Source organism: Syzygium oleosum, unplaced genomic scaffold (genome assembly GCF_021117445.2).
Source record: "Syzygium oleosum isolate NSW1041296 unplaced genomic scaffold, Sole_v2.1 Sole_v2.02, whole genome shotgun sequence".
Taxonomy (NCBI): Eukaryota; Viridiplantae; Streptophyta; class Magnoliopsida; order Myrtales; family Myrtaceae; genus Syzygium; species Syzygium oleosum.
The window spans coordinates 17,265,695-17,382,372 of record NW_026607486.1 but is presented as its reverse complement, the minus strand read 5'-3'; the positions used below and the strand labels follow the sequence as shown (position 1 = coordinate 17,382,372).

General features: G+C 42.4%; 15 protein-coding genes, 1 long non-coding RNA gene and 1 other non-coding gene across 23 annotated transcripts; 10 read left to right on the top strand and 7 right to left on the bottom strand.

Moving 5' to 3' along the window:
• Positions 1–677: 677 nt before the first annotated feature.
• Positions 678–3,002, top strand: LOC115675417 (pentatricopeptide repeat-containing protein At1g26900, mitochondrial). Its single transcript, XM_030598094.2, has one exon. It carries the CDS (start codon positions 719–721, stop codon positions 2,456–2,458), a length of 1,740 nt encoding a protein of 579 aa, XP_030453954.1. The 5' UTR covers positions 678–718; the 3' UTR covers positions 2,459–3,002.
• Positions 3,003–3,226: 224 nt separating this feature from the next.
• Positions 3,227–13,063, bottom strand: LOC115675210 (PH, RCC1 and FYVE domains-containing protein 1-like). The gene is made up of 9 exons (XM_030597841.2): positions 12,545–13,063; positions 11,645–11,731; positions 11,150–11,239; positions 10,742–10,822; positions 10,438–10,596; positions 8,241–10,337; positions 5,100–5,246; positions 4,200–4,489; positions 3,227–3,610 (listed from the first exon to the last, which is right to left on the bottom strand). Exons 1-9 carry the CDS (start codon positions 12,593–12,595, stop codon positions 3,520–3,522), a joined length of 3,093 nt encoding a protein of 1,030 aa, XP_030453701.1. The 5' UTR covers positions 12,596–13,063; the 3' UTR covers positions 3,227–3,519.
• A 1,577-nt stretch (positions 13,064–14,640) lies between these two features.
• LOC115675572 (uncharacterized) lies at positions 14,641–21,063 on the top strand. The gene is made up of 9 exons (XM_030598327.2): positions 14,641–14,914; positions 16,178–16,300; positions 17,017–17,214; positions 17,373–17,451; positions 17,924–18,069; positions 19,179–19,292; positions 19,658–19,789; positions 20,568–20,681; positions 20,769–21,063. The coding sequence occupies exons 1-9, from the start codon at positions 14,861–14,863 to the stop codon at positions 20,817–20,819; spliced, it is 1,011 nt and encodes a 336-aa protein (XP_030454187.1). The 5' UTR covers positions 14,641–14,860; the 3' UTR covers positions 20,820–21,063.
• Positions 21,064–24,557: 3,494 nt separating this feature from the next.
• On the bottom strand, positions 24,558–27,930 carry LOC115675489 (protein PHYTOCHROME KINASE SUBSTRATE 1). Its single transcript, XM_030598218.2, has one exon. It carries the CDS (start codon positions 26,427–26,429, stop codon positions 24,930–24,932), a length of 1,500 nt encoding a protein of 499 aa, XP_030454078.1. The 5' UTR covers positions 26,430–27,930; the 3' UTR covers positions 24,558–24,929.
• An 836-nt stretch (positions 27,931–28,766) lies between these two features.
• On the bottom strand, positions 28,767–34,089 carry LOC115686702 (probable methyltransferase PMT2). Of its 2 annotated transcripts, none has more exons than XM_030612108.2 (7): positions 33,685–34,089; positions 32,067–32,714; positions 31,705–31,915; positions 31,259–31,553; positions 30,165–30,554; positions 29,582–29,659; positions 28,767–29,308 (listed from the first exon to the last, which is right to left on the bottom strand). In XM_030612108.2, the coding sequence occupies exons 2-7, from the start codon at positions 32,706–32,708 to the stop codon at positions 29,077–29,079; spliced, it is 1,848 nt and encodes a 615-aa protein (XP_030467968.1). In that variant the 5' UTR covers positions 32,709–32,714; positions 33,685–34,089; the 3' UTR covers positions 28,767–29,076. The 2 variants fall into 2 exon arrangements, with proteins under 2 accessions (XP_030467968.1, XP_056162787.1); XM_056306812.1 differs by lacking the exon at positions 33,685–34,089 and adding an exon at positions 33,461–33,614.
• An 8,587-nt stretch (positions 34,090–42,676) lies between these two features.
• LOC130137482 (uncharacterized) lies at positions 42,677–43,207 on the top strand. The gene is made up of 2 exons (XR_008815909.1): positions 42,677–42,785; positions 42,968–43,207. It is a non-coding gene; the product is annotated as an uncharacterized LOC130137482 (long non-coding RNA).
• A 9,365-nt stretch (positions 43,208–52,572) lies between these two features.
• On the top strand, positions 52,573–54,110 carry LOC115669866 (putative NAC domain-containing protein 94). The gene is made up of 3 exons (XM_030591014.1): positions 52,573–52,756; positions 52,909–53,192; positions 53,412–54,110. Exons 1-3 carry the CDS (start codon positions 52,573–52,575, stop codon positions 54,108–54,110), a joined length of 1,167 nt encoding a protein of 388 aa, XP_030446874.1.
• A 5,064-nt stretch (positions 54,111–59,174) lies between these two features.
• LOC115664113 (60S ribosomal protein L34) lies at positions 59,175–61,963 on the bottom strand. The gene is made up of 4 exons (XM_030586059.2): positions 61,796–61,963; positions 61,565–61,644; positions 59,607–59,716; positions 59,175–59,506 (listed from the first exon to the last, which is right to left on the bottom strand). Exons 1-4 carry the CDS (start codon positions 61,872–61,874, stop codon positions 59,413–59,415), a joined length of 363 nt encoding a protein of 120 aa, XP_030441919.1. The 5' UTR covers positions 61,875–61,963; the 3' UTR covers positions 59,175–59,412.
• A 5,043-nt stretch (positions 61,964–67,006) lies between these two features.
• On the bottom strand, positions 67,007–72,033 carry LOC115664112 (probable apyrase 6). 2 transcript variants are annotated; one of them, XM_030586057.2, is made up of 8 exons: positions 71,186–72,033; positions 70,796–70,908; positions 70,221–70,328; positions 69,267–69,321; positions 68,518–68,706; positions 68,320–68,417; positions 67,917–68,113; positions 67,007–67,732 (listed from the first exon to the last, which is right to left on the bottom strand). In XM_030586057.2, the coding sequence occupies exons 1-8, from the start codon at positions 71,871–71,873 to the stop codon at positions 67,459–67,461; spliced, it is 1,722 nt and encodes a 573-aa protein (XP_030441917.1). In that variant the 5' UTR covers positions 71,874–72,033; the 3' UTR covers positions 67,007–67,458. The 2 variants fall into 2 exon arrangements, with proteins under 2 accessions (XP_030441917.1, XP_056164358.1); XM_056308383.1 differs by lacking the exon at positions 68,518–68,706.
• Positions 72,034–79,131: 7,098 nt separating this feature from the next.
• Positions 79,132–81,016, top strand: LOC115665848 (amino acid transporter AVT1I-like). Its single transcript, XM_030587669.2, has 3 exons — positions 79,132–79,389; positions 79,788–80,395; positions 80,495–81,016. Exons 1-3 carry the CDS (start codon positions 79,296–79,298, stop codon positions 81,014–81,016), a joined length of 1,224 nt encoding a protein of 407 aa, XP_030443529.1. The 5' UTR covers positions 79,132–79,295.
• A 4,149-nt stretch (positions 81,017–85,165) lies between these two features.
• On the top strand, positions 85,166–87,133 carry LOC115672892 (amino acid transporter AVT1I-like). 2 transcript variants are annotated; one of them, XM_056308679.1, is made up of 3 exons: positions 85,166–85,372; positions 85,855–86,387; positions 86,487–87,133. In XM_056308679.1, the coding sequence occupies exons 1-3, from the start codon at positions 85,279–85,281 to the stop codon at positions 87,009–87,011; spliced, it is 1,152 nt and encodes a 383-aa protein (XP_056164654.1). In that variant the 5' UTR covers positions 85,166–85,278; the 3' UTR covers positions 87,012–87,133. The 2 variants fall into 2 exon arrangements, with proteins under 2 accessions (XP_056164654.1, XP_030450746.1); XM_030594886.2 differs by having other exon boundaries at positions 85,780–86,387.
• Positions 87,134–87,300: 167 nt separating this feature from the next.
• Positions 87,301–87,374, top strand: TRNAT-UGU (transfer RNA threonine (anticodon UGU)). Its single transcript has one exon. It is a non-coding gene; the product is annotated as a tRNA-Thr (tRNA).
• Positions 87,375–88,506: 1,132 nt separating this feature from the next.
• LOC115672885 (pentatricopeptide repeat-containing protein At2g02980, chloroplastic) lies at positions 88,507–91,337 on the top strand. The gene has a single exon (XM_056304073.1). It carries the CDS (start codon positions 88,631–88,633, stop codon positions 90,437–90,439), a length of 1,809 nt encoding a protein of 602 aa, XP_056160048.1. The 5' UTR covers positions 88,507–88,630; the 3' UTR covers positions 90,440–91,337.
• Positions 91,338–91,642: 305 nt separating this feature from the next.
• On the top strand, positions 91,643–93,540 carry LOC115672901 (ribonuclease 1). The gene is made up of 4 exons (XM_030594899.2): positions 91,643–91,854; positions 91,962–92,117; positions 92,631–92,829; positions 93,052–93,540. Exons 1-4 carry the CDS (start codon positions 91,750–91,752, stop codon positions 93,270–93,272), a joined length of 681 nt encoding a protein of 226 aa, XP_030450759.1. The 5' UTR covers positions 91,643–91,749; the 3' UTR covers positions 93,273–93,540.
• A 4,943-nt stretch (positions 93,541–98,483) lies between these two features.
• Positions 98,484–100,741, top strand: LOC115665775 (ribonuclease 3-like). Its single transcript, XM_030587612.2, has 4 exons — positions 98,484–98,656; positions 98,754–98,909; positions 100,045–100,243; positions 100,322–100,741. The coding sequence occupies exons 1-4, from the start codon at positions 98,549–98,551 to the stop codon at positions 100,543–100,545; spliced, it is 687 nt and encodes a 228-aa protein (XP_030443472.1). The 5' UTR covers positions 98,484–98,548; the 3' UTR covers positions 100,546–100,741.
• A 4,998-nt stretch (positions 100,742–105,739) lies between these two features.
• LOC115668885 ((R)-mandelonitrile lyase-like) lies at positions 105,740–108,192 on the bottom strand. 2 transcript variants are annotated; one of them, XM_056308786.1, is made up of 3 exons: positions 107,718–108,192; positions 106,898–107,566; positions 105,740–106,810 (listed from the first exon to the last, which is right to left on the bottom strand). In XM_056308786.1, exons 1-3 carry the CDS (start codon positions 107,806–107,808, stop codon positions 105,936–105,938), a joined length of 1,635 nt encoding a protein of 544 aa, XP_056164761.1. In that variant the 5' UTR covers positions 107,809–108,192; the 3' UTR covers positions 105,740–105,935. The 2 variants fall into 2 exon arrangements, with proteins under 2 accessions (XP_056164761.1, XP_056164762.1); XM_056308787.1 differs by having other exon boundaries at positions 106,898–107,559.
• Positions 108,193–108,340: 148 nt separating this feature from the next.
• LOC115668987 (myb family transcription factor PHL8-like) lies at positions 108,341–110,342 on the bottom strand. Of its 3 annotated transcripts, none has more exons than XM_056308788.1 (6): positions 109,920–110,342; positions 109,731–109,807; positions 109,582–109,639; positions 109,402–109,477; positions 109,240–109,309; positions 108,341–109,160 (listed from the first exon to the last, which is right to left on the bottom strand). In XM_056308788.1, exons 1-6 carry the CDS (start codon positions 110,044–110,046, stop codon positions 108,525–108,527), a joined length of 1,044 nt encoding a protein of 347 aa, XP_056164763.1. In that variant the 5' UTR covers positions 110,047–110,342; the 3' UTR covers positions 108,341–108,524. The 3 variants fall into 3 exon arrangements, with proteins under 3 accessions (XP_056164763.1, XP_030446207.1, XP_056164764.1); XM_030590347.2 differs by having other exon boundaries at positions 109,564–109,639; positions 109,920–110,334; XM_056308789.1 differs by having other exon boundaries at positions 109,564–109,639; positions 109,915–110,046.
• Between the last annotated feature and the right edge of the window lie 6,336 nt (positions 110,343–116,678).

The window sequence follows — 116,678 nt, the reverse complement described above, 5'->3', positions numbered from 1 at the left end:
AACTAAAACCAAATTCATAGAAGCCGGTGAACTTAGCTCAGTTGACGCATAATGAAGCATGAGGAAGCAATTTAGGAAAAGGAAAAGCTGTTGAAGGTCAAGACTTACCTCAGATTTGACGAAACCCGAAACAGGGAGTACTGAAGATCAATATCGACGCTTCTTTTACTGATGGTTCAACGACGGGAGCGGTTGCCGCTGTGATGCGAGGTAGCCTCGGAAGAATTGTAGATGGATTTGCCAAAACAGTGAGGGTTAGCTCTGCAACTCAAGCCAAGGTCAGTGCTCTTGTAGAAACGCTAGTTTTCTTATATGAACGTGCTATGGATTGTCTTCAACTAGAATCAGATTTTTTAGACATGATAAGAGCTCTCACAAGTGCAAATCATTTCAAGTGGGATATACGTGTGCTTATCTTGATCATAGATCTGTTAAAAAACTTTTCTGATATTAAGTTGGCTCATTGTAATAGAGAGTCCAACAAAGTGACAGACTGAGTTGCTAAGGCCATAGAAAAAATTCCCTGCCACAGAATTAGACCCTCTACCCCTCTCCCGATCTTTAGAGTCTATTTTGTTTTGATGCTTTGCTGTTGTACTCGCAAGCTAAGACTTAAAGATATGAATGAATATCGCTATTCTGAAAAAAAAAAAAACTTTCTTATTTCAAGTTTTCGACAGTTTTTCCGCTTCAAGCGCCTCAGTTTTGAAGCTGGTTCATGATTTTCATTGGTCAACGCCACTCGACTGAGGCAAAAGATCCAAACTTTCCCCGCCCATATATGATTAACGCAAGACGATCGAGCTCCGTCTTCAGCTCGGATCAATCGCTCGTTTCTCTGCTCAAATCTTGTAAGGCCCTTTCCGAGATCTCGCAAATCCATGGCTGTATGGTCAAAACCGGCCTCGACAGAGACCATTTCAGTTTGAGCAAGCTTCTCGCGTCCTCCATCGCGCACACCCAATATGCGGCCTCCATTTTCGACTCCACACGATCTCCGAACCTCTTCATGTTCAATACCATCATCAGAGGGCACTCAATTGGCGACGACCCACAACGTGCTCTGACCATATTCAATGACTTGAGGACGCGGGGGATTTCGCTCGATCAGTTCTCTTCCATAACGACCCTCAAAGCTTGTACGCGAGTGCAGGCTCTTGCGTTTGGCCGAGGGGTTCACGGCATTGTCCTGAGGTCTGGGCAACGATCTTTTGTTGAGGTGAAGAACAGCCTCTTGCATTTTTACGGCGTTTGCGGCAGAATCAGCGATGCACGCCAGTTGTTCGACGAATTCCCTCCAGAAAATGACTTGGTTTCCTGGAACACGTTAATGGGTGGCTATCTTACTGCATCTAAGCCGAGTTTGGCGATTGAATTGTTCCGGCAAATGATTTGGAGTGGTTTGAGAGGAAGTGCCACCACGATGCTGAACGTTTTGAATGCCAGTGGTGATGTTGGGAATCTCCTAGGAGTTGAGACGATCCATGGGCATTATATTAAAACTGGCTTCTCTATGAAACTGAATGTCGCCACTGCTTTGATCGATACGTATGCAAAAGTCGGAAATATCCATGCAGGACGTAAAATCTTCAATGAAATGGATCAAAAGGACGCCGCCATGTGGAACTGTTTGATACAACGGTACGCTAGGTGTGGTCTAGTAGAAGAATCAGTAGAGCTGCTAAACTTAATGAAGCTCAAAAAGGTGGTACCGAATTCATCTACATTCGCGGGGTTTTTATCTGCTTGTGATGCTTCAACTGCTTCAAGCATTGGGAAGTACATTCGTAAATATGTTGATGAGGAAGAAGTATGCGCAGATGCAGTCATAGGAACAGCTTTGGTGGACATGTATGCTAAATGTGGCCTTTTGGAGAAAGCTGCTGGCATTTTTAATCGGATGAGAGACAAGGACGTGAAATCCTGGACTGCTATAATTTCAGCTCTAGGCAATCATGGTCAGGCAGGTGAATCCCTGAGGCTGTTTTGTCAGATGGAGAAAGAGGGACATAAACCAAATGAAGTCACTTTCTTAGCAGTTTTAAGCGCTTGCAGTCACGGAGGTCTCGTGATGGAGGCTATGAACTGCTTCCACAAAATGGTGTGGGAGTATGGTTTTTCGCCGAAGATCGAACATTATGGCTGTATTGTTGATGTCCTGGGACGAGCGGGAATGCTGGAGGAAGCGTATGATCTCATTAAAAACTTGCCAGTTAAGGTGGATGCCACGACATGGCGTGCCCTACTGGGTGCTTGCAGAGTGTATGGGAATGTTGAGTTAGGGGAAGATGTGAAGCGAGCGCTCAGTGATACGTATAGACAGCACCCTGCAGATGCAATCCTTCTGTCAAGTACTTATGCTGCTGCAGGAAGGTTACCGAAGATTGCCACCACAGAGGAGCCGAAAGGACAGGAGGAAACCGTGAAGGAAGCTGGACGTAGCAATATTGAGGTGTGATTGCTTGGAGAAATCCAATTGTGCAACAAGAGCTTTTCTTGTGGCCTGATTAGCCGGGAAAATTTCTTCAGCAGCCCGAGGAGAATGGGTTCGACTTTTGCCAAAACAGGGTGATTGCCTGAATCAATTATATTGGTAGAAGAAATGCCCACCAACTTGCGGCACTGGAAGCACGGGTGCTTTTTTGCATTTTCTGCAATCTTCTACACATGATGACCTCTAGATCAACATCAGGTCACATTTCAACTTTGAAATTCCTCAACAGTCTTACGGAGGGCCAACTTTATATACTGCGCAGAAGGACAAAGGACTTCGACAATAGTCTGAAGCTTCGAGCAAATTCAAGAAAGCACTATGACTGAGAAACATATGGTTATTCTATCAAAAGCATTGGTGCCGATGGAGGATCATAATGCGAAGGGTCATGAACCGCATCAATTTTTCTTCTAGAGTTCTGTCTTATGACCCCAGTGTTTATACTGAACTCTCTAAAATGACTTTGTTTCCATTACTGTAATAAGTATGTATGCTCTTCTTTGATTCACCTGAACTGTAGCATGTTACAATAAGCTTGGAGTAGGAGGACGTTGATGAACATTCTGAGGAAAAATGCCATTCGACCCAGAATTGAAAGGAACTATCAGTTAAGGCTGCTCCTGCATCAAGATTAGAACAATGGGATAGAGGCTTTAACGTGAGGAAAACTTGCGGTATCGGAAAGAAGAAGGCCTGTCTTTTGGGCAGATCTGAGTGAAAAAATTGATATGCTTTATAAAGCTGAGAAAGAGAAAAATCTATTGACTATATGGAGAAAATTACAGTAGCTCAAATTCGAAAAGACACATCCCTTATTGAGGATCTTTCCGTCTATCAATTCTCTCTCTACATTTTCACGTTGCAATCTACCTGTCACCATCTACCCATCCTCGAATAAAATTCCACCGAATCGTGAAAAAGAAAAAAATATACAGATTCCAGCGGAGAGGAAGAGGGCCCTGGATACAGTCTGTCAAGGAGCTTTGGTTTACTATCGGCAAAACCACAGTGGGAGCTATAACAAACTATGTATTTTGTATTTTGTGTCTCTCGATAACCATTGCTGCATTAGCAGCCCACCATTTCTCTGCTTGTTCCTCCGTATAATGTTTCCGGCTGTAGGAGAATAAATGCCATGTCAGAAAAAAATGTCCGAACATGTATGACTTAGTTAATCAGTGCTCCAAGATTTGGACATCAACCCAAGTTTAACAGCTTCCTGAAGTTCAGAATTGGAAGACTAATATGGAAGGCAATCGGAGCAGAAAAAGGTAATGGATAATCTAATACAAAGAATGCGGGACCCAAACAGTGGCTGGTTTATGCTTCAAGCTAGAGGGAAAAAGATCTAGAGAAGAGCATAGCATAAAAGTCGGCTTTCTGAAAACTCGTTTACAGAATGATTGATAAGATTTCTTGTTCTCTCCGCAGTTCTAGATTTGTTTGTAGGCTAAGCTGAAAACTGGTGAATTATTTTATGCATTTAACTTATCTTGGCCTCCAGAAGATCATCACAACATGAGCTCGGGTTATCCTTTCTAGCAACTTTGAATTTGGGTTCTTTCATGCAATGTAAATGAACCTCGCACCAACATCCCATTTTTGCCCAATAAAATAACCATCAATATATTAACATTGGTCTGACTCAAAATTCATCTCTTATCTAATTATGCTGCCAAGACAGAGAATGGCGAGATGCTGATACCTGAAGCGTATACGTCTGAGCTCACTACCTCCCCCGGGTAACAAGGCTAACGATATGTAGACACCTGGTTCATCCTGCACCACCCATTCTGCCTTCTCAGGTTGCTGCTTCATTCCATTGAGCAGAGTTGTGCTTACAGACTTCAAATGGGACTCGCTTTCTAGGAAATTAGTTTTTGCTGACTGATTCTCATTAGGGATAAAGTTTGGATCACTGGACAATTCTCTGACAACAGAACCAGAACTTTGGGCTTTCTGTGTGACTGGAAGTCTTTCAGCCATTTCTTTCAACTGCAAGATAATTGAGATTTGTGCAAGTATGGTAAGGAAAAGCTAATTTCGAGTATTGAATTCCAACTACCTGCTAGCCTAACCAAGAGTGTGCATGGTATGTGTTCGCGAGCGAGAGAGAGAGAGAGAGAGAGAGAGAGAGAGAGAGAGAGAGAGAGAGAGAGAGAGAGAGAGAGAGAGAGAGAGAGAGAGAGAGTTGAATAGTGATAGACTTAAAGAAGATTTTAAGTTTGGGTTCTCAGCTCTCTCGCAATTTCACTTGGCATTAGCATTTACATCATAGTAATGACATTGAATGGCCACCATTTCAAAGATGAAAACTACCGCATAGATTCAATTTCTCATAAAAGAACATATTAAATGACCATGCTTATGGTGAAGTGATGCACATATATATGACAACACCCAAATGAGTAATCCTTATTGCCACAGTGTCATATTAAGACACTGATCCTTTTAATCCAAATTAACATGCTTTATCTAAATGCAGAAAATACTCCTGAAGAGTATTGTTAGAGTAAGATTCTCATCCAAATAGTTAGGAGGAGATGATGATACTTTGGACGGATCCACAGAGAGAGAGAGAGAGAGAGTTGCCCAGCCAACAAACCTGAGTGGTTAGAGACTTTATAACTTCTTTAGCAGATTTGCACTTTTGAGCTTCATCTTCTGCTATTGCAGTCACCTGCTTCAGTTGCTTCGACGTTTTCTCTAGTTCACTTTGAAGATGACGGGATTTGGAAGTGAGGTCTTCCACCTGCAAAATATTCCAAAGTATTTTAAATGATATTCCATCACTTAAAAATAACACTTAGAAAAGAGTCAGTAAATAGAGAAAAATTGGTTCACTTGTCATTACAATGAAGAATAATCTATATTTTGATGTAACCTTGGAATTTCTCCACTAAATTGTTGTGGTTGTGAGAGAGTGAAAAAAAATAGCGTACTCCTGAAGGTTTCATACACCTAAATATACTCCTTTTACAGCTTTGCACATAGCATGACAACTTCATGTCAATACTCAGTAAGAATGGCATATGAACACAAAGATAGTGGATAATCATAACAAAGATCAAGCATATTCCGTGTAAAAATGCTGACAGTCAAGGCTAGCACTTGTACCACCCCTTTTTCTTCCCTTCAAGCTTACTTTAGATGAATTGACCAATCTGGGTCAGAGACCATATTAATGGCTTCATGTGACATGTAATGGGGCTGATTCAGAAAAGAACAATTTCTGGCTACACACTAAATAGGTTATGTCTTATGCATTGGTCCTAATCAGTGGTGGATAGATACCACTGACATGCTGATCTTGGCTTGCACCTTTCATTGTTCTTTAAATAAGTGAATAGTCAAAGAAAATGACTGAGTAAACTCACTGGAACAACGGGTCCTGAAAATCTTTTATGTAATAGTACATATACAAATTTTTGAATTGGTCAATAAAACCGAATTGTTCTTCACTGCTACATGACTCAAAGATCTCTAAGCTGATTATTGTTAGCATTAGAGATTATCCTATCATTGGCATTTGATCTCTAATAGGCAAGTAAACTCTTGGAACTCAATAATCCAACTGAGATCTGCTCTTTGCGCATCTCTTCTCTTTGTAGACTCCTCACAGGCTCACGGAGATTTCCTAAAGTATATTGTCAAGATGGAAACAGCAAAAAGTCTCTTTCAGTTCGTACTGATACCATGCAAAACAAGATAAAAGCCTGCATGTGGTCTCTAGTTTTTTTTATCTCCCTGAGGAGAAACTAGTGGTGAGGGTTTCTCTCTTTGTTATGTTTGGTGGTTAATAGGATTCCATATGCATGAGACAAGTCGCAAGCTGAAGCATCTCTCTGGGGAGTGTCCAATGCGCATATAAATGGCATTCAAGAATTCTCTCTCTCTCTCTCTCTCTCTCTCTCTCTCTGGTTCTAAATATAGACTAAATACAACAATTTGATTCGCTCCTCCTGGAAAAATTTGAAAGAAATAAAATGATTCAGCCTATGCATCACATTGAGTTTGTATTTATGTTGGGGATTTTTCTTTAGTTCCACAGGTGTTCAATGCAGGATGTCTTTTCCACTTTGATGGAGGAAAAATGTAATGATTTGTTCTCCAGAAAATTGATTTGGAAATCTGGAGCGTCAACCATAATTTCTGTTTTTGCTTGGGAAGCTTCCTGGGGAAACATATTAAATTTGGACAATTTGCAAAAATGAGAGTGTGGGTGAACTGGTGTTTCCTTTGCAAACAAGCAGTAGATGAATCTGTCGAGCATCTACTGCTACACTGTTGTTAGTCCAGGATGATTTGGAATCTGCTCTTCTCAGCCATAGGTATTCAATGGTGAGCGCAGAGTCGGTGGAAAAAGAGCTAAGAGCAAGGGTGGGCATCCATTCTAGCAAATGGGAGAAAGATGATTTGTTTGATTCCTTGAGCAACTTTTTTCTGCTAATTTCGAGGGAGAGGAATAGGAGAGTTTTCAATTCCTCAGAGCCATTTTGTAATAAGTTTAGATTCTTGAATTTTCAGTGCTTTGCTGAACTCCTTATCTTGTAAATGATTTTGTACAGGGGTTGACATCCCCTTGTTGCCCCCTAATGAAATATTTCTACTGATCCCAAAAACAATGTAGGATGTCTTCTCTTGAACAGGTAATTTGTTTCCTAATCTAGAAACAGCCTAAGAGCCTTGAAGAGAATACCTGTAATGCACCTAGCGCCACCTATGAAAATTTATCTTTCCATAGGCTAATCTATCCATAGTCTAAATACAAAATAGAAACTTGTGTCTTCTTTACGTGTAGAAAATAAAAACACATTAACAGGGCATAACCAATCAGATGTTCGTGGAACTTTTTACCTACTTTCTTGATAATCAATTAAATTAGTTCAAATAATTTTTTGGCAATCGACATATTACTTAAAACAATTTTCAGAGAAAAATACTTGAACTTTCTAGAGCTCCAGTTCAAGTGACTACGCAAATTGCATAAAAAAAAATGAACAGTAGCCTTAAAGAACAATGACATTCATGGGAACTATGATGCTGACAAACTAAAATGTACTGCGCGGAGGGGAAAAAGAGAGTTTGCAGTCGTGTAAAAAGCATACAATTTTGCAGACAATGATAATTGGATTATACTTGTTCATTTCAGACAACAAGTTCATGATTTTCCAATTTGTTAGTTTCAATTTTTCTCCTCATTCTCATCTCTCTCTCCTAGTATACTCCTCTAACTCCTATCAAGAACTTCTGAATATTGTCGACCCCACAATTGTCTCTCTCCCCTCACCCCCACCACAATTCCCATTATATAACTTAGGGGCACCTCTTGCCTCTTGACTACATCCATAATCAATCTACAGGCCCATAATTTTCTCCATCGGGACAGAGTTCTTATCAATTCCTATTATTAACTTCAGGAAGATGTTTTAACTAATCTCATGTCAGTTGTAACCTGGAAACCACCCTTTATATCATTATTCCGATGCTTTGCACCCTTGGCTGGCATATCCCTTTGAAAATGAGATGTACTTACAGGGAAGTCATTGGTTGCGTATAGGTGATATAACTACAATTTATGGTCATCATATGATTGAAGCTCAATCTTGCAGAAAAAAGAAGAATCTTTATTAGTTCTGCAACAATTGTTTCTGATGCAAATGGCACACATAAATGAAAAGGTACCGAGACTTTAACACCAGCACATAGTATTATTCTTATAACAATGCACAAGTTCAAGAGATACCTGTGCTCGTAAATTGATAATTTCTTGGCTTACACTGTCACTGCTGTGCTTTGAGTCGTCAGTAGTTACTTCAGAGCACCGAGGTGGACTAGATTTCCTTGAAAGAGGAGATGCTGATCGAGAAGGCATTCTGGAACCAGGTACAGAAAATGAAAACATTTTTGTGGGAGCTCCAACAAGGTTAGGTTCTTTTGTTGTATTAAGGCCTCCTAGTTGAAAGTTTCTGTTAAGAAGTGGAAACACACGGCTACCACGTGATCCTAGTTTTGCATCATTTATGGAATGCCTGCTCTCAGCCAAATTAAGAGAGTCTGCAGACAAAAGCCTGCATAGACGCTCCTCTGATGTGGAGCAGCTATCCTTTTCTCCCACCTCATTATTTTTCGAACGTAAAGTATCAGTTCTAGCCTTAGGTATGCGCATAACAGGACCAGATTCAGTGGTCTTCTTTAATTTAACATAGCATTCATCGCACACACGATATGGCTTGTTCAGGTTTGGAGCCAAAGAAGCTTTCAGGCTTCTTCTGCTACTGCATGCTTTGCAAAAAACTAGACCGCAATTGTAACAATTGTGGCGTTTTCTCCTGAAACCAAATGGATTGTGACATCCTGAACACATGGAATGGTCAATGCTGGATACCCATTTATGTAGACATATGACAGCAGTGAAGTTGGAACCACATACTACACTCTTCACTTGCTTGTCTTTCAAAAAACCAACAAGTGTAGGTGTACTTCTGTTGTCATATTCTCCATGACCTAACTGCCCATTTGAACCCTTTCCCCAGGTATAAACCTCTCCTTTGGAAGTTAATGCTGCCACATGATAAGATCCACATGCGATTTCCTCAACAAAGCTATCTGCAATTTTCCCCTCAACACGAGCTGGAGCTTTTCCATCAGCCAAAGGATTCCCAAGCTGGCCATAGGCAGTACTTCCCATAGTAAAAACTCGTCCTGAGGTTGTAAGGGCCACGGTTAAACTATGCCCACAGGCTACTCGGCAAAAAGTTTCACCTGACAATGCTGCTATGCACTTGGGAATTAGTCTGGTTTCTTGATCACCATGCCCGAGCCGGTGTTTATCTCCATCGCCCCATGTGAATAGCCTACCAGATGCAGGACTAGTGGAACCTTCCGAAGAAGAACATTCGGTTGTTACTTCAACCACAGCTGCAGTGTGCCAAACACCACAGGCAACTCTTGTTGTGCGTAGTCCTTGCAAAGCTTCCACTTCCCGAGGAATGCTTATGCTGCCACGATCACCATGTCCTAAAGCACCAAAAGATCCATCCCCAAAAGTAAACAACTGCCCAGTAGATGTCACAACAGCTGTATGCCAAGGTCCACAAGCAATGCAGGTAACATGAAGACCCTCCAAATCACCTCCTACTCTCCTTGGAATCCAGTGACTGACTTCACTTCCATGCCCAAGCAAACCCACATTATGAGTTCCATCACCCCACGTATAAAGATCTCCAGAAAGCGTGGCAGCGCATGTGTGATACTCACCACATGCTACTAACTCAATGGTCATGCCACTGAGGGAGTCAATAAGCTTGGGGTAGGATATATCTGATTCTATGCCATGCCCTAGCCTTCCTCCCAACTCCTCCCCCCAGCTGAAGATTTCCCCTTGCCTGGTAACAAGCACAGCATGCCTGTAACCACAAGCGATATTAAGAACATCAAGAACCACTGTTGATTCCAAAGCCTTTGGCAGAAAAGCATTCGTTTTTGTATCATATGGACTCCCAACTCTATGCTGACCACCACCAAGAATTCCGCCACTAATTCCCTCTCCCCAAATGAAAGCATCACCCAGGGATTCAAAATCTTCACGACAAGAACCTTGGCTAGAAGAACTAACGGCACTGGATAAACTAATACGAAATGTCTCAGCACCAGAATTTCGACCATTCCAGTTATCTCCTCCCCCTTGTGACACTGAATTAAGAGGATTGGCAATGGTTTCGCTTTGATTGTAACCCCTGTCTGCAGCAGTATAGGTTATTATGTCTGAGAATGCCTTTCCTAACCTATTCTGTGAAGTACTTTCACCACGAGGCTGAATGCCTTGGATATGTCCAGGATCCTGTGGTCATGAATGGTTAAAAAGAAAATGAGAAAAGCAAAAAGCTTCATGTAATCGGGCTGATTTTAGGAATTATGGAGAGAAAGACATAGCTACTGACAAACAGTGTAATGGATGGTGAATTTCTTCGCGCACGCGGACTATCTGAGGATGCAGCTTCACTGATTGTATCGATCCTCCACTTGCGGAAATTACCCCGTGTGATCAATGCTTTGAGACCAACAAACCAAACTTCAGCTTCATCCTTGTCTTTACATATCTGTTCATGAACGCAATGGCCTCATGACAAATATCCATAAGCAAAAGCCTATAAATTGTTACAAGTATTCCACAGGAAGCAAGATGTGATTTGTTTTTTCCCCTTCACTAGGTGGCTAAGATAGAGCCGTTACAAACAAACTCACCAAATCCAAGGATCTATCACTGCAGATCAGGGAAAATGACTGATACTCCTTCTCAGGTCGTGGATACCGCTGAAATATTGCCTGAATGAAAAGCCATTTCAATAAGAAAATTGGAACCAGGGGTTAGTGACCTTTATATTATATCTGTAATCTACTAAGAGAACAAAGAACACAAAATAGAATTACTATGTAGAAGTATGAATCAAAATATTATTAGAAACAAAATTATGAACATGCATGATTTTGTTGAAAATTGTAAGTGCAGCGGAGGAAGTGATGTTTCAGGGGGAGATAGTGTTTCGACCTCGATTACAATTGTCCAGAGGCTTACAAAAAAACGCTTTGATGAGTAAATTTTCTAAAACTAAAGGCCGCCATTACTTAAAGCGAGACTGATCTATAACTTACCGTACGCTGTCCAGGTATAATTCTTGAGACTTGATTTAGTTTAATCTGTTTTGTTTCTTTGCCAGAGTACCATATCAATGTAGACTCATCCTGACACAGAAAGCAAATCAAGTAGTCAAGAGAGGAACTCAGAGAAGTTCACAAACAAAGTTCCAGGTGTAGTGATTGATAGCAGCGTGGTTCAGGGAGAAAATCAATACGGATAACCATGGGAACCTTTTCTATCAACAGCTTTCTTTGGGCTATTGGCATTTATTGTAAAGGCATGTGTCAGTTTACTATTAAATCAGAGTACATTGAGCCGATTTAACAACTACAATTAGTCTAAATCACAAAATCTGATGATCCCATGAGATACAATGGAAATCTCACGTATCTTAGGTACCGAGTGATCTCAAATTGATTCTACGGTGCAACTTATAATATGTAGAGACTAGTTTTAAGATTTTTTCTCTTACAGGCTTTCAAACACTTAATTAGGATCACGGGACTTACACTGGCAAGGTGGAAGGGGCAGAACTTTGGCTTCCCTCTGCGACCATACTTCAGTAAGCAAGCGCCTTTTTTAAGTGCTGTAATTGCCTGCCATCAAAATTTTGGCTTTGACTACCCGGAACTTGTAGCTATAGAAATGAAATTCTGAAATCTTCTCAAATAAGCATAGTCCTTACTGCGTAGTGTAAGAAAATACATCCTCTCTTAGATAGAGCAAGATATCTACACTGAAACCGAAAACTGTCGGCCACCTCTAGAAGTTTTGATATTGATGATGGTCCTCCATTGAATGACTTGTTTACATAGCATTAAGGCTTTTCAAAAACTTCATTCTCCACATCGTTGAATGGTGGATACAGATGTTTCGCAGGAAAAGATTGAGAAAATTTTAAAAAAGATAATGGCTTCCAAAGGAAAGCTTCATAGAAGTCAAGCTGTTTCAAAAAGATGGAAAAATTTTACGTCAAGGTGACGGGACTCGATAATAAGAATGACTGATTTGCGCATGATTGACAAAGGAACGGAAGAATGAAGGCTTTCATGCTAGTAATACCATATGCAGCTTCCCCAAGTCTCCAAAGGTCACTCCGCGCACTTCCTCTCTCCGGGTAAAAATCTTTATATCAAGTAATTGACTATTTTCAAACGCTACGGGATGCTATGATGCAGTATTTGAGTAATTCAAGTGAAGTACTCACGCTACTGATCATCAACAGCTCCTTTGCACTAAAGAAAAATACAATGGGCTACTAAAGTTACAGACCAAATCACGGGACAGAGAGATGCACCTACCACCCAGGACATGGGCACTATATCACCATCATAAGCCAGCATACACAATTTATAACAGCTATTTCCTAAAATGAATCGGAGCTATAAACAAAAAGGTAAGGGGAAAACCTGCTCGATATCCCTATCCGTGGTGAGGCCACTTTTCTGAGGATCAGCCATTCAAGTTTCAATGTCATCTGATGCCCAAACGCACACCAAACACCCATTTGACAACCAACCAGCGAAATCTTCGAATTCGGGAGGCGACTTCCAACTCCAGCCCATCCACGATCACTTCGACTCCACACGACGCCGGCCACCGCTGTAATTTCCAATGCCGAAACGATTCCTTCCGATCAACAGCCGCAAATGAGGTCCAAAAACCGAAATGCAGCTCCAGAAGCCATGCCTAAGCCATAAAGCCACGGAGATTCCTCGACAGCAACTCGCGGAAGGGCGACCGATTCCGAGCTCCGAAACAGCTCGAGGCCAATCCCGATACCGATTCGGCCGAAACCGGAGATTCCTTCGCCGCGGCCAACGGAAACGGGAAATCGATCGACGGAAGACCCGCCGCGCAGCACGACCGAGGCAGCGGCGATCGGGTTCCTCGGCAATGCCGCGAGAATCCGGGGCGAGTTTCGCGCGATTCCCGGGGATCGTTCCGGATCAGGAGAAGAGCCGGAGGGGAAGGAGGTGGAGGCGGCGGCGGCGGCGATGCGATCGAGGCGGGGCGACGGAGGAGGGGGGGTGCCGCCGGTACGCCGCGGCCTCCCGTCCTTCGATGGAAAGAGAGAGAGTTTGACGGAATTTGCTCCGACGTGCTCGCCTCTCTCTCCTCCTTTCGCTCTGTCTGTCGCGGAGGGAATGAATCTTCTTTTGCATGAACGGTGGTTTTGTGCGGGCCGAATGCCACGTCAGCAAACCGAATTGGGAGTTGGAAAATAAAACGAGACGGAGGAGGGTGGAGGAGGAGGAGGAGGGGATGCTGTTATTGTTAGTTAGCTTTGTGTCCCCTCTAAACTAAACTAGAATTTTGATTGCTGAGGTGGCGCGCGGGGCCCCTGACGTAGAATGTGGTGGCTGTGAGGCGGCCCGCGAGAGAAAATTATCCAAAAAGTTATAATTTATTATAATTTTACTAATTCAGTCATAAAATTTTTAATTTTATTAATTGAGTCGTAAATAATTTCACGTTATGCCAGTTTTTTTGGTCGGATATCGCTGATGTAGATACCGACCGTCCTGTGTGGACATTTTTTAATGATATATTTCCTTTTCTTTCTCATTTTTTCCTTTGTCCTTCCTCCTCTAGCTGATCACTGAGGCCCGGCGACTGGCCAGAGGCAAGGGCCGGCCGGCAAGGTAGGGCCTCGCCATGGCTGGGCAAGGTTCGCCAACTCGCCGGCCTCTGCCTTTGGCCAGGCATTGGCAAGAGGAGGAAAAAGGAAGGAAAAAAAAAAGAAAGAAAAAGAATAATCATATATAAATATATAAATTCAAAATTAATTAAAATTTGTTCACGCTAGCGTCGATCGTTCTACGTGACACGGCCAGCATCCATGTTAGGGATTTCAGACCAAAATTGGTTGAATGACCTCAATTTGCAAAAAGTAAAAAGGTTTAGGATTCAATTGGCAAAATTGAAAGGTTTAGAACTGAATTGGAAAAAAGTATAATGGGTTAAGAACTTTTTGAACAATTTTCTCCACTTTCGAGCATAGAGAATTGTTTTTTTAGATCCAATGCTCTTTTTAAGCACCGATTAGGGAGCGATCGTATGGAATAGTGATTGAAGAACATGGAATCGCCTTTATCTCGAAACTGTTATAATATAACGAGTAAATATGCTAGAATTCAATTTAATTTCATATATAACATGGACACGCAAATTGCGCAACATATTTTAAATTCGGTTTGCTCTATCTTCTCATATAATTTAATTTCATGCCATCGTACGTAAGTTTAACGTGGCCTACCGAGGTAAGTTTTTTATCGAGTCCGGTAGAATTTCATTAAAATATTAATGTCCGAGTTCCAGAGATTTGTAGATGTGATCTGCCACATTAGCGATTCTTGAAAAATTGGCCGGATAGGTTGAGGAATGTGCTCGTGAAATTCATCAAATTTGAGTATTCCAAGGACGAAATTTACCTAACTTACGGGAAACGAGTTGAAAAAGACAGAAAATACATACACACCTATATATACACACACACACACATGTAGGTATGTGTTTTGGACGCTGGTCTGAGATTGTTCGCGAAGAAACGGAGAAGCAAAGCGGGAACGACGAAGGGAAAGGGATTGATAAGGAAAGCGGCTGACCGGTGACGACCGACACGGCGCCGTTTTGAGGGTTCTTGGGTTTCTGCAATCCTTGCTTTCCGATTCGTTTCGCGACAGCTCTGAACTCGAACACAGACACCCACGTACGACGAAACCATGGCGACTGAGATGGAAGAATTGGTGGGGTTCTTGTCTTCTCCTTCTCCTCCTGTAAGCCCTCTTTCGCCCTTCGTTTTCTAGCTCATGAATCTTTTTGGAAAGAAGCGGAAGAAGGTTCCAATTCGATCCCGTTGTTTGAATGCGTAGTACACGATGCAATCCCTTCACTTCATCCTTAAGCGATGTAGTTTGCCGAGTGATGGGTGGAAAGGAACGATTTTTTTGCATAGCTATTAGCGAGAGAGACTTGAAAGTGTTGCACTTTAAGCAAAAGAAGAGGAAAAGGGATCAACTTTGAGCTCCCCGGCGATCAAGGAAGGGGAAAAAGGTTGTCTTTTTCCGGCCTCGTAACGACTCGTTAAGGTTAGAACTTGGTAGCTTGCTCATGTGGGTCTTGTGGGAAAGTACCGCGAATTTTCGTTTTGATAATTTTTAGATTGAGGTCTTAACTTGAAAGATCAATAGCCGGACGAGTTTTTTCATCACGAGAACGACTAAACCGCCAGCAAAACGTCGATGAGAACCACCTGCTCTTCTCTTTACATATCGTAATCTGTCAAAACTCGATATAGAAAGGAATTCACCGTCTGATGAGCTAGGAAAAGGGAGTCACGGATGATTAAAGGCCTTGCATGCTATTTTAGATGGTAGAGGTGCTGGGGCTAGAATTTTCAAAGCGAGAAAATTGGTGGCAAATGAGAAAGTTTGAACATGGAGAAACAATTGTGAAGTAAATGCTGTTGTGGTTTTAAATTGCGGTCTAAACCTTTTTCTTTGTGTAGGCTAAAGTAATTCCCCATTTCGTCATGTCAGTAATGATGAATCAAAACTAAGCGAGGAAAAGTTTGCCAAAGATATGGTCCTCTGATTTCAGCACATTTGAGACTGTTTCTTATGTAACACGTTGGCGTATATCAATTTGAATTTTTTTTTTTTTGGGGGGGGGGGGGGTAGTGGAGGAGAGAGAGATGGAACAACTGTGTTTTTTATTCTGTCATCTGTATAACATCATGATGACATAGTTTCTTACCCTGTTCTTTTACTGGATAGCGACACGGCAAATATGAGTTGACTTTTATGCTTATCAAAATAGTGATGATGGAGTCAGTTAATCTCAAACTTGAATGGCACAGATGAACATTACCATTATGAAAAGCTCAATTGAACTATTTCTCATTAAGTCAGCTTGGCTACATGTATTTTCTTACATAATGGATCAAATATGCTCTCTTTCCTCAACCTTTTATCTGGAGTTCTGGTACTGGGCTATTGTAATTTTAGTCTTGACTTGTGGGCATTTCTCTTCCATATTAGGTGAAGAAGGCGGCGGTGGACATTGTCAGTGGATTAACTGGAAGTGAGGATGGGTTGCAGTCTCTAGCCTCGTTTGCAAAGATTTTACTACCGTCATTGGTTCGACTTTTGAGTGAAAATAAGGTGATTCATCACTAATTTACTCCATGTTAAGATTTCTACATATAAGAAAGAAGCCTCGATATAACAGAAGTCTGCCAACAATTTTTAGATTGATGGCCTTATAATAGTTATATCAAAACAGTTACTGTTAGAAAGTCCAACCTAAAAGCTTAAGCTATTAGGTGGAGGGAGACCACATGAATATAAAGAGCATTTAAGACCTTTTGTCAATCGATGTGGAATAATATTTCAACACCCCCACTCATGTGCAAGCTGGATTACGAGCAACACGTGAAATTTTGACTACGCACATTCACATGAAATTTTTACCACGCATATTTGCGAAAGGGATAGCATTGGCTCTGATACCATGTTAGAAAATCCAACCCAAAAGCTTAAGTTATTAGGTGGAGGGAGACCATATGAATATAAAGAGTATTCAAGACCCGTTGTCAATCGATGTGGAATAATATTTCAAAGTTACTATTGGCTTCTATAAATTCCTGTTTTTCCATTCCAGCATATAAGTACGTTTATATTATTGTTGTATTGAGGTAACACAATATAGACTCTTAATCATGTGGTTTTTCTCAATGCCAAATAAAAGTTCTAAATTTGCCATTGAATTTATTGAAGCAAAAAGACAAGTCTGGTTACATTGGCCATTGCAAAGCAGATTGCCTACACAACATTCATGAGTAATTACTTTTTGGCAATGGCTTATGTCTATTTATCAGGAGGTGTCTCAACCAGCGGCAGAAGCTCTTGTAAATCTTTCACAGAATTCTAACATGGCATCCAAGATGGTCACAATAGGAATGGTCAAAACAGCCATGGATTTGTTGTACAAACCAGATACATCAATTACTAAATTGCTTGTTATGCTTCTGGTCAATCTTACACAGTCGGATGCTGGTATTGCGTCATTGCTCCAGGTATTTCAGTCCAGCTCATCATTCAGTCACAGCTGTTGTCCTTCAAATGTAGAGTATTTGTATGCTTTCCCTTTTGCCATTCATTTCAGCATATTTGTGTCTTTCATTTAAGGTCTATCACTCTAAGATAGTTATACATGGGATTTTCTGCTTGCTAGACAGGAGATGAGAACGTCCAAGGATTATATGTGATGAGGCTTGTGAGGTCATTTTGTAGATCCTCCAATGAATCAGGCGGTGCGTTTCCATTCCATGAAATCTATTTACACATTTGCAAATGAGGCCTTCACGCAACCCAATTATCCCTGTTGAGCCACAATGGACCTTTATTTGGCCTTATGTTTGTATCCTCATTTTTTCTGCCTGCTAGGGGGAGAGGCCTACATATGTATTTTGTTCATAATTAAGATCCTCTCCTTATGATAAAGATTCAATATGTACCAAGAAAAAAAGGAATTGTTGGCATGGGCATATGAGATCATAAGTTTCTCAAGACTAAGAATTGGTGTTTTCCTGGAAGATAAAATGGGCAGACCTCAGCTGGTATACTATCCATGTCCAGTGGGCAAGAAATTTGATTTTGATCATCATGCCAGTTTCTTCAATACGAATACTTTTATGCATGAGATAGTTTTTGCTAGTACTTCCTCATATATGCTTGTCTTGTCCTTTTCATCAATTGTTGAATTGACCTTTTTCATTTTACTAGATGATTCATTCGAGCATGTGGGTTCAATCCTGGTAAACATTTCAAAGAATGAAGCAGGGAGGAAGATTTTACTGGACCCCAAACGAGGTCTTCTTAAGCAGATCATCCATCAATTTGATTCAAGTAGTCCATTGCGGAAAAAGGGGGTATGTTTTGAGATAACCATATGAAATTGATTTTGAATGTTTAGAGATGGTATTTTAATAAATACTTTTGTGATTTGAAAGTGCACATAAGAATGTCATGTGTGCTGGCTTGCATGATATAAAAATTGGACAAATATTGACTTACAGAATCATTTGAAATTGGGATACTCACTTCGTTCAAATCTTTAATGAAGTTTCCATAGGCAACTGATATTTATAATCATATCGTAGTTCATAAGTGCCTTCATGATACTAAGTATGTCGCCTTCATGGCAATGGTATTTTGTATTCCCCAAGAGCTACTGTTCTCTGCTTGAAACTAGGTTGTTGTTTGGCCAAAATAAGTAACAAAAAGTAGGATGCTAAAACTAATAAAGAACTAGGTTGCTGAAGGCTTGTTCCTCAAATACATAGACAAGTTATTTAAACATAGTCATGACCCTTAAAGAGGTGGTGTCGATATCCTAAGAGAAATTGCTATGGCAATGGGTTGGCTTTATTGGGTCTCCACCGACGAGATCATGTCTTAAAGGGAACTACTGGAGTTTCGAGTCAGGTTGGGGACAGTTTGCAAGCAGTGCATAGTGTTTGGCATGAGTTTATATCTGCATTACATGTACCTGAACCTCTTTAGATAGTAGTGACATTATTATTGTAATCTTGTTCTCTTACTGAAGATGTAAAATGTCTAGGATATTAAGTGTTTGTATTTTTATTTCAAAACATGTTAAAGAATTTGGATACGCGGGTAACTTCAGGCGTCACTCTTTTCTAGAGTTCTGATTATTTACCTAGATTTATTGCCCGAATGAGATTGGACTAGATAAGGCTAATTTGTTTGCATCTGTTGGCCCAAACCTATTCTGCAGCTATCCCTGGGTGCATGACAAAATTTTTGTTAAGTGTGCAGTTTCCTTGGTTTTCTTTGGTTGCATGAGAAACAACAAAGTACTGGGCAAGTGTTAGTTTCCTATGATGGTATAGTATGGGGAAGCTCAGTAAAGATTTGCATGGACGATTGCTTGTGGCAAGCCTGAATAAGCCTCCCTTTGTGACTGTGCTTGCCACTGTACTGTCTTAGCTTGAATCTCGTAAATTCCTTTGTACAGGTATCTGGAACTATTCGCAACTGCTGTTTTGAAGCTGAGAATCAACTTCAGAATTTGCTTTTAGTATCTGAGTTTCTTTGGCCTGCTCTTCTTCTGCCTGTCGCTGGCCACAAGGTACTTTTTGAGTCTATAACTTGTTCTTTTAAAGAAGTGTAAGGCTTTTTTCTGTTTCACGTTGTCTCAAGTCAGCACCTATATCAAGTTTAACGTAAAATCACCACTAAATTGGCATTTCACGTGGGAAATCCCTTTGAAAGAACTCTTTCGAATTGGTTGGATGAGATCCTCAGTAATACATTTGAGATACTTATGAATTCTCACCTGATGTACGTCCTCTGCTGGAGCATTTGCTTGTACGGTTGTCCCAACGTATCCTTAAATTGCAATTTCAGTAATTTTGGAGCTTGTTTCTAATTCCAATTCCTTTTCTCTATCCTGCATTTTTTAATTAAAAATACATTCTCATGATTTTTGGGCAGATCTACACTGAGCAAGATACCGCGAAGATGCCTCCTGAGCTTGGGACTGCATTGTCGATTGACCGGGAACCAGTTGATGATCCTGAAATTCGGATCCAAACACTTGAGGCAATCTATTTAATCGTGTTACAGGTATAGTTTAGACTAGTAAATAATCTCCGTTGCATATGCCATGGAAAATAACGAGTTTGGTTTACAAATTTAAAAGTGTCAAAGAAATAGGGAAAACTTTTCAATCAGGTTCTGTTGATATATCAATTACTGAACTGTTGGTTTCTCAGTAAAAAGATGGATATACTTGTCTCTTAGAGATTTTGGTCTTTTGCTTGTAGATGTCTTTAGAAAATTGAGGTGACCACAAAAGAAGGAAGTATCACCTATTCAGGATGTTGAGCCAAAGTAGGCGGAGGTTACTTGTTTCAAGATGTTACTGTCACTCAATTCTTGGCTGTGAGTTTGTCCTTGTCCGTCTGTTACATTCTCCCAGGACATGGGGAATGTCAGTGCGTTGGAAAGTGAAAAATACGAGGATACCTTGTGGGTAGACTGATGCAACACATCCTGAAATACTTTTAATATGACCGAGAGAACAACTGGTATTATGCGGGGTTTCTAGGCTATCTTGCGCTTATCAGTAAAAGTGGTTAGGGCCTTATTTGACTATCCTATTTAATGAAATAAACTGTCGTGGCAAAAGCCTTTCCATTGTAGTTGACAATATAAATGTTTGCAATATTTTGACCCAAAAAAAATGTTTGCAATTTAATTGACCGACTTGTTCTAGGATAGCGACCATTTTTGCTGTCTTCTAGTATTGCAGCATCTCTCGCTTCAGTAGTGCCACATGACTATGATATAGATTGCTCTGATTGTAATTGGCCAATTCCATGTTTCCTTATAATTCCAATAGGAAGCGGGGAGGAGAGCCTTGTGGTCCGTCAATGGGCCAAGGATACTTCAAATAGGTTATGAAGATGAGGAAGATCCTAAAGTAATGGAAGCTTACGAGCGGATTGGCTCTTTGGTGCGTTAACATCTATCGCCCTTTCCCTTCCCATTTGCAGCCTAACCATGTCCTGTTAGATTTAATTGTCCTCTTGTTGTGTGGTAGCTTGTTCAAGGTGGTGGAACGGAGGAATCAACCACTGAAGCAACCAAGTAGCTGGGTGTATCTTGCACGCTTCGGTCAAGAAGTCCTCGTAATTTTGTTTTTCCTCAAGGGACTTGATAGTGATTGTGAAGGTCATTCTTTAGGTGTTTTTTATGCTCTCTACATATCATGTAGCTTGATATAAGTTGTGAAATATGTCGCAATGATGTTTAACTTGCTCAGACAGGCACCCTTCTATTTTCTCGGGTGACCAACGGACGGTACTAATGAATTTAGAGTATATTGCTTCTATATAGCAATAGGAGATCATGTAGACCTAAGTATTGGACAAACTTCTCGTCTGGCTTCGGGGTGTTACAAATTCATTCATCTTGGGCTAAGCATGGTTGAACTGAATAACATGGAAGTTATGTTCGGCATCATTCAACAGGAAATTTTACACCCGTATTTGTTGGACACCTAAAATCTCCACCCTTGGTGGACCCAGAGTGCCGCTCGCGGGGAGGTCACGACACTATTCAACATGCACGTCCCACATGTGATATCCTGCAAGATCTTGAATTCTGCGGTCATATCATCACATCAAAGTGGACGATTTTGCCTGATCCATTGAATGTCGTCGGCACAAATTATCATCCTTTAATCAGATGCAAGTTTTGGGAGTTTGTTCTATTAGTGTTTCCTTTTTATCTTTAATTGGAGTCTCTTGTTATGACTTCTGCCACACCTTTTTCTCCCTCAGTGGTCAGTGGTACATCTTCCTGCTGATGAACAGCAGGATGGAAATGTGACTTTCAAGACTTGAATTGCTTGTCGGACGTCCGTGTCGTGATCGATACGTAGGGACACATCTGTTTCCTTGGAAGATCTTATATCAAATTTTTTGCTCTCGTTTTCTTTGTTCCTTTCGCCCGTCTATCGCCCTCGCAAATGGATTTCTACCAATTGACCGATCTGGCTGTTCATTTGAGCTCGTAACAAGGAATTTGTTGGATACTTTCATCAATTTGAAGATCATTATGGCTTTGGTCCCTATAGGGTGGCGCTTTTAACATCAGTTGAGGGTAATAAAGGTTCATTCATCTCTTGCTATCGGAGACCGACATACCCATTTCCCCCATTGAATCTGTGGATCATAGCTTCATGAGTCATTTCTGTGGTCCATGGTCACACAAGGACTTCCACCAATCTCCTTCATCATTTAACAAATGAACATGGCTACACAAAGGATAGATTGGTATCCTCTACATGAACTTACATATCTACTATTCAACCAAGGGGCAGAAAAAAAGTGTGTAGAGTAGTTTCATCACCATCTGAGGCATGATGATAATTTCTATTCTACACCCTTTGGCGTGGACCACGAGAAACAGTGTCTCGTTGATATATTCAGAGTGAGGAAGTGCTGGCTAGAAAAGTAATGTCACGTTGGATCACATTTCTTACCTCTTTTCTTGGTGAGCGACCATTCTTCTAAGTAGCAAGTGGACGTGTACCCAAAGTTTCTCAAGACTTGAATTGCTACTTCAACCATCAATGTCACTCTCAGTTAGGAGGCTATGTAAGGACAGATCTGTTTGTCGATTACTTCCCGCATATGCTGCTCCTCTACCACCTCTTTTTACTAGGGGAAATTACCAAAAAAGTCATAAACCTATTACATTTATGCCAATTTAATACTAAGACTTTCAATTGCGCTAATTGAATCCTATACTTTTGATGATTTGCCGATGTAGTTCTTCTAACCAAATATCCAAATATAGGCTTATGACTCAATTGGTAAACCTTCAAAAAGTTTGGGACTAAATTAACACAAAGAGAGGTTTAGGACTAAATTTGCAATTCGTCAAAAGGTGTAAGACTAAATTGGCTAAATTGAAAGGTTTAGGGCTGAATTGGCATGAGTGTATTAGGTTTAGGACTTTTTGGGTAATTTCTCCTTTTAGATGCTCATTGTTCAAATAGAGATGAAATATAAAGAGCAAACATTTTGTGCTTCTGGAGTCACCGCACATGCCTTGTAGCCGACGTGCCCGCAACTTCAACTTGGTTAGGAGAAAATCGTTTTCTTATAATGCTGAGGAGTTTCTCCGAAAGACTGAGCATGTTAAAGTAATCTTCTTCATCCCTCTTTCAATTGGCCAAAATGAACCTATCATTTTTTTCCCAATGGGATCGACATTTAAGTACAATCTCATCTCCAAAATGTCTATAAAATGACTAGAAATGCCAAGATATGTGTGATGATCTGATCAAGCATGAAATGGCTTGGGGACTATAATGGTCATCCCTTGGGCATGTTCTTTCTTCCCCCCCACCCCCCTAGATCTGCCATGATGGTTTGAGATAAGAGTTTCATGGAAATCGATAATAAAAAAGGATGGTCAGTTGGTCCCTGATCAAAGTCTAGCTTTCCCTCAGGTGGTCCCTAAAGGAATAAAAGAAGACATGCTTTCCACCACTTTAATGCTGAGAGAGGAGGGATCAGAAGAATGTCAAATGAGGATAATTAATTCTCATTCATTTGGAAGGTGATGAACCGTAACATTCTTGGTCATATTGGTCCTAGAGAGTGATGGAATACAAGTTAAGACCTTTTCTCTCTTTAAACTAATCAAACCGTTTTGTCCCTCTTTTCCCCTCTGAGATTTCCTTCAAGGAAACGTTTGATATATAGCTAAGAGTATTACACCCCAAGGTTATTGATTTTTTTGCAACCCTGAAGCTTGTCTTTCCTACAAAGTTGTTCGAATTCCTTACGATGTGCGAGCAGAACGGCTACTTTGCCGTTCCTCACCGTGAACAACTGGAGTCTCGTTATCGATTAAAGCGTCGCATGATTTCGTGTAGTTTCGGAACCTTTTTGTTTTGGCCAAGTGTTGAGAGATATTGATATTGTGCTCTTTGTCGAATTTATGGGGTCATCTGCCTTCTGCCTTTTTCAATTTTTTGGTACAGCTTCTTGACCCCATCTTCACATGGCTGCTTTTGTTCAGTGTTGTCTTCTCATATTTTGCGGTTCCGAAAGAGACTATTTAATGAGGTGAGGTTTGCATCTGCGAGAATTTTACAGTTTATGAAAGTGAAGATGTACTGAGACATTTGTATAGTCCAAATGTGTCCAGACATTGGTTAGATATAAAGATGTGATGGGAAAATACTCCAATTTACATTTTTCCACCGATCGGGCTATCCAATAAAGCTAGCGCGAATATCAACACGAGTCGATAAAAATAACGCGAAATTATCTGTCTTTCTTTTAGTATGAGCCATTGTGGCTTCTTAGAGGTAGAACTATGCTTGGAACAGTTTTTTTTCCTGAGTCGAATATGGGCAATATTATTTTCGACCCAATCTTTTGTCCCCTAAGCTTCCATGAAAAACAGAAGAAAAACATGATACACACGAGGATCTCTCTTCTGATCATGGGATCGGTTAAATTCAGCACGGATCAATGCTCAGAAAGAGTGATAAGATTGTGCTTAATTTTCTTACACCAGTCCACGGGGGGAAAAATCGATACTTTGAATGGACAGATGATGTGAATGAGGAGGAAATAAGACCTTGGTCCACAATATTTATGAGGTGGTTGTGGAATTGATTGAAAAGCATCCTCCTGTCCCCTGCTGCAGGCTTTGCCCTATAAGGTCGTGCACAAACCACAGTGAGGGAGGGTGTCATTGTAGATGACATTCCTCCCTTGAAAGGCTCTTGCTTCAACAGCTGTGAGTTGAAGCACCCACCAATCCATATTCGGGAACACATGACTCTCACTGATGGCTACACCAATTAATAAGCCAGGAAATATATTTGGAGTAGTTGTCACCCGCATGATTCATCTCTCATGCTTTATGGCATTAGTATTACAAAGTGAAGCAGCACCACTTTTTCATATCATGCCACTGCATGATGGAAGATCGCTGCTGCAATCATTCCTGAATAGGTTCTTCACAGGTGGGTAAAACACCATACATGTCATAGCAACATTGTCAATCATCTGAAGTTTCAGATCTGCTGCTAGAGAAAATTATTGCATGAAAATGGAATATGCCCAGTTACTATAATTACTTTTAGACCTTGGACCCCAAATCACATGTGACTCGAATTTAACTACTATTCCATAGCAAATTGAAGAAACTCGCGACATTGCTGATGCTCCGATCACTGAATGTATAAGAGCTTCGGGCCATTCGGGACGTGCGAGCCAGGAACCAAACATGCGGCACTGTCCATGTGCTGTCCATTCTTGGACTCGATCCCCATGAGCCTTGACTCAGCCCGGAACTTCGCTGCCTGAGCGGACTCGTCGGAACTGCGATGGATACGCGGCGACCTGTCACTAGTCCTATAAGCATCTCCCGCTATTTGTACCGCTTTCTGACTCTTACACCCCAACAGAGTACTAGAACGCCGCCACCCGGGAACATCTGATCTGCCCCTGCCAGCCTTGTTGGCAGTTAAAGCAGTCCTCACAGGGCTAGTAGTGGGGGCTTCTGAATAATCAGACATGACCGAGATATCTGCAACACTCGCGGTGACGACACTCCATTCAATGCTGGCTTCGCTCGGCGCATACCTTGTTGTGGGGGTTCTGCAATCTGAGGTTGCGTCAGAGACCTGCCTGGTGAGAAACGAATTCACTTTCCCTGTGAGGCTCTCTATCTCGAACAAGTCCGAACTAGCATCACTCTCGCAGTCCATGCTGTTGTAGGCTCCAACTCCGACTCCATTAGAGCTTGCGGAAACTTCAGAAAATCCCTCCTTTCTTGGAATGGCACTAGTGCCATCGCACGTCAACATTGTGAGCCTCTTCTCTAAGGTGAGTAAGTTCTTTCTTTTATCGAACACCGGGGACCCAAAAACCTCCAGTGACTTCTTGGGCTTTAGCTCTTCCTCCTCCTGGAAATGGGTCTTTATAACTGGCAGATTCCCAGGTTCTTGCTTGAGAGAGCTTGGAGTGAACAGGTTTTCTTTCTTTTGCATCTCTTCGATCATCCAAGGATCCAAGATTGGCATGTTCTTGCTCGGCTTGGCTTGGAGTGCACTGGAAGTAGTGTTCGTGCTGAAACTGATCTCACCAACACGGTCATCGACGTCAACTGAGCTCTTACCGGAGCAGGAGCATTTGCATCCAAGAGAAGCTAAGAAGCTCTTCCCATTGTTTGTCTTGCTGGTCCCGCGCTGCGAAGGATTTCTCAGGATGCTCTGAAGCAATCCGCTCTGGCTGTTCCAGCTCGATTCTGAACGGACACTTGGAGTGGCGGATTGGAATTTCGGTTTGACCAGCTGCGTCGTGACATGAGGTTGCGGATCTTCCTTCTTGCCATGTTGCGAATGGGATTGGGATTGCCCTGAACCCATTTTGGGAATTCTTGGACTCTCCTCCTCCTCATCGATCCCTCCATTGAAGTATTTTTCAGCTCCAAACACTCCAATTTCTCCATCCTCCTCCTTATAAAGATGCTCCTCCTGATGGAAGTTCTTGAAATTGAGGCTTTGACCACTGGTCTGAGCTAGCTTGTGGATGAAGCTCTCCTCTGTGTTGTTCAGATACGAAGAAAAAGACGCATCTCGGAGGTTGTTGCTGCTGGTGCTGTCTTCCAGGGAATATAGTTGTGGGTGATTGGGGTTGAAAGATGGTGTCAAGGTAATCATAGCCATTCAGCTCTTATTGGGGAAAGAGTTCCGCGCAAAAGCACAGCAAAACAGAGCAGAAAATGACTTTCTAAGTGGAAAACTACAAGAGGAAAAGGATGACAGAAGAGAACAAAAAGGATGCAAAGGATAGATTTGAGAGCTCCAGAAAATACGGAATCAACAAGATTGATATTATTCAAAAGGCCATGAGGATCCTAAAGTAGAAACAGCTTGAGAGGTCTCCTGAAAGAAACTTAACAATGGAAGAGCCTTGTTAACATAATCCAGTGGCCCATCAGCTTGGAGCCAAGATATAAAGGATACGAGAAACTATTACTTGAGGTGGCTCTCATGTTAGCTTGACTTATTAAAAAAAACTGTTAAAGTAGGTTTCGGCTTCACAAAATTTAATGATTGAAGGGTAGGGGCCTATACAACTTACTTCCTAGATAATGGAAAAATGACATTGATATTAATGGGAAGAAACGTCAGGACCACTAAAAGTTACACATTCCTGCAACTTCAACTGGAGGAAGGGTCAATGACATTTTACTCCTGTATAGTCACTCAACTTTCACCATCCGAAATCGATTTCACGGAACTGAGATGGACGAAGAGGACCCCTTTTCTGCACGGTAACAGCCAAGACTCTGATCGGTGAAATCTGTGTGCTACGTACAAGGAATGTAGAATGAGTATACAGTTAAGTAGCGCTCTCTCGTTAGCATTTTCAGGGGTAAGTGAATGCTGGCAGAGAGCTTGCAGAGGTTGATTGGGGGAGCTAAGCTTAGCTTGTTACTCTGAATAAACTTCACACAGAGAGGATGTTGAGATAAAGTTGCGGGTTCAAGGGTAGCTGTGATCTAGGCGAAAATGCTACACCATAGCAGAGTCTCTTTGTTGGAACCTGAGTTCAATTTCACAACAACGGATGTTGATTTCTTCCCTTCTTTGATCACGGGATTTACAAACCAGAATACATTCCAAATCTGATTGGCCCAACCGAAACTTAAAGAGGCAAAAGCACTAAAAAAGTGCTTCGACAACATTCAACACATTATACCTGAAAGGCACGGAAGTACCAATGAAATAAGAAAAAATGGACCACTATTTTCGACTTATCGCGAAGTCGGGGTTGAAATTTGGGCAGCAAGAAGACCAGAACGAGGTATTCATCTGAAGTTTCACCACTAGTATGCTGAACAAGGAGTAAAAGAATTCATGACTTCTAGACATTTAAACTGAGAGGAGGATCATTTTCTTCACGATAAGTAACAAAGAACCCAGGCTTTGGCTGATGGCCATCGATGGAAACTATGCTGAACTGCATTATTTACTTCAGTTTTTTTCTTGATGAGCAATATTTACCGCAGTTTGATAAGATCTAGGACCGATTGTTGCCCGGGTGCAGGTGACATGACATGTGCATTGGTCAAACCTAAGTACCGTACACAGTACATCAAGCCGGAATTTGCAGCTCAAACCTTTAGCCATATTGGGTGGTCACAAATCCAAAGGCAAAGAATAAATCAATCCTTGGATATTGCAGTCCACATGTTGGTCGCCAGGCTCACCTATTGCAAAGGACTCACCTATCATGTCCAAGTTATAATGTCTATGAAAAGTCCAAACTATACTATCCAATCAGTCACTCAGCAAAAAAACTCCCTTTACGGATGCTTCAGCAAACGCTGAATCGTCACTTACCCAAAACTTCTCTAGGGGATGGTATGGAGACAACATGCCCCTTTTAGTTATGGGGAGAGGGAGATATTTGACATCGTTCTTGCTCCAAGCACAAGAGATGGCCTAGGAAGCGAGACAGAAGGGACGGATAATATTTGTCCAATGATCTCTTGGGCCTACATGCCGCGGGATGCTAAACAGGATTGCGCCTAAAGTGGGCATGCGGAAGTATTCATTTCACGGGTGTTAAAATAGAGAAGAATATGAAGAAAGAAATATTAAACCACAAAACCAGCTACTTAGATTAATTTTATCTTTCGTTCCATCAGTTTATCAGAGGTTCATAAATAGATAAGCCAACAAAAGCTGGTTCGGCTTCACTCATTTGAAACCAAAAGTAAATTTGTAGACTATAGTATTCGTAGGTTAAATCTTTCACATCATACATCTGCTTAAAGTAATCAACTAATTCACTTGCAAGTATTCCCAAAAAACAGTCCTTAAACGTTGAGCATCTTTGCATGAAAGAAAGAACATTGCATGGATCGATTTTGGTTGAAACTAAAGTTACGTAGGCACCGCTCTGAGATTTCTGCATCTTTCGAATTTAATTTGGTCCTCATTCGAGCTTTTCGATATTATTATCAGACAAAAGGAAACTCTGTCTAAGGCAAATTACCAAAAAGAAAGATGACCGCGACCGCTCAGTAACAAGATCTCAATAATACAAGGCAGTAGTTGCATTCGTTTTCCTGTGTTACAATTATGCATACCGGACAGTCAAAAAATTTAATGATTGATAAAACAAATATGATCGTAGTCTCATCCAATAATTAGATACTAGGTAAAAGTACCGAGCAGCAGATATTGAGTTGATGCTTCCCATGCCGTCCACCCATCAGGCCGGACATATCACCAGAATTCGCCAAGCAAAAGATTGATGCTTTGCAAGCTCAAATGTGCACCACACTTTCGGCCGAGTCATTTACCGCGAAGATGTGGAGTTCCCACCAGCAACCCAGTACTGCTTAACAGCAACCAAAATCTTTTCTGGGACAAGCGGACCATCTTCATGGTCCACCATTTTAGTGTCCCACCTCATCCCTCCTACTATCTTCTTCACTTTAATCAGCACATCGACTTCATCGCGGATTATTACCGCACCTTCTGGACGCAGAATTCGATCCATCTCAAGGAGAATGTCCTCCGCATCACATCTGCAGATCAACAAATATACCCCATCTAAGGCGGATGAAATGGTAGAGGAAATAACTTAATTGCAAGTTTGTTTATGCTTTAGCAAAAGCAAAAAAAGTTGCCCTTTGCTCTCCCGCTAATATTTAAATGTTAATACAAAAAAAAAATTACATGTGAATCTGCGTGTCAAAATTTGTATATTGTAAAGTTTCAGGTGATTGTCAAAGTGTATCTGTCGCAAGATTCGGATTAAGCAAAAAGCAGAAAAGTAAAAGTTTAAGGATACTACTTACGTATCCTTGTACAGACTGAAAACTCCATTGGCATGGATAAGGTCGTATGTCCTTGGATATGTGGAGAAAGCTTCACACCTGAATCGATATACCTAGCAATCTTTAGTGACCGCTAACAAGGAAATAAAACGGAGAAATAGAGTAAAAATAAATAAACAGGTGATATGCATATAGTCAAGTGCAGTACTTGACATTAATTTTAAGGATTTAGACCAAGGCATGCGCTAAGCACACTTCTGACATTGAAGAGAATACTGAGACAAAGCCAGCCATATAGCTTAATAATCACATCCAGAACTATTATAAAGTAGATGCTTCTTGTAAAATTACAGAAAGAACTACACCAAACACATGTAGTGCTAACGAGAGCAACTTTGGCTACACTAGAAACCTGGATTGTCTTCCATAAGTTACTTCTTATGTCAGCATTACTTATCAAGAAAATTGAACAGTTGGACAAGGACAATGCAAACTGCCGTGTTCAATAATTTCCCGACTGATGTGACTGCTAGAAGGAATATGCTATAAATATCTGCGGTAAAGAGGCATTGACCAAACAGGAGAGAGATTTCTTATGCTTTACCAGTCATGATAGATGCCAATCAATCCTCGCTCAAAAATGACACCAAGAGTGCTCCTGTCAGCTATTGTGGGCACAACATTCATCGTCCACAATTTAGGAGACTCGATTGCTGCAGCAAAGCCACCCAACCCGGCATTCATATCCATAATGTTGCGATACCTTCCAGTGTCAAGAAGCTTATTGATTTTCTTATAGGCATTCGCATGCCTCTTCCACTTATTGCTGTCTTCCTGGTACGTCTCAACAGAAACTCCAGAAACAGATCCACTGACAATTCTCGGAGGGACAGCATATAACCTCTCTGGAAACGGCTTCAGTTCTCCTCCAGCTACTTCATCTGAATCGTTAACATCAGGATATGGAGTTACACATGCCTCCATTTTCTTGTACCTAAAAACCACAGAAAGCAAAAGGCTAATAAGGGAGTGAAAGAAGATTGAGCTTCAGAAAATATGGTCTTTTAACCAGGCTCATGAAGTTTACACCAGACTTGCTGGAGTTCTCATATGTATACAACTAATTTGTCCGCTAAATGAAGCCGATAAGCTGGAGAACAAGAACAGATATCTTTCACTAATAATTTACCCAACTGAAAACCCTCAGCAATCTAAAAAGATCATAATGGGCAATCTTAAGCAATGTCGCTCACTATCCAATACTGCTTTCAGCTTACTTAAGAGTGCATACATTAATGACTATCCAAGCCATAAGCCATGAATGGCTGATTAAAACCATAGTTGGCAGCCTGAGGTCAAAGTAGTAATTTTTATAGAACAGAGGCATTGGGAGGAATGGGATATCGACTTCCTGCTCAAGACGACATCATCAGAATCAAAATGGGGGGACCAGTCAGCCCGAAGCAGGTCCCCTGCACGTGATAGAAGGGAAGGTAGAGCCGAAACTGTACGACGACACCGCCGAGCCAGAGAATTCCAGCCCTTTCATCGTGCTGACCTTATGGGTTACCATTTGACTTCAATCTCTTTCTGACCTCACTTAAATATTCATATCAGCATTCCACTATCCTTGTATTCCATCCAGCTGAAAAAATATGATGAGAAGATGATATTAAAGTGCCACGTTTAGGGACATACCACACATCATCTACTTCTGCAGACTTGCAGAAAGTAGCTTGAGAGTCATCTTGCCTAGCACGGCATGATTCAGCATTTATTCTCTTCTGCCAAATGGCTATTTCACCCTTTTCATATTTCTTCTCCCAGCACAGGAGGCTGGCAGCCTCCTCAATCTTCCTTTGTTCCTCTCGAAGTTCCTCTTTTGGACGTTGCCATGCTTTATAATTGGTCCTCCAGTTGATTGGAGGACCAGAAAGAACCCAGTAACCACCAGGTCTCAAAACTCGACCAACTTCCTTAAGGTACATTCCATCTACACCGAGAGAGAGAGAGAGAGAGAGAGAGAGAGAGAGAGAGAGAGAGAGACGAAAAAGAAAAGCAGAAACATCATTTATTAGATCATCAAAATCTGAAAAAATTAAAAGCCGAAAAAACAAGGCCCAAGTGACATTTGAAGATCTCACCATTGGACCCCCATGGAATCAGGCACCGAGAACAGTGAGCCATATCAAAGGACCTTGAAGGATATGGCATCTTTATGGTACCGAGGACACCTATGACAGCAGGTACACCCCGTTCGAGAGCAAACTGAACCTGCGCTTCATGTGAATCTCTAGGCGCAAAAGACATGGCAATGACCTTCCTACTCCAGAGGTATGCACCCCAGCTTGCCACCTAGGAAATTAAGGACATGCCATAAGCAATGTGAAGACTAACAACAGAATTGATAAAATTGGAAAAAAAAAAAGGATGAAGCTACAATGGCAGCAGAAATAAAATTACAAAATGAAGAATAAGGGGAGAAAATTCAAGCTATTTCACGTACCCCACAACCCGTATCAAGTGCAGTCCTGACTGTTCCATTATCAATTGGTATCACAGAAGCAAGTTGATCTATGTACTTATCTGCTCCTTGAGGAAATTGTGTCCCACCACCAGGGAACCTAAATACGTTGCCCTCATACTGAATCCAGTTCTGTATAGCTTTCTCAACAGTCAAAGCTTTGTATGGTGCATTTGCATAGGGCACATAGTCCCGACTCTTCGGCCAGGGGAATGGAGTTACATAACCTTTGGGTGCTGGGATAAGACAGCGCAGCTTCTCTCCCTCAGGAGGACAATGTCTCTCCCGGTAATTCATATTCTCCCTCGGAAAGGTCATGGCACGTTTTTGATCTTGGCAAGGTGTGTAATCGGTGAAGTGAGAATGGCATGGCTCAAAAACCTTGGGTTTTTCAGATTCGCCAATAGTCTCCGATTCACCACCATGATGAGTTTCAAAATTTAAATTAGAAGCTACATCACAGTCAGCCCCACTTTTTGTGATTGCCAAAGCTATACTATCTCCCTTGCCAAAACCACTACGTTGCCAGGCACCAAGCGCATAGAAAAAAAGGCATAAACCTGCTAAGATAACTAATTGTATGGAGGTCCTAGTCCTACCATCAGCTGAATTTGGTTTTGCCATGAAGACCTGAAAGAAAGCCACATGTCCAAATTACAAACGCACAAATTAGAAAAGGAGAACAAAAATCGGAGCACTGGATTCAGCAGTTAAGAGCAACGAGTATATTCCTTTCTCAATTTAAATGAGGCATATTCACCATTCACATTAGCAATCACTTGCATGACTTGTATATCAACAAACTGCTGAAACTGAAAGGGTTTCCAGAATCCAGACTGACAACTCAAGCAGCATTAGTTTTCAATTTGGAGGAATTTAGTAAGAAAATGAGATAGAATTGTCATTAATAAATGGTGGTGTTTGAAAAAAAGACATATTCAACAGAAAAGGTGGTGAATAGTCAAAATCAACAGATGAGCATACATGCTAGGTTATATTGATACTTGGGAAAAAGAAAAAAGAATTCCAAAGACTAAAACTGATCATCGTGAGCTAGTAAATTGAATGGTATGCAATCAGTACGGCAATGGCTTTGAAGTATAACGCAAGTTTCTCAAGAGATACACGAGGAAAAACCAAACACACATCTACCCAGAGAAACATATTAAATACACGGATTTCCAAGCGACACGTTATAGTAGTTTATCACATTTGCATTTGCCTACGTCTGTGTCCGCGGCACACAGCTCTTGAACCTCCAAATCTAAGTACCATCCATCAACCATTCTTTCAGCTTAAGTCCCAACAAAATCAAGAAACTATATTTTGCAAAATCGGATCTTTCATCGATTCGACGGTAAGATCAAAACACCCACTCACATCCAGTGAGCTCCAGCAAGATACAAAGACTTAAAAAGCCGAAGTTAAATAAAGGAAACCCATTTCTCCGGCTTAGCAGGACCCGAAACTCCAACGCTACGCACAATGAAGAGAGGGAACTCATCGACCCGACCGAGGCAGCACAGCATCTCCCAAAGCTCAAGACCTCAAATCGGAGGCCGCAAAAAGCGAAAAAGGCGCGAACCGCCAGATCCCTCACCTATCGCATGAAGACCCACGGGCGCTGGTCCAGGATCTCGAATCAAAGCTCCGATCTTTAACGCCGCCCGCCGCTCGTGAGGGAGGCACCAGGGAAACGACGGTGGCCGAAAAAGCAGAGATCGATCAAAGGACCGATCTTTCGAAGGCAAATCGGGAGCCGAGCAACGGGAACAGTAGCCAGCTAGGTCTCGCTCATTCGACGAACGAAACCGGAGCGCCCAGGGAGAGAGATAGAGAGAGAGAGAGGGACGGAGTTCGTGCGAAACGACCCTTGTTTTCGCGTGTAAAACTCGGCGAGTTCGTCTTCGGCGTAGGTCTCCGAAAGAGGAGAGAGATGGCGATCGAAGAAATATACGAATCGAGACCCGACCAGCCAGATCTCTCTCTCTCGAGATCGTTCTCTAAATTATTAACATCGTACAGTCTAAACAAAATGAGAAGAAATTTTCATTTGTTTTTTTGTTTTTTGGGTCAAGATATCATTGACTATATCAAAGCGCAAAACAGGGGACGGGGGAAATATGGGGGAAGGGATGGGGGCCCCACCGATCTTTAATGGGCGGAAAGTGGTGGGAGGGGCAGTGCTTTGACCGTTGATGGTTGCGCAGGTGGACAGGACGCGATCATTAGAAGAAAGCGGAGGGGCAGGCGTCATCGTGTCGAATGATTTTTACGCGGTCGACGACATCAGGACTTAGGTACGAGTGTCGCCAAGCATACGATCTCCGTCGTATTTACGTGGTCTCCCTTCACTCGTAGGTACAAAATCTCACGTGATATTATGGCCGAACATTCCTAGTTCAAATCTTTCTATGTCCCTATTTGCCTCTTCAATTACATATTTCCACACTTAAGTTCCGACTAAAAAGGAGTATTATAATATTTAAATATTAAATCACGTATTCATTTAAGTCTAACCTAATGTGGTATAAGAGCTAGGGGTGTCGACGGTTCGGGTTTTCAGAAAAGCTGAACCGAACCGAATTTTTAGGTGTGTATTGCCTTTGAATTGAACCGATGTTTGATTTTTCACTTTTCTTTTTTGCAATATTAAGAATGGGTTTAGCGAAAAAAGAAATAGAGAGATTATGTAAATTGTAATATTAAGAAGATAGGTGATTTTTTAGTTCAGATTGGTTAGCTGAACAAAATCGAAACTATCCAAATTGAAATAAAAATTGTTAGTTTTTCAAGATCCTAACCAAAACCCGAACTGAACCGAAAATGCACGAAATTTCGGTTTGGTTTTGACACCCATAATCATAGCCAGTGTTATCCCTTTTCGCGAATGTGTCCCACCCCCATTGGTCAAATTCCACGTGCAACTCGTAATCCGACTTACACATAAGAGGTATGTTGAAGTATTTGTCTTACATTGCTTGATAATAGGTCCTATATACTTTTTATATTTATGCAATCTTCCTCCACCGATTAATTTAAGTTTTTAGAACAATTGGGAATGGTGCCATATAATCTCGCACACTCCCAAATCATTGAAGAAGATAAATGATCGAAGGTAGCTGTTTTAGTGATAAAAAGATCGCCTATTTTTTATTCGGTTACAAATTTGATTCGCGTCGAGAATGAATCTTCAAACAACTCGTTATGTGTGTGCCTAGCTATGGCTAAGGGTGAAACTAGGTCAACTATTCATGAGCAACTCGAGCTCAACTCAATGATTACTCGAACCATACACTAACTTAAGCTCGAACTACTCAAGCATCGTGTTGGCTCAAGCTCATCAACTTTAAGATCGATTAACTCATGAGCCTATTTGAGCTTTGACTATTATCTGAAGTAATATTTATTAACTAAATAGTCATTAACTTCCTATAAGATATTATCCTCGTACTAATTCACTTAATATATTGTTCGTTTTGACGAATCTCACGATTTCATTTTTTGACATACAAGTAAGCATTTTCCTGTAAAGTCACCCATCCTATTAATGTTGTCACGCTCTCACTTGAGCATTCTAACATTGGAGTTCCAATGCTAAATAATATGTTATGTCATGAGAGTTAGTTCCAATTTCATATATAATTTGGGGACATTGTTCCCTTTGTTCACCGTGTAATTCATTTCCTTCTACCCCTTTCCCATCTTAAAAGTCTGCCGCAAGTCAATCCTTGTCCGAACCCATTTACCTCGGCGATCACTCCTTGCGTTCATTGAACTGGGTTGTTAATGGTCCACCAACTTTCGTTCATTTCCTTACTAAATGGGTCTCACTATTAAACCCTATCGTGATACCCTTTGATCAACTCACCCTAAGTCTTTTTTGCTTTGACCATTCCATACCGAAACCATCTTTCCCAAGAGACTACTTATTCTACTAATTCTCTCACTTGAACATGCTTAACAACTAAGTTTACCCCCTTGGCTCCACCTATATTATCCGGTGGCTTTTGCCCACACAAGATATCATGAAAGGCACGTGTGTATATTAACTACCCCAACTAGGATTAAAACATAGTGAAAAGGGCATAAAAGTTCAATAATACCACTTTCGATATGAAACATTGCAATTCTCCATGGAAACAAGTTCACAAATCTAATCATATAAATGTGGTCATAATGTACAACCATTGATGTCCTTTTGTTGTTTGTTAATGTGCTACGATATGAATGTGGATTTCAATTTATTGCCACAAATGTGGCTTTGGCTCTATGAATTTTTTTTTTATACCCCACACTGAGATAAATAACACTCACTAAGCTCACCTGTGGTCCAATGAGCGCCGTAATGGTTTTCGAGGAAAAAAAAAATTCGTGTAGGTAATTATTAAAAAAATGCCCTGATTTTGGATCCCACGTTGGCATTCCACGTACGTAAGGTACATTTATATGATTAGCTAGACAAAAATAAAATTAGAAAACAAAAAGGGCACCTTGTCTTGGAACATTGGAATTTGGAACCCACGAACTACAGCAATTGGCAACTTGGCAGATTAGAATATTTCAAGATCTGACGGTAATGCCAATGGCATATGAGTGGTAATTTACCAAAGTTGAACGGCTAGATCTCGCAGTCAGATCTAGCTCTAGATACGCACAAACTCACCTTACTTAAAGGGAAAATCTTATCCACAATTTTCATGTTCCGCAAAGAGCTTGATTTTATTTTTGTTTTTTAATTTGAAGCGTCGAACGGGGTATCATCTTTAATTGGTATCATCGATTAAGCACGGTACAGAGAAATATCGAGCCATCTCTGGAGCATATTGGGTTTAATCGCGACGATGGAATTTTAATATATGATCATATAAGTACTTCACATGTTGGCAATGGACCGAGGACGACGATGGCCCGAAATTCCTGGACGGAAAATTTCCACACCGAAGCAAAAAGTAGCAGATCCACCGTCGGAGGGGCGCGGTCTTTATCGAAGTGTTCTCGACGGGCTCGAGGGGTGGGGGAAACGGACGATTGCCGACAGACACGACGGACGGTGGGAGATCTCGGTCAAAATTGGGATTGTCAATTCGAAGGGGAGGAGGTGGGGGCCCACGCGCGTTTGAAATCATGGGACAACGTCCGCGCACGGTCGTCACGTGATGCCAACCATTCGAAGCATCCGACGATCTTTTGTCAGCTTCCGACAGCTCACGCGTTCCACCCCCACACCCCACGAATGGAGTTCAGATCAGCACCGCCTTTAATATAATCTCTGCCCACCAACCCTAACGCTGCGTTTGGTCGTCCGAATTTCTAAACGGGATAGGACTGGATAGGAGAGGATAGGATAAAAAATCATGAGATTTCTTCATATCCTATTCACTGTTTGGTGGACTACGAATTTAAAGTCGGATAGGATAATTTTTTTTATTTTTTTTGCTATTCACGGGTCCGGAGGAGTCGGTGAAGGAAAAAAAGCCGAGAAATTTTTTTGGTGAAAGCGCACAAGGTGTGGGGATGAAGATGACGGAGAGTGGAGCGTAGGGTTTCTGGAAAAATAGACATTAGAAATCCTATTCAGGTCTATCCTAACCTCCTCTCGGATTTTTTTATCCGGGCTATATCCGGTCTATATCCGATCTTATCCTATTCTGGACCACCACCAAACACATGATAGGATAAAACATATCATATCCTGGCTTTTATCCGGTCGACCAAATGCAGCCTAAAAGTACTTCTCCGCCTTTCAAGACTATTTGTGTCATTATTCATTTTTAAATTCTCGAGCTTATGAACCCAATAAGATTCTCAATGATCTTACTTATACGCGGCATAGAGAGCTGTACAAGTAATTTGACAAGCACAAAAATAAAAACACCCTTCTACAACTGATTTTCTTATTGGTTAGTTACAAATACGGTCATCCCCCACGTTTAGTTTTAGGTTTTGCGTTCGAGTGACGCCATAATTTGTAACTTATCAATCAAATGGAATGGCTAAAAGAAAACCGAGACAAGAAAAAAGATTGGGATACTTTAAAATCGGGATAAGTTTGTGTTTTAAAGTTTCTTTCTAAAAGACCAACACGTCATCAAAATACTATTTGGACGGCCATGATCAAATCTCTCTATTTTTCTCTTTCCTTTATCTTTTTTCCCAATTTCACTGTTTTTCCAAACTGCCCTTTTTGTTAAGGTTAAGGAATGTCCAAACAACCTACGGATTACCGAAGATAATGACGACCGAAAAGTAGCGAGCCAAGAGCGCTTACATAAGATATCTTGGACCAACTTCAAACTATACTTTCGTGCATATTATATTTTGGTCAGATAATTTCGTGCATTTCATAACAACCCGGCCCCCATGGATATCGAAATAGACCCAAAAATTGCCAAAAAAAGGGGCTTTGTCCATCTCAAAAGTCGTCATGACACGTGGCGGTACACGAGGCCGGAGTGCTAACTGGAATGAAGTGGATGATGAAATAAAATTAAAAAATCCCAAAATATTCGGACCCACTTCTCTTATGCCCCGTGAACAATGGAAGCGACGAAAGCTTACATTAAATAGCATTGTGAATCGCACAATGTGTTGGAACTCGGAGAGGCTTGGTTAGAACAGTTCCATGGATGAAATGAAGTGCTAATTATAGAAGATAACAGAAATTAGTGGTTACTTATCTAAGTGAATTGACCGTTCTATAGCATACCCAAATCAATCTCCGTTTGATATGGAATTTGATTTGTCAAGGGACAACGTAATCTCTATCGGCCAATACCAAAAAAAAAAAAAAACCAGCAAGGACAAAATGAACGGTGACTAATCAAAGAAATGTGCATTGAATTTTTATCACAAGGTATATTTACGGCACTAGTTTCGTAATCGAACAAAATATGATACTTTATCTACAAGACGGTGCAATGTGGATGATAGATGTTTTGAAAATCTAATAATCATTCCTCATTAAGTATGCTTAGCGAGTTCTTTCATAGCATTCGCTAACATACAATCCTCGATCAAACCATGATATGGGTTGTTTCACTTTTCATACCTATGTTATACGGTGATTTAGAGGAGCCCGCTCGAAAATCTTAAATGTATATGCAGAGCGTGCTTATCAGCTGAATTAACTCCTAACTTTCTGCAGGAAATTAATGGTTCATTTTACCTACTAATTACAAAAGATTGAACTGATATTTCCTTTTTCTTTTTTTTTAGAGTAAACAAAAAAACAAAAAGAAAAAAAAGACATAGATAAGGGTGACATAAAGCTGTAGATAGATCAAAGATGGAAGTAGCTAAAGTAACTAGGGCTGTCAAAAAAACCCGGCCCGACCCAGATCGGACCGACCCGACCCGGACCGGCCCGGAAATTTAGGGCTTTTTCGGGACGGGCCTCTTCTGGGTTGGGTAAGAGCTCAAAATTTCATATATTATCCTTATTTCGGGCCGGGCCGGTCCGGATCGGGCTTTATTAACAGCCGGCCCGTGACTTAAAAAAACCCTAGATTGTATCATCGACGTCTCTTTCGTCACTTCGTCTTCAAGCTCCCGCTCACCCCCTCTCTACAGGTTTGCAGTGAAGTCTTCGACGGAGATCCGGTGAACTGGGGATCCGTTTTCGTAGATCTCGCTCGCTATTCAGTCTTATTAGCGCACTCTGGTGTTTCAGCGTGCGTCTCTCCCTCTCCTTCGGTTTTGTGCCCGGTTGTCTCGCAGCTCAAACGAGTCGCGAAGGGCTTGCAGGGTGGTGCGTCTTCGTTCTCTCTTCCTCGTCGTCAACGACCCTGTGGTTCGAATTTCCTTCATTGTTCGGACCGCGTTGTTTGCTGGTGAGCGTGTCGCCGTGTCCGACGAGTCTCTTAAGCCCTTGTGATATTGATTCCTTCTGCTTTTATCTTCGTTCCTTTCTTGGTGACCGTGAGATGAATGGTGAGAGATGTTTGATTTGAATTTGAATCCATTCTCGACCTGGGTTTTCTTTTCTTTTTTTTTAAGCCATTTTTTCTGGGTTTGGAAGGTGGGTGGGGGATTTTGCGTTTTGGTGTGGGTTCTGAGAAGATGGCTGATGCGGGAAGATGAAATTGCTTCGACTCTGTTTTGGGTTCATTTGATTTTGACTGCAGTTCAGTGAAGATGACTGGAGCTGGGAATTTTAAATTTGTTTCGACTTTGTTCGTGTTTGCCCGCTAGGTGTCCGTGAAAATTTCTGAAAGAAATTTGACTTGAAAGTTTGAAACTTTCAGCATATTTTGTTCGAAATTCCGTTGGTTCCGACGCGATTTGATGGTTTTAGGCGTTCCTTGAATTAGAGCAACAGATATTCTTTTGAATGCTTCGAATTTCTTCTTTTAGTTTTGACCCGAATCGTTGCTTCGAATTCCCGAGTGATCGAATTTGTCAATCTACACAACAGGCTGCCGAGCTTAGAGTCGGTCTTATGCTTTTCTCATAGCTTTTATGTTAGTCGCATCGCGAGTTGGTGGTAACCTCTAAGAGACATGCTAATATGCTGTTGTGGAGTTTAAGATGTGTTTGCCATGGCACGGATCGCGGCATTTGCTCGAAATGATTTCACTCTTCGATTTGCAGCTGTTTTGCTGCACTCTCAGGTGGAGCACATTTCGACTGTGAGAGACCTCAAAAGGAGAGCTGAAGATTATAGCTTAGGCAATTATATCCTTTGCTTACCTAAGGTAAAAAAAAAAAAAACCGAAAACCCGGCCCGACCCGACTCGTCCCGACCCGGATTTTTGCTTTGGGTACTATGCTTTTTGGGCCGGGCCATGTCAGATAGAGCATGTGCCCCTTGTGATTTGGGTCGGGTCGGATATCATAGAAATCCGACCCGACCCATTGACACCCCTAAAAGTAACATCTTCAATTTCAATTGACCGTACTGGGCTTCGGTCCACGAATGAATACACATGTATCGCCAAAGCCCGCATCTGAGGCCCAAAAGAAAGATGGGCCTTTTAATTTCTTCAGCCCCACACTCGCTGAAGCATGGTGTAAACATAGGCCCTACTTCTTGGGTAGGTACATGTGTACTTGTCGGAAGATCGCCGTACGCAGAAGTATTTTTAGTCCGCGGTAAATACTTGAAGTTCGAATAAGAGAAATCTTCAATTTCGCCGTCATTTTTCACTTGAAAAAGCTCGTTCCCTCTTTTATTTTTCTTTTCCCGTGTTACTTGAAAAGCTATCTCTTGTTCACTTTATTGACGAGTTTATTGTATTTACTTGAAAATAGTAAGAAAAATGTGTTGGACTTGCACGCACGTACTCAAACTGTCTTGTGAATCGGTAGACACGGTTGTTGCGGCATTTAATTTTGCATGCTTGCCTTGCCTACAGATTTGGACCATCTCGTACATAGTTGTACACTCGCTGCTTGAGCCATCCACCGGAGTTTATAATTTTTTTTATTTAAGAAATGAAACTACCTCAATTCTAGGTACCCCAACAACAAAATCATTTAGAAACTTTACAGCTCTAGATGCCCCGGAAATCATTATCAAAGAACACTTATTGGGAGAGGGTTTTTTCTTTCTATAAGTCCTTAACACCTCTGTTGGCTAGGCAGTCGTCTGTTGGACTTAAACCTAACTAAAATAAGAAGGGATCTCCGGAGAAATCGCGGAGCCACCTATTAATAGTGATGGCAAAAGTGTATCGTGTGCGAATCAATCACTCACGAGCCTCTTATCCATTCTCATTCGATCACGACGGAGTAAGCAGTACTACGATCAGACTAGGATCATCATGCATTGAATAATATTCATGTATCAAATTGGAAAGTAAGACAATACGCGGGTGCAACTCTTTGTTGATTAATATGTATATCAAGAGTCTATGTGATTATGAGAATCTATTAACATAGGAAGGCACATTGGAGCTCTTCGCTTGATGTCCTGGGTCCTTGTGTTGATAGTGTCTTCACACTACCATAGCTTCTCGGCATAAAAGCGAGAGAGCTAATGATCGAAGAGGAATTGCTGAGTTGTTTGCTCCAGGTATTATTTCGTGACGTTCCATATATGAGTCTCTTCAAATGGAATTAGGTGCTATATTGGATCTGATTCAGATTTCCGATCCTACATAATCATTTCATTAAAAAATGAATGAATTTTTTTTGCTTTCATGCTTTGGTGAGTCTACGAGGTCATTTCGATGACCTATGTCGTGTTGAAGGGATTATATGGCACTTCCACAAAGGTTTTTTTTTTTTTTTTTGTTCGGAAAGATAAGTTTATCATTCACTAAGAAGGACCTGATAAAAGGGCATCGGTACATAAGAGCTCCCAAAGTGCTTGGGGAGGGGAGAAGACCCAATGTAAAGGTAGGTAGTTTTTTTTGTGGGCTTTAGCAACCTAGTCCGCTACAAAATTGGCCTCTCTATGACAATGAAAGACCCGAATACTAGAGAAGGATCGTAGCAGGTCTTTGCATTTCAAGATAAGCGCGTGGACTTCCCAACTAAGTGGATCTGGACTCTCTAAGCCATTGACTAAGTCCAAGTTGTCAGACTCAAGTATAAGGACTTCACGTCGTTTGGGAAAGAAGTGAGTTAGGGCTTCTAACAAAGCAAGAGACTCAGCCATCAGCGGGGACGACGTCGCCACTGTACGAGCTGCTCCGTCTAGCAATCTTCCGACGGAATCACGGCAAACACAGGCGACCGAACCGTCCGATGCTCCAGGTTCGTACGCTCCATCTATGTTTATCTTATAAGTTCCATACATCGGTGGATTCCAAGTCTCTGAAAATTCGTCGGCTTTGTTCCCGGATCTGCTTGATTTGGGGTTCCATCTGTTAAAACTCTTCAACCCAGCTAGAACAGCGTCGATGAGGCTGATTGTGTTGGGTTTTCTGTTCTTGAAGATGGCTTGGTTGCGCGCCTTCCATATATTCCATAGTGTTGCAGCAACCAGCTCTAGATTAGGTGAGTTGCTTGACTTTCCTTTCAAACTCCCGAACCAATCTTCAATTCGAGTAAGACCCTGACTTGATATATGAACATTCAGCACAGGGTTCGACCAAATTTCCTTCGTCCAAGGACACGATAAAAACAGGTGCTCCACAGTTTCCACTCCTCGATTGCATAAAGAGCATGTGGGATCAGGTATAACTTTTCTTCGAAATAAATTCTCTTTAGTTGGGAGAGCATTCTGGCATAAATTCCACATGAAAATTCTAACCTTGGGTGGAGAGTGTAATTTCCATATATCTGTCCAGAGGGTGGGAGGAGGTTGAAAAGAAGTTGAGGCTTGATTTTCATTCTATTTATTGGCTTTCTATCGAACGTGGTTGTATCCACTTTTAACTGTGTACTTGCCTGCTTGAGTTCCAGTCCATACGAGCCGGTCTTTCTCTGTTTGGGGTTTAATCGGGATAGAAAGGATTTCTCTCACTAATTGATCCTCAAAATGTTCGGTTAGAACTGTTTCATCCCATATGCCTTCCTCACTAATAATGAGTTCAGAGACAAACCGTGGTTCATTTCTATTAGCAGGACCTCCTATGATTGCCCTCTTCAGCCATTTGTCCTCCCTGATTCTTATCTGTGAACCATCCTCTACTGCCCACAGCACTTGGGGTGAGATGGAGTCTCTTCCTAGGATCAGACTTAGCCAACCCCATGAGGGGCGTTGTCCTTTTTCTGCATGCCAGAAATCTCTATGAGGAAAATAAAGGCCCTTAAATAGAATGCTCCAGAGAGAGTTTGGACTGTTACTCAGACGCCAAGTTTGCTTTCCTAACATTGCTTTATTAAAGGAGAGCAGATCTCTAAATCCCAGGCCACCCTTATCCTTTCTTGTTTTCAGAACATCCCATCTCTTCCAGAGGTTGGCCGATTTTAATTAATAGAAGAGTTGGTAAATTATCGTGTTAGTAAGTGTCACGCCCCGTACTCTACCGGAACGCAACATCCCGTCGACGGTCGATTATGGTGCAACGCTCCCAGGAAGCATTGCCGACCCAACGCCCAATCAGAGATCAAACACATATGGAAGCAACGTATATAAATAAATATATACACCCATACAATAAATCGCATGAGACTAAGGATAGCCAAGCAATAAACAACGATCAACGCATAAAATATGTAAATACTTATATCACTATTTTAAAACTCTTTTACAAAGGCTCCCAACAACTCAAATAAAACACCAACTCCTAGGAATAACCAAACAGCCACTTCTCCGATCTGCTCCGTCTCCACAGGGTGCACGCTCAACGACCGCTGGATGAAATGCAAAGATCCCAAAAAGTGATGGTGTCCTCGGCATCCTACGGCCGGGGTCTGAAAATGTTTCGGTTTACACAACCGTGAGACGAATCTCAGCGAGTATGACCCCCTAAACCTAGGCTAGGCTAACATGCAATCTCCTGACCGGAAACAAATATTTATAATCACAACACGACAATAATCACACCATTCTCAGACCCTGCAGGTTAGACAGATCAACATATAATAATCACGGTATATACGTGGCACGCATGATCACCCGTATGCCAATCACATGCTCATGCACTGATTCTCACACCTTCGTATGCCAGTCTATGGATGTTCATGCATGCAAATGTCGTCGACATGTCATGCGTATTTCTCCGGCCCACTGGCCCACACTGGCACACTTGCCCAATTCATTATTATTACGACTCGAGTCATCAATTTTTCACGGCCCGGTGCGTCTAGCCTGCTTCAAAGTGCATGAGGCGCAGCAACCGATCTGGCCCAGTGTCTCTAGCCTGCTTCAAAGTGCATGAGGCGCAACACTGTCTCCTTGCGAACCAGAGCCTGCTTCAAAGTGCATGAGGATGGTCGCCTTCCGGACGTACCGGGCATCGTCCTGCTTCAAAGTGCATGAGGACGGTATCGACCCGAAGGTCCTTAGGTGATCACATAACTTATTATTATCTGAACCCAACATATAACGCTTCAGGGTATTTTAGGTGATCACATGCTCATGGCAGACACGCATTCTCGCACAATTTCACCACATGCCACACTCTTGGCATACACAATGCGTGTCCATGTTATGCAATGCAATGCACCATGAGCGCCAATGAAATCCAATCACTCAATATCACAGCACGTGCTCAATTGGCCCAATTAATACCGTGTGGCCCAACGTGCGATTCACAATTCAAACACATATTTCAAACCAATCATTGGCCAATCGCACTCCACAAAATCAGCCACACAATGTCACGAGAGATGAATACAAGCCAGGGCACTCAAGGTCGATCTCCCACACTAATATACCAAACATACTCATGCTCGATTTAGACGCATTCAACTCATCCTCAATACAATCAATTTATTTCCGTTCTCACCCAACCCATTCAACATTGATTCCGCACATTTATTACAATTCAATGTAATGCGCCTAAGGCCCGCCTTCGCAAATTAGACTTAGTCCTCATTCTCATTGGTACGGGGTCAATAGATAGGATTTATATAAGTTCTAAATAACCCCTAAAAATGCCTAATTCCTTGCCATCAACCAATGACTCAACTAAGTACTCAACTTGGACAAATTGCACAAATTCGGTACTCAATGAACAGTACCAGGGGAGGACACATTTTGTCCACTAAACCACAATTAAACACCCTCATTAGGCTCTAATCTCAAACTCCAATCACCCAACAACCAAATACACTTAATTAGGCCTCAATTAAGTCCAAATAACACTTGAATTGCCTAATTTCAAGTCTTGAATCATTGAACTCAATTAGTGCCACACTTAGACAAATTTGTGCAATTTCGGTACTAATGAACGATCTGTGCGATTAAGCCTTAGTCACTAGTTCACACTTAAACAATCACATTAAGGCCTAATCACATACCCTAATCACCCAACTACCAAATACACTTACTTAAGGTTCAAATAAGCTTAATTAGCCCCTAAAATGTCCAATTCTAAGTCATTAACCATTGAACTCAATTAGTACAAAACTTAGACAAAAATACACAATTTCGGTACTCAAGTGAATGACTTACAAGTGGGTTGTTTTGGGCCTTAATCCACCATTAAAACATCTCATTAGATCCTAATGACCCATACAAAACATCACACGCACAATTAAACCTAATTAACCCTCAATTAGGCCTAATTAACCCCTAAAAATGCACAATTAAACTAATTAAGGGTTTAGGGATTTATACTCGCCTATTAACGACTCGGGACGACGGGAACGGGCGGTCGATCACCGACGCACGGTAAGGATCGACGGCGGCGTTCCGGGTGCAAGCCGGCGGTCCGCGGCAACACCGGCGGAGGCGATTTGCTTGCTGGTTTTGTTCGTTTGGGCCGGAAATGGGACCGTGGATGGCCGAACAGGTGAGAGGAAGGTCCAAGGGTGCTGTGGCGTGCGGTGGTAGGTGGCCGCCGGCTCGCCGGTACTGTTCCTGGCGAACAAGCACGTAAAATTGCGTAACGTGAACCTGCAGAACTGAAACTAAGAGAAGAAGAAGATTTTCCGGGGAAATGACCGAATGAATCTCACGAGAGAGAGAAATGGTCTGGTCCAAGTGAGTCAACAATGGGCGAGTGGATTCCAAGTGTCAAGATCTAGGGCTATTGGACAATTTTGCCCTTGATCCAATGGCTATAATTCCTTCTTATCCAATTATTTAGGGGTAAAATGGTCATTGGTCCTTAACCCAAGCTGACCAGACCTGATTTAGCCCTAACTCACCTTGGTTAGTCCCCTAATTAAATCCAAAATTCGGAATTACCAAAAATGGGTCCAAGGGCATTTTGGTAATTTTTCGGTCCAGGGTCAAAATTCCAATTTTCGCACACCCGCGTTTCATATGTGCGTGGCCAACATAATATAGCGTCGGAATCGTGAAATTCACTTTTTAAGTCCTCGAAAACTGACTGCAAAGTTTCGGGAATAAAATAATATTATTTTTTCAATTTTTGTCGATATTCCACTTTTTGGCCAAAACCACTCTAAATGTGCATGGCCACCCCAAAATGACATTGGCCGCGAAAAATAACCTCAAACGGCCTCCGAATCCGGCCTTGGTGCCCACAGGGGCAAAACCGTAATTTCTCACCCCCGGACCGAAATTCCAATTTTCACTCGTACTAACCCCAAACGTGTGTGGCCAGTGTAATATGATGTCAAATTCCCAAAAATAGTCTCTTAAGCCTTCGAAAATCGACCTCGAAATCCGGGCTCAATTCCGTGAACAAAACTCGCTAAACTTTCAATTTCAGGGTCTCTCACTAACGGGCGGCTGTTTAGGAGTTACGCGTATCGACCTAGGGCTATCCATATCGTAATGGTCTCGATCATTGAGAGAATGAGAAATTATCATTAGTTCCAGAGGTCACGATCGCTCGGTTCAAGTTCAAGACTGGTTGGCCACGTGTACTTTCGGTCTTGCAGAATCACCTGCGATCCGATGGTACATCGTTGGCCTTGGCCAAACCAGATCCGTTATCTTTCCTAAGATCGGTCCATACTGGTTCATAATATTCTCTCGTCATTTCTCGAGATCGGTGCCCAATTCACGATCGGGTCCCTGGTCCACGTATCATTTTCCTAGTTAGCCATACCCCATTGATTAGTATCCCGAGAGTGATCAGCTCTGGACGAGACTTACTAAAATGAAATGCGAAATATGGTCAATTTATTGATCCCGGAATTACATCGAAATTCATGCTGTTACAGTAAGAAAGACAAATGAATGTTGGTAAAATATACGAATTTAGGTAATTTGCAAACTGCCAAAAAGAGATAATAGTTTCATAAAGATATCAGTAACTTACAATAAATTACCGGGATACCAAGTACTTGGCAAAATTGACAATTTTTTGGGAATTACCAACTTTATTAGACAACACAAAAAATATATGTTTTTCAGGAATAGAACAGTAGAATATCCAACATTAGCATATTTAATTTAGACAATAATGAAGTCTCTTATTCGGCCAAAAGAAGTTCTCAATGAATAGTTTTGTTAACACCAAAAAATGCTCCAATTCTGGACCGACGACTAGAACTAAGAGAAGCCGAGCGAAGCATGGCAGAAGTAAAATTCTTCAAGTGTTGGAAGCTTTTAGTCGGTTAATATAGATAGTCGACAAGACGACTAAGTAATTGTCGACAGCAAAAACAAAGAGAAACTACTAAGTTTTGAGACATGATTGTCAATGAATGAAGCTCGGTCTGATCAACAAGAGGGCCACAACTAATAACATGAATCACGATGAGCTGAATGCTGGGTAATTGCCTAAGTAATGGGTCCGATAATTAAGGACGCAATCCGCTTGGGTAAATCGATATGGCTATGGAGAAGCAAGACCGTGGAGCCGTAGATCACAGAGGCCATTAACTATGAAGGTCGAAAGTCATAGGCCATTGTAACATTCAGGAAGTAGAGCCACAGGCTGCGGAAGTAACTGTCCATGTTGGGCACAAAAGAGCAGAGAAGTAATGATTGTCGAAGTAGTAAGTTTGCTTAGTAACTGCTTGTAGATACATGTTACTGAATTTTAGGAGTCACGTAGAATATGCTTGCTTTTATTATAACCATTGTTAACTATCAGTAGTAGTATAAATAGTTGAATGTAGCACGGACCGACAATCAATCAATGAACATCTATTGTTCTATTTTATTTTCTCGTTATCTTTACATTTCAAGACTCTTTTAAACGACTTACCGCGATTTTCTCCAATCTCAGCACTTTTAATTTTCTCATCAATTCGCATTTCCTGTCCAAGAGTCAACAAGGTACGTACCTTTCACATCCCTCGTTATTCCCATGTCGACCCACATCTTGTAAGAGTTTTCCATCGGTAACTTTTTGGCGAAACAAGTTTGTTGTTTATTGCAGACGACAAACAAATTTGGATCTATCTACCACCGGCAGATGAACAGTCTTCTTGAAGGACGATGCTTTGGGACTAATAACGAACGTGGAGTTGAAGCCTATGAAATCATTATTCATTTCACAAAACAAATTTTCATTGCACACAAATCTATCATCTAAGCATATTACGTGCAAAAAAGCATTTTTTTTAATTTACTGACAGTTCACAGCATAAAAAGTTGCAAAAATCACAGTAAGAGCTAGCTTCGCTACTTAACCTAAACACTGCTTAGCGCTTAGCTAATAGTTTTGCTGGCGTATAATCCTTTTCATCATCCTCTGGATGGACCTAACTCCATTAACCGCTCAGTGGACTTTCTGCATTCACGCTAATTAATAATGCATAGTTTAGTGAGATAAAAGATTCATCTTCGTGCGCGAAACTCTCTGGTTTTGGTGACTTTTCTTCATGGGATTAATGTTTACGTAGAAAGAGGCATGGGAGCTTGTGTTTGAAGACTAGTACTTTGACACTAGTTCAATCTCTTATAAAAAATACAGCAAATTATTAATTACGTGTTGCACGCTTGGGGAAGCAAACCCTAGGTCAACAAACAGACAGATGGAGATCGAACCGAGGGGCTAGATTTGGGGAGTTTCACTGAATTTGGAGTCCCAAGCGTGGCATTTGACTCAGTGAAACCACCCCATTAATTGCAAACGGTACTGACCTTTGCTCTCCAAACCAGTTTGACATGACTCGGCGAGCTAAATGAAAATGTTTTGCGCCTAACTACGCCATTGAAGTCTCTGCAAGTTGAAAGACTTACGAGGAGAGTTCAAACTTCAAAATCCGTCTCGGCCTTGTAATGTGCACACCAGTTATCACTCTCATGGCCCCTTCGAGCTGAGGAATCCCATGCACACGACCCAGTTAAAAGAGTCGCTTATTATATATGTTGAAACTCATTTTCTCCTTTTCGGGAAAGGGGAAAAGATGTGAAGAACATAAGATAAGACGAAGTGGGTTTGAAACATGGGCGGTGTGGTGGTGTTTCGGAAGGATAAACTGGGGAAGAGGGGAGGGTTTAAGAAGGAAGCAAATGGAGAGACTATGAGCAAAACGATCCAAATATTCCAACAAAGAAACAAAAAATAGATTTGATATTTCACAATATCCGGATCTTCTCTCGTGCACCTCTACACATGATCATGACTGAATTGACATTCATGTAGAAGTTGTACTGTGAGATCTTCCACACATCATCTTTGTTGGAGCCACAGCTAGGAAATTACGATGAACAATAAATTAAGCTAAATATATTTTATAACTTTTTTTTTGTTCACTATGTTAGTGGTAGAAAATAGTTTCCGCATACCGTAGAATACATACACGCACATATGGTTAAAAGCTAAGTACATTTTCGACCAATTTGTAACTATTTTATATGAATCTTCTAGCATTGCCTACGGTTGAGATTCTCATAGTTTCATAACAAAAATCTTGGAAAAATTACAAAATCCATCCTCATATTTCTCCACACTTACATTTCGCGTTCTCCAATCTAAAAATCTCACTCTTTGCATCTTGAGATTCCCCAAAACCTATATTTTGCACCCTTTATATTCTATAGCTTGGTGGGCTCTAAGCTGTGACTAGAGGAGTAGTTCATCTCCACTCCCATGAAAGTTCATACTTTAAAGCTCTCAGATAGGGATAGCCTAGGCGGTCTAGATTTTGACCGTCATGTTGGATTAAGTGTTAGATCATATTGGTCTAGTGCGTCATGTAACGAGTGTAGAACTTGGTGGCCCCACAATAAATTGTTACTGAGTATTAGTTTTTCTTTTGGATGAAACGAGAATCCTCTATCGGGTCCGGTGCTTCTCTCGATGACTCGATAAATCTCAATCATTGATGAAACCTAATTTCCGTAAATCAATAAGTAAGATTCATAGAGATGCCAAAGGGGAGTACTGATGGGATAGAGGACGATACGGATCCGTTTAGATGAAAACGTTCCACAAAGGAGACATGTGAAGTTTAGCGTATGTACAAAGAAGTTAATCATAAATGGTCGTATTCCTCTATATATTTTCTACTTCTGTGCACAAAGGTGGAAACATTGAAACGAATCATCCATTTATTTGGTATGCAGTAACCAAAAAGGAAACCTTGCAAACACCATTTTCAGGCAAAGAAAAAGACAGTGTGTGTCCGACTGTCTCGCCTGAGTCAAGAAGGGACTCCTAAGACAACCTATCTGTTACTGTCTCCAACTGTTTGTCTTGAGGAGAGAGGATAGACGAGCATCGTGGCTTCTTCCTAAGGTCAAACAGATGCCCTAAACATGGTTTGATTAATTTAAGGATATCATCAAATGGTCCCATTTGACCCATAAATTGCCATCACACGTCTCTCTCTCTCTCTCTCTCTCTCTCTCTCTCTCTCTCTGTATGGCGGTATCTTCAGATTCATAAAAGAGAGATGGAAAAAGAAAGAAAAAACTAAAAAGGCTCATCTCAATCTGACAAGTAACAGTGGGAATAGAAGCTCGGGAGAATGGAATAGAAACGGGATTTTCGGATTCTGAGAACTGAGTTTCATAAAATATATGTACTAAAACTCAGACTGACCCTAGTTTTATAAGCTCCCATTGCATTGGAAGTTGGACCTTGGTCCACCACTATCCAAATAACAATTCAAACCAGAAAGACACTCGCATTTACAATTTTCCCTTTTGTCTTGATTCGCAGAGGATGGATAGAGAGAAAACTGTCATGAGATAGATATGAGAAACATGTGGGTAATAAAGAATGGGGCCTAATCCCCATACACTGTTGATTTGGTGGTTCTCGAGATTCCTAAACTTGGAGCTAATGCATTTGAACAAAACCCAAAATGGGTCTTCACTCTAGTAGAGGAGAGGACAAAGAAAGAAAAGAAATAAAATGAAAGAAAAGCAAACGCCAGAAATAATAAACGAAAAAATTCAAATGCTCTTAAAATGTCGTATCGTTTATTTATCTAATCATTATTAGTTCAGCACAAAAAGCATTTCGATAATTAAGCTATTATTTTCATCATTCATTTAGTGGACGTATGACGTGATGATTCAAGAGTACGTAAAAGTTTCTTTGAAGCAAGAATCTAGCCGAACAAAGATAAGCCTGTTACATAAAAAATATATCCTCAAATAATTTGAGAGATTAGGTTGTTAAATTTGTAAATCAAGAGTTAGCATTCAACGTATATTCTTGAATTATTTCAATTTTTATCTAGTCAACCATTTCATTTTACCAAGTTCTTGGGTTGTCATCGGTAGATGTTCTTTTTTTCTTTTTGGGTGGTTTGAAGTTACTCGCAGAAGACACGAAGCTTTCCTAATTAAAAGTCCACCAGAAAAGACGGCTGATCCTTCGGAGGCAGACCCCTCCTCAGGTAGCATATAATCTCCATCCAATTAACTCCAACGCTTCTTCACTTATATTAACCACCCTTGTCTCTCCTTCTTCAAACTTCACAGTCTCTCTCTCTCTCTCATATATTACTCTAGCTAGGGTTTTAGATCAAGGGTTATAAGTGAAAGACAGGACATCGTTAATTTCTGTGTGTGTGCTTCAAGAAAAGAGAGTGCATAGGTTCTTTAATGGAAGAGAGAGTTGATTGTGAGAAATCAATGGATGAAGTGATGCTTCCAGGGTTTAGGTTTCATCCCACAGACGAAGAGCTTGTAGGGTTTTACCTCAAGAGGAAGATCCAACAACGACCTCTTAGCATTGAGCTCATTCGGCAACTCGACATTTACAAATATGATCCATGGGATCTCCCTAGTAAGTTAACTTAAACACCCATTAATTCGTTATTGATTCGTTTTTCCTTTTTGCAGTATTATCGTATAAACTTTACATCGATAAGAGTTAGCTAGGTTTTAAGGAATAACGAGATTCGAGTTTTTAATTTGATTTTGTTTTTGGACATGAAGAGTTGGCGACTACAGGAGAGAAAGAGTGGTACTTCTACTGCCCGAGAGACCGGAAATACCGGAACAGCGCGAGGCCAAACCGGGTAACCGGGGCTGGGTTTTGGAAAGCCACCGGGACCGACCGGCCGATCTACTCGTCAGAAGGGTCCAAGTGCATAGGGCTGAAGAAGTCCCTGGTTTTCTACAAAGGTAGAGCTGCCAAGGGCGTCAAGACCGACTGGATGATGCACGAGTTTCGCCTCCCTTCTCTCACTGACTTGTCATCACAAAATATTCCTGCCCATGTAAGATACATGCTCAACAAGTTTTACTTGAATGTGTAGAAAGATTTTCCTTTTTCTTTAGTAAGTTTTTTCACAAAGCAGTGTTAGTGCAAGTATTTTCTTGCACGTCTTGCATATATTGTGCGTGTATGTATGTCGAAGTACGCAAGTAGCAGTTTACTCTTGATTTAATGGACCTCATGAGTTGATCAAATTCATTATTTCTCGATGTTTTTGCAGGACTCGTGGGCAATATGCAGGATTTTCAAGAAAACGAACTCGACCTCCCAAAGATCTCTCGCTCACTCTTATGTCTCTCCAACGTTACCATTTGAAACCACTGCCTCAGAAACTGCAAACTCACTCATTCACTCTCAACTAAGCCCAGACACTCCTTCCTTCTCACCATCCCCATCCAAAACCAACTCCTCCATTCACATTCCTCCTGACAATATCACTCCCATCTTGGACTCATCATCACTGGTTCCATGGACTAATTTAGACTTTGCCATCATTTCATCGAGCATCGACCCGAACCCTAATCACTTCCTCTTCCCACCTCTCCACGAAACAACCACCTCGGATGTCTCCTCCATTCTTCAGACCATGTCGTCCTCTATGTTCGGAGATGTTGGCAGGAGCTTCGAGTGCGATTTAAATGACCATCAAGGACAGTTCAACGATGGCTTCTCACTACTGACTCTACCGATCGAAATGCAAGCGAACGATGCGATTGCCAGTTGCGAAGAAGCGTCCTCTTTGTTCCCGAGGAACCCGAGCCGCGACAAGCTGTGGGAGACAGTCCGGTTCGGCGGTTCTCCTTACGGCTTGGACGATAATTATTTGAACGTGGGGGATGCATGGAAGTCAAACTTGGCGTGGGATGCAACGAGTGATTTGTCAACGTATTATTATTCTACCACCAAGTGCTTCACCTAATTTAGTCATCGAAGTGATACAACGATGGCTCGAACGGGTCGATGACTTCCAAGGTTGTAGTCCACGACTCCACGCACAATATTGGGGTTCTCTAGGAGAGAGAGTTAGGTGATTTTCATTAATTTCTTCGATAAGAGAGAAGGGAAATCATTTGTTTATATGTAGAAAAATTTCTTAGATGAAAAATGCTTTTTAAAATTAGTGATAAGAAGTCGAACCCCTGCTCGCGAACCCCTGCTCGTGGTTTCTTCCCAAGCTTTATTTATTTGCTTTTTGTTTGTTTGTTTGTTTGTTTGTTTTTTTTGGGCTGGATCTTCCCAAGTGTAGCTGATGATCGAAGATATATATATGGACTACTATTTTGGAAACTTTTGCACACGAATCAGAATCAGAATACATTGTTTGTCTAAATCTTCTATCGCAGCTTGTGATCCTCCAAAGACAAGACATGCTTCAGGATAACATGCGACAAGCAGAGCCTCAAAAAGTTGAACGAACTCTTCAAGGATTGCATTCTCTGGTCAAATCTTTTCCCGGTTCTCCATTTTGTTTGCTTTTAAAAAGCTAGGACTTTCGACTGCTAAGTTATCAAAGAATAACGATAGTCATATTAAATGCTTGGTTTACAAGAATGACATGTTATGTGATATAACGTGGTGCAATTGGACTACAAAATACTTAGGTTATATTCCACATTCGGAGTTCCAAATGGGAAGATAGACCTCACTTACAATCGCTTTATTCCGCGTTTTTCCTTCTTTGCTTTTCAAAGATGATGCATGATAAAGCCAAAGCCTGACAATCGCTTAACTTGGTGATTATTTACTTCTTAAATTCGTACTTCGAAACCAGCATGCCAATGCCCCGGGAACTACTAATTGCTAGATCTCTATTTATGGGGAAAAGTGCCAAAAAAGTCATAAACCTTTTGCATTAGTGCCAATTTGGTCCTAAATCTTTTTTTGGTGCTAATTCAGTCCTAAACCTTTTGCATTGGTGTCAATTTAGTCCTAAACCTTTTTTTGGTGCCAATTAAGTCCTAAACCTTTTAAATTGATGCCAATTCAGTTCTAAATCTTTTGTTTTTGTGCCAATTTAGTCCTTCCGATCAATTTTGATCGGAATTTGCCGATGTGGACGCCTGCCGGCCGGCGGCCGGTCACCGGCGTCGACGTGGACAACTATAATATTATTTTATTATTTTTTTTTGAATTTTTATTTTTTTCCTTTTTTTTCTTTTTTTTTCCACTTTTTTTTTGGTTGTCTTCCTCCTTGCTCTGGCCGATCACCGGTCCGGCGACCGGCCAGAGGCCAAAGGCCGGCGAGCTCGACCTCGCCGGCCACTGGCGACGGCGGCCTCGCCCGACAAGGGCGAGCCTCGCCTTGGTTGGGCGAGGCTCGAGCCCTCGCCGGAGGCCGCGGCGAGGGCGAGCCTCGCCATGGTCGGGCGAGGCCCGACCTCGCCGGATCTGGCCAGGTCGACGCTCGACCTCGCCAGATCCGGCGAGGTCGGGCCTCGCCCTACCGAGGCAAGGCTCGAGCCCTCGCCGCGACCTCCGGCGAGGGCTCGAGTCTTGCCTCGGTCGGGCGAGGCCCGACCTCGCCGGATCCGGCGAGGTCGAGCCTCGCCCGACCATGGCGAGGCTCACCCTCGCCGCGGCCTCGGGCGAGGGCTCAAGCCTTGCCTTGGTCGGGTGAGGCTCGACCTCGCCGGATCGGGCGAGGTCGGGCCTCGCCCGACCATGGCGAGGCTCGCCCTCGCCGCGGCCTCTGGCGAGGGCGAGCCTCGCCATGGTCGGGCGAGGCCCGACCTTGCCGGATCCGGCGAGGTAGAGTGTCGACCTCGCCAGATCCGGCGAGGTCGGGCCTCACCCGACCGAGGCAAGATTCGAGCCCTCGCTGGAGGCCGCGGCGAGGGCAAGCCTCGCCATGGTCCGGCGAGGTCGAGTGTCGACCTCGCCAGATCTGGCGAGGTCGAGCCTCGCCCGACCAAGGGGAGGCTGGCCCTCGCTGGGCGAGGCCGCCGTCGCCAGTGGCCGGCGAGGTCGAGCTCGCCGGCCTCTGGCCTCTGTCGGCGACCGGCCAGAGCAAGGAGGGAGACAACCAAAAAAAAAAAATGGAAAAAAAAGAAAAAAAATAAAAATTCAAAAAATATATTAAAATAATATTATAGTTGTCCACGTCGGCGCCGGTGACCGGCCGGCAGGCGTCCACGTCGGCAAATTCCGGTCAAAATTGGCCGGAAGGACTAAATTGGTATAAAAACAAAAGGTTTAGGACTGAATTGGCATCAATTTAAAAGGTTTAGGACTTAATTGGCACCAAAAAAAGGTTTAGGACTAAATTGGCACCAATGCAAAAAGGTTTAGGACTGAATTGACACCAAAAAAAGGTTTAGAACTAAATTGGCACTAATGCAAAAGGTTTAGGACTTTTTTGACACTTTTCCCTCTATTTATGGGGCTCTCAATTCTTTTCTTTTTCTCCTCCCACTTCGGTCAGGCGTGATAGGTGCGATCTAACGAATCCTACAGTAGCCGTTCGCATATCGATCAAACTAAGCCAAGCTCTCTAATTAAAACGGGCCAAGCTCACGTGGCACCGCCGTGAAAACGTACAAAACCATATACATTTTCAGGTCCCTAGCAAATGATCCTGTTTCGGCGAACATCGAATCGAATAAAAAGTTGGCCGGTCTTGGTGTCTACCAATGCATAGAGTGATACATTCTCCAATGAGTCGAAAAGCTCGACCAGGTTATTTTTTTTGAGCTGACCGGTTCCTCTATCATGTGCATCAAGAATGACCTTTGAGCACAGGGTAAAGCAAGCTTAACCATTTGACGCTTCTATCTTCTATCAGGCATGGAGAATGTGCGTGTGCCGAGGACAACAGACAAATTCAAGCCAGCTTACACCTAAACAAAGCCCATTACTAAGTAATATTTGAAGTGATCAGTTTCAGGGTGGGACCGCGAATTACCCACTAAGAACTGATTCCACAAAATGGGAATCGGGAACCACCTATTGGTCCATGGAATCGGTCCCACCAAGCACTAACAAAAAAGAATGCCCTCTGATCGTGTCCATAGCTCCTTAGATTCACCGTGACACCACCGAGGTAGCTTCACCGTCCATGACCTGCTTATGTTTTGGTGAAAAAAGACCCAAACATAAGCAGACACTTTTTGCCCCGCCTTCCGAATATTGCCCTGATTTCACTGTCCATGACGTGGTGATATCAACACATTTGACAACAGAGGTAGCTTCTTTAATTGCCCGCCGTCGGACCAAACCCAACCCAAGTACATGGAACAAACTCATCCAACACAGTAAATTAGACAACTTACAGGAGACGGAGGCGAGGCCGACTGCGAGGGAGGGCTGGAGGCGAGGCCGCAACTGTTGATGTATGGAATCGAGGGCCGAAGGCGACTGTGAACCGAGAGGCTTGGCTGGTGTGATCGTGTGAGAAGCTAGAGCAAGAGAGAGGGGAAAATTACCAAAAAAGTCCTAAACCTTTTGCAATTGTGCCAATTCAGTTCTAACCCTTTTTTTTTTGCCATTTCAGTCCTAAACCTTTTACAATTGTGCCAATTCAGTCCATTCGGCCACTTTTGGCCGGCCGGCGCTGACGTGGACGCCGGTCAGCTGATGTGGCATTATTTTAATATTTTTTTTCCTTTTTCCCCCTGGCCGGACCGGCCAGGGGGAGGCTCGCCGGCGAGGCCGGCCTCGCCGGCCATGGGCGAGGTCGACCTCGCCCGGCCATGGCGAGGTCGAGCTCGCCGGCCATGGGCGACTGGCGAGGCCTCGCCCGGATCCGGCAAGACCTCGCCGTCGCCGGGTGAGCTCGACCTCGCCCGGCCATGGCGAGGTTGAGCTCGCCGCCATGGGCGAGGCCAAGCTCGCCCGGTGACGGCGAGGCCTCTCCCGATCCGGCAAGACCTTGCCGTCGCCGGGCGAGGTCGAGCTCGCCCTCGCCATGGCCGGCGAGCTCGACCTCGCCCATGGCCGGCGAGGCCTCGCCCATGGCCGGCGAGGCCTCGTCCATGGCCGGCGAGCTCGACCTCGCCATGGTCGGGCGAGGTCGAGCTCGCCTAGCGACGGCGAGGCCTCGCTAGATCTGGGCGAGGCCTCGCCCATGGCCGCCAGATCTGGGCAAGGCCTCGCCGTCGCTGGGCGAGGTTGAGCTCGCCGGCCATGGGCGAGGTCGAGCTCGCCCGGCGACGGCGAGGTCTCGAGGTCGACCTCGCCCGGCCATGGCGAGGTCGAGCTCGCCGGCGAGCCTTCCCCTGGCCGGTCCGGCCAGGGGGAAGAAGGAAATTTTTTTTTTAAATAATGCCACGTCGGCCGCCGGCCGGCATCCACGTCAGCGCCGGCCGGCCAAAAGTGGCCGGATGGACTGAATTGACACAATTGTAAAAGGTTTAAGACTGAAATGGCAAAAAAAAAAAGTTTAGGACTGAATTGGCACAATTACAAAAGGTTTAGGACTTTTTTGGTAATTTTCCCCAAGAGAGAGAGGTGATCGTGAACAAGAGCAAGATGAGGCACGGGTAGAGACGAGAGGAGAGAGTTGAAAGGCTAGAGGAGAGATGGAGACAATTGAGAGGTTGGGGTTTCTTTTTAGAGGAAGCGTGCACTGCATCATGCGAGCCTTGCCCAAAAATATTATCGTAGGTGAACTGAGATAGCTCAAATTAAATATATATATATATATATATTGGTCCAGTCCAAGTGGTGGGCAATTCCACTTTGGAACCGAGAACTGAACCGGTATAGACTAGAACTGGCCGGTCCGAACAGTTCCCGGTCCTTTTGCCCTAGGGCCAATGCGCTTAAAATACGCAAGGCAGTTACTTAACCAGGCCACGTCTCCAATCAGTCTTGTCATTATGCGATCAAGATGATCACTCCTGGAAATGGCGGCAAACTCAGAGTTCCTTCTCTAGAATATTGTCAGTTCCATACCGGGAACTGCACATCTCAAATTGAATGATAAAAGGCAAAGGAAAAAAAAAGCCATTGCAAATGATCCAGAGCAATGGAAATGAACCGTGTATAAACCCCAAAAACCAATTAATCTGGTATTAAAGGAAAGCAGATAGTACATGATTTTACAGTATCACCAAGAAGCAATTAAAAGGGAAAGAGAAACAAAACATCAGCTCGATGAATTTGTCGACAAAATCAACTATGATGGTCTCACATTGCTTTTCTATGACTCCCTATCATTAAATGTAAGCCAAAATTACATTCTTCGAAGGTCTAACCCAGAGTGGTTCCCAGTTTCTGTATTCTCAGCTTTTTGAGGCAAGCTTTTCCTTTGCCTTCTGAATCTTCAATACCTTCTTCACAATCTTCTGCTCTTCCACTAAGAATGCTCTGATGATCCTATATAAGTCAATAAAAATTTAATAAATCACAGACCGTCTTCTATGTTGACCACAGAAACAAAAATTTCAAGTAACAACTGTTGTGAGCATATTTGCACCTCTCTCGAACAGCTCCTCCAGACAAGACTCCACCATATGCCCGGTTTACAGTTCTGCGATTTCTAGACAATCTTGATCTCTTGTATTCTGCTGGCCTCAAGTGAGGAATCTACAACATGGCACATTGTGGTTAGTAGACGAAGGTCAAAGCCTACTGCAGAAAGCACAGACAGTATAAGGTAGTTCAGTTGCAGTCAGTATGCTCTTTTTTAAGCAATAAATTATATCTTGAAACTCATTAAAACATCGTACACAGAGGCTACATGTAAGTAGCAACTGAGATGACCACTGAAACGTGTCCCACGTTTACACCATCTGAGATTTGACTTTCTCTCATATAAGGTTGCTAACAAAGCCTATTATCTAAAATTACTTAGAAAGATGACATGTGCTTTTTTGTATATGGCATTCCATAAGAGGCCAAAGCAGTTTGAATCTACATGCCAACTTAGTTTGTTGTCTGCTTGCTTCTTTTTTCTCTTTTTGTTCCTTTTCCTGTACTTCAATGACCTTACAATGTTTGAAGTGGAGCACAAGCACTCCTTCTATGTCTATTATTCTTTTGTATATTGTCATAGTTCCTGACATACTTTCATCAAATTTCTTCCACAGCAGATATAACCCATTCCCAAATTTTTTTACTTCATTCCTCCTCAGTTAGTCTGTCCTCCCTCACCAATCATTCTTGATTTACTCAAAGCATTCTCTTAGTTCCATTTCTAACTTCTTCTTTAAATGATTCAGTGACATGAAGTAGACAATATGATTGAAATTTTATTTGGGAAATCATTTTCATATGATTTTTAAAAACCTATACTCTGCTAGTTTGAATGTCAAAACGCATATTCAGGAAGAAAAACTTGCTGGTATAAAGAGCAAAAGCATTCTAAAAGAATGAATTGCTGTCTGGTCGTTCGAAGGAATAAGGAAATTTCACATCAAACTAATTTTTTTGTTCGAACTTTTCCAGTTTCTACACTTTAGTCACTATCAAACCATCAACATTCATTGTTCCATGTATTTTCATCTCTTTAACGCTTTCAAAAGCTTCAAACCCAATAAAAACCAAAAGTTTTAACTTTTATTAATAACAAATTAGGTAAAATATTACCCATCACACTGCAAAGCGGGGTGATGTAGCTGGTCTAATACAACCAAGAGTCTCAAGTTAGTGCCTTCCTGCATTGACACAAGGCATCTCACAACATGCAATAATTCTCAACTAACTTAAACCCAAATAAATGCCAAAGAACCTGCCCGTACATTTCATTTCCTAGTCAAGGAACAAGGTCTTGATGATACAATATAGCTAGGAGTTATGAATCTTTCTTTGTCTAGCCTCATAGATGTGAGACAATGATATGCCCCACAACTAATCTTTTACATGTCAACATGAATGGCCAAAGAAGATCGACTTTATGACGATTTGATTTCATGTCAATTGAAGAGTTCTGGGCATCTGTGGAGAGTCCGATCAAAATGAACACACTAGGCTATGTATACCAACTGTAATAATGAGCAAGCCTCTCTCTCCCCCCTCACGCATGAAGCTGTGACCTTTCATGGAACTGCAATAATTTTGGCTGCGTACAATTCACATATGGAGATCATTCACATGATTGCTCACATCCACCACAGAAAAGCAGACACATCAGAATGGCTACCGAAACCACAGCAATTCACATAGCTATTCAAGCACGGGATCCACAATTGACCACCTACTAGCCGTCACTCTAGTTTCGTGGTGATGAGAATGCGGGCCAACCAAGCATTCGGACAAATTTTACGAATTCACCCAACAAACCCGATCAAAAAATACCGTCCATTTGCTACATTGGTAATTATTCATACAGCGGCCAATATCAACTACACCAGTATCAAATCACTCGAAGATCTACGAGACACAGCTTGATCGACACTAATGCAATTAGGCGAGAGAGGCAATAAACAAACATACCCCCTGTATCCTCTTGCCGGTGACCGGGCATTTGGGGCCACTCGCTCTCTTCTTGGTGGTCTGGTAAACCAGCTTCCCTCCTGCACTCCAATTTCAACCGAAGAAGAAGAACAACGACAACAACTCAGCGCAACATCCGTCAAAGCGACGACGGCATTGAAATCGAAACCAATACACACAAGTTCTAGAGCAATGGGTCGGAGATCGAATGGGAGATGAAGGAATTCATACCGGGAGTCTTCACGACCCTGTGCTGGTTCGACTTGGTGGCATAGCTATGCCGCTTGCGATACGTGAGACGTTGCACCATTTCTGTGCGCGCGCGCTAGCCCCTCTCTCTCTCTCTCTGAGGAAATCGGCTGGCTAGAGGAAGAAGAAAGGGCTTTTCCGGTTCGCCGTACTTATCTATGTGCTGAACAAGAACGGGAAGGGCTTGAGAAACCCTAGATCCAACGGTTGAGAATCAATCTGTCCTGGTTCTCGTTGACTGCCTTTCTTGTAGGGTCCGAGTCCCGAACTGGGAGTCAAGCCCAATTGGGACTGATTTGGGCCTCAGCGCTGACGTCACGAGGCCCATCTGAAGTAGGCGAGGCCCGAGCCCCGCCCTTTTTGCCAAGGGAAAGTGGCACACATGGTCCAAGAACTTTGACCCAATGTGCAATGTGGTTTATGAACTTTTAATTTGTTTAGTTTCTAAACTATATGAAAATGTTCAATGTTGTTCCTGAACTTGAATTAATGGAAAGACAATCATGCGGTTCATGGACTACATTGAATATGAATCAAAAGTCTAGGGATCTCATTACATATTGGGTCAGAATTCAGAGACCATTTGTGTCATTATACCTTTTGCCACAATGTATTCTCCAGGTCCACTCGAATGATGGGTTGGCCGGTCACACCAATGATCAATTGTAGGCGTTGCACATAAGTGTAAGGGTCCACATGAGTTCGTCATGGATCATCTGAATTACATGAATCGCTTTGAGCTTTCCGATCTTCAATTTTTGTGATGTGGATTTTCGAGTAATTGCTTTGGCAAATTTCTACTTCAAATACTGAAAAATTGTATCACTTGCTTCATTACATCATAACCGCTCCCAAATCCGGCCCACACGTACATTATGCTACATGGGTCAACCTAGCAGCAAGCAGGGTGAGCATCAGTTTTATGAACCGGGTTGAACCGGTTTTTGAACCATTATATTAAAAGAAAAGTTTCACGTTCTCCGAATTTTGAACCTTGTCTTCAATGTGAAGAGCACTTACCACTCGATTAAGATAGCTATCTTGTTTAAAAGAGAAAAAGCGGACAATTCCTGGTCCCGTTCTTCGGAATCAGGGATCAGTTTCGGGTTATATCTTGGGAACCAAACCACCCAGGAATTCACCCCTAGCAGGCATTAGCTCATGTTGCTGTCTGATGCAACACTAACAGCAATGTCTCGACTTGTTAGTCTCGCGTATTCCTCGGCTCATGTCGGCACTAGAGAAAGGTGGGAAGATTTGGACTCCGTCTATTTATATTGGATCAGTACTTTAGATTCACTTCCTAGTTCCTGGAGCTACGAGTTTTGCCGATTTGATTTAGTGTCATGTTCCATTAAACTGAATCTGAATCCTCCACTGAGCTATTACTGTGCACAGTTATATGGAATGTGAAGCAAAATCAGTTGAGTAGTGTAAACCGCATTAGGGATGTCGTGACCCGAGACGGTACAGAAGCAAATAGGATCATGAAATGTCCTCAAGTTTGCCAGGTTACAATCATGTCTTCATTGCGGGAGGCAGTTTATGAAAAGGACATAGATTTGGACGAGCAGAAAAAGAATGTCTTCATTTTAGTGTAGGAAACACACGGCATCAAGTATGAAAAAACAGGACAATCAAACTTCTTCCTCACAAAACTTACGGCAATCGGCCGATCTTTCCTTTTACTGATCGAACAAACTTGCCTATACTAATCGCTTTGCTATACAAATCTCTACATTTAACAAGGACCAAAAAATAAGAATAAAGAGCGCAAAAGAACAAACGAACTAGCCATAGCCAATTCTAGTGTAACTATTTGGGATCCCTGAGATGGCTCGTCTCATGCTCGTCTAGCATTTCCGGCAAATTTGGTCCATCTTCCATTTGAAGAGGGACTAGGATGAACTAGGACGAACTAGGACCTGTTGTGGATAGGATCCGAGCCTCCTCGAACTTGTCTTTTGCTCGACTGGTTAGGATCGAAGCTCGCAGCTTTGCTTGCAGATGTCTTGCCGGTCATTAATTCCATGCTGGTGTCCTTCAGCAGGCGTCGACTGGATGATGCTATATGCCGATCTTCTTGGGCCTGTCTTGCAAGAAGTTCTATGCTGGTTAAGCCCGAGACTTGACTTGGCTTAACCGCTAATGAACCGACAAGGATCACAAAGATGAATGTTCTCTGGACCAGAACATTCATTGTTTTGAGAACTAGAAAAGCCAGAACAGAAGAAAGAGAAGATGCTTCTTGTCTCAGAGAAAAAATGGGAATTTCTTGAGACTGCCTGTCCTGCCTCCTCTTATTGTTCCTTTCCTGTAGAAGCAATGCAGGCTATTTATCAGTCTTAGTTGGAACTATCTGTGGAGGGAATTTTGAGGCATTCAACAAGGAGGGGCCCAGAAACAATTGTTTGGGGGGAATTTTAGATTCACCTCAAAATAAACATCATGAGACTTGTAACGTAGGCATAGTAAGGCTGTTTTATGGAAGAATCTGACAAAGGATGAATCGAAAAAAGGGGAAGTGGAACAGTGTCCTTGAGAAGCCAAGTATCTTTTTTCAAACTCGTTGTTCCCAAACACATCTGTCATTTCCTCTGCTTTTTCTCGTTCGTCTAACTTTGAAAATGGCCAATCACTTCTAAGTTCTCTTTATGGTCTTTGGTCTTTAAGAAATTGCTAATTCAGCAGGCAATGCTTAAAAGTGCTCTCTCCCAGGGAACAGATCCAATTTCCTAGACTTTCCATCTTCTTCCCTATTCTAAATAGAAACTAATCGACCGCTGTATCGACACAAGAATGTCACTGAGTGCACCGTTGTTGGTTCTAATACTTACACATTATGATTTTTCATGCCTCGGGGATACTAAAACCGCTGCTAAGAGTAAAGTAAGATCGAGAAAAAGGAATGCATCAAGTCTGTTCTTGAGAGGGGGGCATCCTGGTGACTGATTGTTCCTTTGTTACTAAGTAAAGGCGGGTTTGCTTTTTGTTTATTTAGTACATGGAAGAGTAGTGACTAGGGAGACGGCAGTTAACATGGGCCATTTAAGAACCAGTGGATTGGTACAGGAGCAAGCAGACTGGAATCAAATGGAAGGAGAGGAGAAAAGGGAACAAATGGAACAGCACACTAAAGAAAACACACACTTCCTTTATGCCATTCCGGATTTAATTCTCACTTTAGAATTCCAAGCTCTTTCCTCTAGGAACCAAAATAGATTAATATATAAAGAAATGAATCGGGTCCTGGTTTCTTGTGCTGAATGTGTTTCTTTACGCTTTTTCTTTTCTCTGCTGCCTGTGTCCCCCCTGATATTCTGATTCAATGTCGTTTTTCAGATAAGAAAGCGGCCAATTCCAACTCTCTTTATCACCTGTGGTTGTTTCTTATCCTGGTCTTCCTTTTTCATGCTGTGATGTTATGTGCATATCACATGCGTCGGAACATTCTGTAGAATATATTCCTTGAGCTTTGTCTGGCAGATGGTGACTTGAGATTGAGGTGAAAGGTGACTCGAGTCACGGTCTGAACACGCCTGACTCAGCTTGAACATGATGCCAATGTGCTGATTCTTGTTCTGTTTTTCCTCGACCTAGTAAGAGGGTGTGCAATACGCCTAAATACTTGCCTCTGCTCTATGCATACCCAAGTTCAAAATCATTTCGAGAGAACCGCTTGGGAAGGATGTGGGAACAAGCACAAGCATACCAGTCTGTGAACATAAGGGCATTTGAGAATCACCACGTGTTGATCTGTAAACTAAAAGTTACCAGAATCAGGGCCGGCGCAGTCACTTGGAAAGTGAAACGTGATTGGACAATCTGATTTTCACCAAGGTTAAGGTAAGAAATCATGGTCCCTGGTTAAATCATGTCACCTGATCTCCCATCAAGCAAGCACCCAAATGTACGAAGTCGAGACCAATTACGATTTCAAGCTCATGCCTAACCAAATCAAGGCAAAAAATAACTGCTAACTTGCGCCTTTTGCTTTTGCTTTGGAACGGCTGTGTACCATGTATATGTTACTTATTAAAATCCAGCAACCTATCAGCAGAATCTCAGGAGGGTCCATGCTGTCTTTGGAATTTCATCAACTCCGATGAACTTAAGGAGGGAAAACAAATAAAGCGAAAAACTGAGATGCTGGGACTTTGTAGATTCTCAAGGTTGGTCTTAAAGCTCTGGCTTTCCTCCACTTTTTCTTAAAAAAGAAGAACAATTAAACTGAGGCCATTTCGCTGAACGAGCCCCACATTGACAGTCTCGCAAAGACCGATCCGGTGCTCGTATGACCGAGCCGCCGCTGATAAGGACAGGTTCTTCTTTCTTGTCATATTTTATCCTATCAACTCTGTATTCAGACATCCTAATACATTTTAAAGTTATTGCTGCAATTAGACAGCTGAACAGAACTGCACAAGAAGAAAACGCTCCGGAGCTTGTATCTGTGATGACGTTCGGCCCAACGCTATCTCCAGGTGCCGAGGCTATCATTCTTGACCCAATGTTCAATCTTAAGCCATAACGTGCACTCTGCACAACCTAATCAACAAAGTAAAGCTGGACAATGCAAGAGGAGAGCAATATTACCTCATGTTCGCATTTTCTCCTTAACCCCTGTGCATGGTTTTGTCTTTCCTTAATCTGCAGGTCAAGCAACATTGATTCACTAATCTCTTAAACTAAAGAATTCACTGGTATTTGTGATGCCATCATGAGTATGTAGACTTAACTAATCTCCAAGAGGGTGGAACTGGAATCTAATCATTTTGATCAAACTCTGTCCGGGGCCTTCCTGCTTCTTAATTTGAGAATAAGTTCCACCGGAGGCCTAAAGCTCAAAGGGACATACATATATTCCCACCCAAGAAAAGTTACAAAGGGAATGCCCTAACTAAAGTTTTTAACGGTAAGATGCTTCCCAACTCTAATTTAACATTGCTGCGTATACATGAATCTCCATGGAAAAGTTTTAATTTTTCCTTTCATTCCATTTGCTATCTCACACTTGAGACACGAACCTGTAATGAATTCTACAGACAGTAACCTTATTTAGGTAACTGCGAAATTTTTAACGATGAAGTCACCGCTGTGGAACATCGACACAACAAACCCGAGGATATCTTTTTCTTTTTCAACCTTTTCTCATTTCCCAATGAAACAGCAAATGAATTAACACAGAACGAGTGTACCTCCCAAAGAGAGGAGAGAATTGCATTCATTTTATAAATTTAAAGCTCAAGTCAAGTGTACACGTCGTGATACAATGATAGATATGGCGGGCCCAAGTTGCCAGAAAATTATACTTCACAACAAAGCACTAATCCAAGGGTGATGTTCGGTGGTGTGGCTAGGATGAGCTTTCTAAATATTTCCGTATGCACCCAAAAAAGTAAAAAGAGGAAAGAAAGAATGGTATAGGGCATGAAGGATGCTCGACCTCCCAAAGATGTCATTGCACAATCCCTGCAAAGATCCTACTATATACAATCCGAGAGCCCCCGTTCAGCCCTCAGAGAGTCCCTTCAGGCTAAAAAATGCGGAAGAAAGATACCGACAAATCGTGGTGCCAAACAGTCATGGCTCATTTCTTCCGATTGTATGGATGCAGAAGATGGTTAGTTGCTCTAAGGAAACAATCAGCACCTGTTCACCCGAGTCACTATATACCGTCCCTTCTCTAAGTCATAAATGGTCTTTACTTGAGGCTTCCTCCACTTTGATAGGGTCCATGAGACAAGCATGGATATCATCAGAATAGCAACTACCGAGAGTAGGATGGGCGAGTGATTAATGAGAATGGCGAAGGGCCAGTTGGGCTTCTCTGCATCCGCAGCAGCTGTGGTCTGCAAGATGAAAGCTCCGAGAGCCCAATCCAGAGGGACACTCCCTACCTGATTAGCAAATGCAATCCTGTTTAAGAACAAACACATTTGATCACCAACAAAGGACGAATAACAAATATTCTAATGTTGAAGTGAGCAGACATAAAAGGGAGACTTCATGGAGGGAAAATGCAATATCTCATCTTTTTTTAAGAGAGTAATTGACCAATACCAGTAGAAGGTTACTCTAGTGAAGGCATTGAATGAGTTACCTATCATCATTCAATGCGATTCCAAGACTATCATGAAGGAAGGCTACAATATAAGCTGAAGAGAAGCAGTAGCGTAGTAAGTCTTCCTCATTGATCGAATGATGTCTCTTCTTCAAGATTGACCAATCCTCTCCACAAAAATGTTCCCCAGCCAACATCAAATCAGAAAGAACTGCTTTTTGCGTCAATCCAAAAAACTGAACAAGCAAAATAGCGCAGAGAAATGAAGAAAGTTAAAAGCGCACAAAATCAGGGTACCCCAACTCTCAGTTCAAACTAATTAATGAAACAGGGGATTTAATGCTGACAGATGGAATTTAATCCCGTTAGCCAGACCTTTTACTAGAGCACAGTGTGACTGTCTATATAGGTAAGTTCATACTATGCAAGGAAAAACTCATACCTTTGACGTATAGAAAAAATTCTCTGTAGCAAGAAATCTCCCTTGAAGCTTAGGCGTGAAAGTTGATCCTATGTAGCATTGTCGATAAGCACACTTATCTGCATCACAGGAGAGAGAGAGGATGTGGACCACAACTAATAAGCAAAGACTAATATAGCCAGAATATATGTCAAAAATTAGTCTGTGAGAATTGACGACCATTTTCCTTTTGTAATAGTTTAAAGGCCGCAGATCTGCACTCTGAGAAGTTGCCCTTGGAATCAAAAGTGGACAAGAGTCTCTCTTTATCATCCACTGAATCCGGTGAGAGCTTCAATGGCTCGGCATGAGAGTACCCTTTTGGGGTGCAAGGATCAATTAACATCCCCTTTTGAAGAGACTCATCATCTGCACAACATATAGATGCTAAGGAAGTGTAGAAACAAAGAAATATATCCTGCTCCACAATCATGTATAGTTAATAATGACCATCGTCAGAAGATTGAAGCAACTTGCGAAATTGATTAAAATTGATAACATGTTCATATAAAAAACAAGGAAAATGTTTAAATAGTAAATGCCAGTTCCATTCCTTTGGATGTACACAATTTCCATTTATCTCTTTCTATTTGTCTGATTCCCCTCAGCTTAAAGGTTGATAGGTAAAAGCTTCAAAACATATTGATGCCAAAGGACGTGCAAGAATGTAGACAGTGTTTTTATACAGACTAGTGTGCATGTACATATATATCAACAGATAGACACATATCCACACATTCTGTATGTAATAGGCACATATGATGCATAGGTTCGTGGATGCACGGGTACATAGACACATACAAACTACATTGGCGTCTGGATGAAAATCACAAGATGCAGTAAGTGGCTTATTCAAATTCAAACCAAGCTGCAATGTAAACTTTGAGCGTCATGCATAATAAGCTGAGAGTAAATGTAGACATACTTACCCAAATTCTTTTCTTCAGAAAGAAGCAGTTCTTTCAATGACTCAAACGCAACAATCTGCAAATTACGAATTTGATAGCAAAAAATCTTAGGACGGGAAACAGCACAAAAAACTGATGTACGTTGCATAGAGAAAAAAAACCTAAGAAAATTTTTACCACACTCACAGAAGCTGACAGGAGACATCACAGTTACCCACTTTATGCGCAAGCAATGGTAATGCATAAACCCAAATGTTCACAAGTGGGACTTCTAGAGAATGAACTCATACCTCTTTATAATTAGCCAGCCTCCTAGTTTTAATCTATTATTTCGTATTGTTGGGTCAAATCAGGGAGCAAGATAAAGCATAAATTGTCCGAATAAGGTAAGAATAGACAGTATGTTCATCGAGATGTTTAAGCCAACATCAGAACTTATTAGAACCAGCATCATTTAACTCATTAATGACCGTCATCATTAACACTTGAATGACTCTTCTACAAAAAGACGGCACATCTGGTTTACAAATTGAGATCACGACATAACCAAGTTGCACAAGTACGATCTTAGGAAAAGGAAAAGGATAGAGATATCAATTTGAATTGGTCACAGCTTCTTATTGACCACCCGCATTATAGCTTATAACTTGGTTTGAAAAAAAGTTCGTTTTTTTACATGCATCATTTGGAAACAACCACTAAGCTTCACATATCACTGTAAGTATTTTCTGACAAATTATTTACCACAAAAGTAGAAAGGACAAAACAAAGAGATAAAACATCAACCAGTTAACAAAGAAACAAGATAAGTGATGAAGCAGGGATATTCAAATTACAAATAGTAAATCAAACAAAAAACATGGATTCATCAAATGAAGCACAGAAAAAATTATTAATATGATATCAAGAAGGGCAAGCAAACAAAAGAATTCACTCCACATTAGCAATAGGGAACGAAGCAAAAGAAGACAGTACCTGGCCAAATTGAAGAAAGCTGTGGCTGTAGAGGTTGTATGTGATGTTTCCAAATTTCACAGTTCGTGAAAATTCAGAAGGTAATGGCTCCCTTGAAGAAAAGGTCACCTGAAAAAGAAAGTAGAATGTAACACTAAATCAAAGTCCTATTTTTTATGCTTGGGCATAGGTAATAATTTCGTTGGTAGCTCTCGGCAAGGTTCAACCTTCAATATTATCAGGTAACAAAATCAGTATATAGTAAGTATATTAATTATATTACGAAATATAATCCACGGGGCTCTCCCTGCTAATAGGCCAAATCTTCAATGAAAATGACACATTGTAGTTTTAGCACTATGAATAAAGTCAAGGCACCAATATAAAAACTGGTATAGCAATTCAAACTAAAATTGCTTAGAGACAACTTAGAAAGTGAACACCATACATATCAGTAGAGAAAAGCTGTTTTAAGTTTTAAAAAAAATTGCAAGACTATAGCCATATTATTTTACAACGATGAACAATTTGACTAAAAATGGGCACCATGAGTACCAAAAACATAAAAAGATCAGTATAGGGAGATGAAACTGCACCTGAGCAGAAGCCCCACCAAGTTCAATGATACCAGTAGTGTCCTGTGGATCACCCCCAAGAGCACCGAGTGCATAATTAGCAACCACCCAAGCGTACACCCCTTCATCAGACCCTGATGCAACCCAAAAATGAGCTTCACGATTTGCAAAACAAGCACCAAACCCGAAAAAATACTTCGCCTTCTCCCTCCCCGTGTCCACTAGACTTTCTCAGGGCTCCGCAGGAGAAGAAAGACAACTTTCAGAACTCCCCAGGATTAAACTAATCAAAACTCATCCATTTCAAATAGCTATCAACCTCACACCCACTCTCTAATGCATTCAGTAAATCACCACACCTGGCATTATCGCTGAACTGTCAAAAACCATACCAAGTGATAGTGGCCAGACCTGTAATAACCGAAGCCCACTCATCCTGGAACTGGAATCCGGACACGCGAAGAACCTTCCGGCATGAGTCGAGGATCTGATCCTGGACGCGCCGTTCGAGCATCCGCAGCCCTGCCGTCGCCATCAGCCGGACCTCGGTCTCTCCCCAGAATTCCCTCGGCACCTTCCGCCTCGCGAACTCCACCAGCTCGGCCAGTGAGGCGCCCGCCTCGCCCGGATCCTCCGCGTACGCCGACAAGCCCGGATTAACCCGCAACGACGCCAGCCCGTCTTGCCCGAAATCGAACGCCGCACCGTCCCCGCTACCGTAGCTGAACACGTGCATCCGCGTCCCCGTGCTGCCCCCGTCGATCACGATCGCGTACCTCCTCCTCGCGAAGATCGAGAGGCCGCGAGGGGAGAGGAACGCGTAGCAGAGGACGAGGACGAGCGCGAGCAGGACGGAAGACAGGAGGCAGAGGTTCGATCTGGGAGGGTGCTTAGCGTTTCGGGAGAAGAGGTTGGTGGATCGGGAGCTGTGGCGGAGCTGGAGCTTGATCGGATCCATGCCGCGGCCGTCGCCGTCGCCGTCGCCGTCGGCCTCGGTGCTGCGGCGCTGGTCGTCGTCGTCGTCGTCGGCGGCGGCGGCGGCGGAGGTGGCGGATGATTTCTTGTTGCTCCCGGCTTTGCGGGCATTCGATCGTCGCATGAAAGGGTTGGGGAGAGGAGAGATCGAATCACGCGAGGCCCGAGACGGCGGTCATCGAAGGTCCCGTCGGTTTCGTCGTCTTCGCCTCCGCGTCTCCGTCCCCTCCTCCCGCTGACTCTCGTCTCCTCCGCGCGTCGCGACGCGAACGGGACGATGAGTTGTCATTTCCCCACTTTCCTGCGTTTCTTCTTCGCGCCGAAACGGCGTCGTGACCGGAAGATGGAGCGTTGGGCCTCGGATGGGCCTTTGGGCCGCCCGATCAGGCCCATTCGAGTGCATGTTGCGGGCCGTCCAACGGCTTCGCTTCGGCCGACCCAAATTTGTCTCCGGCGCCGGCGGTGGCGCAGAATAGTAAATTTAATTTTCTTAAGCTCTTCATGCCTGAAGACATTTTCGTAGTTGAATTTCTGCAGTATTGCGCCACCCGGGTGCCAAACTGGGTTTTAAATGGACCGTCTTAGATGGATGCAACGGTCACATGCGGATTCAAACTGGCAGATTCCGCCTCTCGGGATATAAACTCATAATTCCATATCGGATCAGCTCATGTAAACCGAACATCACAAATGTGGTGCGTTATGTGAAAATTCATCAATTGAGGTCTAAGTACGGGAGGTATCGAGAGACTTAAGCTCTCAACTCATGACGTTTTCAAGACGACGAGTCATGCCATTTTGGATAAAGGGTAGGTTTAGACAGGAGTGAATGTGTGTGTTTGCTCTATTACCAAGTTAGAAAAACTCTTCCAAGAAAAGGGAAAATGACGGGAAAAGTGCCAAAAAAGTCCTAAACTTTTTGTATTAGTGCCAATTCAGTCCTAAACCTTTTTTTGGTGTTAATTCAGTCCTAAACCTTTTGTATTGGTGCCAATTTAGCCCTAAACCTTTTTTTGGTGCCAATTAAGGCTCCGTTCGTTTGGCGAAAAATATTCTCCCGGAAAATATTTTCCGGGTTTTCCGGTGTTCGGGGGGCGGAAAACGTTTTCCGTGGGAAAATATTTTCCTTCCCCCCTCACAAAATAGTCTAAGTTTACGGAAAATGACTTCCGCTTCTTCAAAAGCGGAAATCATTTTCCGAGCTTCTTCTTCTTCTTCACCGAGGTCGCCGGCGGCGACCGCGCCGCCGGCCGCCGCCCTCCGCCACCCGCCGGCCACCGCCGCCCGTCGGCGGCGGGGCCGCCGGTAGTCGGCCGCCACCGCCTCCGGTCGCCGGCGAAAAATATTTTCCGAAACTTTTTCATATTGATCGCCGAACACCGGAAAATTATGTTCCGGGAAAACATTTTTCAGGAAAATGACTTCCGGGAAAATATTTTCCAAAAGGAGAATATTTTCCGCCAAACGAACGGAGCCTAAGTCCTAAACCTTTTAAATTGATGCCAATTCAGTCCTAAACTTTTTGTTTTTGTGCCAATTTAGTCCTTCCAGCCAATTTAGACCGAAATTTTCCTACGTGGACGCCTGCCGGCCGGCGGCCGGTCACCGGCGCCGACGTGGACAACTTTAATATTTTTTAAATATTTTTTTGAATTATTATTTTTTTTCCTTTTTTTTTCTTTTTTCCACTTTTTTTTTGTCTCTTCCTCCTTCCTCCGGCCGGCCGCCGGTCCGGCGATCGCCGAGGCCGGGCGAGCTCGAGCTCGCCGCCACCGGGCGAGGACGGCCTCGCCCGCCAAGGGCGAGCCTCGCCTTGGTCCGGGCGAGGGTCGAGCCCTCGCCGGAGGCTGCGGCGAGGGCGAGCCTCGCCCGACCATGGCGAGGCCCGACCTCGCCGGAGGCCGCGGCGAGGGCGAGCCTCGCTCCGCCAAGGCAAGGCTCGAGCCCTCGCCGGAGGCCGCGGCGAGGGCGAGCCTCGCTCCGCGCAAGGCAAGGCTCGAGCCCCTCGCCGGAGGCCGCGGCGAGGTCGGGCCTCGCCCGAACATGGCGAGGCTCGCCCTCGCCGCGGCCTCCGGCGAGGGCTCGAGCCTCGCCCGACCAAGGCGAGGCTCGCCCTCGTCGGGCGAGGCCGTCCTCGCCAGTGGCCGGTCGCCGGACCGGCGACCGGCCAGAGGAAGGAGGAAGACAACCAAAAAAAAAAGTGGAAAAAAAAAGAAAAAAAAAGGAAAAATATTAAAAAATTCAAAAAATATTAAAAAAATATTAAAGTTGTCCACGTCGGCGCCGGTGACCGGCCGGCAGACGTCCACGTAGGCAAATTCCGGTCTAAATTGGCCGGAAGGACTAAATTGGCACAAAAACAAAAGGTTTAGGACTGAATTGGCATCAATTTAAAAGGTTTAGGACTTAATTGGCACCAAAAAAAGGTTTAGGACTAAATTGGCACCAATGCAAAAGGTTTAGGACTGAATTGGCACCAAAAAAAGGTTTAGGACTAAATTGGCACTAATGCAAAAGGTTTAGGACTTTTTTGGCACTTTTCCCGGAAAATGACATAAATGGTTTTTGAACTTTGACTCAATGTGTAACGTGGTTCATGAACTTTAGCCTAATATAACAACCCAGACCAAACTTGGTTTAACACCAACCGTCTTAGATGGATGCAGCGGTCACATACAAGCCCAAACCGGTAGATTCCGCCTCTTAGGATATAAACTCGTAATTCATAGAGCATACGATACGTATCCGGATTAGCTCATGTAAACCCAACGTTGCCCATGCGGCGCACGATGTGAAAATTCATTGAATGAAGTCTAAGCACGAGATGTATCGACAGGCTTAAGCACTCAAATCATGGCGCTTTGAAGACCGACAAGTCACCCTACTTTTGGATAAGGGGTAGGTTTAGACAGCAGTGTGTGCGTGTGCGTCTGCTCTATACAGAGCTAGAGAAATCCCTCCAAGAAAAGCTCAGACACAACTAGATGCCACTTACCACGAAACTACTGGCGTAGCGCCATCGATGCTTCTCAGTGGTTTTTCTTGAGGTAAACACATTTTTTGCCGACAAGGAGGACACAGAATGCAGCAAGACGGGAATTCATTCGATCATCCAGCTTTTTGAAGTCAACAAGCATCAATTTCCATGGCAATAATTCTTGAAGACCGCATCGGAGGTCGTGAATCCACTATGAAATATTCTGATCGAGCTGTAATTACCTCTCTCTGTCACCATAGCCCCATCAAGATGTTAATGATCGGGAAGTCTCTTCACACGGCGAAGGTCGCGCAATCAAATTGTGTGGATGGCAATTTCCGAGCTTGCGCTTTTTGGATGGATGGAGAATTCCTGATGAATTCCAAGTTTGCACGCAATTGATTGCCTAAAAGAATTTAAAAAAGGAAGAAGCAGCTGCTCTAGCTTTTTTGTGAATGGGAAATTTGGCAAATGGTGCACTCCGCTGATGAAACCACACGCTCGTAGAGATGATGGTACCGTGTGTAATCCATCCAGTATATAATTGCAAGAGTTCCTCCGAATATATATTTTTCCGTCCCTTTTCCCGAGAAAATTATCAAATAAATCATAAACCTGTTACAATTGCACAATATCAATCCATTCGGTCAATTTTGGCCGGTTGGTGCTAACATAGACGGCGGACGTTTTATGTGGCACGATCGGCGCTGACGTGGATAATATTTAATATTTTTTTTTCGAATTATTTATTTAATTTTCTTTCTTTTTTTTCTTCTTCCTTATTGCTCTGGCCGGCGAGGTCGACTTCGCCGGACACTAGCGGGGGTGAGCCACACTCGCCCCTGGTGAGGCTTGACCTTGCCATGGCTGGGCGAGATATCTCTTTCCCGGGGTTTGGTTGGTTGGTTGTTGGTTTATGCATGTTGAGTGTCGCGATCGACCTGAAAACCGCTCAATTCGATGTGTTGTGTTGTGTTGATAGGTTGGAAAGAACATGGTGGAAGAGCACCGGTGCCAAGCCCCGCACCTCTGCGCGAACAATTGCAACTTCACCTAGCAATGGCGATTTTGAGCCTCGCCAGGGGTGGTCGAGCCTTGCCCTCACCAAAGGAAGGAGGAAGAAAAACAAAATAAAGAGAAAGAAAAGAAAAAAGAACTAAAAAAATTCGAAAAAATATTTTTAAAAATTGTCCACGTCAGTGCCAGCGCCAGTCACGCCAAGTAAGACGACCGGCCTCATCGGCTGGCCAAAATTGGCCTAATAAACTGAATTGGCACAAATGCAAAAGGTTTAAGACTCAATTGGTACAAAAAAAGTTTATGCCTAAATTAGCACAATCACAATAGATTTAGGATTTTTTTGGTAATTTTCCCTATCTCTCTCACCCACAAAAAGTTCAATGTATATTCACTTATATCTTAATTAGCTCTTCCAAGAAATTATTTCTTTTTTCATTCCCACCTTTCCTTTCTCAGGGGTAATATGCAGGCATAATTTCAATTTCCAGTAACAAACAATAACATGTCATTCATATATTTTACTCTGAGTTAAAAGATAGCATCTCATTATCAACAAACAATATCCTACTAAAAGTTATCGCACATCATATCAACCGATGACGTAATATGTAAAAATATAAAAATCGATGTATTTCAATTGGCCGGTCGCACTATAAATAGTGCTCCTAAAAGAGACCAATCAAATGGACTGAGATTCTGGTGAGAGATGCTGTGAATATCCACTACCAAAAAGCTATGTAGTCATTTTCCTATGACCATATGAGCCTCCACTTCTTTTTCCCTAAAGTGAAGCACCTTCATAGCTGCTTTTCATACGAATCTTGAATGGCCATTACTACAAAAATTGCGCAGTACACCCATGATAAATTTTTCCGAGCTAACATAGAAAGATTATGGATTATATCTTTCTTGCAAATATCGCCAACTTTTGGGTGTCACACATTAATTATTTTAAATTAACTTTATGAAACATCTAACTTCAAATCGAAAAGATCCAAAAAGATAAATACATCGTCCTTTCAGGGTCTTTTACCTTTTTCGCTTCACACAAGCTAGACTTCTATTCTCGTGGAAACGAGCTTATCTTAGATAAATAGCGTTATGGACAATTAAATTTCTCCTTATGACAATATAATTTTCTTGTACTTTACTTTCGTCGCCCCCTTTTTGTCGAGAAAATGACTATGTGCTCATCGTGTGCGATTCTTGAAAATGAAATGGTTTGGTTTGACGATAAATAAAAAGTCAAGATGAGAAAGAGAATATTCTCTTTACTTTATTCACAAATCTATTGCCTTTTGGTATGGTGCAAGCATTGAATTTGAAACAATAGCTTTGGTATGTTGGACTATGCAGGACCCCACCGGAGTGGGCAATAAACCTTGGCTAAGATTCCTTCATGCAACTATTCTTTTCTTTATTATAGATCACAATTCTCCTAAACGTACATGTTAGCTGGAAAAGGCTTTTAAAAAAGAATGGATATTCTATTTAAGTTGATTATTCATTTCTCTACTAGGGTAGCAATGTCTTTAAAAGCAAGCGCTTGAAAAAGTTAAGAGTACCTCGAGTTTTATCAAACATATATTATATTATCCACCAAATTAACTTTGCATTTAAATTGCGAAAACTCCAATTTTCTCCCCTGTGAAAATTGCCTTCCAAAAATACTACCTTTTAAGTAGGGGTGATCGGCTCCCAATCCGATCCGGTTTCAAGGTGGAACCGAGAACCGGGGACCGGACTGATTGGTTCTACGATCGGTGGTCCGGTCTGGTCCCGATCCAATCCAATGAGAGGGTGCATGACTCCACCATCCCACAGATACAGTGTCAGAGTAGAAAAAAACTGAAAGGAAGAATCTATTTTGGTAGTTTTTCATGGAAAAACTCGGAATATGTGAAGATTGAGAAAGCAAAAAGAAAAAATGTTATGCGGAATGCTGTACTCAAAGAATTGTGGAAGAAATTGCAGAGTTGCAATAATTAGTGCGGTTCAATGCCCCCAGTTATGGTCCATAGTAAGGAAGAGTCAAGCTATGTAAGCTGACCTAAGGCACGTGTGAAGGGCGAACGAATGAAGAGTCGGTTCGGTCTAGTTCTTGATTCCCGGACACTGATTTCGCTTTTAGGAACCGGGAACCAGATCGACACTCTCGAGAATTAGACCCAACTGGCCGGTTCGATCCGGTCCGGGTGGTTCCCTGTTTGAATGATTCGTTTTGCACATCCTTACTTTTTAGAGAGAACCCCATTTATGTTTGGATAAAAATTGGGAAAAAGAAGAAGTTCTCTAATAGGTTTATACGTGCAGTCGAGTCAAACACGTATATACACGAATGCTGGATCTATCCCCGTCATTCTAAAGGAAAGAATAAAATAAAGATGGATAAAGCCACTGTATATCCCAAATGCACAAGAAAAGTGGATGATGCAACATCAAACTTTCAAGGGGGAACCTCGTTTCAACTTCATCCCAAAAACTACTTCGTAAGAATAAAAATTTGATGGAAGCTCCAATTTCATGGCGGCACACATCGTATCTACCGACACGTGCCCGAATCTATGCTTTCAAATCTTGAAGTTTCTCACATGAAATGTAAGATGCACATGCTCGAATACTTCATCGGAAACGTGGATGAATTGTCCTCTTGTAACCATTCTCTGACTATGTAGGACATGAACATATTTGCTAAATTGCAACGGTTGAATTATCTACACCCAATTATGAAATACTGTGGTAAAGTAGCTACTATATATAGTAAATGCGAGTATATAGAGCATACTGCGCATGATGAAGCTCATGCAGATTAAGTGAACGCAAACCATGCAAATTAACAAGGGGGGGTTGCAACAGTCGCGACGGCGCATGGAGGGAGGAGAGAGAGAGAGATGGCACGGAGTGGCGACAGGCAGCTTTGGCAGGACTGCCCGAGATGGCGGGAGGTGGTGATGGGTGGCAGGTGAGGGTGGAGGCAGAGTTGGGTTGAAATGGATGCGTGGATTGTGTGAGGCTAGGGTTTTCGGGATGTTTACACAAGGAAAGATAATTATGTTGTCTTTAGCGGGGCAGAGGTACGTAATCCGCATGTTATTATCGCACCGTGAAAACTGAGTTACGATATATAATTTTCGCAAAAAAAAAGAGAAAAGGAAAGTAATGGACACTCTAGGAGGAAAAGTTGATGGAGGGCAAGGGCACTTGGAAGTATTATTGCGACTTATGAGTGGGGTTAGCTACTTTTGGAATAAGCTAAAATTCGCGTTGCCACAAAACTAATGCAGATGGAGAAAAAAAGAAAGGAGAAACGAGAAAAGAAAATCATCTACTAATTGCTTTAATCAAATGTTGGGAGCCGAATGACAATCTACTCATCCTCACTATCTCCGTCCCAGGAACCAGAGAGTCGTGTTAAGGCAATAATGGAGGTTCGAGTGCCCCCACACAGCCAGAAAAGCAGAAACCCCTTTCCGGTTTCTTATATAAGTGTCAATTTTTTTTGCCAATAGTGACAACACAGTCCTGAGAGTGGCCAAAAAGGAAGGAGGAATGGAGACTCAACAACACGAGGGATCATCGCTCCCACAGGCCAAAGGAACCACCTTCCTCCGGACCTGCTTCAATGGCCTCAATGCCTTATCAGGTCTCTTTTTCTGTCTCTCTCTAATGATTCATCGCACTCGTCCAGAGAAGGGGTCTCGATGTGCACCGACATGCCCGAGAGTCGGTCACCCGAGCTCAATGATATAATCATCGAGTGCTCGGTGATTGACATGTTATAAGCATATCCGTCGTGGTGTAGGCCACTAATAGGCATTTGAGAATCGGAGGTTGGACATTCGCGGTCTCGAAACCTTCCTTCCAAAACGTCCTCCCTAAGGACAATATCAACCAGTAGTACAATATGTTCCTGTGAAAAGTTTAGTCATAGAAATAAATAAAAAAGCCATTGCAATGAGACTCCTAAATTGTATTATATATGTAGGAAAGTTCTTTGTTTTTTCACCTTCAGTTTAGAATGAATGGTACAGCAATTTTCAGGTGTTGGGATACTGTCAATTCCTTTTGCTCTGTCTCAAGGAGGATGGTTGAGCTTAGTGTTTCTCTTCCTGGTAGCAATCCTATGTTGGTACACGGGTTTACTCCTACAACGCTGCATGGACGCGAACCCACTTATCAAAACCTACCCTGACATCGGCGAACTGGCCTTCGGGCACAAAGGAAGGGCCGTAATATGTATCTTCATGTACCTCGAGCTCTATCTGGTCGCGGTGGAGTTCCTCATACTTGAAGGCGACAACCTCGACAAGTTGTTCCCTAACCACGACTTCAAGTTGGGTCATTCGACAATCGGAGGCAAGCAAGGGTTTGTTCTGCTAGCCGCCCTCGTGATCCTGCCGACAACATGGCTGAGAAGCTTGGGCGCTCTCGCCTATGTTTCGGCCGGAGGCGTCTTGGCTTCGATTATATTGGTCCTCTGTGTGTTGTGGGTTGGTGCGATTGATGGAGTGGGGTTTGACGAAGAAGGAACGCTCTTGAATTGGAGTGGGATACCGACTACCATAAGCTTGCTTGCGTTTTGCTATTGTGGCCATGCAGTGTTTCCCACTATCTGCAATTCCATGAAAGATCGAAGTCAATTCTCAAAGGTACAAATGCACGCTTATTTGTAGGCTTACAGTATGCTCTTCCCATTCTCTGCATTACAGTATGCTCTTCCCTTTGCATTGTGCGATGCGCAAGTGCAGGTATTGTTGGTCTGTTTCCTGACGAGCACCTTCACCTACGGGTCGACAGCGGTCCTAGGCTACTCGATGTACGGCGAGCATCTGAAATCCCAGGTGACGCTGAATCTCCCCATCAGAAAGATGAGCTCCAAGATCGCCATCTACACGACGCTGATCAATCCCCTCACCAAGTACGCGATCATCATCAACCCGATCGCAACGGCTCTTGAGGAAACCTGCCCCTTGCGCAACAGCCTGCCCATAAGCATACTGGTCAGGACGGTCATCGTCGTCAGCACGGTCATCGTGGCGCTGGTGATCCCGTTCTTCAGCTACGTGATGGCGTTCATAGGCTCGTTCTTGAGCATCACGGTGTCGATACTGCTGCCTTGCTTTTGCTATCTCAAGATCGACAAAGGCTCGAAGAAGAAGAGTAGGATAGAGGTCGGAGTCATAGTCGGGATCATATTGGTCGGGTTTTTCATCGGTGTCGTGGGTACTTATTTCTCTTTGAAACAGATCATGGACCATTTGAGAAAGTGATACGATTCAACTCATTTAAGAGACCGAATGACAATGAAAGGCAAGAAAACTAACCTGCCTGCCTTTGTACAAATGTAACTCTTTTTTTTTGGACCGGAAATAAATCCATCAAGTACTTATTTCTACAGTTTTAATATCAAATCATTCGAGCGCACTCCTACATCCAACTTACAAGGAAATCCTAGAAGCACCAACGTACAATCATGATTGTTAAAATATATCTCGAGTTTGAGTTCGATAGACGAAATTCGATCCGAAATTAAATATTATTTATAAAATTTTGAATATTTCGAGTTAGATATTTTTACGGACGTCCGAAATTGAGCAATACATAAACTCTTCTTCGGGGCACACAAATTAGTCTTCTGGACGTCAGAATCTTGAAGCTGAAGCCACGGTCAAGCAAAAGAAATGAAAAGGAAAGTCCAATGGTTTGACCGAATTTGGACCCTGCATTGGATAAGGTTTGAATCGCACGGAAATATTTCCTGGGTGAAATTAGTGTGATATTTCCTATTTGAGTCCAAGTTGAAAACGTAAATTGCTTTATTGACCAAGAACTTCAGTCCACGGGTGTCAGGATGCAGATTGCTCATGAGTCATGAGTCAGGGGTAGCTCTAAGCGAAGTCCTCTTGAAGCGCAGTTTCCTCTTCGAGTGCCGTGAATCATTTATAGGTACTGGGTGCTTAGCGTGGATTTTTCTTGTAGAATTACATCAAAATTTTAAATGTTTATAACGATTAAATCTTGTAATAAAATTTATATATAATTCTTTCGTGAGATTGAGAGATTATTTCGTGAGAAATTATAGGGCTAAACACTGCGTGAGCTATTAGGTGTAATTAAGGCTTGAGAAACACTAAAAGTGTTTGAATGACTCGAGTGTGGTTTGTAATCTCTGTTGTATCGCTTAGAGTGCGCATGGTAACGATTCTGTACCTGAGAACTAATTTTACTCAGAAATGACCCTTTTTGATTCTGTGCCCAGAAACAATTTCTAAACATTTGAAGGCATTTGGTAACTGCCCAAAATTTTTATTCTTAGAATAGAAAAAGAACATAAATGCGTTTGGTAACTACACAAAATTTCTTTTATTAATAATATTTTGAATTTTTTAATATTTCTTTCTTTTTTTTTTCCTTTTTTTTTCTTCCCTTCCTTGGCCATGGCCGGTCGCCGGAGTCGGCTACCAGCCACAGGCTAGGGCCAGCGAGGGTGTCGCGGCTCTCGCTGCCGCCCTCACCGCTGGCCTCGCCATGGCTGGGCGAGGCTCGACCTCGCCCAGATCTGGCGAGGCTTGACCTCGCCGTCGCCAACCCAGGCTGAGCCTCGCCCAACCATGGCGAGGCCGACCTCGCCGTCGCCACCCAGGCGCTTGGCTGGGTGAGGCCTCACCGTTGCGGCCGCTCGCCGCCCTCGCCCAGCCGGCGAGGGCCGCGACGCCCTCGCCGGCCCTGGCCTGTGGCTAGTCGCCGGCAGCAGGCCGAGAAGAAGAAGAAGAACAAACCAAAAAAAAAGAAGAAAACCAAGAAGAATAAAAAATGGAAAAATTGTTCCAAAATCAAGAAATTACTTTTTTTTGCTTCTTGATTCTGTTCCAAAACTGATTCTGAGAATAATTTTTTGCAAAATTGTGCCCAGGCACAAAAAAATTTAACAAATGGATTTCTGTTCCCAAACTAATTCTGAGAATAAAAAAATAAAATTTTTTACTATTTAGTAACTTGCCAAACGGGCCCTTAATCTATAGTGAAATTCGTTGCTGCTCTCCCCGTGGACGTAGGTCACTATAACCGAATCACGTAAATTTAGAATCCGATTTATTTTCTTGTTCTGTTAATTTTATTGTTCGATCGCTTGACTTCGACAACAATGATCCCCCCAAAATCTATAATGATTGTGCACATCGATGTGCACCGACATGCTCGAATGTCGGTCGCCCAAGCTCAATCATATAATCATCGGGTGCTACGTAATCGACATGTTTTCGAATCAGACCCAATTTCTATTATACTCGAATTTTATTTATTTTTATATTTCTTGTTCTATTTCTATTTTTTTTATTTTTTTATTTTCTGGTCTTCTTCTTCTTCTTCACGTCTTCTTCACTGAAGCTTCACCGAGGCTTCCATCCTCCATTGCCGGAGCAAATGTTCTCCGGCCATCGGTCACCATCTCCAACCAATTTCTCACCGGAGTTCCGATCACCGCCAAACTACCCCCGTCGACCATCACTCCGGCTGTCGCCGGTCTATTATCGGCAACAACCGAGACAAACTCATTTTTTGAGAGGCTACCGTTTTCCAACCCAAACGACAAACTCAACTAAAATTCTTCAATCAGCAATCAATATAGATGAAGAAGGGACTGACTACTGCGGCCTCAAACCGCGGGCATCGCTCCGACAAAAGTGGCATGGATCTCCGTCGAAGGTTCCATCAATGGCCGACTCGGACAAAGGACGAATGTGCCACAAAATCAAAGAAATCACAGAGATAACTTGATGTCAGGATCAATACTAGAACGAATCGAGCTTCCAAAGTAATGATTCTACAAAAAAAACAGATTCGGTGCCTCTTTCAGACATATCGTCGAACAGTTAACATGCGATCTAAAAAACGAGATTCCGATTCGATTCTGATATGATTCTCAATCAAGAAGTGATGTGCATATGCCTAAATCATGTTATTCCACAACAAAGATGCCTTGTTCCATCAGATTTTTCGCACAAACTCGACAATGGAATCAACTTCTCTCGGCCAAAACAGTGTACACACAAGAAAGAAGTCTTTTACCTGGTTTGGATGGAAGTCTTCACGATCGTCTACGAACAGGAACGCGAGTCCTCCGGTGCGGCTAAACAGTGACGAACAAAACGCCGATTGGCACTTCCGAAGTACCGAACCAAAGGGACGAGCAAACTTTTCCGGCGAAGATGAAGGAGCGACCGGAGATCAAAGGGGAGGAAATTTGCCGGCAATGCTCCACGTGAATAGAGGAACCGAAGGCTCTCCTCTTCAGACCCTTCTCTTCCGGCGTCTGTGTTTTTTTTTTTTTTTTTTTTCCGTTTTCCTCTCTCTCTCTCTGGCCATGTCTCCATCGAGTGTCTCCCCCACCGTGTAATCTCTCTCGGCCGGGTATCTCTCTCCCTCCAACTGAATTGAATCCCCTTTTGAAGATTCCTCTGTAACTGAATTTAGCCAGCTCATCCAGCCTTCCAGAATTTCTTGGCCCTGATTCTGTCCCCGACGGTGATGCACAAATTCAGTCATTTTTGGGTCCGCTCACGGACGCGGGTGAGAAGGAAGAAGCCAGCTCTGGCTCTTGAACAAATTCAGTCATGTTTTGGACCGCATTTAACGTTATATTAAAATTCATGAATTATATTGAATAATTAAAAATTCAATGATCAAATTGTATATTAGATCAAAATTCAGGGATCGTTTTTGTCGTTATCCCATTTTTTTTTGGGAAATTCCTTCTTTCTTTCTTTATATTTTTCACTCTCGTGGCCAAGTATTTTTTTTTTTCTATTTTTTTTAACTATTTTCCAATTTTTTTTATTGATTTTGATTTTCTTGATTTTTTTATTATTCTTTTTTCTTAAACGAGGTATCAACATGTTGTCTAGTGTTTCTTTAATTCTCAGCCATGTTTTCGTACGAAGTGCTCCTTTTCTTTTTTTCTCAAGACATTATGAATCCATGGCAACTATACTTTTCGAAATGGACTTTCTATTATGATATCGGAACCAAATGTTGTCCCGTTTTCGCATGCTCTGCTCCCTCGCTCGTCAAATTCCATATGAATCGTTCATAATCCGGTTTACATGCGAGATGGAGTGTTAAAAGTATCACATATTACTTGTTTACGAGGCTTGTATATTCTTAATGTACATGTGGACTCTCTTCGTCAACAAACTTAAGCTTCGGAATTGGAATTTTCAATATGCTTAACGTTCTTTCTTCATTTGTTTTTTCCCATTGATCCCTCGCTTGATGCTTCTTGCCGTCGATCGTTTAGCATATTGATCCCTTCCTTGATGCTTCTTGCCAAAACCGACGTCCAAGGCTGGCAAAGCATATCACAAGAGAAGAACAAAAGAAAGAAGCATCAACGTACGGTCATGGTCGTGACAATAAAATTGTCCCCGACACGGCCAGAAAAGCAGAAACCTCTTTCCGGTTTCTTATATAAGTGTCAATTTTTTTTGCCAACAGTGGGCAACACAGTCCTGAGAGTGGCCAAAAGGAAGGAGGAATGGAGACTCAACAACACGAGGGATCATCACCCCCACAGGCCAAAGGAACCACCTTCCTCCGGACCTGCTTCAATGGCATCAATACCTTATCAGGTCTCTCTCTCTCTCTCTCTCTCTCTCTCTCTCTCTCTCTCTCTCTCTCTCTCTCTCTCTCTCTAACGAGTCATCACGTTCATCCAGTGAAGGGGTCTCAATGTGCACCGACATGCTTGAATGTCGGTCGCCCGAGCTCAATCATATAATCATCGAGTGCTATATTATCGACACGTTATAAGCATATCCGTTGTGCCATTGGCCACTAACACGCATTTGTGAATTGGAAGTTGGACATTCGCAATCTCGAAACCTTCCTCCCAACCATAGTACAATATGTTCGGGTAAAAAGTTTAGTCATAGAAATAAAAACCATTGCAATGAGACTCTTAAATTGTGCTATAGATGTAGGAAAGTTCTTTCTTTTGTCACCTTCAGTTTAGAATGAATGGTACGACAATTTTCAGGTGTTGGGATACTGTCAATTCCTTTTGCTCTGTCTCAAGGAGGATGGTTGAGCTTAATGTTTCTCTTCCTAGTAGCAATCCTATTTTGGTACACGGGTTTACTCCTACAGCGCTGCATGATCGCGAACCAGCTTATCAAAACCTACCCCGACATCGGCGAACTGGCCTTCGGGCATAAAGGAAGGGCCTTAATAAGCATCTTCATGTACCTCGAGCTCTATCTGGTCGCAGTCGAGTTCCTTATACTCGAAGGCGACAACCTTGACAAGTTGTTCCCTAACCACGGCTTCAAATTGGGTCATTTGACAATCGGAGGCAAGCAAGGGTTTGTTCTGCTAGCCACCCTAGTGGTCCTGCCGACGACATGGCTGAGAAGCTTGGGTGCTCTCGCCTACATTTCGGCCGGAGGCATCTTGGCTTCGATTATACTGGTCTTGTGTGTGTTATGGGTTGGTGCGATTGATGGTGTGGGGTTTGACGAAGAAGGAACGCTCTTGAATTGGAGTGGAATACCGACTGCCATAAGCTTGTTTGCGTTTTGCTATGGTGGCCATGCAGTGTTTCCCACTCTCAGCAATTCCATGAAAGATCGAAGTCAATTCTCAAAGGTACAAATGTACGCTTATTTATAGGCTTACAGTACGCTCTCCCCGCTCTCCGCATTACAGTATGCTCTTCCCTTTGCATTGTGCGATGCACGAGTGCAGGTATTGTTGGTTTGTTTCCTGACGTGCACCGTCACCTACGGGTCGATGGCGGTCCTAGGCTACACGATGTACGGCGAGCATCTGAAATCCCAAGTGACGCTGAATCTCCCCGTCAGAAAGATGAGCTCCAAGATCGCGATCTACACGACCCTGATCAATCCCCTCACCAAGTACGCCCTCATCATCAACCCGATCGCAACGGCTCTCGAGGAAACCTGCCCCTTGCGCAACAGCCGGCCTGTAAGCATACTGCTCAGGACGGTCATCGTCGTCAGCACGGTCATCATGGCGCTGGTGATCCCGTTCTTCGGTTACGTGATGGCGTTCATAGGCTCGTTCTTGAGCGTCACGATGTCGGTACTGCTGCCTTGCTTTTGCTATCTCAAAATCAACAGAGGCTCGAAAAAGAAGAAGAGTAGGATAGAGGTCGGAGTCATAGTCGGGATCATATTGGTCGGGTTTTTCATCGGTGTCGTGGGTACTTATGTATCTTTAAAACAGATCATAGACCACTTGAGAAAATAATACGATTCAACTTATGTGAGAGACCGAATAAAAACGAAAGGCAAGAAAACTAACCCGCCTTTGTATAAATGTAACTTTTTATTTTTATGGATCGGAAATAAATCCATCAAGTACTTACTTCTTCAGCTTTTAATATCAAGTCATTCGAGTGCGCTCCTATATCCAACTTACAAGGAAATCCTTGGTGCCTTCACTAAATAAATCGATTTGTACGGTACGGCCTTAAAATATAAATATTTTAATTACGTGAAAAATCTTATATAATAAATGAGAAAGAAAGGGGCATCGGGCTCTCGTAGCTCAGTTGGTTAGAGCACCCGTTTTGTAAGCGGGAGGTCTTGAGTTCGACTCTCAACGAGAGCAATCTTCTCTTTTTCATTTTTGCTCTTTTTTTTTTTTATCATTTTTTCTCTTTTTTTTGAGAAAAAAATTTATTTTTCATATGAGCGGCTCTATTTCCACCCTATTTTGGCTATCATACTCATTCTCTCTCTATTCAATTATCAATTTGTCTAGATAAAATTATTAATTTTAATTTATGGTATCATATTTCCAATTACAAAAGCGATGTTTAACTTTAGAAACCAACAACCTTATTCCAAAAAAACACCCTCAAGGCCAAGATCGGCTAAAAAAATATATTGGATTTTAATTTTATCTTTGAAATAAAGTTTTAATCAAATTATCTAATAAAATATAAAAAGTAAGTAATTTAGGCTGCTATAAATATAAATTTTAATCTTTAATGTGGCTTTTGTGATTAAAAATATGATAACATAATTGGGCATTTATATTGTGAAATTGATGAAAGAGATGATAGAAACAAAGGAAGAAAAGTATCAGAAAAGTCCTAAAATTATCGTATTGATACCAATTTAGTTACAAACCTTTTTTTATGCCAATTTAGTCTTAAACTTTTGATGTCAATTCAATCATTCCAACTAATTTTGACTTGATATTGATGAAATGGATGTCAGCCGGCCTATGTGGCACTGTTGGTACTCACGTGAACAATTTTTAATAATATTTTAATTTTTTTTAGTTTTTTATTCTTTTTTTCTTTCTTTCTTCTTCCTTCTGTTGGCCAACGACCATGACCAGGCTAGTCAAGGGCCAAGCGAGGGCTCCCCTCGCCAAATCTAGCGAGGCCGCCATGGCTTGGGCCGATGAGGGTCGGCCTCGCCAAGGCTCGTCCTCACCTGCGCTGGCCTCACCTGGCCAACCATTAGCAAAAGGAAGAAGAAAACAATAAAAAAATCAAAAAAATGTTAAAATATTATTAAAAATGGTGTAATGTAAGCAGACCGATGTCTAAGTCAATAATATTTAACTAAGATTAGTTGGAAGGACTGAATTGACACTATGTCAAAAAAATTAAAGACTAGATTGATACCAAAAAGAGATTTAGGATTAAATTGTTACCGATTCAATATCTTTAACACGTTTTTTTTTATGATAAAAGGCAGTTTTGCTAGTTAGTCTAACAAAGAAAAAATCGATAAATTGAAAGAATGGTATTTCAGTCGGTTATTTGAAAAAAAGAGTGCTCTTTATCCAGCTTCTTCTTCTTCTTCTTCTTCGTATTCCGTCCACAATCTCCTGCATTATCTGCTCTGAATATGGCGACGGCTTCGTCTCCACCAGCATGCACGTCGTATCCACCGAAAGAGGACGCGGCGTCGGCCTCTGCATCCTCAGCTCGTCACCCACTCTCGCTTTTGCCCAAATGCAGCTCGTTGAAGGAGCTCAAGCAGATCCAAGCCTTCGCGCTGAAGACCCACCTCCGACACGACGCCTCCGCGATCAACAAGCTCGTGAATTTCTGCACCCGGTGCCCGAACGATGCCTCCATGGCCCATGCCCAGAAGCTGTTCGACGAAATTCCCCACCCGGACATCGTCCTCTTCAACACCGTGTGCCGCGGGTACTCGCGCGCGGATGACCCGCTTCGGGCGATGGCGCTGCTCGTGCGGGTTCTGAACCTCGGTCTCTTGCCTGACGATTACAGTTTCCCGTCGCTCCTGAAGGCGTGTGCCGGCGCTGAAGCGTTGGCGGAAGGCAAACAGCTGCATTGCTTCGCCGTCAAACTCGGGTTGACCCGCAATGTCTATGTGTCGCCCACTCTTATAAATTTGTACACCGAGTGTGGCGATGTGGAGGCTGCTCGAAGGGTATTCAATAAGATATCCGACCCCTGTGTGGTTACGTATAATTCAATCATAACCGGTTATGCTCGGAGTAGCAGGCCCAACGAGGCATTATCGTTGTTTCGAGAAATGCAAGCAAGTAATCTGAGGCCTAATGATGTGACCGTCCTGAGCGTTCTTTCATCTTGTGCATTGTTGGGGTCGTTAGAGCTTGGGAAATGGATTCACGAGTATGTGAAGAGGCAAGGTTTGGATGAGTATGTGAAGGTGAACACGGCGGTGATAGATATGTTTGCAAAGTGCGGGAGTTTAGAGGATGCAGTTTCCGTGTTCGAGAACATGAAGATCAAAGATACACAGGCTTGGTCTGCAATGATTATGGCCTACGCATCGCATGGACATGGTTCCAGAGCAATATCAATGTTTGAAGAGATGGTAAGGGCGCGAGTATCGCCAGATGATATTACTTTTCTGGGGCTCTTGCATGCTTGCAGCCACACTGGATTGGTTGAGGAAGGGTACAGGTTCTTCTATGATATGGAGAATGTGTACGGGATTGATCCCAGGATCAAGCATTTTGGATGCATGGTGGATTTGCTGGGACGAGCAGGACGATTGGATGAGGCTTACAATTTCATACACGAATTGCCGATTAAGCCCACGCCAATACTATGGCGAACATTGTTGTCTGCTTGTAGCAGCCACAATAACATTGATATGGCGAAGCGGGTCATTCAGAGAATATTCAAACTAGATGATACCCACGGCGGGGACTATGTGGTTCTATCAAACATGTGTGCTAGAGCTGGCAAATGGGAGGATGTCGATTTATTAAGGAAAATGATGAATGAACAAGGGGCGGTTAAAGTTCCTGGTTGTAGCTCCATAGAAGTGGACAATGTAGTGCATGAGTTCTTCTCAGGGGATGCAGTTCATTCTGTTTCCACATCACTGCACCACACGCTCGACCAGTTAATCGAAGAGCTGAAGCTGGTAGGGTATGTCCCCGATACTTCTCTAGTCACTCACGCGAACATGGACGAGAAGGACAAAGAGATCATGCTTAGATATCACAGCGAGAAATTGGCCATTGCTTTTGGCCTTCTAAATACTCCCCCGGGGATGACAATACGTGTGGTGAAGAATCTCCGAGTGTGCAAGGACTGCCACTCTGCTGCCAAACTCGTTTCTCTGATCTTTAGCAGGCATATTATTCTCAGAGATGTTCAACGGTTCCATCATTTCGAGGACGGCAAGTGCTCTTGTGGCGATTACTGGTAGTTTTCTCTAATGGAGGTTTGATGAAAGTCATTCAAAAGTGTGCCCTGTGATATACCACTTAACAAAAGCAAATTTCCCAAGCAGGCAAGGGCATAAGGATGTACATGTCTTGCCTCAGACACTCATAGTGCTACACTATGCTTGCTAGTGACCGTTTTGTTTCTCTGCGGAACAGGATTCAGAGAAGCAAATTAAGTTTGTTTTTTGCCTCATGGAAAACCGGAGCATCTCTCTCTACTGCAAGAACTCTCCTCTCCTTGAAGGAGATGAGTAATTGCAATTGTCGTTTAGAGGCAGGTCTGGTGTGTACAAATGACTTGTTAGAATTTAAAAAAGACCAGGTGGCCAAGTTTTGCAGCGTGGAACCAACTACAAGCAAGGTGTGAAAGGGTTTTGCCTACTAGAGACAATCCATGCAATACATAAAACAGACCAGCCTCATGGTGGTTGAAGTTTTCATGCTTCTCTTATTGATGTAGTGGCATCAAGATTATCCTGCCATTTGTCAGCACCTAATCTGACTTCCGTGGAGAGTTAAGAAGATCAGCCAATTCAGTGGCCAGGTTCGCAATGTGGAAACAACTACAAGCGCCAAGCGGGTGTGAATGGGTTTTGACTGCTAAAGACAATGCTTGCAAATAAAACAGATTAGCATTATGTGTCGGCGCCTAACGCCGACGAGTTTGGTCCATGATTCCTTGATGAATATGGTAGTGGACTGATGAACTGAACCCAGATGAATCTCTAGTCTGAAAGGCTTTATTTTGGCTTCCTATGGATAGGGACTTCATATTCAACCAACTCTTTGCGAAGGCCGATCACAATCAAATGTCACTGTCTTTTGGACTTCTATGACCTTCTTTTACGACATTAAATAAACACATTAACGTAGCGTTAATTTCGTGGAACAGAGGCCAGATTTCTGAACTTTGGGGGAGTGTTCGTTCCATCGTACCCTTGATGAACAATAATGATTGCTTCTTCATTGATGACATTGAAATAGATGGATGAAGAGGTGAGAGCCGACATCATCAGAATCATGGAGCGACCGTTACACACTCGACCGGATGCATCAATCATGTGGTGTGGATTTGATTATTAAATTTTTGAAAAAAATTTTGGCAAGAAATCAGAGCATATGCTCTTTCGGATTCTACTACCAAAACCTTCCATCTTGGCCTATAAAATAATAGCTTCGTGCCATTCCTGGCATTCATGTCCTAATTACAATCACACTACTTCATCATCAACCACCCTCTTTGAGACTCCAGTGAGAGAGAGAGAGAGAGAGAGAGAGAGGGGTGTCAGAGATGATGAAGTTTCAACGTTCGATTGTGATCAATCTCGTGTTACTACAGTGCCTAGCGATCCTCGTTGCGTCGCAAAGCTTTGATTTCTTTTACTTCGTTCAGCAGGTGAGTTTTGAGTCTCGACTTTGTGGTTTCGCATTTGTCTAGATCCTAAAGCCACATTTATGCACGTAGAAGCAACTGCAATCGATGTATTTTCTTGTGATGAATAGTGGCCGGGGTCGTACTGCGACACAAAGCAGTCTTGTTGCTATCCGACCACTGGGAAGCCGGCAGCGGATTTCGGGATTCACGGGCTCTGGCCTAATTACCAGGACGGCTCATACCCTTCCAACTGCGATCCGGACAGCCCCTTCAACCCGTCCGAGGTGCGTGCCTAGTGTTCTTAACAAAATCATACACTTCACCGTTGATTGTTGTTAGTTGACACAAGCCAATAAGGGCCGTGGCTGAACTTGCTACGCTATGAGTATTAGCTATTTCTAGATGATGATAACTATGACAAGGAACCCAAAAAAAGGCGTGCAAAAATGCAGTTAACGGGACAAAAAATGGTATTTTCATTCTCTTCTGGTGAAGTGGTTGCTCCTTTTTTATCCTTTTGGGCTGACTCTTTAGAACTACAGCAGGGAAAGAACAAAGAGTCTTTAAGTAAAGACATCCTAGCAGTAAAAGGTTGTCTGATGATCTAGAATTCTTTGTCCATGAATTTGACACTAGGAAAGAACTACACATACCCAGTGACCGCTCCACTCATTAGGAGAAAGTATCGCAAATCGGCAATCAAATTAATGGTTTTGTTTTCCAGATAGCAAATCAGCAATTCAACTGTTGATTGTTAACAGAGCTCTGAGATTTCGTGTCTGCCCTGTTGTGTATAGATATCAGACCTCAAAAGTAGCATGCAGAGGAGCTGGCCAACACTGGCATGCCCAAGCGGCGACGGCCAACAGTTCTGGTCGCACGAATGGGAGAAACACGGTACCTGCTCGGAGTCTGTCCTTGATCAACACGCTTACTTCAAATCGACTCTCGGCCTCAAACAGAAGGTTAACCTCCTCCAAGCACTGAGAAGCTCAGGTAATCATATGTTTTGCTGTACTAATTCCATTTATGGGTGTCACTGGATCGGACCTCTTAATCTGGTTGGGTCTGGTATGACACGGCCAGTTCCCTTTGATCCGATAATTCTAACACCGATATGCTGTATGTGACGGAGTCTATGCTTTCACATTACCACTGCGATTTACTTCCCAAAATGTCGACTGGTCGCTTGATCTCTCCTTCATTTGTAAATTGCAGGAATAACACCAGGAGGCTCGTACAGCTTAAAGAGCATAAAGGACGCGATCACGGAAGCAGCAGGGTACACTCCTTGGATCGAGTGCAACAAGGACTCGTCAGGGAATTACCAGCTTTACCAGATTTACCAGTGCGTCGACACTTCCGGGTCCAAACTAATCGAATGTCCAGTGTTTCCTAAGGGCGCATGCTCTTCGGAGATCGAGTTCCCTTCTTTCTAGAACTTAAATATGCGGTTGGTGTCGCGTCGTGTCAGGCTATAAGCATCTGTTGCTCTGCTTCATTCGCATAATTCTCGAAACGTGACTCCATCCAATTCTTTCACATGATATCGTCACTAGTATAGGCCTTAATAACATGGCTAATGTACGTAGCCTCTTCAGCAAATGGCCATGTCTACGTCGATTTCGTTGCTTCAGACATTGTATCATCTGAGCATGCTTTAACCGAAAAGCCAGAAAGAACGTAGCGTCTCGTGAACTTTCTCAAGAGGGTATGGCTTGTACGCAATTGGCTCCGTTTGATCTAAGATTGTGCTACTGTAATCATAACTAACACAACCACATATCGCATCACTTGCTCAGGTTCCGTTTGTTTCGTGAAAAATAAATTATTTGAAATTTTTTTTCTAAAACAATAATCGCTTGTATCACTTAAAACAGTTAGTCGATGGAGAATATTTTCATTATTGATAATAATTTAAGTCTAAATATTTTTGTGGACAATATAAATATTTATTGTTCATTTATTTTTGTAAGCGGTACATATATATTCACTGTGAAAATATGCACATAGGAATACCTTCGTCAAAGACTTTGCGCTTAAAAATATATATATGCTAATTCATAGAGATAGCACCTATCTTTGTCCTCATCCTGCATTTAAGTCTTTAAAGAACAATAATTAGATATGTTGGAATAGCTGTTAGAAGCAACATGCGACAAGAAATCGGTGGTTTATTTGATTCTTAAGTGTGTGAAGTATGTATTCGATGATACAATGACCGTCTGATGAAGTTTTCTCCAATGCGATTAGCATTATCAGGGTCCATTTATTTCACGAAAAAATTAATGATTTGAAAAACGTTATCCTAAAAATGGTCACTTGAATCGCTCGAAATAACTAATCAATGAAAATGTTTTTATCGTCGACTGCAATTTATGTCTAAATGTTTTTGTGAACGATGAAAATATTTTTTATTTGTTCATCTTTGTAAGTGATACAAGCAACCATTTTCAAGAAAACGTTTCCCAAATTATTTATTTTTCTCGAAACGAACGGAACTTGCTAGCCCATATGTGTGTTAGCTGTAGATGTGACCTTAAAAGCATTGATTCTTTAGATGCAATCGACTACGATGTGGAGAGATTATACGGAACGTTTGTATGACTTCTCAGACAACCAAACTATAACTCTTATCAGTAAAATGATCGCATGTTATCTTAGCTGTTTGATATTGTAAAATTTGTGATTATCCTAATCTTATGCTCGGCCTTTGAGTTAAGGTAAAGTTGGCCCGACGTGGAAGGTTTGCAAACGAAAGAGAGACTTGTTAATTTGGTCTCACGCATACGATGCAAATATAAAAAAACTTTTTTGTACGATTAGGTAATTTGATAGAAAAGTTGATAAATTAAAATAAAAAATCAAATAACCGTTGTATATTTGTTTTTGTTGAAAGAAAGAGCCATTTTACTCGAGAGGTACATAAAAGGCTTTTAAGCCTAGTAAATCCCCAATCACTGAAGAACAAAGCAAAAGGTTAAGAGCAAATAACAAAGGACAGTCTGCAGTTACAATCACACTCTCATCCCTCAAGAACAGATTTACCACCATAAACAATCAATGGTCGATCACCAAATTCAATGATAAATACACCCTGAGATTTCCCACTCCATTTGCAATGGATTGCGATGTGTATCTAGGTTCAACGTCCTCATCGCCATCGCCGTGCAAAGACACCAACACCAAAATGTTGAAAAAACACAAATCAAATACCTATAAGGAGCTCTTACATCTATATCTAGATCTAGTTCGAAAGAGTAAAACCCAAAAAAACTTTATCTATATCTAAATCGGGAGAAGAGAACAGTGTAATCTCAGAGAGGATGTAGAGCCCCGTTACAAACATCCTCCTCGGTGGCTGTTGACTGGATGAATGGCCCAACTGGTCTTCACGTTCACGCAAGATTAGCTAGTGAAATTTATTCACACACACAAACTCTCGAAACATATCCGGAGGGAAAAGAAAGATAGAAAGCCTCAAAAGAGAGAGAGAGAGAGAGAGAGAGAGAGAGAGAGAGAGAGAAAGGTCTCTCTCAAGGACAACATTGCAGAGAGGCGGCGGTTTCAAGGGAAAGGAGAGGAAACCCTAACCTAATAACATTTGTATCTAACTAAAATGGAAATTGGTAAATCATAACTAGTTGATAACTTAACCGAAGAAAAGTTGATAAATCATTAAAATTGATGTCAAGAATTTCGTATAAGATTTCATTCATTCAAGACGTCTTACGAAAAGTAAGTACAAGTTAGTAACAGATGAGAAAAGTTGGTAATTAAAAGAAAAATGAACTTGGTCAGAAACTAATAAGAATTAATAACCCAAAACTAATTGATACTTTAATCGGATAAAAGTGAGTAAGTGGCTCTAATTGAGATTGATGGTCTCTAAAAAGAGCCGGTAAATTTAAGGCATTCCCAAGTAATCAAACAAAATCTCGTAAACAATGAGAAAAGTTGGCAAATAGTAAAATAATTAAATACGTTGGTAAATAATTCAAATGAGAGTTAGTAATCAATAGAATGTGATCGATTAAATTTCAAAAAAAATTTTTGAGTCGTGCTAATTTAAGGCATTCACAAGTAATCAAACAAAATCTCGTAAACAATGAGAAAAGTTGGCAAATAGTAAAATAATAGGAAAATATCACAAAAAACCCCAAATTATGCCATTTGTGACAAATTTATACTGAATTTTTTTTTGTGATACAAAAAATCCCGAACTATACCACTTGTAACAAATTTACCCTGAACTTTTTTTGTGATATGAAAAACCCCAAATTATGCCACTTGTGACACATTTATCCCACAATACTTTGGCCCATGGGTATTTTCGTCTTTTTCATTTTTCTGTTTTTTTTTCCTTTTTTTTTCTTTTCTTCTCTCTTCCCTCCACCGGCCATGGCGGAGGGAAGCCGGCGAGGGCCGCCCTCGCCGGTGCTGGGGTTGGGCGAGGGCGAGCCTCGCCAGCGTCGGGCGAGCCTCGCCGGCGTCGGGGGAGCCTCGCCGGCGTCGGGCGAGGACTGCCTTCGCCCGCCCAGGTGAGGGCGGGCGAGGGTCGCCCTCGCTAGATCCGGCGAGGGCAGCCCTAGTCGGCGTCAGGCGAGAGTCGCCCTCGCTTGGGCCGGCGAGGGTGACCCTCGCCGGCGTCGGGCAAGGGCGACTCTCGCCCGACGCCGGCAAGGGTCACCCTCGCCCGACGCCGGCGAGTGTCGCCCTTGCCAGATCCGGCGAGGGCCGCCCTCGCCGACTTCCCTCCACCATGGCCGGCGGAGGGAAGAGAGAAGAAAAGAAAAAAAAAGGAAAAAAAAAAAAGAAAAAGGAAAAAGACGAAAATGCCCATGGGCCAAAATATTACGAGGTAAATGTGTCACAAATGGCATAATTTGGGATTTTTCGTGTCACAAAAAAAATTTTAGGGTAAATTTATCACAAGTGGCATAGTTTGGGGTTTTTCGTGTCACAAAAAAAAAGTTCAGGGTAAATTTATCACAAGTGGCGTAGTTTGGGGTTTTATGTGGTATTTTCCCTAAAATAATTAAATACGTTGGTAAATAATTCAAATGAGAGTTAGTGATCAATACAATGAGATCAATTAAATTTCAGAAAAGTTTCTTCAGTCGTGCTTATTTGGGTTGTATCTGTTGACACCCAAAATTACCCCTGGTGGGAGTGGGCCGTTCACAAGTTACAGAAAATATAAAGTACGGCCCACATGGCGAAAATCCGAAAAAGGCCGCAAGTCAGGCCCAGAGGCATTAAGAAGACCTAAGGTAATTATCGACAGGACACGTCATAGAGGTGTCGACAAGTTTAAAATCACGAGCCATGCACGTGACATCGACGAGTTCAAGATCACGAGCTTTGCACGTGACGTCAACAAAGTTCAAAATCACGAGCTTTGCACGTGACGTCGACGAATCCAAGATCACGAACTTTGTACGTGATGTCGACAAAGTTCAAAATCACGAGCTTTGCACGGAATCATGGTAATACGTGACGAAAAATTCATTTACACGTGTCAAAAGGTAAAAATATGACCGTGGGCGTGAAGAATGACAAAAAATAAAGAGACACGTGGAAGAAAATTAGCTATTACGTGATGCCCAAGGAGCGTAAGCAATGTCGACAAGTCAGGAAACGGTTAAAACGCGAAACGTAAGGAAGTGAAAAACGACTTTCAAGGAGAAGTGTTCGGTCAACAGTTATCAAGCTGCTCTATAAATACTCAAGGATTTCCAACGTAGAATGGACCCTTTCGCAAACAACACAACATATCTTTTATCTAGCTTTACTTTTAGCGCATTCAGAGTAGTTTTAGCTGTAATTTTCAGATTCTGCGTCGTAGATTCAATTCCGGCAAGAGTCTTTATCAGGTTCAACATTGTTGATTAAATTCCAATGTTGTGCCATTAGTTCAGCATCATCGATTAAATTCCGGCGTTGTGCTTGGAATATAGCTGTTGATTAGATTCCAGTCATATTCTCTCAAGTTACGTCATTGATTAGATTCTGACGTACTTTGAATGGTAATACCGCATATTAGTTGTGTCATTGATTAGATTCCGACATAACTTGGTCTCGGTATTTGCAAGTTGTCATCCCATTATTAGTATTATCGAGTTTGGTATATTGTTCAGTCAAGTTGTAAGTTTGACTTAATAAACGCATTTGACATTCTCTGTCCGAGCTTGACTCAAGACCCTAGTCTCCTCTAATAAAATCCGAAACGCAACGTTCGGTGAAAGATTTTCAACGGGATAAAACCGGCGAAACAGTATCCATCATGGCGCTCGACTTTGTCTCTGTGTGTGAACAACTTCGTCCCTCGATCTACGTGGGAAACTATCCTTGCACGAAACATGGTCTGCCAAATATTGTAACTTCTAAGCTCAGTTTTCTCGAACATTACACTTATTTAAATAGTATTACTTCCGACCTCAGTTTACTCGAACACTACACGTAATTAGATTCTAGTTTATAAGCAAACCCTACCTATAATACCAATCCGGGACGTAAGAGAGGTGTGGAAACCGTTAAATGCGCATGAATCATATTTAAAAAAATGAGGTTGCAAAAGCATAGACCCTACGGCATATCCTGTTCTTGGTCTTACATTAAAGCCTATATATACAGTTGTTTAACATTAAACAGACCTACCATTTCACAAGCTCAAGAGCTCAAATTCTTTTCACAGGAACTTGGAGAGAGAGAGATGAAAGCCAAGTGTTCATTTGCGATCATCATAACAGTCTTGGCAACACATTGTCTGTCTGTTCTTTGTGCTGTGGACGACTTCGATTTTTTCTATTTCGTTCAACAAGTAAGATGTCTCAACTTTTTCTACCTCGTGCTGTCTGATTCTTTTCACGTTTTTTTTTCTTGGATTGATGTTTGATATTCCGTATGATTTTATGAAGTGGCCGGGATCATACTGCGATACGAAGCGTAAGTGTTGCTACCCGAAAACAGGAAAGCCAGCGTCGGATTTCAGCATCCATGGACTGTGGCCTAACTACAAGGATGGCACTTACCCTTCTAACTGTAACCCTGAGAATGCTTTCGATAAATCTGAGGTAATTGTCTTTTTTCTTGTTTTCCTTGACTTGATCCATATACAGTTCTCGAACTTGAATGTAGTCAACCCTGTCAATGGATCTGGCAACAAGAAGAATTTCCTCAACTCAAAACTTTAGTTTGAAACAAAAATATGGCAATAATTTTAGGTTTCCAGAGTTGAGTGTATATCATAAGATGGTGAAAATAGTTCCAGCGCAACTAGAAATGAAATATGCATTGTTAAATGAGAGAATTGATGGGACTTTGCGACAACAAAGAGAAAGGGTTCTGCCAACTCGGAAGATACTAAATGTGGAAAGCTTGAGCCTAACAAACTTGGATCGAACACTCAACCATTTGATCTTGGTAATTTCGATTCATGCCCATGTTCTAAGTATTGTGATCTGCGATTGTTGGGGCTGGTCACCCTGGATTAGGAATCGCAAAATATATAACTCTGGATATTGAATGGAAAGGTCAACACCTATGCCGCTCGTAGATTGATCAACAGATCGATCCGTTTGTGATGTGGGATCGAGATCTATTATTATACATTTGTCCAAAAAAGTTGAAGATCCATACATGGTTACCAGCTCTAGTGAGTTTAGTCTTCACAGTGGATCACATAAATGTTATGGAGTTGACGCAACATGATATTTCTGATTGGAGTGCACCTGTGTCACACGAAGTCATGAACGGCAGGTCTCTTGGCATTTAATACTGCTAGTTGAAGCTACTCTTTTCACTAATATGTGATGCACGTAATGATATATTCTAGGATTAATGAACATGAAGGACGTTGAGAAGCTGACCTTTGATTAAATAAAACTCTATAGTCGCTCGCACATCACGTAATGCCATACTTATCCAAGGTGAACTAGAGTTGAAAAGTTCAGTTCATCAAAATGTATCTTATCAATCACTTTTCTAAGCGCTAGCTCGTAAAATCATACGAAGATGTTAAAACCAACTGACAACGGGATTCAAGTTCTTAACAAACCAATTTAATAAGCCAGTCTTAGTAAGTCTTAACATTTTCTTCACGATATATAAATTGCAAAAAGAAAATACAGCCAAGGAGCTTGCTGATTTTGGGTACTAATGTAGATAATTTGTTCGATGAATTCATGTTGTCTTTGTAAAATGGCACAGATTTCTGATCTGATCGGCAGTTTGGAGAAGAACTGGCCATCATTGACATGCCCGAGCAGCGACGACACCAAGTTCTGGACACACGAATGGGACAAGCACGGGACTTGCTCCGAGTCCGAACTCGATCAACACGAGTATTTCGAAGCAGCCCTCAAGCTCAAACAGAAAGTGAACCTCCTCCAAATCCTAGAAAATGCCGGTAAGGTTTACGTAATTGCGTGGACTCTCCTTCTAAGTAATCGAGTCTATGACTAATGATGAGAAACCTCTCGTGCAGGAATCAAGCCAAACAACGAGTTTTATAGCCTAGAGAGCGTGAAAGAAGCAATCAAGGAGGCCGTTGGATTTGAACCTGGATTGGAATGCAACGTGGATTCATCGGGCCACAGTCAGATTTATCAGATGTTCGTTTGTGTGGACACTTCTGGTTCGGAGCTCATCAAATGTCCGGTTTTGCCCAGGAGCAGATGTGCTTCCAAGGTCCAGTTTCCCTCATTTTAATCAGGGCATTGATGGACTGATTTGTAGTCAAAGTTAATAACTTGTCCATCCATTGGACTAACTTGTATCCACCTTTCTTTCGGAATAAACGCTTGATCTAGTTTCGCACTGAAGCCGACCAGCTGTAATTTATGAAAATGCTAACCTTTGGGATCTTTTGAGATGAATTCGATTTATATTTAAACTATTCGAAAGATGATGGGGGTTTAGCTTTCATTGGGAGGAGGAACAGTTCTTCAGGTGCTTTCATGTGTTGATATCCATGCTTCCTCCGACAAGGTACGCCTGGTCCCAGTTCCATGTTAGTCCTTAAATTATTGAAGGAACTGGTTGCTTGACGTTTCGCACAGAATAAAATAATGCACGTCCGATCTAACAATATTCGTTGCAGTTTCGTAGGAAACCTCAGGCTTTGGATCTATTAAGGGGGTCGATATCTGGATCTCTCTTTAAGGAAGAGCTCATCCCTACCCTTTGTGGTGGTTGTTACGCTGAACCCAACCTACCCTTTAAAACTCTAGCCGCCTGTTCTGTCGCTGTGATCTTTTTCCCTTCTAGTTTTATGCTTTATTCCTCAGCCTTCTCGTCATTCGTTGTTGGCTTCGTTCCAACGTTCAGTAGTCCCTGGCTAAAGGAAGCATGTGGGATGAGGACGATGTTGCTGGTGCTCGCATTGATATTCTCAGCAGGAGATTAGGTAAATTCTAGTTAGATGATGATGTAGTTGTGACGGTCGGTTTGGTTTCCAGCGAGGAACTAAGTGAGTGCTGTCTTACCCTCTTTGCGCAACTTTTATGCAAACCCTAGTGTGAGTTTTTTCAAGCATTTCAAAATACTATGCGGAAAGTTTAGACGAATGAAAATGTAGCCATTACACAAATGGATTCGGAAAGTTTAGAGGAGTGAAAAATGGAGTGTTAGAAGCTAGACCATGGTCCTTCGCAAACCATTTCTATTGCTTAAACCTTGGAAGCCTAATGCATCACCACATTGCTATTGAAGACTATGTTTGCTTATTGAAGAAATATCTTTATAAGTTGAAACAGTCTCCTAGGCAATGGTATAAGCATTTTAAAACTTTCATGGATAGCCAAGAATATTCAAAAAGTCAGTTGAATAGTGTGCTTATTTTAGGAGATTGGAATATGGATCTTTGATTTATCAGTTAATATATATTGATGACATGTTGATAGCGGCTAGAAGTATGCCCAATATTGATGTGTTGTGACGGAGTTGAGTGTTGAGTTTAAGATGAGTAATTTGGGTGCTGCAAAGAAGACATTGCGAATGGAGATTCTGCGTAGACCTGTCAAATGGGTTCGGTTCGGATTGGGTCGGGTCGTAAATGGTCCAATTCAAATAGACTCATTTAACCTATTTTGACCCATTTCTATGTAATACAAATCTAATGACCCATGCCCGACCCGATCTATATTACTAAAATACTTTCATATTTAACTCAATTTAAAAAAACTCATATCCAAACTGAGATAAGAGTGTGGAGTGAGTGGGCGCGAGAATGAGGAGGATGAGAGAGATAAGTTGAGTTTAAATAAGTTGCAAACCCATTTACAACCGATTCATGACCCATTTAACATTCATATTATGTTTATACCTATTTATGACCCATTTAATGAATATAATTAATCAATTTATGACCTATTTAATAATATACGGGTTAAGAAATGATTTTATGACACATTTTGATAGATATAAGGTTGCAGGTGTCTTACATGTCCCAAGGAAATATATTAAGAAAACTATAATGCATTTTGACATGCACTCAGCAAAGTTTGTGAACCTTTAGCTACTCACTTCAAACTTTCTATAAGTTACTCGAATAATGAGGAGGAGGAACATATGTCCCGGGTTCCTTATTCTAGTACAAGGGGTTGCATTATGTGCACCATAGTTTGCACTCGGCGTGCATTTCACAATCTTTGAACATCGTTAGCTATTACATGAAGCATCCTCGTAAGACTCAATGAGAAACTGTGAAGTAGATCCTCGTATATTTGAGGCGATAATAGACGTTAGTGTTGTGTACCGAAGGGACGACAATGGCAATGAGATTGCAGGCTAAATTAGTAGTGCAACTTTCTATGCTAGGAGAATGTGTTACACCTTCACCCCCATTGGAAAACTCGCAAAATGCCGGACCATGTTTGAAACAAGTCAAATTTTACATCCCATCTCCAATACAGTGAGCCAAATTAAAACCATTTGCGTTCCATTATTTATACTTATAGGGGTTTTCTAAATCTAAAAGCCATGTAGTTGAGGGAAAGCTACTCAATCTAATGTAATCATGTCTCTTGAGATTTAATTAACCACGTGACCCTTAACGTTTGCTAATTATATGCTCGATTCAACCCTACCACAAGTGTTATGGTTGGCTTAGAATTAACAAAATACAATGAAGTAAATCAACGCCGTAGCAACCCATGCCATCTTCCCAATCCTCTCGTATTAGAGAAATGTCCTCTCAATGCCTTACTGCCCAAACAATTTAGGTGTCAATGGACAATTTAACTAACTCCGAATATCTTGACCAATCGACAGCAACTATCATATCCCCTCAATTATAAATTATGGAGGTCAATTAAGCCGTGGTTTCTTTTAACATAGTTCATTTCATTATCGACAAAGTTCAAACATGAACCTTAAAAAACACAAAGGCATGAACCCTTAGTAGCCCCAGCAAGAAACATGTGGATCAAGTCGGTGGTACCCACTTTGGGTACACATTTAGCTACTCACTTCAAACTTTTCGATAAGTTATCACCCCAAATAATGAGGAGGAGGAGCGTATGTCCCGAGTTCCTTATTCTAGTACAAGGGATTGCATTATGTGCACCATAGTTTGCACTCGGTGTGCATTTCACCATTCTTTGAGCATCGTTAGCTATTACAAGAAACATCCAAGTAAGACTCAATGAGAAACTGTGAAGTAGATCCTGGTATATTTGAGACAATAGTAGATGTTGCTGTTGTGTACCGAAGGGATGACAATGGCAATGAGACTGCAAGCTAAATTAGTAGTGCAACTTCTTATGCTGGGAGAATATGTTACACCTTCACCCCCACTGGAAAACTTGCAAAATGCCGGACCATGTTTGAAGCAAGTCAAATTTTACATCCCATTTCCGATTCAAGTGAGCCAAATTAAAACCATATGCGTTCCATGATTTATACTTAGATGGGTTTTCTAAATCTAATAGACATTTAGTTGAGGGAAAACTACTCAATCTAATGTAATTTTAATCACGTGACTCCTAACGTTTGCTAATTATATGCTCGATTCAACCCTACCACAAGTGTTATGGTTGGCTTGGAATTAACAAAACACGATGAAGTAAATCAACGCCGTAGCAACCCACGCCGTCTTCCCAGTCCTCTCATATTAGGGAAATGTCCTCTCAATGTATTACTGCCCAAGCAGTTTATGTGTCGATGGACAATTTAGCTAACTCCGAATATCCTGACCAATCGACAGTAGCCATCATATCCCCTTGATTATAAATTACGGAGGTCAATTAAGCCGTGGTTTCTTTTAACATAATTCATTTCATTGTCGACAAAGTTCAAACATGAACCTTAAAAAACACAAAGGCACGGACCCTTAGTAGCCCCAGCAGGAAACATGTGGATGAAGTCGGTGGTACCCACTTTGGGTAGTCTGGGTACATGATATTCTGTCGATGGGCCAGGGCACCAAATCAGGCCGGATCAAGCGAGCGGGTCGGTTTAGACCCGCCCCCATTTAGGCACCCGAAGCAGGGAAAGTGGAGCGGTCCTACTCAAGCACTCCAATGGTGCCGTCCGCAGCTGATCCGCACCGAGAAAATCTCTACTTGGGAATATTGCTAAAAAGGACAATAACACAAATAATCTCAAACTTTTTACCCAAAGTGCATTATCATCTCTAAAATTTTTATTTATTTAGTATAATTTCAGAAATTTAACCTAATATTCAATATAATTCCCGAATTATATGAAAATATTTAATTTAATCCTTTCATAAATTTCAAAATTAATGTAATCCAGCCTGTCTAGTGACTAAATTGAATAAATAATAAAAATTTAAAAATTATATTAAATTAATTAAAAATTCATGAATTACATTATATATTAAACTAAATTTCAGGGATCGCATTAAACAAATTATTAAAGTTCAGGAATCCCGTTACTAATCGAACCAAAATTTAAATACCATTTACGTACGCGATTTTACCTTCCTAAAACAAACTCCGGGGCTGCTTCGTCTTCGTCCGTTTCTTCTTCTTCTTCTTCTTCTTCTTCTTCATCATCTTCAAAGTTCCAACTGACGAGAATGGTTTTCCAGATCCTTCCACCACCTTCCCGTATGTCCCCAACTCCTTCCCCCCCTTATAAACCCTCCCTCCATTCCTCGCACTCTCTCGTCCTCCATAACCAAAATCAACTGCCCCCTCTCGCTCCAGCTCTTGATCAACGTCCACCGAAGCTCCCCGCTCGTCGACGGACGCCGCCTCCCTCCTCCACATCACAAACCTCCCTCTCTTCCTCCCCTTCTTCCTCGGCTTCTCGGCCTCCGCGCCCCTGCCCGACCAGACCGGCTCCGGCTCTCGGCCCCGGCCTGACCGGTTCGTCTTCATCGACCCCTTCGCCCGGAGCCTGGTCCTCGTCGGGACCGCCGGCCCGGACCCCGCGCGGGGCGCCGAGGGCGGGCGGCCCCCGGCGTCGAGGGCGTCGGTCGAGGCCATGCCGGGCGTGGAGGTGGAGGAAGGCCGCGAGTGGGAGTGCGCCGTTTGCCTGGACAGCGTCGCGGCCGGGGAGCCGGCGAAGGAGATGCCGTGCAGGCACCGGTTCCACGGGGGCTGCATCGAGCGGTGGCTGGGGATCCACGGGACGTGCCCCGTGTGCAGGTACGAGATGCCCGGTCGAGGAAGGAGAGGCCGGCGAGAAGCGAGGAGGGGGAGTCTGGGTGAGCTTCGCTTTTGGCGTCGGCGGCGGCGACGACGATCGCGTTTCTTCTTCTTCTTCTTCTTCTTAGATATCTGGAGGCGATGGATTGGTCGGAGATTCATTTTGTTTACTTTTCTTCTTTTTCGTTCCATACAAATTGTACAGCGTTACACGTCTTCAGTTCATTTCAATTGGTAATCGAAGTGTTGGTGTGGCCATTCTTGAAAGATTCAGACACTTTGCCTCGAGAAATCCAAACTCCGACGTCACAAGATCGATTAAGAAATCATCATGAACTTACACTCGTTTCTAATACAAAGCAATGAACACCTAGAGAGAGATTGATGGAAACACAGTCAATGCATCTTCAGATCAAGATCTTGCATCAAGAAAGCTTGATGAAGTAGTCAGCTTTAGATGGTTTTATTGCGCATAGAGTTTTGCTAGGGATGATCTTGGGTGTTAGAGGCGCCAAATTGTCCTCTTTCTCTTAGAATCTTGATGCCCTGGTATCTCCCTAACATCATTAGCGTAGCCATTGGATTTGTCCCCGGCGATTCCAGGAATGTTGACCCGTCGACCACCCTCAATCCCTTCACGCCGTAGACCCTGTAGTCCTCGTCGACCACCGAACCGACCCCACAACCGCCATGGTAGTGGTAGAATGTCCGCACGTTCTGCTTGCAGAACTCGGCCAGCTCTTCTTCGCCCGACAGTTCGTCCTCCTTGTGCTCGACCCCCAGGAAAACAGAGACGGCCTGAGACCTCACGACACTCTGGAGCAGCTGCGCCATCTCGATGCACGCCTTCATGTCCTCTTCCTTGGATAGGTAGTTGAATGTCACCGCAGGGTTCTGCCTCGGGTCCGTGCTGTTCAGTTTCAGCCTGCCTCTCGATGCCGGGAAGGCATACTTGACTGCGACCGGCATCCTTGTTGCATTGAGACTTATGGGGAGGATCCCTGCTTCGATGATGAATTTGAGATCATGGGCAATGCCGGCCACTACGGGTGGTTCGGGCAGCCGATCCTGTGGTTTGGCATCTGCGAGAAGCGCCATGCACGGATTATCTTGCATTCCTCGGCCCACTCCCCTGAGGTCACTTAGCAACGAGATGTTGAACTTCTTGAGATGTTCAGGAGGACCAATTCCGCTAAGTAACAGCATTTGGGGACTCCCTAGTGACCCTGCAGCTAAAATGACTTCGCCGAACAATGTCGAATCATTTGCGTAATTGAGGTAAGCTTCGTATGATTCTTCCAAGCTCCCATTGCTCTTGATGTACGTAATGCCACAAGCCCGGGTCTCATTGTTATCGCCTACAAAAATGGAAAAGTTATCAAGTGGAAGTGTTGAGTATGTGACCTTCTTTGGCCAAGAAAGTTTGCGTGAATGTAATGCTTTACGACATAACGGTCTGAGTGGCTCACTGTGATTGCAGAAGAGGAGATTCCTCACGGTTGAATTTACGAGCACGGTCAAGTTTTCCATATACCCTGCCTCTAGGAGATCGGCGGATGTATGCCTGGTTCCGTAATTGTCGAACACGCTTCCACCAATCTTTGTTCCTTCGAGATGTTCCAGCGTATAGCCGTTATACGGGAAAATTCCTGCTTCAAGGAATCCAAACTCGGCGACAAACTGCCATGGGGTCAACTCCGGCTGAAAAACCACTCTCGACTCCACCCATCTGTATGCATCCTCTACCAGCTCTACGTCCCATCCGACTCTTTTAACAAAATCAGCACTAGCTCTGCTGTAGAAACCACCATTAATAGCGGACGACCCTCCCAGAACCCGTCCTCTGTGATTTGTAACCCCTTCTCCGGAGATGAAGCTCTGTGCCACTGATGAATACTCATCGGTGTTGAGCAGCGAGAAACCATAGTATTTTCTATCCATGACTAAGGGGTCCTCATAAGGCGATCCACCACGCTCGACCAACAGTACGGAGAATTTCTCGGAGAGAGTCGCCGCTAGAGGACATCCTGCAGTTCCTCCCCCGACGATAATGTAATTGAAAGACTTGCCCGAGATTTCTTTGAGGTCTGAAGTCATGTAAGGTGGCCTGTTTCCTTGAATGGGGGAGCAAGATGACCAAAAGATGCTATCAGAATCCAGATCAATGTCGATCTAAATTTGCAAAGCATGATTCTAAATAACATAATCAATACAAACATAGTTACTTCCGAAACAAGATAAGAACTACAAGGTAAAGTTGCATACCTTGAGACAGTGTACAAGGAAATGAAGACAATATCTGAAGTAAAAGGATCGATCTTATCGAAAGCGGATGAGTTTTACGCAGAATCCCCATGTTTGGTCCTTCCCCTGATCTGACCAGAAGGGAGGAAGAAGTGATATATTTATTAGTTCTAATGGCTCATTATCGTCTTAATAAATATCCACACGCTACTGGTGTAATCGATGGCATTTTCCTTGCTTTGATATCGCCTGCGTACGCATACTTGGTCCAATGATTCACTCTTATTCTTTTGGGGAACTAATGATTTTGCTTCTGCAATGAGTTTCCTCCACTCTGTATGCTTTAATCACTACACTTTTCATGTATCTGCGTACTTAAGTTAATATAATTCACTCTTTTTCTTTTGGGGAACTAATGATTTCGCTTCAGTGATGAGTTTCCTCCACTCTGTATTCTTTAATCACTATCTATATCATGTATCTGCTTACTTAATGTACAGTCCTGCCTCACTTGTGTTGAAGACAAAAACACAATGATAGTGTTTTGTGCAGGAGTCAACTTGCCTGGATTGGTTAAGGCGAGCTCTAAAATGGGATAATGTACTTTAACGGAGAATTCGATGGCACATATCGGCCAACACGTATCCACACAACATATATTGATTTTTCTTTATATATATAATGTGCTTTGAGGAATTCTTGCGGGTCCATTTACACGCCAATATACATAGTCTACAACCGAAAAGATCAGCACTCAGATTGAATTTTGATGCATGGTGCACTCCGTAAGCCTCTCAATCCTGTCTTGTCCCAAAAGCTCCAAAAGAACTAGAAATGCCCATTTGCCTGTTCGATTCCCTGAAAGTTCAAGTCTATGCTTTTCGGGCCTGGATCGAAGTCGGCCTGATATTGGCTGTTCAAGTCAAGTGTCGCCGGGAGTCCACATTTTTTCAGCTTGTAACTTGTCTTCGGAGAACTTTTGCTAGATTGTTCCGCAATGAGACCATTATCATCGGAACTACTGCTGGCACATCTCTTCCTCCCTATGGCTTTGTTGCATTTGTTCTGTGAAGGTAGTTCTTCTGGCCGTATGTTACTTAACCGAAGCTCGATTGAAGTTGGACTAAAGTTGTGCGTTTCGCCATGCTCCGTGCCCTTTTGCTTCTCTTCATTTCGACCCGAGCTCTCAGAAGAAGTTAACGAACTTTCTACTGAACATATACCTTTCAATTGTTTCCTAACTGCATCATTGAGGCCTGAACTTCCTAATTCCGTCAGTTCCGAGAAAGGAGAATCGGGGCAGCCGGAGCTAACCATCGAAACTAATTGAGACAGTTCGGCTTTTGCGGCTTCGATGCCAACTGAGGAATTATTGTACCGAGCTAATGTTTCCTGAGCTTTTCTCAGTACAGATTGGAGATACTTGCCTTGAGCTTCGATGCGTAGCTGCAAATGCTTCTGCACCTGAGAGGAAAGTAGAACTAAATTGGCATCTGCAGCAAAGTCAAAAGGCTTGCATGAGAAATGCGCATGCTGGTCTTACCTCAATTTGTTCATGAAGGTTTCTCTGCACTTCCAATTGCATTTGGAGAGCCTGAGCTATCTGCAAGCTTCTGGTACATGAAAAGGATCGGTGAGTACATCCCTCTGTCCAATCACGGCATTATCAATATTTAATAAGATGTGATATATCAGTTAGTCTTACTCATTGATTTGGAAGGTCGATGGATCGATTATTTGGGTATTTTGAGATTCGTCTGTACTCTGAACCTCTTTGTTTTCTGCAATTAAGCAACAAAACAAGTTCATCATTGAAATCAATTAAACACAAGCTCTAAAGATTGGGATCATTAGTTAGTGGCTCAACCTGTTGCGTAGAATTCACCTTCTTGCTTCGTGTCAATGCAGGACTCTGACTGTTGGCTTTTTCCAAGCCTGTACTTCTGCAGAAAAAAGAAGCAAACTTTTCATTTAGCTTTTCCAATTGGTATCAGTAACAGTGATAACTGTAGCAATTTGAAGCATGAAAATTGCCTGTAAATGGCTCTTCAGGTGGTACAAAGTCAGCCCAGCAATGCCCATCGCTCTCATCAAACTTTTCGGGGTTGCCTCTGTCCACAACAAAAAATCACGAACATCAGTTGGCACTCGCAGACCGATGATTAAATCTTTCATTTCTACCCTAAAACGTATGTAAAACAATCGGGACTATACAAACTTAACTGTCTGCTCCGCCCAGTTGTACAACCGCTTCAACGAACCGATGATGAAGCTCAGGAGTCCACTTCAACCTGGGCTTTGCATCAGTGGACAGCACCAGATTCATCTTGTGATGATTTTGCAGACCCATTTGAGATGTTGTTTGTAGGATGGGAATGAGAGACAGAGTATGGGCGATGACAGAAACATAAATATAGGATTAGGAGGGTGTTTTGGGTCTCTGATCCTTCCTTCTTTTCTTGGGTGTCTAGCTTTGGTTGATTATGTGGGAGGTGTGTGGTTCTCTATATAAAATTTGTGGAGTTGTTGGGCTGTCCTATGTTCCTTCACTCCATATCTGGAAACATGAGTGGGGCAATGTTGGGGTAAGGGAATATATGCCCTCACTCACTCAGTCTCTGGCTCTTCGCCTTTTCTTTTTCAATCTCTCTCAATCCATACCAACTTTTCTTTTCTAGAGAATTTTCTTTTCTTTTCTTGCTTTCTTTCTTCTTTGACTTGAAAGAGGGGGTGGGATGGAGAGAATCTCTGGTGCAGCTAAAAATCAAAGAAAGCCAACACACATCAATTTGATGAGTCTCAAAAGGATAGAAAAGAGCCAAAAAATAAAGTACATGGTTTGTTTCTGTCTTGCTGTTTTTCCACCTCTCTCTCTCTCTCTCTCTCTCTCTCTCTCTGCTTGATTCCCTAGTGAATGAGAGAGGTTTGGCCCACCAAGAGTCCATGCATCCTCAATGCATATAGTACAGCTTTCCTTATACTTGAGAAGCTTTGAGTGTTCAAGAATAATAAAAATAAAGCTAGAGGGGAAGGCTGTGTTGTTTTCCCTTTTCTACTTAGATTAAGGCTATGTATTGTTGACAACTATTTTTTTTTTAATTTTTCCCAAAATTAATTATGCAAAAATAAGGGCGGTCGCGACAAGTATGATAAGATTAATTTGCTAAATTAGCATATTACTTTTATGTTGACAAATTGTAAATAGGCTTTTCAACAAACGGGTCATATTCTACAATGTCTAATAGAATTTTTCCGCATCACTCAGTATACTCAAAGATGATTCTCACGAGGGGCATGAAATGCAGTATTCGAAAGAATTAAAAGATGATAAATGGGTCTTTAGTCTCTTAATAATGCTTCATCTTTCTGATATGACCCGTTCCAATGTTCTGAGGAGGGATTGGTGATGTTGGCAGATTCCTTTGTTCTTAGCAAGGAGGACAGGAATGAATGAATCCAACTTAGGTTTATTTATTTATTTATTTATTTATCTATTCTGTACAGCCGCACCTGACCTTACCTAATGTTTTTCTTGGCAAAGAATTCACACCAGAAAAGGAGAAGAGAATCAAGTCGTCCCTCTTATCTCCTAGAAGTTCTCTTTCTTTTTCTCCGAAAATGTCGAAAAAGAAGTCATCTTCAATCAATCTTCATCATCATATCGAAGGGAAGATTCGAGTTCCTTATAACCCGGTCGAGTTTATTTCTTTTCGTAGAAAATTGAAGACCAAGCATCTGTTTCTTTTCCTCTTTTTCTTCTTGTGGTGAAATATCCACACAGAAAAGAATCTCAGCCCCGGGTCCTCCATACAACCTCTCAAACAATGGCATTATTCTATTTGCCAACCGCGTACTCGTTATACCTTTTGACGTCGCGATACACCGCCATCAACTGTATAACATTAGTTAATGGGGACACAGAGGAACGTAAACATCGCGGTACACCGCTATCAATGGGGGAACATTCGTCAAACAGAGACACTGAGGAGGCAATTAATCTCACTCGAAATACAGGGATCGAGCCTTAAAAAGAACCCATCATGCCAGAAGTCCTGTTCCCCCTGTCCAAGCAAATTAAAGACGCAGTAATATTTGTAACGGTTTGACTATTTGTGTGTATGCCCATAATAGTGTTAGGATGCAGTTATCCCACGTTAGAGACTCGGGTTCCCTCTTGGCAATTTCCTAGGTGAAGGCATCAAGCCTCTAACACATGCTCCTAACAAATGATATTGATGGTAGATTGGTGAACCCCCAATCTATTATGGTGTTAGGTGAATATCCCAGCGATATTCGGACAGTAGGCGTTGTGGTGTAACAACGCGTAATGTAGGAACATGGGCACAATGACAAACTTATGGATATGTTAACAGACTCAAAGTTAGGTTCCATGTTAATGATATCCCTAGGTAAAGGTATTGAGTATTTGTTGGGCGCTTCAAATAGAATGATCCACCTCAATTGGCAAATGATCTAAGATCGTCAACTGCCTTACTAAGGAGAGAGAGAGAGAGAGAGTGAGTAATCAACCTCAATGGACAATGATCTAAGATTGTCAACCACCTTGCCACAGAGAGAGAGAGAGAGAGAGAGAGAGAGAGAGAGAGAGAGAGAGAGAGAGAGAGAGAGAGAGAGAGAGAGAGAGAGAGAGAGAGAGAGAGAGAGAGAGAGAGAGAGAGAGAGAGAGAGAGAGAGAGAGAGAGAGAGAGAGAGAGAGAGAGAGAGAGAGAGAGAGAGAGAGATTTTGGTGAATGTGATTTTTCCTAAGTAAGGTTTTGCAACAAAGTGAAGTATGATAAATCTTCGACAAAAAAAAAAAAAGAAGTATGATAAATCTGGCTTCTATTTGATTGCTTGATGGTGAGACAACTGACTATAGAGAGTTCAATCAAAAGATAAATCCTATTTTTTTATATTGAGATTTAAGCATTACATTTACAAGATCTCAATTCATTTGGCTAATCCATTTCCCATAAGAGACAATGTTCTTATGTACTCCCCCATGGCTTAAAAAATTAGATGCACAGAAGAAGATCTCGCATTCTAAACCAGATTAGAGAGATTGGAAGGAGCCCCACTACATGAAGTGACAAAAAGGCACAAGTTCTATGGCTTTTCTACTTTCTTTGCCATATAAAATGCAATCAAAGAACTGAATTATGATAAAGAAACATATTCCAAAGGGGGGGAAGACAGTGCATGCGCTTTATTAGCCTGTATTCCACAACGAGGAGATCATCCTCCTGAGCAAAAGAAATCTCCACCCAAGAAAAAGGGGGCAAAAAAAAGATAAATACATGTCATTGGCCAGCAAAAGATGGTGTAAAAGTCAAATTGAATCAGATCGATCTTTAAGGGTTTTCTTGGGTTGCAGTCGATGGTTGTTGTTGTTGTGTTGATCGCCGGAATCAAAATCCAATGATTGATCACTCCCCACCCAAAAGCACTGCCTTCCCAGTGCCATACATTCACTTGGTCTGCTACATTCATTAATATGTTTCCTTGGTGACATCCTATGCTGTTCATGATAAAGAGAAAATATGAAAAAACTATATATTGAATTAAGGCACAAGGCCAGAATAAATAGGTACAATAAAACCTAATCTATAAGATATTTTAGGGAAACAATCCCAGAGAATATACAAAGAATAATTCTACAATGACTTAGAATATATACAGAATCCCAAAGATATTGTAACACCCCCCTCAAACTCAAGGTGGATCAAACAGCGAGAGTTTGGAAAGTAGATACTGAAAGCGGGGCGCTGTAAGAGCCTTTGTAAAACCGTCAACTAACTCATCTGCTGTCCCAATAAAAGGAAGAGAGATGGTGCCAGCCTGGAGATGATGACGAGTAAGATGACAATCGATCTCAATATGTTTGGTGCGTTCATGAAAAACAGGATTAGCCCCAATATGAATGGCACTTTTGTTGTCACAATACAGAGGAGTGGGATCTTGAAGCGAGATGCCCATGTCAGCAAGTAAACGACGAAGCCAGACAATCTCAACAATAGTGTCAGCCATAGCACGATACTCAGACTCAGTAGAGGAGCGCGAGACAATCTATTGTTTCTTGGCGCGCCAAGAAATGAGAGAATCACCAAGGAAAATGCAAAATCTCGTGATGGATCGACGATCAGTTACATCAGAAGCCCTGTCAGCATCAGAATAAGCACGTAACTCGAGAGGAGAAGAGGACGGCAAAAACAAAGACTGCGTCAAAGTACCCCGAAGGTATCGCAAGATCCGCAAAAGAGCAACATAATGAGTAGACCAAGGGGCAGCAACAAACTGACTGACAACATGAACTGCATAAGCAATACTAGGTCGCGAAATAGTGAGATACACAAGGCTACTTACCAGAATCCGATAACGAGTCACATCAGAAAGAGCCTCCCCGTCATTAGGGCGAAGCTTCTGATTCAACTCAATAGGAGTGACCGCAGTACGAGAATCAAAAAGAGCAGCCCTGGAAAGAATATCGGCGGTATACTTATGCTGAGAAAGAAGAATACCACGAGAACTGCGAGCAATCTCAAGTCCGAGAAAATAACGCAATGGACCAAGATCCTTCATGGCAAAATGTTGCTGAAGATGCCTCTTGGTATGTGCAATATAAGCAGAGTCATTGCCAGTAATGACCATGTCATCCACATAAAGAAGAATGATAGTATAGCTAGAAGACGAAATATGAACAAACATAGCATGATCAGCCTCACTCTGAACAAAGTCCGCAGAACGCATAGCAGTGGTAAACTTCTCAAACCAAGCACGTGGTGCTTGTTTGAGGCCATAAAGAGCCCGTCGAAGACGACAAGCCTGACCAGGGGCGTGAGCAAGACTAGGTGGTGGCTGCATAAAGATTTCCTCCTAAAGATCCCCGTGAAGAAAAGCATTTTTCACATCGAGCTAATAGAGAGGCCAATTGCAAACAGAAGCAATAGCTAAAAGAGTACGAACAGAAGTCATCTTTGCTACCGGAGCGAAAGTCTCTTCATAGTCAATGCCATATTCCTGTGAGAAACCTCGCGCAACTAAACGCGCCTTGTAGCGCTCAATACTACCATCAGAACGATTCTTTACTTTATAGATCCAACGACAAGAAATTAAGGATCGACCCGGTGGAAGAGGAAGAAGTTCCCAAGTACCAGAACTCTGTAATGCATAAAGTTCCTCTGCCATGGCCTGACGCCACTCAGCATGTTGAACTGCCTCGCGGTAACTAGTAGGTTCCTGCACATCATGGACAACAGCCAAAAAGGAACCAAACTCGGCAGAATAAGAAGCAACAGCAACATACTGAGCAGGGGGCCGACGATCCCGAGGATGATTACGACGTAGCTCTAAAGGGGCAGAATCGTCGGTGGCAGAATCATTGGTGGCAGGGGGAACAGGAGGGGCACTAGCGGGAGGTAGTTTAGACGGAGAAGGAGGGTTAGGTATATTTAGAGGAGGAGAAGCAGAGGCAGGAGGTAGGTCAGGACAAGGATTAGCTGGAAAGTACATAAAAGGAATAGGAGTAGACACTAAAGGCATAGTGTTAGTAGAGAAGTAAGGAACATGCTCATGAAAAGTGACATTACGAGAGATACGTATGTGCTGAGTAATCGGATCGTAACAACGATATCCCTTGTGCTCGGTGTTGTAGCCTAAGAATGCACATGATAGGGATCGAGCAGTCAACTTCGTACGTTCAATGGGAGGGAGAAGCACGAAACACATACACCCAAAAACTCGAAGATGCGTATAGGTAGGAGAATAAGAATGAAGTCGCTGAAAGGGTGTATCTTGATGGAGAACGGGTGAGGGAAGGCGGTTCATCTTATGAACCGCAGTAAGAAGAGCCTCAGCCCAGAACTCAGTAGGAACTGAAGTAGAGAGTAAAAGAGCACGAGTGGTTTCAAGAAGATGTCGATGCTTACGTTCAGCAATTCCATTTTGAGCTGGGACACCAAGACAGTAAAGTTGTGGCAATGTCCCATCACTAACTAAGAGAGAACGAAAGACACTCGAAAGATATTCCCCCCGGAGTCAGAGCGAAAAACTTTGATTTTCTTTTGAAATTGTGTAGATATCATGGCAGTAAAAGTCTAATAAATGGTAAGAAAATCACTACGCTGACGCATAAGATAGACCCAAGTATAGCGAGAATAATCGTCAATAAACGAAACATAATATTTGAAACCACTCTTGGATGGAACAGGGGCAAGGCCCCATACATTAGAATAAACAAGATCAAAAATAGCACCAGAACTAGAAGTACTCGTAGGAAAAGGCAAAGCAGATTGCTTTGCTAAAGGACAGACAGAATAAGGAGGTAAAGCACCAGATGGGACAGGGCCAAGAACCCCCTGTTGTTGAAGGATAGAAAGGCGAGAAGAGGAAGCGTGCCCTAGACGTTGATGCCACCATGCAAGATCCACAGTTGCTAGCACGGGATGAGGAGAGGCAGTGGAGGTGGATGGAAGGTGGAGAGACTGCATAGTGTATAACCCGCCATTCCTACTGCCCTTGCCAATCATCCTACCACTCGAACGATCCTACACAAAACAAAAGCGATCAGTAAAACTCACAATACAACCAGCATCAGTAAGCTAGCTGATAGATAATAAATTGAGCGCCAGAGAAGGGACATGCAACACATCAGGAACACTGAAAACCCGAGGGCAGACAAAAGTCCCTGTTGGGCAGCTATAAGAGGAGAACCATCAGCTGTAAAGAATCGTGCTGGAGACTTGAGCTCAGAAAGCTCGGTAAGATAAGTAGCGGAAGCAGACATGTGTCTAGCAGCTCTTCAAGAATCCAAGCAGTAGAAGAGCCACCTGATGAGGAAGCAGCAGCTGCAGAAGAATCAGCAGGAGTGACAGCAATCGAAAGGCCGGAATTGGATGACTGAGAGTTAAGTTGCAATTTATTTAAGCTGGCTAATTGAGCCTCAAGTGCAGTAAATCACTCATCCACAGAAGGAGAAGCGGGAGA

Coding starts and splice junctions, on each gene's coding strand:
- LOC115675417 (XM_030598094.2), top strand. CDS start 719: ATGATTTTCATTGGTCAACGCCACTCGACTGAGGCAAAAGATCCAAAC.
- LOC115675210 (XM_030597841.2), bottom strand. CDS start 12,595: ATGGCTGATCCTCAGAAAAGTGGCCTCACCACGGATAGGGATATCGAG. Junction 11,240..11,644: donor GCCCCTTCCACCTTGCCAGT/GTAAGTCCCGTG, acceptor TTTCTGTGTCAG/GATGAGTCTACATTGATATG. Junction 10,338..10,437: donor CACCATCCATTACACTGTTT/GTCAGTAGCTAT, acceptor TCATGACCACAG/GATCCTGGACATATCCAAGG.
- LOC115675572 (XM_030598327.2), top strand. CDS start 14,861: ATGGCGACTGAGATGGAAGAATTGGTGGGGTTCTTGTCTTCTCCTTCT. Junction 17,215..17,372: donor GTATTGCGTCATTGCTCCAG/GTATTTCAGTCC, acceptor TCTGCTTGCTAG/ACAGGAGATGAGAACGTCCA. Junction 19,790..20,567: donor TCTATTTAATCGTGTTACAG/GTATAGTTTAGA, acceptor TAATTCCAATAG/GAAGCGGGGAGGAGAGCCTT.
- LOC115675489 (XM_030598218.2), bottom strand. CDS start 26,429: ATGGCTATGATTACCTTGACACCATCTTTCAACCCCAATCACCCACAA.
- LOC115686702 (XM_030612108.2), bottom strand. CDS start 32,708: ATGGCAAAACCAAATTCAGCTGATGGTAGGACTAGGACCTCCATACAA. Junction 29,660..30,164: donor ATTGGCATCTATCATGACTG/GTAAAGCATAAG, acceptor ATATCGATTCAG/GTGTGAAGCTTTCTCCACAT. Junction 29,309..29,581: donor TTCAGTCTGTACAAGGATAC/GTAAGTAGTATC, acceptor GTTGATCTGCAG/ATGTGATGCGGAGGACATTC.
- LOC115669866 (XM_030591014.1), top strand. CDS start 52,573: ATGGAAGAGAGAGTTGATTGTGAGAAATCAATGGATGAAGTGATGCTT. Junction 52,757..52,908: donor TGATCCATGGGATCTCCCTA/GTAAGTTAACTT, acceptor TTGGACATGAAG/AGTTGGCGACTACAGGAGAG. Junction 53,193..53,411: donor CACAAAATATTCCTGCCCAT/GTAAGATACATG, acceptor ATGTTTTTGCAG/GACTCGTGGGCAATATGCAG.
- LOC115664113 (XM_030586059.2), bottom strand. CDS start 61,874: ATGGTGCAACGTCTCACGTATCGCAAGCGGCATAGCTATGCCACCAAG. Junction 59,717..61,564: donor CCGGCAAGAGGATACAGGGG/GTATGTTTGTTT, acceptor GCCATGTTGTAG/ATTCCTCACTTGAGGCCAGC. Junction 59,507..59,606: donor GGAGGAGCTGTTCGAGAGAG/GTGCAAATATGC, acceptor TGACTTATATAG/GATCATCAGAGCATTCTTAG.
- LOC115664112 (XM_030586057.2), bottom strand. CDS start 71,873: ATGCGACGATCGAATGCCCGCAAAGCCGGGAGCAACAAGAAATCATCC. Junction 70,909..71,185: donor GTGGGCTTCGGTTATTACAG/GTCTGGCCACTA, acceptor GGGTTGCATCAG/GGTCTGATGAAGGGGTGTAC. Junction 68,418..68,517: donor ACTATTACAAAAGGAAAATG/GTCGTCAATTCT, acceptor CCTGTGATGCAG/ATAAGTGTGCTTATCGACAA.
- LOC115665848 (XM_030587669.2), top strand. CDS start 79,296: ATGGAGACTCAACAACACGAGGGATCATCGCTCCCACAGGCCAAAGGA. Junction 79,390..79,787: donor TGGCCTCAATGCCTTATCAG/GTCTCTTTTTCT, acceptor AGCAATTTTCAG/GTGTTGGGATACTGTCAATT. Junction 80,396..80,494: donor ATCGAAGTCAATTCTCAAAG/GTACAAATGCAC, acceptor GCGCAAGTGCAG/GTATTGTTGGTCTGTTTCCT.
- LOC115672892 (XM_030594886.2), top strand. CDS start 85,279: ATGGAGACTCAACAACACGAGGGATCATCACCCCCACAGGCCAAAGGA. Junction 85,373..85,779: donor TGGCATCAATACCTTATCAG/GTCTCTCTCTCT, acceptor GACAATTTTCAG/GTGTTGGGATACTGTCAATT. Junction 86,388..86,486: donor ATCGAAGTCAATTCTCAAAG/GTACAAATGTAC, acceptor GCACGAGTGCAG/GTATTGTTGGTTTGTTTCCT.
- LOC115672885 (XM_056304073.1), top strand. CDS start 88,631: ATGGCGACGGCTTCGTCTCCACCAGCATGCACGTCGTATCCACCGAAA.
- LOC115672901 (XM_030594899.2), top strand. CDS start 91,750: ATGATGAAGTTTCAACGTTCGATTGTGATCAATCTCGTGTTACTACAG. Junction 92,118..92,630: donor GCCCCTTCAACCCGTCCGAG/GTGCGTGCCTAG, acceptor TGTTGTGTATAG/ATATCAGACCTCAAAAGTAG. Junction 92,830..93,051: donor CCAAGCACTGAGAAGCTCAG/GTAATCATATGT, acceptor TGTAAATTGCAG/GAATAACACCAGGAGGCTCG.
- LOC115665775 (XM_030587612.2), top strand. CDS start 98,549: ATGAAAGCCAAGTGTTCATTTGCGATCATCATAACAGTCTTGGCAACA. Junction 98,657..98,753: donor TTTTCTATTTCGTTCAACAA/GTAAGATGTCTC, acceptor GATTTTATGAAG/TGGCCGGGATCATACTGCGA. Junction 100,244..100,321: donor CCAAATCCTAGAAAATGCCG/GTAAGGTTTACG, acceptor CCTCTCGTGCAG/GAATCAAGCCAAACAACGAG.
- LOC115668885 (XM_056308786.1), bottom strand. CDS start 107,808: ATGGGGATTCTGCGTAAAACTCATCCGCTTTCGATAAGATCGATCCTT. Junction 107,567..107,717: donor TCCTTGTACACTGTCTCAAG/GTATGCAACTTT, acceptor CCCCCATTCAAG/GAAACAGGCCACCTTACATG. Junction 106,811..106,897: donor GCCACTCAGACCGTTATGTC/GTAAAGCATTAC, acceptor CCATTTTTGTAG/GCGATAACAATGAGACCCGG.
- LOC115668987 (XM_030590347.2), bottom strand. CDS start 110,046: ATGGGTCTGCAAAATCATCACAAGATGAATCTGGTGCTGTCCACTGAT. Junction 109,478..109,563: donor AGGTGAATTCTACGCAACAG/GTTGAGCCACTA, acceptor GCTTAATTGCAG/AAAACAAAGAGGTTCAGAGT. Junction 109,310..109,401: donor TCGACCTTCCAAATCAATGA/GTAAGACTAACT, acceptor TTCATGTACCAG/AAGCTTGCAGATAGCTCAGG.